Consider the following 144,179-nt stretch of genomic DNA (forward strand, 5'->3'; position numbering starts at 1 on the left):
TAAAATAAAATCCTCTTAAATTATCTCTATTACTCTAACATTCAGACTTTTAAAAATTTGCATACGTAAGGGTTCTGATCAGGGGTCACATGTGTATTTGCATCCTGAACCCTTGTGTACAGGTGTGTGTGTGTGTGTGTTGGTACAGTATTGATTGTATCTCTCACTATCTCAAATGTGTCGACCACTTGTTGATAAGAGCTTTGGGTCTTCATCTTAGACTCTCGTCCTCTCACCACTTCTAAACCTCAACACGTTATTTAACACCACCAACCGGAGTTTGTACACCTGCTCTGTCTATGCACTGCCTGTTAATCTACACTGTTTACGTGCATTGTTTGTTTAACTACACTGTTTATGTAGTGTATACTTGCAGTCAATATACCTTATATTTTTTACAGGGATTAGCCCACCCGGGCACATGTCACTGAACCTCATCGGGGCCGTTGTGGGGGGGGTAATAATAATAATAATAATAATAATAATAATAATAATAATAATAATAATAATAATAATAATAATAATAATAATAATAATAATAATAATAATAATAATAATAATAATAATAATAATAATTATTATTATTATTATTATTATTATTATTATTATTATTATTATCTTTTATATATTTTTTTTATCCTCTTCACTACTGATCGGCTCGTTAGCCGCTTGGGCGATCGGTCAAGTCTCTGTTACGCACTGTTGGCAAGTACTAGGCATTAATAATAATAATAATAATAATAATAATAATAATAATAATAATAATAATTAAAAAAACATAATAAAATGAAAAACAAGATAAAAAATAATAATAATATACTTCTTTTACTACTACTACTACTAATAATAATAATAATGTAATAAGAATAAGAATAAAGAACCATAAAGAAATGACAAATGGAAAAAATGATCACGAGTGAGAAACGATATGCTGTATGTATGTTGTGTTCTCAAAGAGAAACAATGAGACCCTGCAATTGTGTGTAAATGAGGCAGAAAGTCAGATCATCAACCTGGGACTTGGTCACAATTTTTGTGATGCCATATAGCAGCAGGGTCTACCAAAAGACAACACATTATGTTTCCAATATCTTCCCAGGCGGTAGTACCTCCCTGTCTGACAGCTGCCTACTACTACTGTTCATATGCATTGTATACTTAGATTATCTATATACATTGTATACCTACACTCTCTATGTGCAATGTATACCTGTCATGTACTGTCTATATACTGTATACCTACACTTTACATCCACTGTACACTACACTGCCTATCTACAATGCATACCTGCACTCTCTATATACATTGAAAACATATTCTGTCTATATACATTGTATACCTATACTATCTATATGCATTGCATACTTACACTATATATGCACTGCATACCTATACAGTCTATATACATTGTATAGATACACTATCTATACATTGTATACCGACACCATCAATATAGGACACCGTGTACGTCCTTAGACTGTCTATATACAGGATGCCTCAGGTCGCACACCATACGGCAGTTAATGTTCTTTTATTTTATTTTGTAGGTGGGCAGTTAAGTGACTCTTGTCCTACAGTCTCTCTCTCTCTCTCTCTCTCTCTCTCTCTCTCTCTCTCTCATAATATATCGATCCTTCAATGAATTTTCCTAGCAACTAAATATATATAAAATGCAACTGATTAACTCGAGTTACAATATAAGTGTACATACATACATGCAAAGGTGAAATCGTCATATAACACAAAACTAATATCCAATATGGCTGGAAAATTGCAGTGAAGCTCTACCTTAACTAAGTAATGTACGTTCAATAATAAAAAAAAATACAGTTAAAAAGAAAAGTTGTGAACGAATATTTGTAAAACCTGAAAGTTATTTTCCCTTACGATGATGGCCGCCCTTGATTAAGTCACCGGAAGAAAAGCAAAACAATGACATTCATTCTTGATTTTCGTGCGTTCTTCCTGTCTGCGATCCTCAAACCATCATCCTCAAAACATCGTTCTCAAAGTGTTAAATCATCGTCTTCGAAGGTTTAAACCATCGTCTTCAAAGGGTTAAACCATAGTCTTCAAAGGTTTAAACCATTGTCTACAAAGGGTTAAACCATAGTCTTCAAAGGGTTAAACCATTGTCTACAAAGGGTTAAACCATCGTCTTCGAAGGGTTAAACCATTGTCTACAAAGGGTTAAACCATCGTCTTCGAAGGATTAAACCATAGTCTACAAAGGGTTAAACCATTGTCTACAAAGGGTTAAACCATCGTCTTCGAAGGGTTAAACCATTGTCTACAAAGGGTTAAACCATCGTCTTCGAAGGGTTAAGTTTCACCACACTCACGTTGGCCTTGACTGAAAGATATATAATTGATCCTAACACTCCCTTAACAGGTCGAGGAAGAGGAGGTGAGGTAAAGGGGTGAGAGGAGGAGGTGGAGGAAGTGAAGTAAAGGGGAGAGGAGAAGGAAGAGGAGGTGAGGTAAAGGGGTGAGAGGAGGAAAAGGACGAGGAAGTGAGGTAAAGGGGTGAGAGGAGGAGGTGGAGGAAGTGAAGTAAAGGGGAGAGGAGAAGGAAGAGGAGGTGAGGTAAAGGGGTGAGAGGAGGAAAAGGACGAGGAAGTGAGGTAAAGGGGTGAGAGGAGGAAGAAGAAGAGGGGTGAGGTATAAGGGTGAGAGGAGGAAGAAAAGAGGGGGTGAGGTATAAGGGGTGAGAGGAGGAAGAAGAAGAGGGGTGAGGTATAAGGGTGAGAGGAGGAAGAAGAAGAGGGGTGAGGTATAAGGGTGAGGAGGAGGTGAGATGAAAGGGTTACAAAGAATAGTCATAGTAAAGGTCAGGTACCCATATACAGCTGGGTCGACTCAGGGTGATCCGGGCGTGAACTAGTGGTCGGAGGTGAGAGTTTAAGTACTTATCAAAATTCTCTGAGAATCTATTGAATACCAGAGACGGATGATGGATGAGAGGTGGCAGAGTGAGAGGGCATAGGAGTGGGAGAGAGAGGATGTGAGAGGTGGGAAGGAGAGTGTGAGAGATGGGATGCAGGGAGGGGGAGGTACGGGAGGTGAGAAAGTTAGAGAAGTGGGAAGGAGATAGAGTGGGGGGGGTTAAGACGTGACAGGAAGTATGAGAGTGTGAGAGGAAGAGTGTAAGAGAAGGAGAGAGGGGATGTTAATTTGTGAGAGAGTGGGATGAGAGTTAGACAGGTTGTGAAAGATGGAGCAGAGTGGGAGAGGGCAGCGTGAGAGTGGGAGGGCGTGGGAGAGTGTGTGTGTGTGTGTGAGAGAGGTGGGCCCGGGTCACGATAACAAAAGCTTGTCCGGTGCGACTAAAGGTGATATATGGCGGCCGAAGGAGTGGTGTACAGGTGGTGGTGTACAGGTGGTGGTGGTGTACAGGTGGTGGTGGTGTACAGGTGGTGGTGTACAGGTGGTGGTACAGGTGGTGGTGGTGTACAGGTGGTGGTGTGGTGTGTGTGTGGTGGTGGTGTACAGGTGGTGGTGTACAGGTGGTGTACAGGTGTGTGTACAGGTAGGTGGTGTGGTGTACAGGTGGAGGTGGTGGTGTACAGGTAGTGTGTGGTGGTGTACAGGTGGTGGTGTACAGGTGGTGGTGTACAGGTAGTGGTGTACAGGTGGAGGTGGTACAGGTGGAGGTGGTGTACAGGTAGTGGTGTACAGGTAGTGATGATGTACAGGTGGTGGTGAGGTGGTGTACAGGTGGAGGTGTACAGGTGGTGAGGTGGTGTACAGGTAGTGGTGTACAGGTAGTGATGTACAGGTGGAGGTGGTGTACAGGTGGTGGTGTACAGGTAGTGATGTACAGGTAGAGGTGGTGTACAGGTAGTGGTGTACAGGTGGTGTACAGGTGGGAGGTGGTGTACAGGTGGAGGTGGTGTGCAGGGTGGTGTGGTAGTGATGTACAGGTGGTGGTGTACAGGTGGTGTACAGGTGGTGGTGTACAGGTGGAGGTGGTGTACAGGTGGAGGTGGTGTACAGGTGGTGGTGGTGTACAGGTGGTGGTACAGGTAGTGATGTACAGGTGGAGGTGGTGTACAGGTGGTGGTGTACAGGTAGTGTGGTGGAGGTGGTGTGGTGGTGTACAGGTGGTGTACAGGTGGAGGTGGTGTACAGGTAGTGGTGTACAGGTAGTGATGTACAGGTGGTGGTGTACAGGTGGTGGTGTACAGGTGGTGGTGTACAGGTGGAGGTGGTGTACAGGTGGGTGGTGTACAGGTGGTGGTGGTGTGGTGGTGTGGTGGTGGTGTACAGGTGGAGGTGGTGTACAGGTGGAGGTGGTGTACAGGTAGTGGTGTACAGGTGATGTACAGGTGGTGGTGTACAGGTGGTGGTGTGCAGGTGGTGGTGTACAGGTGGTAGGTGTGTACAGGTGGTGTACAGGTGGTGTACAGGTGGTGTACAGGTGGTGGTGTACAGGTGGTGTGGTGGTGTACAGTGTACAGGTGTGTGTACAGTGTACAGGTGGTGTGTACAGGTGGTGGTGTACAGGTGGTGGTGTACAGGTGGAGGTGGTGTACAGGTGGAGGTGGTGTACAGGTAGTGGTGTACAGGTAGTGATGTACAGGTGGTGGTGTACAGGTGGTGGTGTACAGGTGGAGGTGGTGTACAGGTGGAGGTGGTGTACAGGTAGTGGTGTACAGGTAGTGATGTACAGGTGGTGGTGTACAGGTGGTGGTGTACAGGTGGTGGTGGTGTACAGGTAGTGGTGTACAGGTAGTGGTGTACAGGTGGAGGTGGTGTACAGACCTAACAACAGTACCTGGTGTATGAATACAAAAGATTAAGGATCCCGCCTTATTTCACCTGACCGGCACCCCAGCTTATTTCACCTGACCGGCACCCCAGCTTATTTCACCTGACCGGCACCCCAGCTTATTTCACCTGACCGGCACCCCAGCTTATTTCACCTGACCGGCACCCCAGCTTATTTCACCTGATGATTAAACAAGCTAACCTAACAAAACTTAATCTAGCGTTACCTAACTTAACATAACTTTAACCTAACCTAACCTTACGTAAACTAACCTAATCTAACCTCCCAGGTCGCGTTAGGGTGTTTAATAATCAGGTGAAATAAGCTGGGGTGTCTAATCTTCAGGTAATCCAATTAATATAACAAACTATACAACTTAACTATAATGCTTCAGACAAAAATACAAACAATATCGTATTTTTAATGGACACTAAACCCAACCTAACGCAACCTAATTCTTAACTAAATTTGATATAAAATAAATAAATATACGAGTGTATATTATATATTTACTTAAACTATAAAGTAGAAATTTTTATAACAAGCAGAAATGCTGAAGTAAATTACTTTCTCTTTGTAATGTAATATTGATATTATCTGCTTATTTATATAATTAATGAAAATATTCTTATATCTATAGATATTAAATCCACGTTGTGTTTATTACAGGATTTAATTTGATGTGTAACTTATGGGAGGTTTAGGTCAGTGGTGCACACCTGTTGTATCAGTAGTACAACAACGGGATCCAGTTTAGGTGTGGGGAACGGCAGGGAATGTTGAGTTGTGTCGTTCAAGAGGTTATTTTGGGTGATCAAGATAAACGAAATATTAACCTTACATAATATTAACCTGAAATAACATTAACCGAACCTAATATTAACCAGAAATAACAGTAACCTAAGGGAATTAACCTAAGGTAACACCTAACGTAACATTAACCTACACTTGCTGAGTACATGAAAACTTGTATGACGATTTTACTGAATAAAACTGAAGAGCTGTTGAAGCTTTAGTTAACGCTGCCAGCATCACATAATTTGGTATTTGTTTACAGTGAACTTGTAATACTGTAAGTAAGCAAATGACATAAATTAATGATTTTTTTGTGAATTACAGCAAAAAATAAAAGCATCATCTTTTCATTAGAGTATAGTTTGGGTTTATTTATATTAATCAATTACACAGCAGAAAATATCCTAGCGCAGCCTCAACATTATATTGCTACATTAACTTTTATTTATTAGCATTAGTTAATTTAAAACCTAACCAGCCACTTACACATCGATCATAACAGTGAACCAGTTTTGTGTTATCTCCATAAGACTAATTTGGGAATTCAAAACTTATGTTTAGGCCCACAAACACACTAGAAACTTCTCCTTTACACACACACACAAACTGTCCTCCTGAGTCCAAACTTAACACTGCTAGGCTCAGTGACTCACCATACAAGTTTTCAGTTGGTTCAGCATGTAGGTTATATAAACAACGCAGGAAAACTTTTAATTTATAAATAAATAAAAAATATCGTGAAAGAATTACCTGTAGATTGAAAATGTCCAAAGGAGAGCCACCAAATTGGTGCCTGCACTTCGGCGCCTCAGCTACCCAGACAGATTACATCGCCTGCTATTGCCTAGATTATACTACAGACGGGCAAGGGGGCCTAATTGAGGTGTATAAACATCTCAAAGGGCACTACTCAGTCGAGTGTGCTTACCTGGAGCTGGCGGACAGTCGCCCCACAGGGGGTCACAGCTCAAGGTTGAAGAAGCCACAAGTCCAGAAAACTGTGAGGGGTAACTTTTTTATGAGTGTGAGTTGTGAATTCTTGGAACAATCTGCCAGAGAGTGTTGTGACGGCACCGGGTGAGCTCTTTCAAGACCAGACTTGATCAGCACTGGAGCAGGTTCAGATACATTCAGGACCCAGTTCATGCCCAGTAAAATGTAAATAGATGTTAAACCGCGTTCACCAGAGCTCTCTAATCTATCTATACAGCAATAAGGAATATTCATGGTACAATGCACATCTCCGGAAGTAAATATTTATAAAGCAGGTACAGTATGTGAATGTCAGAGAGGAGGAGGAGGAGTAGGTGGAGGTCGACTAGTGACAGACAAGCTGGTGGAGAGGCGGAGGAACGATGATGTCCTCGGTTAAACAAATATACGTTTTGATAACTATTGTATTCTGTTTATCGCTAATTTAATTTTTTTATTGATAACACTAACTACTCGAATGTTAGAAGTAAACACGACTAAAGCTTAATATTTGAATAATGTTGAGGCAGCAAAATGGGGTATTATACTATAGGAAGTTTACCAATAATATCCGGGATGTAAAAATATTCCTTTAAGACATTTTATAAATGGTATCAGGAAGTTGATAAATGTTGCCGGGTTACAAAATGACGAGGAATGATGGAGCAATAGACTACTGATCCACGGTGTAAGACTTTCTGTGTATACTGCCAGATTTTGTTTGTAATTATTAAATATTTAAAGACGTTTAGATTATTTACAAACCACGGAAGTTTGTTATATGTGTGTGTGTGAACAATAATACCTGTATGTTGATTCATTGTTTTTGTTATAGGAGTGCATATTAAACTAACACCATACTTGTTGTCCATGAATTGGCTACTCACCCATTGCGTCAATGTGTCATATATCGCCACAAGAGGGTAGTTGCCATATATATACTTTGTCTTCACTCCTATTTCTACATAGAATTGCATGAGATGTAGTACACCTTCTAAGAGTGATTTATATTTACCGTGATGTAGATTATATGATGCTTGGTATTTTGATAAAGAGTTTTTTGGGGTAAAGGTTAGAGAGTAAAAAGAGCTTGTGTGGAGACGGGAGGAGGGGGCGATGTTCTCTGTAGCGGGGCGGAGGGTGAGGCAGGGCAGGCAGGGGGCAGCAGTGCACCTCAGTATTGTGGTTGACTGTGTGAGGTAGACGTTAGAACGAGTGTAGTGCGGTATTGCAGCCACGTGCACTTTGTCTTTAACACTTTTAAATACTATTACCATCACAATGCCTGATGTGGAGGCTAGACTTGAACCTCAAATGCGTTGTAGCAGCAGAGAAGAAATTTTAAATATGGAACATGAACAAAAACCTCTGCTGTCTACAGACGAACATTCTGCTGCAAGCAACGTGTGTATTGAGAAGCACAGCTCTCTTGACCCCGATAACTTACAGCACCTTGTATGTAAACCAGTGAACGGTGTTAAACTGCAGAGTAAGATGGCCAGTATTAGTGAGTCTTTAATTTTGCCATCAGTTACTGCAGTTGAAGTGTGTAAAGTACTTAGTGAGGAAAGTAAGAGTGAAACAATCGAACCACAGCCGTGTAGTGAAGGAGGGGCTCGTGTCGCCCCAGCTGTCCCCTGCCCACATCCTACGTTTTTCCTTCCTAGTGAGGAAGATACAAGTGATGACGACATGGATAATGGTGACGCGGGTGTGGTGGTGCTCCCTGAGGCGGGCCTGGCACCTGGTTCAGGCAACTCGGTGCCTACCTCCACTCCACCACACAGTAGCCAAATGCCACCCAGTGTCAGCCGAGCAGGTGTACGGTTACAAGGCAGTCGCCATGTGTTCACCATAGTTCCTGTTGACAGTAGTGAATTACACACTGAACATGACAATGGTAATGTTCCTGAGGCGGAGGTGTTGCTGAGTGCTGCTCCCACCACTACACAATGTATCACCACCGCCTTGTCCTCCTGCCCCTACCCACCACCCACTGTGTCTACCCGTGCGGGCGTCCCTTACTCACACTACAACACCGTAAAGGGCCCTGCCATTGGCCGTCGTCCACTATACAACCCCTACCAGACCATGACAGGACCCGGCATTAGTACGGGCCTCTACAACCCGTACCTGAACATGTCAGGGGTTACCATGGGTTCGCCTCCATACAATCCATATCAGACAGTGACGGGTGCGAGCATGGGCGCCCCGTTCTACCACCCCTACCACACCATCACGGGGTTGGCGCCCTCTCGTGACTGTCTACACCGGGTGCCGACCTTCTCCAAGAGGGAATATGGCATTGGCGGGTCATCCATGTTCGTGGCAAATCCAGAATTTAGAGCTGGAGACATCCCGCCCTCCCTGGCGTCTGTGGTCCTGCCCAAGACACCCATGCCTTCTCCTCAGTCATCTGCAAGTGCCTTGAATAAAGTTGTGGGTGTCCGACCTACGACTATACATCGTGTACGCACCATGCCCTCCTCTGTGCTCTTCCCCAACACGTTGCCTCTACGGCAGGGATCAAACCAGCAGAGTGGGGGTCAGCCTTCCTTTCCTCTAGAGCAGATGACGTTGCAGTCTATCAACCAGTTGACTGTGCGCTCAACTGGCGGCCTCAGCGTTGACGTCGGCAGCACAGACGGCCGCAATGTAACTGTGCATGGTGCAGTCGTGTCCCCAGAGCAACTACCCTTCCTGCCCCCCCTCAGGTACTGTACCATCGCTCGATGATGTAACAACACACTCAACTAACATAACTTTTGAAAATGGGTGAAGTACACGCACACAATATATTATACCGTGAAGTACTTATACGTACACAATACACCCTTAAGTACATTTATACACATGAGTATAAGAATGAAGGAACTGCAGCGGGCCAATACTGGGTAGTCCCATTTACACCCAAACCCCTATTGCTCATATATCCATCCAACCCATGTTTGAAGCTATCCAGCGTATTCAAGTTAATGATGTTTGGTAACTTGTTTCATTCATCCACTACTCTATTTCCAAACCAATGTTTACCTGTCTCGCGCCTAAATCTAAATTTGTCTAATTTAAAACCATTGTTAGGAGTTCGCTCTTGGTTGGATAGTTTGAGTACCTTTGTAAATGTCACCTTTAGCCCTGACTTCCATTAATACACTTCTATCATATCGGCCCTCACTCTACGTACACAATACACCCTGAATTTCTCGACATAACACTTGACGGAACCTTCCTATAGAATTGAAATATATTATTTTATCGCCTTACTGGGGTGGATGGGTGATGTCAGTGCGTGCAGGAACAATATTTTTATTGTGGATAAGATGAACCACCAAGACCCCCTAACCTATCTTATTTTAGGTTAAGTAAACAATACAGCCGTAGTATGCTGAGACGTACACGAAACACCCTGTACTACAGCCAGATATAAACATTACAGTGAACAAAACATTGGCTACCGTTATGTCAAAACATTGTGGAACTGGAGACAAAATTTCGGTGCAGTGTTTCAGTATCGGTATTCCGAGGCTTATCACCGCAACGTTCAATATGATGACGCTGTTCTCATGACCGACCGCTGTGGAGGACACCAATGTTATCACCCTGACGATAACGCTCGCTCCGATATCATGACGTTAACCATGTTGTATCCCGGCTGACACTGAGACTTGATCCTTATTTGTACTGTACAGCTCAGTGTTTTTCTTATGTCAAATAATCTCCAACAGTTACCTTATCCTGGACTAACACTGTGTGGGACTCCCTCGTTTGTCGACAGCCACCCGGTGTATGTGACCATCTACACTACTCATTCTATCTTCACTAGGCCTAGGGGCAGTCTGGAGCTGTGCGCGCTGGGGTGTTGGCAGGTGACAGATGCTATGCTTTAGTTTGGTATGGGGTTGGTTGCAACAATTGGTGCGACTCCACTTCAGTCGGCTCCTCACATTGTCTAATGCTCTCGACCCACCCTTTAGAGCGCATTACAGCCACGACGTCGCGTGTTAAACGATGAAAAATAATCCAAATCAACTCCCACTCCTCTCGGGGAGAGGGTGCTGGGGTCGCCATGCTTGAGGAAGGCATCAATATACAGTACATAGTGGGATCTGCTGTACGTTAGTGATCATACGTGAGTACAGACTTTGTTTAGCTGATTCCACACACTCGATCGCCTCGTCTAGCTTGTTGTTTAACTGTGTAAAATGTAATTGTGATTAAATTGCCACCGAGGCGCTGTCTTAATGGAACATGTCAGAATTACGTCTCCGTATTATTGTTAAGTCGTCGACCACATGATCCTGTACATAACAAATAATGTGGACACATTTGGAGACTATTTGTGTTTTCCCTGTGCTTGTCACAGGTGTACAGTACACCATTACCACAACTCCACTGTAGCATGAGGGCCACCCACATATAATCACCCAGCGCATACCACCCACGCCTATAAAACACGTGTTCCCACAAGAAGACACACAGGTTTTGTTTAGAACTCTTGTCTTCATCTTGCTGCTGTACTTTAGGCTGGGCTTCTCGCCACGATGTCAGGCCTACAGATAACATATTAGCGAACTGTACTTATGTGAATATTAATGCTTATATGTTTTTTGTTTTTTTACGGAGATTAGCCCACCCGGGCACAGGTCATTGACCCACATCAGGGCCTGGGGGGCGAAAATGTAATAATTATTCATAGTAAATAAAATTTATAATAAAAAGTAAAATAAAATAATGATGAAAACAATAATGATAATAACACTGTAATAATAATAATAATAATAATAATATTAATAATAATAATAAAGAACTATACAGAAAAAAATAGTGAGAAACAATATATGTATGTTGTGTTGTCAAGTAAGAGAAACAACTGAGACCTGCAATTGTGTGTAATTGAGGCAGAAAGTCAGATCAGCAACCTGGGATTTGGTCACAAATTTCGTGATGCCATATGGCAGCAGGGTCTACCATTAGACAACACATTATGTTTCCAGTGTCTTCCCAGGCTGTAGTACCTCCCTGTTTGGTAGCTGCCTAGTACCTACTGAATAAATTAAGGACGGATCCAGGAGGGGTCCTAGGGACCCGGACCCCCCTTTTCACCAGAAAAATCCCAATATTTTTTCTTTAATGCAATTTTGTACTCAGGCATTTTTGTTAAGTAAAAAGTATTTACTATTAACTGCAGAATATCTCCTAATATCAAGTTTGCATGGCTTCAAAAAGCCCATGATATTGATCTGATTTAAAAAATTCATGGGGGGTGGGGCGGCTAACAGCCCTCCCCAACTGGGTGGGTTCGCTGCGCTCGCCATGTACCCCCACCTATAACCTCTTGGACCCCCCTCATTTTGACATTCCTGGATCTGCCCCCTGCCCAAGACGCTGAAATACTAGTAACTAACAAGGAAATGTTGCCTCGGGCTGTAAGATGTTGATGTTGCTATGTCATATGTTATTTTGCTTAAAAAACAAGGCTTGTTTTTTTTGTGTACGTAGCCAGCCTCGAGACGGTGGGAATTTCCTCTTATTTATATCTTAAATCTTTCATTTTTGAGAATTTAAGTGTATTTTATACTATTTTACTTTATATTATTTATTTTTTAATCATATATTTTAATCTTCATTATCTCTTGTGTAAGGCAACGCACTGTAGTTGATAATAAAGCAAGTGTAAGGTGAAGGGATTTCATTATAATTTCGTAAGTTTTATCACGTTTCGTTGTATTTTTTATTATAATTTTCTTTAACTTAACTAGACAAGATTCGTTGTTACAGCTTCAGTTACGAGAAATGTTCATATTAAACACTTCTGATAATCTCTTGACTACAGTACTTGATAATGTTAAAGTGTTACCCTGTGTTAATAACTGTGTCGCGGTGAACTATAAAGGTCATTTTCTGGGCTTTATACACGTTTTAATTAAAATATATTCCTCGTGTACATTTTGATTACAGTAAATGTTCTATACGTTTTAGAAAATTTCATGTGTACGTTTTAACCACGGTTAAATGTCCTGTGTACGTTTTAACCACAATTAAATGTCCTATGTACGTTTTAACCACGATTAAATTTCCTGTGTACGTTTTAACCACGGTTAAATGCCCTATGTACGTTTTAACCACGATTAAATGTCCTGTGTACGTTTTAACTACGGTTAAATGTTTTGTGTACGTTTAGGGAAGTGTTCTCTGTCATTTAATAAAGTTTATAACGTTATGCTTAATCATCAAGTGAAATAAGCTGGAGGCTTATTCTGTACTTGTTTGGCATTACTGACAAAGATTATGATAGGTGCATCGCCAAAGATCATGTTCATGATAAAAGAATGTGACCTAATACCCTAGCGTTCGTGATGTAGCATAAACATTGATTAAATGTAAGGAGAGAAATGTGTACTTGAAGGTGTCTGTCAGCGGCGCCTGAGTTAGTTAAGCTAAGGTCACGCAGGTCTTATATTCAAATAATTTTGAATTGAAATACATTTTAAAATGAACTTCGTAAATTATTGAAAATACGCGATTATGGTAACGATGTTTTATAAAATTAGTACGTTAAAATGTAAGGATTTTGTCATAACTCATCATAAAGGGCGGCATCTTTTAGTCGATCATTATCCTACAGTATAAGACCAGCGACAGAAGATGGAGCCGCACTGGATGAGTGTTGTTGTATTAACGTTTGTATTTTTTCATTACATAATTTATTTGTTTAAATATACCGTATAGTTAAGTGGCAGCCTCCCTCCGCTCAGGACATGATTGAGTATGAAGCAAGGACCTAACCTAACCTAGTCCTTGGTATGAAGTGTGGCGGAGTTTCCCTGGCTAGCGGACATTTGAATACTGTACACTGTGTACAGTATCACGAGTTGACTTAGTCTTCTTTATAACAATGGTCATCGCTATATGGCCTTTGTGTTATATGTTTTATTGTTTTAAGAGAACACTGGTATTATTTTATTACTAATAATATTACCCGTTGCTTACACTTGAGGAAAACTGTACAGTAATCTGGCGCACAACGAACACACCTTAGTGACGTCATATATCAACGTTGATAAGTTTTATCTTGCATAACAAGGTATATTAGTATTTAATCTTGAAATACTTTTATAGAGTACGGTGTGTGATGATAAGTGTGGTTAGGTTAGCAGGAAGAGTGACGGGGCAGGACAGATGGACTCAACCAATGATGGTCGACCCAACCCATCACAAGAAAATATGCCAGATAGTGGACAGTACTTATTCTGCACATCATAAATTAATAAAAATATTTTCTTTATTGGCAAGGATTTAGTTTCTTGAGTCAGATCGGATAACAAGCAAAACGAACCAGCAGCCTAACCTAATCTAACGTGACCTAACCCTAAATCTAACGTGACCTACCCTAATCTAGCGTGACCTACCCTAATCTAGCGTGACCTACCCTAATCTAGCGTGACCTACCCTAATCTAACGTGACCTACCCTAATCTAACGTGACCTACCCTAATCTAACGTGACCTACCCTAATCTAACGTGACCTACCCTAATCTAACGTGACCTACCCTAATCTAACGTGACCTAACCTAATCTAACGTGACCTAACCTAATCTAACGTGACCTACCCTAATCTAGCGTGACCTACCCTAATCTAACGTGACCTACCCTAATCTAACGTGACCTACCCTAATCTAACGTGACCTACCCTAATCTAACGTGACCTACCCTAATCTAACGTGACCTACCCTAATCTAACGTGACCTAACCTAATCTAACCTAACATAGCCAAAAGTAAGCTAATGCTCCTACAGTACTGGTTTGGTTAAGTTAGTTATTTCAATTTTCCTAGAGTATATTGGTTACATCCGGACCCAGTAACGACACATTGCCAATATTAAGTTACATTACCTGATTATCCCACACGCGCCAATCAGGTTTTTCATACAAGCAAGAAAGTAAATGGACCGGTTCAATAAGTGTCTGGTGGACCGGTTCAGATTACTGCTGCCTCAACGATCACGATTGAAGCTGATGGAAGGCATCACCTGAAGATTTGGCACTCTAGTTCACCTGATGATTAAACGATCTAACCTAACCTAACATGATTTAATATAACCTAACTTAACCAAACATAAAATGACAATTTAACCTAATCTAACCTTATTTATTAAATATAACATAACCTTATCTAATTCAACATAATTTAACCTAACCTAATATAATCTAACCTGGCCTAACTTTATATAACTTAATCTGACCTAACAGAATATAACTTAACCTAACCTAGCAATATAACTTCATGCAGCCTAACTTTATATAAGCTAACCTAGCCTCCCAGGTATCGATAGGGCGTTTAATCACGTGGTGAAATAACGAGGGAGATAAATCTTCAGGTAATCCTCAATAAGACTTAACCTTGGACTCCCTTAACCCACCGACCTTTACGTCACCAACTGCACACGAGTGACTGAGTGAATATTTGTTTTGGTATCAACAAAACCCCGGAAATAGTAATTGTAAACACTCATGCTTCCCAGGGATAAATTTGGTACACTTGTATAAACATAATAGTTAAAACATTAAGTAAATATTGAAGTTATTATTAGCAGTGGGGATGTTGTCAGCGCCGAGAACATAACCTTGAATCTAAGAACCTAACCTAAGCATATTCTGACTCCACCCCCATCAGGTGAAATAAACTGGGAGTGAGGGAGAATATTCAGGTGATCCGTATTAATGTTATGAATAGTTTTATAGGTATGGAAGGCAAGACAACACACTGGCCACTGTGTCTTGTATCGTGCGCCAAGATAAAAGGTATAGTTGTGTGTTTATCTGCCCGTGATAATGAACAGAGGACGCTGGCTGAGAGGAAGCACTAAGGACCATAACATCTGACCTTCTCACACCTCTAACTCAATCCCATCCTAACTTTTCCACACTGTTTTTAAAGCTTATGCCTGTCACATGGTTAACGTATAGGCTATGTTCGGCTCCAGGTGCATGAGGCAGACGTTTGCATGACTTAACTTGTAAAACGATGTCGTTGCTATGTGGAGAAGTAAGCCATTGGCGGTGTTCATTGTTGGTGCTGGGGCGGCGTGTTTGATGGCTCGCCAGTGTCGAGTGTGGGCAGTTGTCCGCCAGTGTCTAGGCAGCGGATGAGTGAATCTTGGACGGGTATATGGAGGAGAATGGGTTCGCCAGGCGCTGTTTGATGTGCTGGTATTGGCTTTAGTTTGGACGGGTATATGGAGGAGAATGGGTTCGCCAGGCGCTGTTTGATGTGCTGGTATTGGCTTTAGTATCATGGTACGTGGTTATTATTATTTATTGCCAGCAATAAATTTCTCCTTTTAATATTCTGGTACCTTGTTATGTTGGAGCTGAGGAAGGTTTGTTTAGCAGTGCGTGAGTCAGCATTAACGTGGCTGGCTCTACTAAACGGCAGCCGCGGTCCGTACTCCAGGCCCACCACAACCTCCGCCTCCAGGGTATTTTTTCGCACTACCTCTCAATTATGATAAACGTGGGGAGGGGTGGGGTAAGAATCATCTGGACAATCCCCCCCCCCCCACTACACCACAATTTATCTCGCCATATGAATAAATATCCTAACGATATCTAGGGGGTTAGGTTACACACATTACTCTCACCAACACTCCGGGCTGTCCAATCAACAGTCACCGCCACACGCACAATGACACATTTCCTCCCACTGTCACACACACACTCCCACTGTCACACACTTCCTCCCGCTGTCACACACTTCCTCCCGCTGTCACTGTTATTCACACACTGTCACTGTCACATACCACTCCACACACACACACCTGCTGTCACACACACACACTCCCACTGTCACACACACACATTCATGTACTCACACACACTGTCACACACACACTCCTGTCTCCTCCCTGTCACACACTTCCTCCCGCTGTCATACACTTCCTCCCCTGTCCCACCTCCCACTGTCACCCCCACTGTCACCACTTCCTCCCACTGTCACACACTCCACTGTCACACACACACACACACACACTGTCACACACTTCCTCACGGTCATACACTTCCTCCCGCTGTCATACACTTCACACGGTCACACACTTCCTCCCACTGTCACACTTCCTTCCACTGTCACATACTCCTAGTCTCCTCCACACCTCTCGCTGTCATACACTTCACACTCACACACACTTGCTCCCTTTCACTTCCACTTCCTTTCACTGTCACTTCCTTTCACTGTCACACATCCCTCTCACTGTCACACTTCCTCTCGCTGCCATACACTTCACACTGTCACACTTCCTCCCACTGTCACACTTCTCTCTGCTGCCATACACTTCACACTGTCACACACTTTCTCCCACTGTCACACTTCTCTCGCTGCCATACACTTCACACACTGTCACACACTTCCTCACTGTCACACTTCTCTCACTGTCCACTTCCTTTCACTGTCACACTCCTCTCGCTGTCATACACTTCCTCCCACTGTCACACTTCCTCTCGCTGCCATACACTTCACACTGTCACACACTTCCTCCCACTGTCACACTCTCTGTACACTTCACACTGTCACACTGTCACACTTCCTCCCACTGTCACACTCCTTCACTGTCACACTTCCTCTCACTGCCATACACTTCACACTGTCACACTTCCTCTCACTGTCACACTTCCTTTCACTGTCACACTTCCTTTCACTGTCACACTTCCTCTCACTGCCATACACTTCACACTTCCTCTCACTGTCACACTTCCTCTCACTGCCATACACTTCACACTGTCACACTTCCTCTCACTGTCACACTTCCTTTCACTGTCACATACTTTCCTAGTCTCCCACTGTCACACACTTCCTCCATCTTTCCACAGTGCCTGACAGACAGCCTAAGTGGTAATAGGGACAGACAGCCTAAGTGGTAATAGGGACAGACAGCCTAAGTGGTAATAGGGACAGACAGCCTAAGTGGTAATAGGGACAGACAGCCTAAGTGGTAATAGGGACAGACAGCCTAAGTGGTAATAGGGACAGACAGCCTAAGTGGTAATAGGGACAGACAGCCTAAGTGGTAAGATGGTCTAACACGCTTTGTGCTCCCGAGATAAATAATTAATGGTTATTGATGGAAGTTTTGCATCAGTTATAGGAATCATTTACTAACTTGTTGTCATAGATGGTGATAGAACAATGTATTTTACCTCATCAATATGTTAAAACACACTCACATAATCTGGTGTACAAAAATATCAAAAGTACACTTAGCCCCCCTCCTCCTCCTTTCCCCCTTCTGTCCTTCCTTCTTCCCCCCCCCTCTCTCTCCTTCCCCTTTCTCTCTCCTTCCTCTCTCTCTCTCTTTTCTCTCCCGTTCTTCTCTCTCGCCTTCTCTCCCGTTCTTCTCTCTCGCCTTCTCTCCCTCTCTTCTCTCCCGCCTTCTCTCCCGCCTTCTCTCCCTCTCTTCTCTCCCTCTCTTCTCTCTCGCCTTCTCTCCCGTTCTTCTCTCTTGCCTTCTCTCCCTCTCTTCTCTCCTGCTCTTCTCTCTCGCCTTCTCTCCCGCTCTTCTCTCTCGCCTTCTCTCCCTCTCTTCTCTCCCTCTCTTCTCCCTCTCTTCTCCACCCCCTCTCTCTCAACAGTACAGTGGCACCTTTCAACCCCAGACGTGCCACACTGAGCTCCACAGTAAAGAGCGTCGTGTCACCTTAACGGGGTCAGTTGTGGTGAGTTTTGGGGGTCACCAATTCCTCTATAAATACTGTATATTCTTCTGACAGTACCTGGTGGGGGCAGGTGAAGGAGGGTGACAGGTAAGGAGCAGGTGAAGGAGGGTGACAGGTAAGGGGCAGGTGAAGGAGGGTGAGAGGTAGGGGGCAGGTGTAGGAGGGTGACAGGTAAGGGGGAGGTGAAGGAGGGTGACAGGTAAGGAGCAGGTGAAGGAGGGTGGTGACAGGTAGGAGGGTGAGCAGGTGAAGGAGGGTGACAGGTAAGGGGCAGGTGAAGGAGGGTGACAGGGGGGGCAGGTGTAGGAGGGTGACAGGAGGTGAAGGAGGGTGACAGGTAAGGGGCAGGTGAAGGAGGGTGAGAGGTAGGGCAGATGAAGGAGGTGACAGGCAGGGGGCAGATGAAGGAGGATGACAGGCAGGGGACAGGTGAAGGATGGTGACAGGTAGGGGGCAGGTGAAGGAGGGTGACAGGCAGGGGACAGGTGAAGGATGGTGACAGGTAGGGGGCAGGTGAAGGAGGGTGACAGATGAAGGAGGAATATACACAAATTATACATTATACATACAAGTATAATGTAGGTATGTATAGACAGATGGACGGTGGTGGTGGTAAACAGACACATGTTAATTAATATATAACTTGTCAATTATAACAGGTAGTTTATTGTGCACTCCATACTCATCCTGTGAACGGTAGCGCAAAAGGATTACAAAGTGGAGGTCCCAAAGGCTGTGTATAACAGTCCCCAGTGGTCAGGATATTATGACATTGAATAGTGCAGAGATAGGCGGTGATGGTGGTGTGACGTCAGTCGGTAAAGTCGTGAGGGCTGCCCTACCGCCATATATACTCTCCTCGCCCGTCCCTACGATTAAAGTCAAACTGGTAACACTGTAGCACGTGTGGCGTACAGGGGGCGGCAGGTGGCAGGATGGGTGACCGCGGGTGTCCTCTGCCTCTTAGATAACCAGCTGATAGGCCGAGATAGTGAACTCATGGGAACAAGATGATAACTGTCACACACCTGGGGGAGCCGACCGACCCTCTGACCAGATCCGCATATAATTGCTTATGCTTGTTGGCTTAAAGTGTCTCGTGACCCCTTAAAACTGACTCAGCGTACCTTAAACTGACACTTTGTTACCTAAAATTAAAGTTTTCTGTCTTAAAGAGAGAGCGAGAGAGAGAGATTGTAACCGAATAATACAAACATCACTACAAGCTCAATTAAACATATCAATATAATAAAATATAAGTCAAAATAACATCTTATCAATTACAATCACCGGAAATGGTTGTGTATCAGTACTAATAACATACCTCCAGATAACAACAACAACAGTATACAGAATTTCAGAAATACGTTTTATAATTCCGGGTTGTATTCTTGAGACATACATAAGGATAAATGACTGTAGCCAATACCCCCATAGTTACGGCTACAACATTGGGTATAGGGGAAGACTGTAACAAGTCTATGGACGTAAAACATAAACTATCAAGCCTTATTTAAGTCGAGTGGGTAGTGAGGTGATAGTATATACGTAAAACTCATCTTAGATTGCGTGTGATTGTAAATTGTACTAGTAACATTGGATATAACTAAAGTAATGTAACAATAGCATAACCTAACCTATCTTAACCTAAAGTAACGTAACCTAACTTAACCTAACGTAACCTAACTCAACCTAACGTAACCTAACTCAACCTGACATAACGTAACCTAACTCAACCTAACTTACCTTAACCTAACGTGACGTAACCTATCTTAACCTAAAATAACATAACTTAACCTAACCTAGCTTAACCTAACGTAACTTAACTTAACCTAACTCTGGAACTATGAAGTATCTAATATACTATAGGACTAGGCGTGTGTCTGTCTGTCTGTCTGTCTGTGTGTGTGTGTGTCTGTTCTGGGCAGCCCAAACGGCACAATCGTTTCTCATCAAACTTGGTGGAAAAATCGCAAAAAATTCGTAGAGTGGAACAAACCTGGTCCCATGTCGATGGTTTCTTTAGGAAGGCATTAATTAACAATTATATTTACGATGGAAAACGATGCAAGTCTACGGACTTGGCGCACCCTCATTCGCTGTACGCTGCACGCTGTCACGAGCGTTCAAACTCTTACAAGGGCACGAACGAGCCCGCGATCACTTGTTAACACTAGAGTCATGGAATCATTTATCATTATGTATGTCTCAGGAACGCAACCCTGAATTATGAGACGTATTTCTGAAACACTCTGTATAGAAACTCTGATTGACCTCAGAGATAACCAAGCTAATCTAAACTAATCTAACATAGCGTGACCTAACCTAACCCTTAATTAAAATAAGCTTGAGCTAATCTTCAATTGAAATAAGCTAGGGTGGCTAATCTTCAGGTAAAATAAGCTGGGGAGGCTAATCATCAGGTAAAATAAGCTGGGGAGGCTAATCATCAGGTAAAATAAGCTGGGGAGGCTAATCATCAGGTAAAATAAGCTGGGGCTATTCTTCAGGTAAATAAGCTGGGGATGCTAATCTTCAGGTAAAATAAGCTGGGGAGGCTAATCATCAGGTAAAATAAGCTGGGGGCTAATCATCAGGTAAAATAAGCTGGGGGCTAATCTTCAGGTAAAATAAGCTGGGAGGGTAATCTTCAGGTGACCCCTCGTCAATATGTCCAGTCATACCTGTGACTAAGCTTCAACATGTGGTGACGTGACACAGATGTTGGCCAGGTGAAAAACACATATCAATTAAGTATCAACTATCAGTGGCGTGATTATGGGCTGACGACCCCGGCTGGCTGACACTGTTGATGGTTGACAACCCTGGCTGGCTGACACTGTTGATGGTTGACAACCCTGGCTGGCTGACACTGTTGATGGTTGACAACCCTGGCTGGCTGACACTGTTGATGGTTCACAACCCTGGCTGGCTGACACTGTTGATGGTTGACAACCCTGGCTGGCTGACACTGTTGATGGTTGACAACCCTGGCTGGCTGACACTGTTGATGGTTGACAACCCTGGCTGGCTGACACTGTTGATGGTTGACAACCCTGACTGACAGATGGTTGACAACCCTGCTGGCTGACACTGATGATGGTTGACAACCCTGGCTTGACACAGCTGACACTGTTGATGGTTGACCACCCTGTGGCTGACACTGGCGTGATGGTTGACAACCCCTGGCTGGCTGACACTGTTGATGGTTGACAACCCTGGCTGGCTGACACTGTTGATGGTTGACAACCCTGGCTGGCTGACACTGTTGATGGTTGACAACCCTGGTGGCTGACACTGTTGATGGCTGACAACCCTGGCTGGCTGACACTGTTGATGGTTGACAACCCTGGGCTGGCTGACACTGGCTTGATGGTTGACAACCCTGGGCTGGCTGACACTGTTGATGGTTGACAACCCTGGCTGGCTGACACTGTTGATGGTTGACAACCCTGGCTGGCTGACACTGTTGATGGTTGACAACCCTGGCTGGCTGACACTGTTGATGGTTGACAACCTGGTTGACACTGTTGATGGTTGACAACCCTGGCTGGCTGACCGTTGATGGTTGACAAGCTGGCTGCTGGTTGACAACTGGTGGCTGACTGTTGATGGCTGACCCTGGCTGGCTGACACTGTTGATGGTTGACAAGGCTGGCTGGACACTGTTGATGGTTGACAACCCTGGCTGGCTGACACTGTTGATGGCTGACAACCCTGGCTGGCTGACACTGTTGATGGTTGACAACCCTGGCTGGCTGACACTGTTGATGGTTGACAACCCTGGCTGGCTGACACTGTTGATGGTTGACAACCCTGGCTGGCTGACACTGTTGATGGTTGACAACCCTGGTTGGCTGACACTGTTGATGGTTGACAACCCTGGTTGGCTGACACTGTTGATGGTTGACAACCCTGGCTGGCTGACACTGTTGATGGTTGACAACCCTGGTTGGCTGACACTGTTGATGGTTGACAACCCTGGCTGGCTGACACTGTTGATGGTTGACAACCCTGGTTGGCTGACACTGTTGACAACCCTGGCTGGCTGACACTTGGTGACTTGCTCCCGTCTCTTACTGACCTCCCAGGTTTGGGGTCAATCAGGGTCATACTGGGAATGTTTCCCTGTATCTGATAATGAAGAGTGTGCCTAACTATTTGCATTTAGAAAGCACATAACTAATGTGAAACCTACACTGACTGTAGCTAAACTAAACACGTTCACTTAACACCAGTTAAAGCTAAGGTCCCTCAGTGTATTTTTGTCTCCTAACTGATGTTAAGTGAACGTGTCTAGTCAAGGTAGCTTCTCCAGTGTAATTCTGATGTAAATTTTGTGTTTTATCTTAAGTATAAAAAAAACATTCTCACTCTTAACATTACTTACGAGAACTGTTCAACATATGACCTGTACTCCGGAGTGTGGTGTGTGAGGGCCGGGGTGTGGTGGGTGAGGGCCGGGGTGTGGCGGGTGAGGGCCGGGGTGTGGCGTGTGAGGGCCGGGTGGCGGTGAGGGGCTGGGGTGTGTGAGGGCGTGTGAGGGCCGGTGTGTGTGAGGCCGGGGTGTGTGAGGGCCCCGTGGGTGAGGGCGTGTGGGCGGTGAGGGTGTGGCGTGGGGGTGTGGGTGAGGGCTGGGGTGGGTGAGGGCCGTGGTGGGGTGTGGTGTGTGAGGTGGCGCTGGGGTGGGTGAGGGGTGTGGGGTGTGAGGGCTGGGGTGTGTGGTGGAGGGCTGGGGTGGTGTGGGGAGGGCGGGGTGTGGTGGGTGAGGGCCGGGTGTGGTGTGAGGGTGGGTGGTGGTGAGGGGGGTGTGGTGGGTGAGGGACCACCTGTTGTGTCCCACCTGGTCATGTGAGTTGGTAACAATACACCTGGTTATTAATTAAGATAGTTCTCTCCTTTCTCTGTCTTAACCTAACCTACCCATCTTTGCCTGACCTTACCTAACAGAATGTGAAGGATGAAGACGGGGGGAAGGAGGAGGAATTGGGGGAAGGAGGAGGAAGCGGGGGAAGGAGGAGGAAGAGGGGGGAAGGAGGAGGAAGCGGGGGAAGGAGGAGGAAGAGAGGAAGGGGCTGGTAGCGCTACGTAATCTGGAGAGGGTGTAACCTTTTCCCAGTGCTCATGGTGTAGATGGACCCGGGGTGAGGACTGGGGTACTGCTCCATACACTGTAGTAACCTAACCTAACTTTAGCTAATCTATCCTAACCTAGTAATAGTTATGAAGATAGTTCTAGTAATAGTACAGTAATGGTAGTAGTAGTAGTAGAAATGAATATATGGTAGTAGCAGTGATTATAATAGTAATAGTACAGTAGTAATATTACCATTGTACTGTACACCTCAACCAAGCCAGCCAGGTATTATCATCAGGCCAACAATACTATTATAGTGACACATCTCACCTGTCTCCCTCACTCAGGTATCGCCACTTTTTGCCAGGCCGACCATTCACTCTCCCTTCCCTTCCAAACATTCCTTTCCCGGGAGAGATCTGTTGCTTTATCTCGCCTCACTGTTCCTAGTTCAAGTTCATGTAGAGGATCATTGTTTGCTTGTGTTCACTAGGATCAATGTTTGCTTGTGTTCACTATGACTTTTTCATAGTGATTTTAGGTTGAGTATTTTGTTTGCAGAGTTTTGGGGGGGTTGAATATTTTATTTGCAGGGTTTGTTAGTTGAATATTTTGTGTTTGCAGGTTTTTTGGGGGTGAATATTTTGTATTTGTTGGAGATTTTGGTTGATTCTTTTGTGTTTACATTGGTCTTTGGTTAAGTATATTATAAATGTATAGTTCCCCAGTATACAGTATGATATTTGTTTTTACATTGGTAACCGTTCTTGCAAAAGTATAATCTATTTACATTGTTCCCAGCACTGTGTTATGTTTTAACACTGGTCTTTAAGAATCGTATTTTCCCATTGATCCCATCTTATGTCGGAGGTTTGTTGACGTTTTAGCTGGATGTGATTGTTATCGTTTGTTATGTTCGCCAATAATGTCGTGAAATTCTGTATGTATGTGTTTGTTTGTTAATACCTGGAAGAAAAGGGGGAATGAAAGAGGCAGCACCCCGCACACATACATTAAGATTCAATGTGTATATTAGCCACATAACCATGTACACATAGAAAGTAAAGATACATATGTATACCTCATTCACGTGTGTTACGCAATCTTGTACCCATAAATTAAAAGAGGTGAGACCGGATGTATCTGGGTATTAATAACTGCAGAGTGAAGACGGCGGCTACTGTAACCTCACTCAACCAAACCTAACTCTGCCTAAACTAACTTAACCTGACGCACATCAAGCTAACCTAACCTAATTTAACTCAACACACAATGAGGCCCAATCTATAACCTAATCTAACCCAGCCAAACTTAAACTGACCCAGCCAAACTTAAACTGACCCAGTCCAACCTGAACTAACCCAACCCAACCCGGCCTAACCTGACCATGTGACAATGGGGGTACAGCCGACAAAAATGTTCTCGAACGCACTGAGGGCCATACCAGGACCTGGGCCATGCAATATGACAAAATAACGATAAATCAGAACATCGCTCCCTGAAGAAGTTTGATTACAAATTAAATTATTTATTTTCACCTGTAAATACTATAATATTACGAAATATTGAGTCACTTCACAACCTGACATACCATTCTGAGGTAACAAGAGTCACAGTGCTTATTCTGAAAGCTGTTGTTACCAACTGTTCCAGAACATTTTGTGCCGAATGGAGACATGCTCAGGGTCTCTAGGTGTCGTAATCTTGGAGTTATCGTGCTGACACACACACACACACAAAGGCATGTTTATTATTGTTGAATGATTATCGACGCATACCCAAAAGAATCGCTTGTTAAAATTTACTTTTAATTATTTTTTTCTTCAAAATAATTTATAGTTTCCACGATGCATTTATTCTCTTTAGCTCATATTATTGTTATTGAGATTAACAGACAATCTTAGTTTCATTTAAATTAGAACAATAAAATCTGCTAAATTATTTTGTTAATGAAACTACAATATATATTCATAAGTAGAGTTCTTTATGTGTGTGTGTGTGTGTGTGTGTGTGTGTGTGTGTGTGTGTGTGTGTGTCAGATGATAAAATGAAGCAGCAGCGGCCTTAATATGTGTTTTTATCATGTTGTTGAAGAAAATTGATCAGCCATTATTCAGAGGTGTTGAAGCCCGGATACGTATATATATATATATATATATATATATATATATATATATATATATATATATATATATATATATATATATATATATATATATATATATATATAAATAATAATAATAATAATAATAATAATAATAATGAACCATAGAGAAATAAAAAAAGATCAAAAGTGAGAAACAATATATGTATGTTGTTATCAATAGGAAGAGAAACAATTGAGACCCTGCAATTGTGTGTAAATGAGGCATGTTGCCATGTGGCAGCAGGGTCTACCATTAGACAACACATTATGCTTCCAATATCTTCCCAGGCGGTAGTACCTCCCTGTTAGATAGCTTCCTACTACCTCGGTAATTACACCATTTATGTAGTCCCTTAAAGGTTCAATGAAAGGATTAATAAACAAGTCCACGTATGTTAAGTTCAGTTGTACTATTATGAATTTATGTTAGCAACGTCTCCTGATAGTATTTTGGTATTATTTGCGAGTATAAGCTTATTCCATGGACGTGAATGGAAATATATTAGGTAACGCTGCAAAAATATTCATTTTCTTTATTCTAGGAGTTGGTCCATTTTCTATGACAAGCCATCTTTAAGATTGGAAAACTTCAGTAAAACTTTGATGTCTGAACTTCAGTCTATTGGACTTTTGCTTTACCTCGTCCTTCTATTTTATGAAAGCAAATGGAACCATCACATTAAGGAAGCAAATGAATGTTGGTGTCCTAGCCTTTTCATTTTTTTCTGAGTGGCCTGTGTAGGGTCCTTCCAATGTTCTTGATAATTTTGTCTAGGGTTATGGTGAAGTTATTCATGGTGGGAATAGTGAAGTTATTATGGTAAAATTAAGCTGAGAGAGAGAGAGTACACTGAAAGACAAAAGTCGTGTCGTGAAATTTGGTGAAAACATATGCTGAAGGGCTAAATTTTTGGTGCACTTAGCCTTGCGGTAGGGGGCTCTCATAATGTTTCACGAGTTGTATTTAATCTTCGGACAAAACCGCGACACGACTTCTGTCGTTGATTGTACACATCCCTGTAGCGTTACTTAATATAGCTGTCCATATAAATAAATCACACACACACGCACGTACTGATCACTATAAAAACAGCCCAGTCGCAACCATTGCAAAAATTGTCAACAACTCGTAATCAACCAGTGTGTTCACTCCCAGTCAATCTTACCTTTTTGCACTGTCATTTTGTCGAGATGTCCTGTAGTATGATATCCTCACCTTGTTATTATATATCGAATTTGTATCACTTATGTTACTTGTATATTATTTGTCAATCAAGAGACTCATTGACCAATTATGTAACTGTATATTTTCAGGGAGTGTCATTGGGTGTGTCACATGGCAAGTTTGTCGAAAAATTATCTCTGAGTTAGTGAGCGAGTTAAAAAGTCATGCCGCTACCTAATAAAGTCAGTCAGGCAGTCAATCACTCAGTCAGGCACGCTTAAAATAACCTTCACTTTCCATGATCATAAAATTCCCAATATTTTATCACGATTCTACATCTTTGTTATTCACGTTAATCCATTCATTGTTATTATTCACTTAATTACAAAATATCTCACATTCACTTGCATATTTTCACAGTATCATTCACCTCATTGCAACGCATCATTCTCTTTTACAACTGCACATTTTTATTATGATTTTGTAATAATATTTTGTTTTGTATTCTGGTCGTCTTCAGGTTGGTGTGTTGGGACCACCTTAGTTTGTTGCTGTCTGCCTGTAAGTCACTAGCTGAACGTGTGGGTAATGGAGGTAAGGTAATGATGAAGTGTGGTGGTGAGGGATGAGGTTTGGTGGTGAGGGAGAGGTGAGAAGAATTGGTGGTGAAGGAGAGGTGAGGAGTCTTGGTGGTGAGGGATGAGGTATGGTGATGAGGGATGGGGTATGGTGGTGAGGGAGAGGTGAGGAAGGTTGGTGGTGAGGAAGAGGTAAAAATATATATCAGGGAGGGAAGGGAAATTGAGATAAGTTTCAGGAGAGTGGGGGTAGGATTTGGAAAGGGCAGTAGTAGTGAGAGATGGGTGGAAGAGGGAGTGAGGGAGCTTATCGTGGGAGAGAGCGGCCTCAGGGTGTATTACTGCCCCATCATTATTTTCTCAACTTGCCCCTGCACTTCCTCATCCATTGTGTCTACTGTCTGGTCTACCCCACACACACACACACACATATACAGATGATTCAGTAGACACGTCCTCACCTGACTAAGTACACAACACATGCTGGATCACCCAGCGTATTTGACCTGGTGATTAAGTACCCTAACGCTACCTGGTGGTCTTAGGTTAGGTTAGCGTTATGTTAGGATTGCGTTATGTTAGGTTAGGTTAAAGTTATGTCAGCGTTAGGTTAAGTTAGCGTTAGGTTAGATTAGGTATGGATAGCATTAAGTTATGTTAGGTATGGTTAACGTTAGGTTTGGCTAGATTAGATTAGATAGCGTTAAGTTATGTTAGGTTAGCATTAGGATGGTTAATCTTTAGGTGAAATAAGATGAGGTGCCTAATATTCAGGTGAGCCTTCATACCTGGGTGTAGGGATGATCAGTAATATAATGGTCTCAGCACCAGAGAGGAGGGGGGACCATGTCGTGTATTACCTATTGTACTTCTCCCAGACCCCCCCCTCTCTCCCAACCATCTACTCCTTGCTCCCACACCCCCTCTCTCCTCCCCACACCACCTTCTCCCCGCTCCCAGACCCCTTCTCCCCGATCCCAGACCCCCTCTCTCCTCTCCCCCACCCCTCTCCTCCCCCCCCCTCTCTGATCCTCACCACCTTCTCCCCTCCCAGACCCCTCTCTCCTCCCCCCACCCCTCCCTCTTCCACACCCCCTCCTCTCTCCTCCCCACACCCCTCTCCTCCCCACACCTCTCTCCCTCCCCACCCCTCTCTCCTCTCCCAAACCTCCTCTCTCCTCCCCACCCCCCCTCTCTCCCCCACACCACCTCTCCCCCCTCCCCTCTCCCCCCAGCCCCTCTCCTCCCACACCCCCTCTCTCCTCCCCACACCTTCCCCCCTCCCAGACCCCTCTCTCCTCCCCACCACCCTCTCCCTCCCCGCCCCTCCCCAAACCCCTTTCTCCTTCCCACCACCTTCTCCTCCCAGACCCCCTCTCTCCTCCCCACCCCCTCTCTCCTCCCCACCTCCTCTCCTCCCCTCACCTCCCCTCTCTCCTCCCACCCCCTCTCTCCTCCCCCACCCCCTCTCCCCCACCCCCTCTCCCCTCCCCCCCTCTCTCCTCCCCCACACCACCTTCTCCCCTCCCCAGACCCCCTCTCTTCCCACACCCCCTCCCCCCTCTCCTCCTCTCTCCCCACCCCCCTCCTCCCTCCCCAAACCCCCTCTCTCCTCCCCACCCCTCTCCTCCCCACACCACCTCTCTCTCCCCCACACCCCTCTCTTCTCTCCTCCCCACCCCCTCTCTCCTCCTCCCACACCCTCTCCTCCTCCACACCCTCTCTCTCCTCCCCAAACCCCTCTCTCCTCCCCACCCCTCTCTCCTCCCCACACCTCTCTCTCCTCCCCACCTCTCTCTCCCCCCCCTCTCCTCCTCTCTCCTCACACCCTCTCTCTCCTCCCCCTCTCTCTCTCCTCCCCCACCCACCTCTCTCCTCCCCAAACCCCCTCTCTTCCTCCCCAAACCCCCTCTCTCCTCCCCACACCACCTTCAACCCACTTGAAGTGTTCCGTCAGTAGATGATAGTGTGTGTGCTGGTGAGGTGACCGTCACCAACCCCTCAGCACGTACACACACAAGAATCGTGTAAGTGAAATTATATGTGCGTGTGTGTACGCATATGTGCGTGTGTCTGTGCATATGTGCGTGTATTTGTATGTGTATATGTGTGCGTGTGTCTGTATGTGTATGTGTCTGTATGTGCTTATGTGTGTATGTTTTAAGCGATTTGTCACATTCGGTTTGGTTTCCATGGTGATATAGAGTCAACGCCTTAATTGACTCGATGCTCATTTGGTATTGTAATCACCGCCACATTCATCTGTTTGTTGTGATGGTTGTTGGTAGTAGTTGTTGTCTTGAATGTTATTGTGATTTTATATTATTCTTTTGTCTTTTTCTATAGATGTTTGTTGTGATTGCTTAAGGTGACGTCATGTGATGGTTGTTTTAAGAACTGGTTTTTTTTTTTTTTAATTCATGTTTGTTGATTGTGGACGGCACTTGAGTGACGCCTTATGTTGTTGTCGCGACGGCTGTGGATGACATGTGTGTGTTAGCTGTTCTCTGTTAAACTCATATTGCATTACTGTTTGTCATTGTTTGTTTACCTACTCTGTGGGTACATTGTTTGTATACCTACATTACACTATCTATCTATATATCTAGTAGTAGTTGAAGGAGAAGAGTGGTTTGAGGGGGAGGGAGGGAGGATGTTAAGAGAGAAAGGAAGGGATAGAGGGAAGGAGGGGGATTGGATGAAGGGAGATAGAGAGATGGCGGGAAGGAATAAGGGATGGAGGGAGAGAGAGATGGTGGGAAGGAATAAGGGATGGAGGGAGAGAGAGATGGTGGGAAGGGAGAAGGGGTGGAGAGATAGAGAGAGGTGGAGGGAAGGAAAGGGGGATAGAGGGATGAGGGGAAGGAAGAAGGGATGGAGGGAGAAAGAAAAGGAAGGAAGGAAGGAAGAAGGAAAGCAGTGTATGTGGATAGTTTTTTTGGGGGGTAGTTAAGAAGTCCAGGAAAGAGGAGAGGGAGGGAGTGTGGTGGTTAAGTGAGAGTGCGTGGGTGGGTTGGGGAAGGATAGATTGTGGGAAGCTTTGGAGTTTGGTCAGTACTTCACGGAACGGCGAGGAAGGCAGGTCTGTGTGTCTGTGTGTGTGTGTGTGTGTGTGTGTGTGGTAATAATAATAATTATTAACGGTTTATTGAATGGGGAATGGGTCTCGTGATTTACAAATAATATACAAGTAACATAAGTGATACAAATATGATATATAACTAGGTGGGGAGAAGCTCAAACTACAGGGCATTTCAACATAGTGACAGTGCAAAAAGTGAGATTGACTGGGAGTGAATACACTGGTTGATTACAAGTTATTGATAATTTTTACAATGGTTGGGGCTGGGCTGTTCTTATAGCGATCAGTTCGTGCTCGTATGGGCTGCATGCGGTTGTGTCGAACAGCAATTCTCGGGCGAGGGATCTTGGGTGGTAGTAGGAGCCGGTGTCGAGGATGGTGCAGAAGCTTCTCACCAAATTTGCAGACGAGGTCGTGGTGATGGTCAGTGAGAGCCGAGGGTCAGTGTGTTGAGCGCTTCATGATATGCGTGTGCGGTCCAGAAACACCTTGCTGAACGTGGTGATGGGAGGTAGGAGTAGTGTTGTGGTAGTATTGCGTTTTAGGGAGTTACTATTTCCAGATCTGAATTCGATGGCAACTTCCTTAGCCAGACGAAACCTAACATAGCTGTTGCGTAATATAACTTAACCTACCACTAACGAAAACTTTTTAACACAACAAAACCCAGATTCTGTTACAAGTAAAATAATTTTTTTTTTTGGGGGGGGGGGGTTGAATTCACTCTTGGGGTCCTGTTATGGGACGATTCGGATCTGTATTGTATGTCAGTATGATTTCATTTATCCCTTGTATTGTCAATTTTTTAAAGGGATGATAACGTTGTGTTGGGGGAGAGATATTAATATTTTTACAGGGAAGTATAATACTGTTTATTTTTCAGTGCATTTGTTATGATGGTTGAAGATAAAATGATTAATTGTTTGCTAGCGAAGAGGAACAGTGCTGTTGTTTATTTACGTTGAGAACTGATAACATTGGTAAAGAAATATGATACTGAAAATGTTATAAGTTAAATATCCCCGACATTGTTCAATTATGGTAGAAAGTATGTTGTTGACCCAGTGAATGGTAGAGTTCATGCTGGGAGAACCAGTGGCCGAGGAAGTGTGAAAGAAAACGGGTAGGGGTAACTCAGATGGGTGGTGACGGTGGTGGTGAGCAAAGGCGTATATTTCTTGTGATTGTCGAAGGGGTGATGTCTTCCTAGACTTATATAGATGGGTCTCCTAACATAACCAATAATCACTACAAATTTCATCTTTTCGTCGTTTAAAACAGCATAATATTTTTTAAGAGAATTAGTTTGATTGTTTCTTACCTTTTAATGTGAAGTCCGTAAGTTCCCACTGTGATGTCTCAACTAAACCTGAAGGGACTGTCCTGTAACCCGAACCACGACGCCTGTAACTGGCAGCAGGTTGACCTCAATGTCACTACACTACCTGTAGAAGGAGGGGATTGGTGATGATCTGAGTTGACAATGGTTGACATTGACCTCACTGTCAGGGGTGAGGATGTTGTGCCTGACATCTTCTTGGTGTCTTTGATGACCTGGATGGACAAGTGTTGCTGAAGGAAGGTTGATTTAGCTGACCTCACTGCCAGGATTAAATCTAAACAGTGAACGCTACCCTCTCACACAGAATGATTCTTAAACAGACAAATGGTGGTGGCGGTGGTGACGGTAGTAGTGGTGATAATGGTGGTAGTTGTGATGGTAACGGTGACGTTTTCTGTCATTGTAGCCAGGATCTTCAATTACTACGCCTGCTGCATTACCTGTAAGTGAAGAAGTATAATTATAGTGGTTTTGGATCACCTGAAGAATCTCCACCTCAGCTTATTTCTCCTAACCTAACGCTACTTGGGTGATGAGGTCAAGTTAGGTTAGAGTGATGGTGGTTAATCATGAGGTAAAATAAGTTGGGGTGGAGATTCTTCAGGTGATTTTTCTAGAGGTTATGTGAATGTGAGATAGTTAACTATTCTTTATCATACTCGTGTGGTTGTGTTCCTCTCTGCCTCCCCCCTCCTTCTTCCTTCCCCTTCTCCTCCTTCCTCCTCCTCCTTCTTCCTTCCCCTCCTCCTCCTTCTTCCTTTTCCTCCTCCTTCCTTCTTCTCCTCCTTTCTTCTTCTCCTTCCACCTCCTCCTCCTCCTCCTTTGAGCTTCTGTATACCCAAACTTACATGACAAGTGCTCGCTAGCTAGCATCTCTGTTTACCACAGTGTTAAGCTGGTCATTTTACCCAGCGGACGCTGATAACCTCTCCTATCACCCCCACCACCACCCCGCCACCACCCCCACCAACAACAACAGGTGTGTCGTGTTGCAGGTGTGTCGTGTTGCAGGTGTGTCGTGATGCATGTGTGACGTGATGCAGGTGTGTTGTGATGCAGGTTAGGGTGTGACAGTTGCCCCAACTTTGTCCTACAATGCTGTTCAAAATTTTGGTGTTGCTTATTGACATAAAAAATACCCACTTGCAATTTTTTGAAGATTCATGCTTATTTGAGTGAGCACCAGCAATTTGAAAAATAGAGATTATGCTTATACGGCATACGCGCCTATATATGAGATTACACAACCATCATAAGGGATATTAACGCAAATCATTTGCCTGTCTTAATTAAAAGCTGTTATCACTAACACAAAAAAGTTAATCATTCTTATTCTCTCATGGTACATTAAAGGGTTTTATCATATATTCACAAGGTATTATTCCTCTAGAGCAGGGGTTCTTAACCTGGGGTCCATGGATGGGCTTCAGGGGGTCCGAGAGTGACAAGGCCCTGTCAATTTCTCTGCAGGCAGAATTCTGCAGACATCTGGATACTCTACAGAACTCTTTCAAAGGTTACTTTTGCTCAGGTGACCTTAAGTTGAAACATGGATTCGTAATCCTTTCCTTGCCGACATAGACTGTATCAGTGATGAAGACCTTGCCAAAGATGACCTCATTGACCTAAAGACAAAGGAAATGTCACGAAATGAATTCAACTCGAAGAGCTTTGGAGAATTGTGGTGTGCGTTGACACAAGCCTACCCTCGTCTGGTAAAGCGAGCTATGGGTGCTCTGATTCCATTTTCTACTACATACCTTTGTGAGTCAGGGTTTTCAGCACTTGTTTCTATCAAAACGAAAAGTTTAAATCGATTGGATGTCAAGGATGATATGCGTGTTACCTTGTCAAAGACCACTCCGCAGTTTCATCTTCTTATTCAAGCCAAACAACAACAACAACCTTCTCATTGAAATGAACTTTTGAGCAGAATTAAAGTTTTCTTTTGTTTAATTTGCACAAGATGATTGTATTTCATCTTTGTATGGAGTGGCCATTAATTTTTGCATAAAAAAGTGCGAAACATAATTCTTTGTTTAGATTGTTTACTTTATTCATACTTTGTGTATGTCATACACTGTATGAGACAATGAATTTTCAATAAAATAAAGTATATTCATTGCAGGCAAAGTTGTGTTTATGTGCTTATGTGCATTTTTCTAGGGAGGGGGTCCACAGCTTTCACCAGATTTTCAAAGGGGTCCGTGACTCAAAAAAGGTTAAGAACCACTGCTCTAGAGCAAGAAACCATGATTTCTGTTCGGAAACAGATAATCGTTTGCGCTGATTAGGAACGTGGAGTCTGTCATTTTCAACTACTTGAAGGACCTCTTGAAAGCGCTCCTCATCCCTGGCAACATTAAGAAAGTCATGGCAAAGTTTTACACCACGCTCTGCAGCCTCATTGACGACCTGAAGCTTGTCCACAACCCGTTTCATGTTCAGGTAGTCGTCATGATCCGCCCATTCACTGGCTGGACTGTGGAGAAACTGATAGGGCATGCCTAAAATGGTGAAGAATCGGCTCGAGTCAGGCCCAATTAGGTCCACCAGGGCAGTGCCACTTTCTGGGACGGGGAAGATATGGCTTTCCATAGCTCCCGTGATTGAGCCCCACTCTCTTAGTAACTTCAGTGCCTTCATGGCAAAGAAGGGCCTTCCTCATCTCTTTTGTCCTTTCTTGTACTTGGGACGAGAACAAAGCCAGTGGGGCCAACTCCTCAGTTAGGTACCAAGTGTGTGTACCGAGTGCCACACGTGCTTTGTCAACAATTGTGGCGTCATATGAGGCAAATTCAGCCAAGGTTTCGACCAAATTCAAGTTATTCAGTGGCGCACTTGCTGGAACGGGGCAAACAATCCACCATGAGACATAAACAGCGACTGTGAACACAGCAAACCGTTCTAACTTGCTGATTTGACTTTTAGTCACAACCTTGGCTTTGGGAAACTGCTCTTTGATCTGGCCTGACAAAAGAACAATCTTGAGGGTATAGAGCAGTTTAGCCATCCACCTTGCTTTGTGAAGTGCTCCGGGGTAGACCATCGTGAAGTTCACTGGCTCGGGTCCTTCAGTTACAAGCAGCAGACAAAGCTGTACCAGCTCCTTGTAGTCGCCACGTGTAAATGGTTGGGCTAGAGATTCATGGAAGAAGTCAGTCATCTCCTGCTGACGCTCCTCAAACACTCCAGGCATTGCGGGGTAGTAGTAGTAGTATTTCTTTTTTTTCATTGTACGCCAGTTGAGAGAAATGGGTCTTGAACCTAGAACTGCAATTATTGGGATTATTATGTTTCGTACTAATCTATAATATTGTTTTAGGTGTATTAAGATTGATATGATCGATCATTTGCTTGGTGTTAGTATATCTTATAAGTCTAATAAAAGAAATTCCACTAAATTTGTTCATTAGATAATAATATTCCTTGTTATTTTGTAAAGCCGATGGTGCTAGCTCAAACATGCACCGATCTCCAAGAACATTTACAGGTATGTTTCCTAGATAAATACACAACACTAAAACTTTGAACAGCATTGTAGGACCATTTTTTTTATTTTTGGGGGGGCAACGGTCACACCCTAATGCAAGTGTGTTGTGATGCAAGTGTGTTGTGATGCAAGTGTGTTGTGATGCAAGTGTGTCGTGATGCAGGTGTGTTGTGATGCAGGTGTGTTGTGATGCAATTCTGTCTCAGGGGCGGGCGTGTGTGTGTGCACATATTTGGATTTGTTACGTAAGATCTTGTCCTCGTCATTACTCTGCACTACACACACACACACACCCGCGCACACACACACACACCCGCGCGCGCACACACACACACACACCCGCGCACACACACACACACACACACACACACACACACCGCGCACACACACCGCACACACACACACCCGCGCACACACACCCGCGCACACACACACACACACACCCGCGCACACACACACACACACACACACACACACACACCCGCACACGCACGCACGCACACACGCGCAGAGCAACGCCCCGCAACATATCCACAAAGAGCCACAAGCATATCCACCCACCACACCACATAGTTCCCTCCACTCTTTATACCTACATAGTTAAATCTTTTAAAAGTTTGAATATCAACCTCCTGTTCGTTTGTCTGTCTAAATGAAACCATTGTGGATATTTATGATTGGTATTATGGCTCAGTTTTGTGTTGGGTGGTTTGTGGATAGTGTGGATATAGGTATCAAGATTTGTTCAGTAAAATTGTCACTCACCCCGTACAATAGCCGCCTCCCTAACATAACCTATTGATTGATGTGACGATATTGTCCAGTTTCTTAATTGGCCACCGCACCTGTTAGGACATTTGTGAAGGAACACCTGTACATATTCTCTCCCAACAATAGGAGATGGTAACTGATGAGTTTAATGATTTTAAGCTGTTGGGGGGTGACTGGGTAGAGATAGTGCACAACTGCACATAGTCTATTAACCCCCTTTTGTGTGTGTGTGTGTGTACGGGTGTGCGCGCGTGTGTGTGTGTGTACGGGTTTGTGTGTGTGTGTGTGTGTGTGTACGGGTTTGTGCGTGTGTTTGTATGTCACCAGGGATGTGATTGGGTCTTGAAAAAAAAATGAGGTGAGGGGTCCGGGGAAACGCCTATCCGGGAAGTTTTTACCACATTAACTTAATTGCTCATATTGTTACCCATTTTGTGAGCGCCAAATAGTTAAAATACACAGTACCCAAAATCAAACGAATATTTATTGCATATTTTTTTCCTGCATATAGTTTTAATAATTCCTTTACAAATTTTAGTTGTTACTAAACTTGAATTTGTTTAGTATTTTTAATTGTGCACCATTATTGAGAGAAGATAGTAGTAGGTAGTAGACAGCTATCAAACAATAAGGTACTACCGCCTGGGAAGATATTGGAAGCATAATGTGTTGTCTAATGGTAGACCCTGCTGCCATATGGCATCACAAAAATTGTGACCAAGTCCCAGGTTGCTGATCTGACTTTCTGCCTCATTTACACACAATTGCAGGGTCTCATTGTTTCTCTTACTTCGACAACACAACATACATAATGTACAGTATATCGTTTCTCATTCTTGATTTATTTTTTCGCTTTTGTATTTATTTATGGATATTATTATTATTTTTAGTATTTTATTTTTATTTTTAGTATTTTGTTATTAATTTTTATGAATTATTATAATAATAATAATAGTTATTATTGTTATTATTATTATTATTATTATTATTATTATTATTATTATTATTATTGTATTATAATTATAATATTTTCGTCCCCCAGGCGCTGATGTGGGTCAGTGACCTGTGCCTGGGTGGACTAGTCCCCGTAAAAAAAAAAAAATTATTTTTTTTGCACTGTATTGTGTGAGAATTTAAAATTTAATACTTATCAAAGGGATTTATCTCTAATGTACCAGCAACTGGGGTTTCAATAGCATATGTAGTACTATGTAGCTTCAGCAGCAAAAGGTTTGCGCAAACATATATCTAAATATAAAATTCCCTGGACCTCCATTGACAATGAGTACATCATGTCATATTCCACCACTCACAATCACTTAACTAAATTTTCCATTCTCCACTCAGATAAGCCGGTTCATGTGATTTAAGTCCAAATGAACTGCATGCCAGTTAAAAAATATAAATTTCTCGAGATTGTATCATTGAAAATCTCAAGAAATACCAAAACGCTAAGAATTTATAAAATAAATAAGAACATGGAACTAATACTTTCTAAATTAATGAGAGGAAGAACAGAGTGAAACTATTGAAGGAAGACAAGTGGTGGAGTATCACCACCGTCACCTTATCCCATGTCTCTCCTTATTGCCTGTTTCCTTCTCTTTATGGAGTTGCTAGCAAACAAATCAGAGGCGGATCCAAAGGAGTCCTGGGGGTCAGGACTCCCGCTTTTCATCATAAAATTCCAATACTTTTTCTTTAATGCTGCATTGTACTTGGGCATTTTTGTATAGTAAAAAGTAATTACTATTGACCTCATTATCTCCTAATATCAAGTTCACATGGCTTCAAAATGCCCATGATATTGGTCAGATTAAAAAATATATATATGGGGGGGGGGGCTTACAGCTCCCTCCTCCCCCCAAACCCCCAGCTGGGATGGCTCGCTTTGCTCGCCACGTTCCCCCACCCACCACTTTTTGGACCCCCCCCTTTTGATATTCCTGGATCCGCCCCTGCACTTCATGAATTGTCCACAACACACACCATATGTACCACAATATCTCTACTACAAAACATCTTCTGAACTATCCACAAAAACAATACCTCATGAACTACACTGTACTTCTTAATTTCTCTTGAATCTAGCTAACTCCAGACGATTTTTGTTCCCGCAGTGAGATATTTATAAAAAAAAATAGTCTCAATATTATCAAACCTAACCACAGTGTAAAGTAAAGTTAGGCGTATGATGAAAGGAAATCATTAAATGGGCAAGGCTAATCCATACAACTACCGAAGGTAGGTGTAGGAATTGCCAGCGATAAACCACGAATGTGTCCTCCCTTCCCGCTCACTAAAGAGACTAGTACGGTTGCGGTGGTACTCTGGTACAGACTCAACAGAGTCCAGACGGGTCGTCATGATATCCTTGACAAATTGATACTGTGAAATTAGTAGCCGTCCAGCTATAACACACATAGTTAGTTGCTTTATTGAAAGAAATAGTAAACAAATAGTGAGTTGCCTATACAACTATGACATATGGCGTGGGTTATAGAATAAATTGTGATCATCACAAAGTATAAAATGAATATAGTAACCGAGGGGTGGAGGGGCATATTATAATGCTTCTAATAATGGAGTTGTATGACGTCATTGATCTTTGGTCAATGAAATACTAAAGAATCGAAGAATGGAATGCAGAACAAGCAATACTCAGCCACAGTACATGATGTAATGCATGAACAAGTACATTATAGTGCGGCCACTATACTCAGTGTACTGGCTCATGTCCTTGCACGGCAGACCCCTCCATCCCAGAGGGTCAATTATTGTCAGACATTTCTCTCGTCATGGTCATATCATCCCCCCCCCCTCCCCCATTTTTCTCAACGGATCTGCGCGATTCAAGCAGGTCGCCTAAAACGATGGAAAAACCGGAAAACCGAAAAAAACAGAAATGACATCATTGTGTGTGTGTGTGTGTGTGTGTGTGTGTGTGTGTGTGTGTGTGTGTGTGTGGCAGTAAAGGGCGTCACAGTGATCTACGGTACCTATCTCACCCATACACAGTCAACACAAGAAGACCTCCTCAGCCTCATGACGTCATCACAGAACCTAACCACACCACCCAGGTAAGAAAGTTAAGTGTTAAGAAAGATGGTGTTGTGTTAAGAAAGATGGTGTTGTGTTTAGAAAGATGGTGTTGTGTTTAGAAAGATGGTGTTGTGTTAAGAAAGATGGTGTTGTGTGTTAAGAAAGATGGTGTTGTGTTAAGAAAGATGGTGTTGTGTTTAGAAAGATGGTGTTGTGTTAAGAAAGATGGTGTTGTGTGTTAAGAAATATGGTGTTATGTGTTAAGAAAGATGGTGTTATTTTGTGGTAGTAGTGGTCAAGGTTACAGGTAGTTGTGTTGTAGTAGTGGTGGTGGTAGTCAAGGACATAAAGTAAACCAGGGTCTTGTCATTGATCAATAAACTTGACGGGAAGCTCGGTAGTAGTGCCGCACCATGCAGCTGGCAGACGGGCAAGTGAGCAGCCAAGCTCATCGCGTCCTTCTCTCCAACGTGCCCGACTCAAACTGTTACCGCTACAGTAAGATAAACTAGAAGAGAGAGAGAAAGAGAGGGATAGCCACAATAAGATAAACTAGACGAGAGAGAGAGAGGGTGAGAAGAGAGGCATATTGTTGACGACGTGTTTAAATATGAAACAACAGATGCCCTCGCCTCGGGCTGCGATTGCTCTCACAGTAGTCTACTGATTCTTGCAGGAGAAACAACACGCTGGTCAAACCCTAGACCCTAAAACGTGAGTGTGATCGTGAACTAGTGAAGCCTCTAAATAAAAACTCTAAATAACTTTAATAAGTATATTTATGTACTGTAATTTGATAATATTATACAAATTGTCTCCTGATGTATCAACAGTTGTAACATGTGAGTTATATTTAAGATGTTAACAGGCTATGTACTGTATATTGATTGTATTATTCATACTATGTGTCCTGAGATAACAGCATTTGTTATATGTGAATTGTTCTTTAACAGGTTTTGACCGAATTATATGGTACGAGTCAACGTTGAGGGTTTATTTCTCCAGCAACAAACCAATAATGCTCCTATGAGCATTAACACAAACCATACCCCATACCCCAACCCTCACTCTCAGACATAGGGTGAGAAAGATTTGTAATAGAATAATATTGTCTCGTATTTTAAGTTGAATTCAGCAGATACTGTCTGCCACTTCAAGAGGCATTATTAATTATTCAAATAATCATGTAATGGCCCCTGTTTCATCAACAGAAAGATTATATAAATGGGTTAATTACATTTCATTTATATACATAATCATCCCCTGTAACTTTCCACGAGCTATGAGGTGACATGGTCTGTGCACGTGATAGGGTGGGCCTACGGGAAGCCTCGTCATTTTATGCTGAGGTAAAGGCATTTGTAGCCAGCTTTCTGGGCACCCCAAGTGGGCAGTAGTTTGTTAGTACTCACGAGAGGAAGACGTTACTTGAGAGCCCTCGTGGATGGCTCCCTCTTCCCTCAAGGGAGGGCGACGAGCCTATTCCGTTCTCCCTTGATAGAAGTCACTACTCATAGAACTCTCCCTCTACGCCTTACATAGAAAGGACGTCTTTAAGCAGGTCTCTTTACATAGCCTCCGTCCTTCTCTTAACACTCATAGTTACAGTGATAAGTTACGGTTGATTTACACTTTGGAATTGTCTAAGTTGTTCCTGAATAAATGGATAACAGACAACTTGGGTTTTGCTACTAATACCCAATAAAATATAAACAATCCAGTCGACAGAACCCTACAGTTAACAGGCTATGGCAATCAATACAGTACCTGGAGCAGTTCACAAGCCACTAAACCATCGGTATCTTGTAATATGTTTTTCAGATATACACGTGTAGTGACAATTGCATGAAATGGATGTAAAATTGTAAAAAAGAAAGGGTTATAATCATTATATTGTGGCAGGTTTGGGCGTGAAGCGAGTGTTGAACAAAAGGTTAGTGTGAAGTGGCGTGTGGCGCCACTCATTTGTACAATTGTTCATCTTGGAACTGTTGGCAGGTCGCCCATGAACATTTTTTAGTTTATTGGTAAGAGCAAGGAACAATTTTGCCTTATCTGAGTAGTTAAGTCAGGTCCTTGGCAATGAGGGCGCTGTAGTCACGCTGGACAGAGGTTCATACACAAGTAGATAAAAGAGATGGAATGAATCCCAGTGTTGATAATAGTGACTTGTTTCTCTCTCTCTTGTTCGACGTAGACCTCTAATAGGTGTGCGTGTGTGTCATGTAACTAGTACATGTGTTTTGATGGTTTTTTTTTATTTATTATGATGAAAGTCGTGTATACACAGCCATACAACTATACTACTTAATATAGAGGGATTAATTCACCTTTAACTAGCCTTATAATTTAATGACGTGTGTGTGTTACTGCTACCGCTATTGATTACGTTATATTTACGGAAAAAAAATATTCATCGATAAAGTATTAAATGAAAATATGTAAAAACAATTTTTTAGGAACTTTGATAGATTAAGCACACCATACCATGAACACCGCCCACCATACCATGAATACCGCCCACCATACCATACAATGAAGAAAATACCATTAGAAAAAAAAAAAAAAAAATAATAATAATAATATATATATATATATATATATATATGATAAATATCATACGGGAAAAGAAACAACGTTGTTTCCCTTTTCCCATTTATCAAGATTTATCTTATCTACGTTTTCATTGTGGATCTACATGAAATATATATATATATATATATATATATATATATATATATATATATATATATATATATATATATATATATATATATATATATATATATATATATATATATATATATATATATATATATATACACACCAAATCACGTACAGGGTACTCATTTCTGTGAGCAAAATTCAGCTTCTTAACTCTGCAAGTGTTGCACCATCACCCGGACAAGGAAACAACGTGAAAAACGCGGTAGATACTGAACACCTTCCTCACATTATACTTAGTGACTTCACATCAGTGTCAGTGAGCTATGACCATGTGTAGAGTGGTATTTGTGGGTGTAGTGTAGTAAGCAATGTGACAGCTTCTGGCATCCAGAGTGCCCTGGTGCCCGCGAAGCCTACTCCCGGGCACCGGCCATGTGGCTCCCAGCCTCACCCTCCCTCCCTCCCCTCGCTCTGCTGATGGTTGGCGCTTACCACATGTGTTAATGACTTCATGTGGTATCTCAGTTGACTACGGTGGTTATACTGGGCTGGTGGGAACATGAATTTAACAAGTGAGTTGGTGAATATTGGGTGTAACCCCTATCAGTGTTACTCAAGGCTCACTTCAAACAACTCAGCCCTTTCACACAAGTCACTGTTACCCGGACACCGCTGGCCTACATATCACCTCTCTGCCCCAGTGTATAAGACCTGGATTCCATTTAAATCTAACCATGACAGGAGTCGACGCCAGGCGGCGCTCTGCTGATGTTCCTGACGAAGGAAACGAAGGCGATGAGGAGGAGTCATGGCGACACTGAAGCTGGCTTTCAGAAGTTTAAGACTCGTCAGCAGAAACGCAAAATGAGGACCCAGTGAAGGAAGCAGAGAAGAGCCAATAGGTGCATCTCTCCCATCGCTCCCCGGGCTAACTACTGTACATGCGCCTTGCCTTCCCCGAGAACACAACCAATTTGATGAAGATTAAGTGGTCGAGAGCCTTGAAAGAGGAATATTGCACAACTATGCTGTATGTTGTCATGCCAGGTAGCGCCCCTCGTTTCGTCTATGTAGGCCGAGAGGAGACGAATGCTTTCCAATGCTTCATTGATGGGAAGGTTAGGTTCACTACATCTCATTAAGCAAGATGAACCTGTCCGACCCCAAATAATAAAGGAATACCTTGTCACCCACTTCCCCAAGGGTATTCCCCCCAGTGGCGCTCTGTTACTTCTGAGCGTCCACAAAGCAAGAAGACTTTATAAGGATGGTGCACAACTTAGTAGGATCATCATTGTTTGGAAAAGGAAGGAACCACCTCCTGAGGAATACTTCTTCTTCAGCAAGTATGGTACCCCTAGTAACATCAGTGCTACAACTGCTTCGGGGTCAATCATGTAGCGAAATACTGTCACAAGACAGCCACCTGCAGCATCTGTGCAGGAATGCATAGCATGAAGAGCTGCCCTACCAAGGAAGCTGCCTCTCGGGAGGGGAGAGAGCAGGCATCTCCACCTGGGAGGCAGTGTCCCAGGTGCAGGGAGGAAGGTGTGACGGCCTGGCACCCAGGTTGCCCTGGGAGGCCACCTCCACCCACAACAGCAATCACACTCAGTAACACCAACACTGCTGGGTTGCCTCCATTGCCTGAAATCAACAGCCACACCTACCCACCCAGGAGGTAGTGACCCTGGTGCAGGGAGGAAGGTGTGGCGGCCCGGCACCCCAGTTGTCCTGGGAGGCCGCCTCCACCCACAATAGCAGTCCCACTCAATGTTGCCAACGCGACCTGATCTCTTCCACCACCTGAAGTCAACAGCCACAGTGACTCCTTCGTTAGCCTATGCAGGTCAGGTTAAAGCCTGCCAAGTAAGTGTACTAGTGAACAATGGCAGTGATAGTGTCAGTGGAGCTTCTGAAGGAGCTGGCACGCCTTAGGAAGGAGTGTTAAGTCCTATGCCCTTTAATATATCGATGCACAAGCTTATTGTTGACATTCCAGTTCAGCCAAACTAGGTTGTAATATGCGATGTTGATGATATTTGCATTATGACACAAACCAAGCTCAGGCTCCAAGCCTTGCTGGATGTATTTGCTCAGAGGACTGTGGAATGTGGTCTCATAATATCTGTTGACAAGACGAGGGTCCTCAATCCTCGTCTTGCTCACCCTCTGCCTCTTGACTATAACATTAACAGCATGCCCTTGGAACCTATGTACTGTAGCTCTTATAAATATCTTGGAATTTGTGTGAATGATGCAAACTTTGTCGGCAACCTTCGTGCCAAACTAATGCAGCGCATTAAACCCCTCAGAACCCTTGTTGGCAAGGGCTATGAAATTAATATCACCTATGCTCGTACTTTCTGTCTTCACTTCATTCGTTCTGTAGATGACTATCATGCTCTCCATCCTGTGACTATTCCACCTAAGCAACTCAACAGCTTTGAGGTAGTGCAAAATGAAGCCATGCACATCATTCTAGGATGCCCCAAATCAACCAAAATTGTAAAGAGCTCGGGCTGCCCTCCCTATCTGAGAGGATAGCTCTACTTAATACCATGTTTTGTGTCAAAGTTTTGAAGAACAATGGTCCTCAAACTACAGCTCAAACTGAGTTGATGTTCTATCTAAGTAATCCCGACTAACTCGCTAACCTTCCACAAAAGACTCTTTGGGGCGTGGCTTCATAAAAGTGTTGCAGATCTCATGAAACTGAATGTCCCAATCACCCAAGACGAACCCATTAATGCCATTCCTCCTTGGCTGGATATATCAGTTCCTATTAGTTACACTCCTGTTGGTAGTAAGCAAATGTTAAACACTGATTTGATGAGATGTGTCACACTAGAAACTATTAACAGACACATAGAGAGTATTAAATCAAGTGAATTTTATGATTATACTGGTGGTTCTGTGCAGACAAACACAGGTAGGACAGGCTGTGCAATTGTAATATATAAAGAAAAAGAGATGATAGTGTCAAACAAGCAAAGGCTGAACAACTGGGGCAGCACAACACAAACTGAACTAACTGGAATCTACTTAGCTACAGAATACCTTAAAGAAAATGGAGGTGGGGTGATATTCTGTGACTCTCAAAGTGCTTTGAAATCAATGAACAGCTCGTCAGGTTCTATGTCCAAAGTTGTATGTGATATTAAAAGAAATGTGATAACTGCCAATGAGAACAACTCTCGTATCGAATTTGTGTGGATTCCGTCCCATGTTGGAATTAGGTATCATGACTGTGCTGATAGACTCGCCAATGAGGCACGTAAGAAAGAAAAGTTGACCGTGACCTTGGCCTGTCCCATGCTGTACTTAAAAACATTCAAGTCAGAATCATGAACTCTGATCTAGAAGAACTGAGAAATGCAGACAGACCTGGCAGTTGTAGCATTAGTAAATATGACAAATTTTGTGACAAGGGGTACCGGTATAGCCAGCATAAGGACAGAACTAGACAATCTGATATAGTTGCAGCCAGAATTAGGCTAGGATACAAACACATCTGGCAAATTAGTAACGCTGTACTCATACCGGAACACTCAGCATGTAAACTTTGTAATAAACCTTTAAAGCATACACTTGAACACTATATTATTGAATGTGACACTGTCAAACACTTCAGGCCACCTGGCTTATTGTATCATGAACTTTGTAATTACTACATTGAATCAGGGGTGCTTGAAGACATTCTTGCTGTTTATCCAAAATTTGCTAGCCCACACTGATTAGTCTTCAATTAGAATATGACGTCCAATGTATATGAACCACTGTCCTGCATGACAGTGAACATTGACATCACCCACATGACTCTGACGTATATATATATATATATATATATATATATATATATATATATATATATATATATATATATATATATATATATATATATATATATATATATATACTGTTAATGAATATGATGTATTTCTTTGTGTACGAACCTCTGTCCTGCATGGCAGTGAACAGTGACATCACCCACATGACTCTGACCTATATATACTGTTAATCAATATGATCTATGCCTTTGTGTATGAGCCTCTGTCCTGCGTGTCAGTGAGAAGTGATACCACCCTCAGTGTCAAGACCTGACTGAATTACTCAGAATAGGCAAACTGTACTCCAAGCTTTGTCAATAAATTTGTTAAACTAAAAAAAAAACTCGCACTCCCCGCGGCGCGACCCCTCAAGGTGACGAGTATGACATAAGGAGGAGGAGGAGGAGGAGTCTGTGGCGACGCCGATGTACAGTCGTAAAAAAAAATTGTGCTGATAAAATATAACAACTGACGAAGGATTTTGACAACCCTACAGAGACAACAGGAGTAACAGTGTTCATTCTGACATTCATCGACCTCCCCCTACCCACCCAATTACACACTATCCCAGGAAAGAAATAGATCCATACATAATCATTATATATATATATATATATATATATATATATATATATATATATATATATATATATATATATATATATATATATAGAGTTTGGTTGAATTGTGTTTGTATTTTGTTTTTATTAATTGTTATTCATTGAGGCAGTATTAAAACTTTGTTGATAACTTGACATAATACATTGAAAAAGAAACACTTGGATCCGTGATTTTGTCATGTGAATTGCACAATATAAGAGATTAAATAAGAACTAGGTCAGCCACGTGAAGGGCGAACGTTGGCGACCGAGACGAACAACCAGATTCATCCTTGGTAATTCAAGCCGAGTCAAGGCGACTCCAGTACATCCCTCCTGTGCGTGGTAACGTGGTGTCGGCGGCGGCTCTCCTCGGCTCACCTTCCCCATACAGTACAGGACTCCATACACCATTGCGATATTGATACTTTTTGTGCGAGAAAAAGACTAAGATGTCGGAAGGAGTAAAACAGAATTGGGTGGCTGGAGACGCTTGCCACGAGGTCCCTCACGAGGATAAGAAACTCCTGCAGTTGTGAGTAGTTCAGAAGCCGGTGCTCATACATGACGTCTACGAAAACAAACTAACACTGTAATAAATATAATAAATATAATATCATATGGAGTAAAAGTTGAGTGTGTATAAGTCAGACCAGGATACGACCACTGCCTCCATAGTTGTACAGTAGTGTTGGTATCATCTATATAACTACTGTAGTGTTTTTCTCCCACCACCACCCCAGTACAATAGATGGGCCACCCATCCCCCCACCCGTCATAGCCATTCTTGTCTTCACTAGAACCATAATAGATATAGAATCCCTAGAAAGAATTCAGATGAGAATGACAAGACTAATCCCAGGCATTAGGAACCTTGAGTACATAGACAGGTTAAAGCATCTTAATTTGCACTCCCTCGAGACACGTAGAGTGAGGGGCGATATGATTGAGGTGTGCAGTAGAAATGGAAGTCAGGGTGAAACAAAAATGATATAGCGAAGTTACTTAAACTATCCAACCAAGAGCGAACTCGTAGCAATGGTTTTAAATTAGAACAATTTAGATTTAGACGCGAGATAGGTAAACCTCATATTATTACCTCGAATACGCTGGATAGTTTCAAACATAAGTAGGATGGATATATGAACGATAGGGGTTTGGGTGTAAACGGGACTACCCAGTATGGGCTAATAGGCCCGTTGCAGTTTCCTCTATTGTTATGTTCTTTACAGTACAGGTCAAGCCGGCCATTAAGTAGGGGATGTAGGGCGTATCTATACAGACCCCGTACTGTGGGGCCTGAGTGTCTGGACCTATAATGATATACTACTACACTACTAACACTGATGATATGATGATAATTATATTTATACAGTACAATCACCTTACAAGTTTACAATTGGTTTGGCATATACTGTATGTAGACAATGCAGGTATTACATAGTCCTTGGAGGTATAGTTCCAATGTACTGTACGTGCCTCGACAGCTCAGGTATACAACAGTAGTAAACAGTAAGACAATTTGACCAAGAAATGCCGACAGATCCATCAGGTTCTTAGTTCCTCCTGTCGCGCACTATCACGGTATTATGTGACCATTCAGACAACAGAAATATTACCTACGACTTTGGGAACACATTCGTGATGGAGTATTGGATATTAGGCAGGATAAATTACATGAAGCGTGAGGAAGGAAACAGGTCGTGGTGTCGTGATTATATAGGAGAGAAGACAATGGTTGTTCATTCCTAAGTATAATCTGTTTGTTTTACCCAGACTATAATGCGTGTGCCGGTCTCCACGATAAATAGCTACAATGTGTTATAATCAGATGCTTTATATCTTATTTCTTATAAATTAGGTTAAATTAACTCTTCCCTTTAACTTTTTAACTTGTATAATATGATCATTAACCTGAGTTCCCCAGTCTATCATGGACCAAATTATTTTTTTTTTTTACCATTGGCCACCCATGTACTACAGGTGGCCATGCCGAGGGGAGGTGGCCAGTGACCTGTGTAGTATCCCTCCATTATTCCTGGTAGTCTTGCGCAGGGTTTTATTGAAGCCCATATCTGTTATTGATTCCACAGCTTGGGTTGGTAGACTGTTCCATACAGCTACCCCAGCCATCACGAACAACGCCGGGTTCTTATGAGACAGCACGTAATGACCACCCCGAGAGTTAGTGGTTAAGTCTGGTTGCATTCCCAAGCACCAAAACTAAACCTTTTTTATTTATAATATATTCTGTCAGGTGCAAGTGTCACTATTGTCTACATCAACACTCACAATACTTCTGTACCCACACCACCTTACTACATCAACCACCACTATACACCTTCACCCTACACACACCCTCCCCCCCCCCACACCCCATACACACACACGTAGCGGGGGGATATGATCACTGGAGAAAGAACCATTGATTATTCAGAGACTATCATCATTATCGTCAATATGGCAGCTCCAGGTATAACACGAGCTGCTCACTACCATCACACTTAACCAGACGGTTGGGGGTGAAATTACACTCAGGCTATCCTAACGTGTCTAAAATTTGACGTAAAGTAACCAAACCTAACCCAACGTGAACTAAATTTGACGTAAAGTAACCAAACCTAATCTAACGTGAACTAAATTCTGGTACAGTATTAGGATTATATCTATTGGGTTTTGTCCGGGAGTGGGATTTTTGTCTGATGGTCAGTTTGTTAATTAGACTGATTAAAATGAGTGCCTACTAGAGTGACTCTGGTTATGGTGTTGTGTGGTAGTGTTAAGCTACACCCAGGCTCATACAGTAGTCTCGGCACATGAAATGATACACTGTACTGTATTTTTTATATATTTCTTAGGTTTGGTTAGAGCATTAGGTTGGTTTAATCATTTTCATGGGATCCGTATTTATAATTTCAACGTTTTGGTATGTTAACATCAAAACTTAAGAATGGAGGAAACTGCAGCGGGCCTATCGGCTCATACTGGGCAGTCCCGTTTACACCCAAACCTCTTATCTTTCTCACAGTCGGATTTCTCTATAACAACGTTGCTCATCTGATATCTGGTTTCTCTGTTTACATCTCCTAGATTAAGTACTTTACATTTGTCCACATTAAATTTCATCTGCCATTTTTCAGACCATTCGAAAACTGAGGTAACATTTACAAGTATATAATCATAGAGCGCATCTGTGTGTACAGTATATAGATATTTATATATAGAAAACTTGTATTTCCATGTATACATTATAGGGGTGCGGTGATCGAGTTGTTACAAAGCTCACACCGAGTCCTGTGGGTCTTTGGTTCGGTCTACGGGTTCGCCCAGTTTACCAAGCTGTAAAGGGTGTTGGTAAGTCTGGTATCATAGAAATTATTGTTCAATTTTCCTTTTTGGGTGATACGAGACCTCTGAGTTGAACAGAACATCGTCGATCAATGGAATGGCTCACGTGTGGTTCAGATATGACGTAACGCACCTCCTGAATAACTCAACACCACATATTTAGGAACTACTGTACTGTGCCAGAATCGATGCTTCAGAGTTAAGAAATGTCCAGCAAAACCTGTGTATATAAGTATGATGTGATAAGTGTGTGGTCTTGTCACAGTTTGAAAAATTACTATAAGATATAATAAATATTCCTATACAGTAATTCCAGACTTTAATAGCTTTGTATAGTGTACTGTATCCAGCTAGTCACTAATTTGTACATACATTTACGTACGCGCAAGATATACATACACATACACACTTGGTCACTTTGTTGAGGAGGACAGGGCAACGTGTCGCAGTGTAGGAAACGTTGTGCAGTATATAATACATGAATGGTATGGTACCGTGACCCTCCCACCACCCGCTCACCAACACAGAGCTTGATCAATAGTGTGTGTCTGTGTGTATGAGATTGGTATTTTGAGTGTATTTAGCACTTGAGAATGTATTGTATGACACTTGAAAATTTATGTAGCACTTGAGAATGTATGTAGCACTTAATGTATGTAGCACTTGAAAATGTATTAAGCACTTGAGAATATATGTAACACTTGAGCGTGTGTGCAGCAGTATTTAGTATCCCCGCTGTATATTCCCCTCCTCCCCCCTCCCCCACGAGTTCAGATTTCTTTTCCCATGAGGTTAGGGTAAACAAAGAGGGGTTTTGTTTTGTGTGGCCGAGGCGTGGGTGCTGCTGGTCGATACTTTCCTATTTGGAACAGTGGCGAAATCAAGTTAGTTTACACAAGCGTCTCACCACTACAACTTTGTCTCCTAAAATTATGTTGTCCTGTTAGGTTGAGGTTATTGTAGATTATGGTAGATTTAACCATGTTAGATTAGGTTAAATATATAAATTAGCTTTGTCTTGGTTTAGATTGGGATAGATTTCATAGTTTGATTTGGCTAGGCTTGGTTAAGGTTGGTTAAGTTAGATATTGAAATTGGTTATGTTACTTTATGTTAGTTTGGTTAGGTTCGATTAGGTTCAGTTTGGATACGTTATGATATTAAATATAATTAGGCTCTACAGGTTTATAATTATTAACTTCTGCTTGACCGTAAGACTACATTAGGCTGCGTTGAGTTACACAAGGGGGGTCGGTCGGTATGGTCTGGCCTTGGTTAGGATTTTATATATTTGACGTAACTGTCGGAGTACTATATGAGAACCTATACCGCGCCTCTTCTTTCCTTCCCCTCCCTCCGTCCCCGTCACCGCCTCGTCTCCCTCAGCATGACATAAGCCTCGCCGCCGAGATGAGGGGATGCTGGGGGAAGTGTTGTGTGTGAGCCAGACAGGGCAGCTGGGGCATGACGAAGCGCTGGTCTGTGTTTGTGTGTTCCGGGTGTTGTTTGTGTGTTCCGTGTGGTGTTTGTGTGTTTAATAGCGTTTGTGTTCGGGGTATGCATCAAACAGAGGACGAGAGGCTGTATTGAAGGAATCAGTATATTATAAGGAACAAGGAAAATACTTAAATATATTATGTAAGAAACTTTTAAGTGTTTTATTTATAAGTTCTACATGCTTTGTTGGTTCATTGTTACAAGGACTCGTATATCGCTCTGGCTGGTAATTTGTGTGTGGTGTTGTAATGTGTAGTAGTAATCATATATGTGTTAATTATGTAATTTAAAGAAGTTATGTGTTGTGGGGTGGCTGGCAAGTCGCCCGAAAGCCCGCGTAACTCTGACGTAACAGAACTGGGAGGGAGTTAGGCTACTTGATGCTCTGTTCATATTTCTCCTTTCTTTATCGCCCACGCTGATCGAATTATATTTAATGATTATTTTGGTTTAGGGAGGCATAAGAATAAGGTGTCTGTGTGTATGTGTGGGAGGTAGGGGGGGGGGGGCAGTGAGTGTGAGGCGCCTGCGTATGGGCATGCGCCAGCTTGTGGGTTAAGTATGGAGTTGTGAGAGCCATCCACGTGAGTGAGCGAGTGAGCCAGCGGCCGGCACGTCGGCCACAACAGCTGTGTAGCAGCACCTACTAGTGAGTATGGTGTACCCTGGCCACATCTCCTTTTGGCCCACAGCTTGGCCACACCCACACCTGCGGCAACACACCGACTCACCACCTGCGATACACTCACATTTGTTGGCCGCAGGATGACCAGCACAACACACACATGTCCACACAAGGCCAGCACTTCAACACCACACCCGTAGAACCACAGTGTGAGAAGAAACAACCCCCCCCCCACCGGCAGGCTCACCTTTTGCATTCTGTAATTATTGATCCCTGACTCACCCGACAGGCCGTCACCCACCTCCTCCCCCAGCAACCTCACCTGGCCTTCAGTTCTTCACTCTTCCCCCCCACACCAACACCCTGATCTACACGTGCTTTTGGCCCAAACAACCCATCTCCCTTGATACCTGTTTCTTGCATTTCTCATAAACACCTGTTGTCCCCACATACTTCTAGTCTACCAGACGGTCACCACACCTGCCTCGTACTGTAACACATGTTCCTCATACTATAACACCTGTTCCACATACTATAACACTTCTCATACTATAACACTTGTTCCACACACTATAACATTTGTTCCTTATACTATAACACTTGTTCCTCACACTATAACATTTGTTCTGCACACTATAATACTTGTTCTTCACACTATAACACTTGTTCCTTATACTATAATGTTTATTCCTCACACTATAACACTTGTTCCTCACACTATAACACTTGTTCCTCACACTATAAAACTTGTTCCTCACACTATAAAACTTGTTCCTCACACTATAACACTTGTTCCTCACTCTATAACACTTGTTCCTCACACTATAAAACTTGTTCCTCACACTATAACACTTGTTCCTCACACTATAAGACTTGTTCCTCACACTATAACATTTGTTCCTCACACTATAACACTTGTTCCTCACTTGTTCCTCACACTATAACACTTGTTCCTCATACTATAACACTTGTTCCTCACACTATACTTGTTCCTCACACTATAACACTTGTTCCTCATACTATAACACTTGTTCCTCACACTATAACACTTGTTCCTCACACTATAACACTTGTTCCACTTGTTCCTCACACTATAACACTTGTTCTCATACTATAACACTTGTTCCTCACACTATAACACATGTTCCTTATACTATAACTTGTTCCTCACACTATAACACTTGTTCCTCACACTATAACACTTGTTCCGCACACTATAACATTTGTTCCTTATACTTTAATATTTGTTCCGTATACTATAAAATTTGTTCCTATATAACATTTGTTCCTTATACTATAACATTTGTTCCTTATACTATAACATTTGTTCCTTATACTATAACATTTGTTCCTTATACTATAACATTTGTTCCTTATACTATAACATTTGTTCCTTATACTATAACATTTGTTCCTTATACTATATCATTTGTTCCTTATACTATAACATTTGTTCCTTATACTATAACATTTGTTCTTTATACTATAACATTTGTTCCTTATACTATATCATTTGTTCCTTATACTATAACATTTGTTCCTTATACTATAACATTTGTTCCTCACACTATAACATTTGTTCCTTATACTATAACATGTTCCTTATACTATAACATTTGTTCCTTATACTATAACATTTGTTCTTTATACTATAACATTTGTTCCTTATACTATAACATGTTCCTTATACTATAACATTTGTTCCTTATACTGACATTTGTTCCATATATACTATAACATTTGTTCCTTATACTATAACATTTGTTCCTTATACTATAACATTTGTTCCTTATACTATAACATTTGTTCCTTATACTATAACATTTGTTCTTTATACTATAACATTTGTTCCTTATACTATAACTCCGGTTTTTATTTACTCTGGCACATGAACTTTGAGTATCGGTGTCCGTACTACTAGTTGAACAGGAGAGGGTGGTAGTGGTGGTGGGGGGTGGTGATAGTGGAGGAGGTGGGGATAACGGTGGTGGTGGTGATAGTGGAGGAGGTGGGGATAACGGAGGTGGTGGTGATAGTGGAGGAGGTGGTGATAGTGGAGGAGGTGATGATGATGGTGGAGGAGGAGGTGGTGATAGTGGAGGAGGTGGGGATAACGGAGGTGGTGGTGAGGTGGTGGTAGGTGGTGGAGGAGTGGGGAGGTGATGATGGAGGTGGTGTGTGTGAAGGTGGTGATAGGGAGGTGGGGATGGATAGGGACGGAGTGAGGGGAGGTGGATAGGAGTGTGGGGGGAGGTGGTGATAGTGGAGGTGGGGATAACGGTGGTGGTGATAGGGAGGAGGTGGGGATAGTGGAGGAAGTGATGATGATAGTGGAGGAGGAGGAGGTGGTGATAGTGGAGGAGGTGGGAGGAGGTGATAACGGAGGAGGTGGGAGGTGGAGGGGATAGTGGAGGAGGTGGTGATAGGCAGGGAGGTGGTGGAGGAGGTGGTGATAATGGAGGAGGTGGGGATAATGAGGTGGAGGAGGTGGTGATAGTGGAGGAGGAGGTGGTGATAGTGGGGAGGTGGTGATAATGGAGGGAGGGAGGTGGGGAGGAGGAGGAGGTGGTGATGTGGAGGAGGTGGTGAGTGGAGGAGGTGGGATGGTGGGAGGAGGTGGTGAGGAGGTGGTGATAGTGAGGAGGAGGTGGTGATAGTGGAGGAGGTGGTGAGCGGAGGAGGAGGTGGTGATAGTGGGAGGTGGTGATGGTGGAGGATAGTGTGGTGATAGTGGAGGTGGTGAGGTGGGATAGAGGAGGTGGTGATGGCGTGATAGTGGAGGAGGTGGGTGGAGGAGGTGGGGATAGTGGAGGAGGTGGTGATAGTGGAGGAGGTGATGATGATGGTGGAGGAGGAGGTGGTGATGGGTGGACAGGTGGTGGTGATAGTGAAGGAGGTGGTGAGGTGGTGAGGTGGTGGTGATAGTGGAGGAGGTGGTGATAGTGGAGGTGGGGAAGTGGAGGTGGGGTGGAGCGGAGGAGGAGGTGGGAGGTGGTGGGATAGTGGAGGAGGTGGTGATGGTGGAGGAGGTGGTGATAGTGGGAGGAGGTGGTGATAGTGGAGGAGGTGGTGATGGTGGGAGGTGGTGATAGTGGAGGAGGTGGTGAGGTGATAGTGGAGGAGGAGGTGGTGATGGTGGGTGGGGAGGTGGTGATAGTGGAGGAGGTGGTGATAGTGGAGGAGGTGATGATGATAGTGGAGGAGGAGGAGGTGGTGAGAGTGAGGTGGAGATATGGAGGAGGTGGGGATAACGGAGGAGGTGGATGATAGTGGAGGGAGGAGGTGGTGATAGTGGAGGAGGAGGTGATGATGATGAGTGGAGGAGGAGGAGGTGGTGATAGTGGAGGAGGTGAGTGGAGGGAGGGAGGAGGTGATGGTGGATGGTGATGAGGTGGGAGGAGGTGGTGATAGGTGGAGGTGAGGTGGTGATAGGTGGAGGTGATGTGATGAGGTGGTGATAGTGGGAGGTGGTGATAGGGAGGAGGAGGTGGGATGGGTGGGGAGGAGGTGGGGATACGGAGGAGGTGGTGATAGTGGAGGAGGAGGTGGTGATAGTGGAGGAGGAGGAGGTGATGGGTGATGGTGGAGGAAGGAGGAGGTGGTGATAGTGGAGGAGGTGATGATGATAGTAGTGGAGGAGGTGATGATGATAGTGGAGGAGGTGGTGATAGTGGAGGAGGTGGTGATAGTGGAGGAGGAGGAGGTGGTGATAGTGAGAGGTGAGGATGGTGATAGTGGAAGATAGGGAGGAGTGGTGATAGTGAAGGAGGTGATAGTGGAGGAGGTGATGATGATAGAGGAGGTGGGGATAACGGAGGAGGTGGTGATAGTGGGAAGGTGGTGAAGGAGGTGGTGAGGTGGAGGAGGTGGGGATAGTGAAGGAGGTGGGTGATAGTGGAGGAGGTGATGATGATAGTGAGGGAGGTGATATGATGGTGAAGGAGGTGGTGATAGTGGAGGAGGTGGTGATAGTGGAGGAGGAGGAGGTGGTGATAGTGAAGGAGGTGGTGATAGTGGAGGAGGTGGGGATAGTGGAGGAGGTGATAAAGGAGGTAGTGGTAAAGAAGATAGTGGTGTTGGAGTTCGTGGAGGAGGAAGTGGTTGTGGTAGAATAAAAAAGATTCCTATCATAAAAAGTGGTCGATAGAATACAGTAATTTTTTCATTGCGTATTAAGGAAGGTTGAACCGTTAGGGTCTGGTTATCCACAAAATTAACCCCCAGCTTATTCAACCTTAAGATTAGCCCCAGCTTATTCTATTTTAAAATTAGCCCCAGCTTATTCTATCTTAAAATTAGCCCTCAATATATTTCATTTAAAAATTAGTCCCCAGCTTATTTTACAGAAGATTAAACAAGCTAATGCTATCTGAGAGGTGGCTAGGTTAGGTTAGGTTAAATGATGTTAAAGTATGTTAAGTGAGGTGACATTGTTAGGTTTCGTGAGGTTAGGTTATTGTTAAGTTAGGGTAGGTGAGCTTAGATAAGGATAGGTTAGGTTAAGTTAGGTGATGTTAGATTAAGTTAGGCTAAGTTATATCAGGGTAATTAAGCTTAAGGTGAAATAAACTGGTGTCAATAATCAGGAGAAATAAACTGGGGTGGTTAATATTCAGGTTAAATATGCTGGGGTGGTTAATATTTAGGTGAAATAAGCTGGGGTGGTGAATATTTAGGTGATATAAACTGGGATGGTGGTCAATATTCAGGTTAAATAAGCTGGAGGGTTACTCTGAAAGTGCCTCAGATGAAGGAAGGGGTCAGCGGATGGGAAGAATTAATATATAAGCTTTCCACCAAACCTTGTGTTAGTACGGGACAAGGTTGCCTGAACACTCCACAACACACACACGAGTGACTAGATTATTAATGTGTAGAGACTCAAGAAAAATAGATAGATGGATGGCTGGACAAAAAAAAACAAAATCACCATACAAATTCACATAGGTTGGGTATGTTCATACACAGTGCAGGAATACAAACAATGTACAGTACAACCAAAAGAAAAAAACATACGAACGATATAATTTGGTGGTAAAAAGGAACTTCGTGGCCATATTGGATAGTTTCATCTTTAGAAAAAAATAAAGCGTTCCAATTATATTTTCTATAAAGGTACTGTATACTCTCTCATGATTGTGTAAAGGATTCCAAACTATTACATTTATGAAGCTCCCGCACACAGATAAGACTGCTCTTTACACGCAATAAACTGTATACTATTATGTTTATAATGACCATGTTTAATTGGCAGTTTGTAATCTCTAATCATAACTTTTTCGTGTACAGCTTTTGACTCTGTTGTCTTAATTCAAGCTAAGAGTGACAACAGCGTCTTCAACCTGCAGTGACATCTTAAATGCTAACCACACCAGCAATGAGAATTCGACACCCACTCTTCCACGTCGACAGTTAGTCTGACTCTCTCACGCCAACAACCTATCAACACCCTCGCAGTGGCTAGTTAACGAGGAGTGCAGGGCGGTGTTGTGTCATCTATGTTAACAGGACGATGACAATGGCCACAGTCATTGTTTACTATGAGCTCGGGGGGGTATAAGCTGCCCTCCAGTGCCTCACATAACCATCAACTGATATTCTCAACAACCGGCATCACTCACAAGTATCATTCCTTGCAGTTAGTATCTGGTATCAATCGGTATTATCACTGAACGTCAAAGTCATTTTAAGTCAACGCCATCTGGCATCAACCCCATCTGGGACCGTCAGTACCTCGCGTCACCGTCCTTGTGGTTGTGGCGGTATAGAGCCCGGACACATCACCAAGTGATCTACTCAAAAACTCATCTACCTTCTTATCTGGCGCTACAACATAAGTGTTTTGTGTATGTCAGTCAATACGCACACAGACGACCAGCCTCAAGCCGTCCCAGCACACCGTCTTCGCAACCACTGTGTTCTTGTGTGTGTGGAACTCTCTAGTACAATATTAACAAAATTCACTTACAAAACTTTATATCTCAACGATAGGACCAAAACACTTCCTCTGGTTGTCTTACTCCAGTACAAATGTCTAGTTTATAGTGTTTAAGTAATGGTACACACGCTCAACACTCGTTTTACTGTTCAGTTGAATATTTATTACTTTTATCCTCTTCGCCACTGATCGGCTTGTTTATGTTGCCAACCAGTCGATTGAGATTTGAAATGGACCTGTAGCAGCTGGATGTTTTATTACCAGTCACCAGTCTGGGATACTCAGGCATGGCAAGTGAGAGACGGAGAAGAGGTATACACATCCACTGAACGTGTTGGAGCAGCTGCAGCAGGAGAGACGTAGATGGGACAGCTTGTGATACCACTGCTACACGCACACACAATCATTACCACCCGATAAAAAAGACATCATAAAAAGCAGCCGAAGTTTATCGAAGATGTTGAAATGCAGATGAAGCACACTGCGAGAGCTGTTAAAGTACACTGCTGAGTGAAGCTGAAGCTGAAAAAAAACACAGGAAAAACTAGACGAAAAAAGAAGCTAAGAATCACCAGAAATTATATGCAATAATATAATAAACTAAGGCACATTAGCAAAACATCCTGGCAGGCAACAAGAGTAAATAAAGGCTGCATCTAGGTGGTAGCTTAGCGCGCCAAGATACTTACGGTGGGAATGTGGGGCTGCCTCCACACTTTGAAGACGACGGAGTTAAGTTTAGCAAGCGATTGAAAAATTTAGAGAAGAAATTTGTTGACTCACTTGAACAGTTCATAGCACAAAGGTTTGAAAATTGATCAGCAGAGGAGAGCTAACCCTAAGAGCACAGGCAATAACTGAGTTTACAGAGGTTTAAAATCTGAGCAGCAGCACGGAGAACCTACTTCAAGTAATTCAAATAGGTGCTAAAATTTAGCAGTGTAGCGCTGATAACGCCAGGAAAGTCTACATTACACCAGATCAGTTAAAAAAAAGGAGGAAGATCGTAATACCTTGGTATTCCCGGTATTACATACGTACTAGTGAATGTGGTTAAGTGTATTAGATTTCACAAGTGGAGGCGGAGATAATGTCACCTGGGCACTGAATGTGGGATACCCAGGTGTGTGAGTGTGTGTAGAATCACTTGGCCAGCCACCATGTGTCAGATACCCAGTAGCGGGGCGCAACACGAGGAACAACCCAGTAAGCAGGAGGATGGACAGCAGCAGGAGGATGAGCGGGAGGCGCTATGTCAGCAGGAGGCAAGGTAGGCGGCCCATCACGGTTGCTGCCACCCACCATCTTTGTGTCCCCATTCTTGCTTATCTAATACTGTACCAGCTGATGGTGGCTGTTATGTCGTTTAATGCAGGCGTAACTCATCACCTGTGTATGTAAATTGTTGCACATTTTATGGTTCATGTTATTAGTTTGCCCGCATTTTGGTATTCGTACCAGTACAATGATTTGCATATTTATTAATTTTCTGGCATGAATTTTTTTCATTGTTTACATAGTATTTTATGTATTTTTCTTAAGTGTATTGTAATTATGTTATAGGTGTAGAGGGTGCATGTTTGTGATGGCCAAAGTGTTGGTGCCAGCGACACTACTGTTCTTCCTCGATTCCCGTAGTGCATGTGCACACTTGATGTTTATAGTGAAGTTGTAAGAATGTACCTAACTGGTTAACTTGGACTAAAACATAAAAAAATAGCATCAAAACCTTGACTAGAATAGCTTAGTTTAACACGAGGCAGAATTAATGCAGATGATATTTCGAAGAAATGTTGGGCATTATTTTTACTTCCTATTGGTATAAGTAAACAAAAGTAAGAGCCTGTAGTTTCGAAACCAATTTTGGTGTTATTTTTGTGTTAGCTGGTCAGAAAGATATACTGTACTCTTATATCTTCACTCAAGATCAATATTCACTGTATAAATCTCTGTGAAGCCAGGCAGACCACAACAGCTGTACTCATATCATTTTTGCATTGTTATATTGTTTACTGCTGCACGATTAGTCTTGTATAATGAACGCACATTCATGTTTATATAAAGAAAATAATTGCTAGTTCACCGTCTACCACAGTTTGCTTATGTGCTTTATGTATTAGTGACGGTGTCTGCCGAGATGACATGATTCGGGTGTCGTAATGTCTCCAATCCTATTATCTTCATTTTTTGCTGTATCTGGTACTCACGTGTATACCATATCTGATCATTGAAAAAGTAGGACGCTCCGTGGGACAGACGACATCTGCACACACACACACACACGATACCCCCTCTACCTGCTTACTCAGCCCAGAAGCAGCCGTCTTTTTGAGTTGGTCTTACAAAATAATGTCAGATTTATGGATGAGCTCTCCTCCCGAACTGCTTTCTTGTGCTTGTCTAAGTTCACATTCGTTTGTTAATCATCAGTGGTTTTATTTGTCCCAGGAACAGAAGTTCCTGGTTTACTCACCAATCATTCAGCTTCCTATTCTTCTCTACCACTTTTAAAATGTGGGAATTTACTCTTTAAATCTGCAGTAAATTTACATTTGTGTTTTCGCATTATGCTTGAGGGTAGTGTCTTATAAGCAACAAGATATAATAAAGAACTTTACCTTAGAGTTTAGAGGAACCCACTGACATAATCACCCTAAAGCACTCAGAAATGTCACTAAACTGCGCTTCGCGCCAATTGCAAAGGATAACAATGTTGACAATTTTAATTTCTAATATCGCTAACCGCTATAAGCCTAGTTGTTCTTAAAAATCGTTAGAATGGCACAGAAAAAATGGCAAGACTTTATCAGGTAATTGTAAGGAAATCATAAAAAAATTATAATAATGCCCTAAACACTTAGATTTTCAATCGGTGGATTTAGATGTGTTGATAATTATATATAAATGAATACTGCTACATTTAGCTCCAAAATCGCTTAACTGGCATCTCTGTTATTTTGGCTCATGAGAGGTGATTTTTGTTCTTAAAATTAGATCATTATAACTCAAAACTCCACTATTTTGCAGCAGTTCTGTCAGCTAGTGCTGTCATAAAGGCTGGGAAACAGATACACCTGGCAAGGGTGAAGGGTGTCCCGCACTTAATTATCTTCCTGCAGTGTGTATTAGTGTCACAACTAATACTTTTCACCACTACCGTGTATTGTGCCACTGTCCAGGACCTGCCACGTTTGTTGGTTATACCCGATAATTAATTTACACAATGTTTGCACCATGCCCACACTTTGTTGATGTTGATTTGGACTCCTCTAAAGAAGTACATGGCTGTGTGCTAGCATTCTACTGCATTTTCATTCTCTTTAGGCAAAATATACTTTAAAAAATAAATAAAATAAAAAGGTGCTGGTTAATAATTTGTTTTATTAATTTTAACTTATGTCTAGCATTTTGCTAAATTTCAAAATAATGTTAATTTAAGTAGTGTATGTAGTGTTTTAGTTAGGTGTGTGATATATGAGAATATTGTGGAGTAGTGTAGTACTGTGTTGTGCAGGGCCGCCGGGCAGGATGACGAGCAGCCGGGCAGGGCTGGGGCAGAGCCTCGTCAGACGTGGGGTAATAAGGCACAGTTCATTCTGGCGTGTATTGGTTCATCTGTCGGCCTCGGTAACCTGTGGCGGTTTCCTTACTTATGCTACAAGAGTGGAGGAGGTGAGTACCCGTACTATAATACCTTTCTCCTACAACTCCCTTCCATCCACCTTTTACCCTTCCAGTGAACCTTCTTCGCTCATCATTTGCCCTTTTAATTACTGCCCTTCTCTCCATGAACTTAATTCATCATGGATATGATATTAATATTCAGTGTATGAGGTTGATTTGATTTGAATACAATATTTGCCAATTTTACCGTACTGAGGATAACACAGCAGCAATAATACTTATTTTCAATCTACTGTAGTTTGGATAATATTATTGGTTGTTTGTTGTTTCAGGCCATGAATACTGCTAATGTTCTGCAATTGCTTACTATGTACAGTACTATATTTTGTCCAGCTGTGATTAAATATCAACTTTATAGTTGAGGATATTAAGGTAATTAAGTGCAGTCCAGGGCATGATTGCTCTGTGTACTGAAGGCTCAGTATAGTGTACAGTGTACTATATCCAGATTGTCTGTAACAGGCAGTGATGCATATGGGAATCACTTTTTCATCATGATTTTATCAACAGGTGCATTTCTGATCCCATATTTCCTGATGTTGTTCGTGTGTGGCATCCCACTGCTGCTAATGGAGCTGACGGTGGGCCAGTACACCAGACGGGGGCCTATTGCTGCCATGGAGAAGATTTGTCCTCTATTTAAAGGTTATTTTTCATTTTATAGTGATGAAATATTTTTTGCATATACTTCAGTGTACAGTATGTGTTTGTGTCATTTTGTGACTTTTTTATATGTACAATAAGCCCTCCAGTGTGGGGGTTAGGTTCCTTGAAAATGGCGTACAGTAAGTCCTTGCTTAACGCCGTGGTTTCATTCTTGAGAACCGCGACGTTAACGGAATCAATTTTCCCCATAAGAATTGGATAAAATACGGGAGTTACGTTCCCCAGCCTCCCTTTGCCCTATAAAATACATTACATATACAGAAATTCAATGACTTTTTCATATAGAAAATAGTATATATATATACAGTGGCCCTCGGTTAACGAACTCAATCCGTTCCAGAAGGTCGTTCGTTAACTTGACGTTCGATAACGAAACCATTGTTTCAATGGGTTTTTGGGTAATTGGTTCCAGCTCACCGAAAATTTCCTAAATTCAACAAAAATGGTAGAAAAGTTCACTTACTTTGAGGTGTGTATGTAGAAGGCTCCTGGATGATGATGATGATGATGGGATTTAGAATGGGGGTGGAGGAGAAGGAAGAAGAGAAGGCATTGGGGTGGAAGAGAAGTCACCCCATGGTGCCATTTCACCCATAAAATTTTAGCTCTCTGGTTTAATTCAAGATTATTTTCTTTAAATCAATGCTGCACTGCATTATATATTGTCAATATATAAAATATATTTCAAAATGACCAATAATTTGCTTGGAAACACAGAAAAAAAGCATTTAGTTGAAGAGAGTCTCAAGCAAGATGTTACCTCCAGTGAAAACAGAGAGAGACTGACGCCTGTTTGCTGTGTTAAGAGGCTGGATGCAGCGCATTAAACTAGTCACTTTACCTTCAATTTCGTTCAATAATTGTTAAAATGACTAAAAAATTGAATATTAAACTTTTAAAATTATTGAATAGTATAAACTTCTTGATATTTACAAAAATAGTAAGGAATTTAAGCCCTAGAACCGATTAATGTATTGGTGGACTGATACTAAAGCTGGTTGCCCGGTCAGTGCAAGCGAAAACATGTTGAGGTCGGTTCGTAAGAAGTTCGTTAAGCGAATTTTTTTTCGTTAACCGAATTGAAGATCCTTATGGAAGGCAGTTAGTTAATCGAAATTACGTTAACCGAGGTGTTCGTTAAAGCGAGGGGTCACTGTATATATATATATATATATATATATATATATATATATATATATATATATATATATATATATATATATATATATATATATATATATATATATATATATATATATATATATATATATATATATATATATATATATATATATATATATATATATATATATATAAACTAAATCATTTTGTATTGTACTCACTGATGGGCGGAGGCGGTGGAGCGAATGTGTGGTGGGTAGTGGAGTGGAGAAGGAGGGCGGGAGAGGAGGAGGGTGGCGAGTCACTAAGACCTGGCGGGTGGCTCCTCCCGCTCTGACTGGGGTTCCTCCGCTGCTGTTTGCTCCTCCTCGGCTGCTAGTTGCTCCTCCTTGCTTGCAGGCTGTTGTGAAGATGCTGCTTCTGCCTTCCGGTGACGAAAAAAAAGAATCCAGGGTTGACTGCTTAGTGCTCCTCTTCTTTTTGTTCTTGTAGATTTCATTATAGCAACTAAGAGTTTCCTCCATGTTGCATACAATCTTTGAGCCACGTTCTCTGTTTGGGTCATCAACAATGAAGATATGCATTCCTTCCTGGATCATGTCGAACGCTTCTGCCATCCTCTTGGTAGATAGCGTTCGTTGTGGTTCTTCTTCGTTGTCATCGTCTTCAGCGGCACTGTGTTCTGTTAGCAGTTGCAGGTCTTCATTAGTAAGCTCTTCTGTATGGGATGCCAGGACTTGCTTCCTCAGATTCCAACTCGTGAAAGCCTGCCTGTCTAGCCAAGCTGAGAATATCCCCATTCACCGATGGGACGAAGTCCGTGAATCCCATAAAACTGTTCACGCACTCAGGCCATAACTTACGCCACACACCATTCAGGCAACTTTCTGAAACTTATTCCCATGCCTTGCCATTGTTGTCGATTGCATGAAGAATGTTGAAGCCCCGCCAATATTCCCGGATTGTAGGTTTATTTTCTCCGTCAGTAGCCTTGAACAGTTGGTCCATGGTACACCATAAATAATACGCCTTGAATGCGCCGATAACGCCATGGTCCATAGGCTGCATCAGTGCTGTCGTGTTGGGGAGCAGGAAGACAACTCGAACATTGTCATGTAAGTCGTCGAGACTGGGAGGATGCGGAGCATTGTCATTGACAAGAACAATTTTGAAGTCGAGGTTCTCCTTGACTCAATAATCCTTTAGTGCAGGGACGGCGTACACAGTTAACCACTGGCTAAATATGGCGCTGGTTATCCATGCCTTCTTATTTGCCTTGTAGATAACAGGAAGGTGATCCTTAGAGTAAATTTTCATGGCACATGGGTTGGCAGCACAAGAAATTAGCATAGATTTCAGCTTGAAGTCGCCAGAAACGTTCGCGCCAAGCAGTCTTTTGCTGCTTTAAAACATGGCACTCTTTTTTTTCTTCCTTGGAGATATAGATTCTTTCAGGCATCCTCTTCCAAAAGAAACCAGTCTCATCCACATTGAAGACTTGCTTCACTGAGTAGCCTCCTTTCTCGATAATGCTTTTGAACTCCGGCAGGAATATCTCGGCAGCAACCTTATCTGAACTAGCAGCTTCACCAGTCATCTTAATATTATGGAAGTTATAACGGTGCTTAAAACGTTGAAACCTTCCTCAGGTGACTGTAAAGGTCTCATCCTTCAATCCCTCACCCTCTGCTGCCTATACAGTAAGTCGTCAAACAAGGATTTTGCTTTATGCTGGATAACCATAAGGCTCACAGGGGCATTGCATTGAATCTGGTCCTCCATCCACATAGCCAGCATCTTTTCCAGCTTTTCAATCACGCAACTTCGAACACGACTTGTCTTTGTTGCACTCAGAGAAGTACCACTTCCAGCACTAGCCTTAATCTTGTCCATGCTGGTCTGGATAGTACGCATTGTTGTGGGGGTTAGACCTAGGGAAACAGCAATGTTCACCGTACGTTCACCTTTCTCAAAATGGGTTAAAACCTCCATTTTCGAAGCAAGGCTAATGGTCTTATTTTGCTTCTTCACAACACTAGCACTTGATGGGCGTTTGGAAGCCATTTCGAATGGTTAAAGTACAGTATTAAGAGCAAAAACACGCACGAATGCTGTGGAAGCCTAACAAAGCTGGCGATGCTGTGTGATGCTCTGCGAGTGAGAGCATAGCGTGCCTAGCTGAGAGCGTCGTAGCACGCCAAGATGAGAGAGGGTGATGCGCTGTACAAAGTACAGTAGTCTGTGACGATGTTATACTCAATTGGCGGGACGTTATCCGAATCATGGGTATCTAAAGAATAGCTACGTTATTATCAAACAAAGTTATCGGGCAACGTTAAACGAGGACTTACTGTACAGTATTAGGCAAATCTGTGCTGGAGAAACTTAATATCTTAAGAGATTGGGAGGAATCGGGGAACGCAGCCACATGTATTATTTGATTATTAAGTACCTGTAAGTACATCTTTTTTATAAACTGTACAGTACCAGTAAACTACAGTTAACCCTCACTTTACGCGGTTAATGTAACCCGGAGGGTCCCGCGTAAAGTGAGAAACGCGTAAAGTGAATAACATAACATATGGGATTAATTGAAATGGAGTCCGGGCCGATCCCCAAACTCCACTTTTTGACGACACACAACTATGTTGTAGTAAAAATATTATCTTAACTTTATGATGGTATGCACACACAATTAATAATTAAGAGAAATATCAATAATATTAGGTTTTTTAACACTTACATTAGTAGAAAAAATGGCTGGGCACACGGGGATGGGCGGTTGGTTCCGAGGCAGAGGGCAGATTATTGGCCCTCACCTGTGTCACTTGTATCAATTGTATCACTATCCACCACAGAGGCTTGCAGGGCCTCTTTGTCAAACTCCCCAAAGTCCATATAAGTCCATATCCTCACCATAATTATCACTATCACTGACTTGGGCCGGCTGTGGTGGGTGGCGGGTGAAGAACTGGTAATGTTTTGATGACTGGGCGACCTTGTGCGCACCCTGCTCGCGCAGCTTACACAACATGGCGGATGGCGGGAGGTTTGGATCCAAAAATGGCGCGGCTCGCCAGCCGCTCTCCGCGTAAAGGGGTACACGCACCGCGGAATGTGAGCATCCTGGGTTCCGGCAGGGCACCGCGTAAACGTGGAAACGCGGAATGTGGGACCGCGTAAAGTGAGGGTTAACTGTATATGCAAAAACAGAACATGAGTTTAGATTAGTGAATACTAAAATTTAATGTAAGCTATGTGAGGTGCTCCAGGCAAGAGGTATACAAGTGTCAAACAAAAACAAAACAAAAAACAAAACAAAAACACGCCAGAAAATGTTAATAAAGTTTAGGAGTTTTAAAATGCGATAATGATCACATCTCAAGTTACTTTGTCACTTATCTTGTTCTTGCCTGGAGTGCCTCATATACTGTACTGCAATACAACACTGTATCAGGAATCAACATACGACACTGTATCTTTGCAGGTGCTGGAGTAGGAACTGTGGTGATTTCCTTCTTGCTGTGTACGTACTATAACGTCATCATCGCCTGGGCAATATTCTATTTTGTACAGTCGTTTTCTTCTGAGTTACCTTGGAGCAGTTGCAACACTACATGGGCTGTGAATTGTTTTGAGTATGATGCAGATATTGTGGCACCAAATGGAACTAAATCTCCAACAGAGGAATTCTTTGAGTTAGTATTTTAATTGGTTGTGTTTGTTATGTCTTAATTTGATGTCATGTTTGTTATCTTGGTGTTATTAGGCTGCAACAGTTTCTCTACATTGTTATATTATTTGAAGACATAGCTAGTGTTGCTATGTTATCTCTGCTATATGTCACACCTTGTCTTCATTATTCATACAGTGAAGTTGTTCTACAAAAGAGCAAAGGCATAGGTGAGATGGGGACGTTAAGACTCGAGTTACTGCTGGCACTGTTCGCCGCGTGGATCCTTGTGTACTTCTCCTTATGGAAATCTGTCAAGTCGTCTGGAAAGGTGAGCGTTATGTCTATTTCTTACATATTATCAGTCTCTCAATCCCTGCAGTTACTGGGCAAGTACTGTACAGGCTCTATAACCCACAAAAATATGCCATTTACACCTTTTAAAAGTCTATACATGAATTCACATTGAAACACATGATGTACAGCAGTTAGAAATAAGCTTTTAAAAGTATGATTGAAGACATATACGGTACAGTACTTTACTTTTGCTTAGTACTGTATTTGGAAATGAAAATAACTTGATTGAATTTTTTGTGAACATTGTCAGCTTAAGAATGTAGTAACACACCTTGTGGGTGTGTCTGTGTGCCCAGTATGTTGTGTGTTATTCTCAGGCAAAATGGTGGCTAATGCTGTCTCTTTCATGAAGTGTACATTATCTACCTCTTGTATCTCTCTCTTCCAAATATCTATCTTTTCTTTGTATCTCTATTACTTTTATATACAGTATATCTTATCTCTTCAGTGTTCCATTATATTTCTTCTTTGTACAGTAATTCTATACTATGCAATGCTTAGGTGTTTATCATGTATTAAATGTTTATTTATTGTTGTTATTTATCAAAGTGTGTAAATTCATCTGATCTTTATGCACAAAAATATGATGTTAGATAAGAACAGTTTTGACAAATTTCTGTGTGTTATTGACCTCTCAACATTCACACTCGCTTCTAACTGATGGGTGTATGAAATATTTTGTTTGTGTGGCCGCTGTGTACCCTGTGAGCCTGACACACAGCCAGACATTTGATACCATATTCTGTTTATGGTAAATTTTGGAAATGGTCACAGTAAATATTAGAAGTGGATACCAGTCCCAATATTTACTGTAAGTAGAACAGGTTACTGTATATAACAATGTAGTTATAACAGGGAACAACTATACTGTTAAGAATTGTAGGTGCACAGAGACTTTTAGATCACCTTTTAACTCAGAAATATTTGTAAACATGTCCATTTTAAATATCCAGCGCATAATACCAAATTAGAAAAGCAATCCTTAGTCGGCAAAATGTAATTATAATATATTATTCGATTCTTGCAGGTTGTGTACGTGACGGCAACACTTCCATACTTGCTGATTGGTGCGTTCTTGTGGCGAGCGTTGACATTGCCCGGCGCCAACATAGGCCTCCGGTACTTCTTTAATCCTCGTTGGGAGCTGCTAGGAAATGCTGAGGTACTGTACGGTATAACGTGGTGATAATATACAGCAGGTGGATTGAGGGGATGGAGGTGATGTAGAGAAGAGTCATGTCTGTTTTTTGTAGTTGAGTCTGGCCACCTGCAGCAAAACAGGGAAGAATTTGCAAGAAAAAACGTGGACTTACTGTAAATGAAAATTAGCTCCCCCTAGCATATTTAACCTAAAATTTAAACACTAATGCTACCTGGGAGAGATAGGTTAGGTTAGTATAGGTTAGATTACATTACATTAGGTTTGGTGGGTTATGTTAGAATAGATTAAATTAGCAATAGGGTGGTTAATATTCAGTGAAACAAACTGGGAAGGCTAATACTGTACAGTATTAGTATTTAGTATTTTTAGAAACACTTTTTAGAAGTATGTACAGTACTGTACATGTGAATATTAGCCACCCTATTTTATTTCATCTGAAGATTAACCTAATGCTTTTACTTAATATTATAGGTAGTATTAGGATGGCTAATCTTCAGGTGAAATAAGCTAAGGGGACCTAATCTTCATGTGATCCAGAAGTACAATTACCAGTACAGTTGTGGAAATGCGTTCCTACACCCCCTATGGTAACCCGTGTCTCTAAACGGCAACATCACAGTAGTAGTATCACTAGTATTTATGAATGAATGGGTATTGGTCGTGTAATGACGGACGTGATTGGTGGATAAGTTTGCTATAGGTCATACAGGTTGGCCATTTGGAGACATGGGTTACTGCAGGGGACACAGGAACACAGTTCTGCCACTGGGTACATATCTACAGTACTCACATCCAGAGAGAGAGAGAAAAAGTCAAGAAAGATTAGGACGTTTCTTTAATTTAAGAATAAAAATAAAAAAATTCTTAACTTTCTTGTATTCTCTGAACTCGATGGTATAAAGAACATTTGGACTACGTATATAATTTCTACTATGTATCTTCTCTAGGTGTGGGTAAATGCAGCGGCCCAGAACTTCAACAGTATTGGCATTGCATTTGGATCACTGATAGCATTTTCATCATACAACAAATTCAATAACAACATCGTAGTGGACACGTGGGCCATCAGTCTGACTAACTCATTCACCTCACTGCTGGCCGGCATGATCGTCTTCTCTACTCTCGGCAACATTGCCTTCGAGCAACACAGAGACATTGACGATGTTGTTGCTGAAGGTAATTGATGATGATGATGATAATATATCAGATTTTATTTATATTAACGTTCCACGATACTGTAGTAACATTTGATTGCTTTAATACTGAACAATCATATTTTCAAATACAGTACTGTACATGTACATACTGTACTTACATGTTCCCTCTGCATTTCCAGGAAGGAAGAACATATTTAACCCCAATTTATCAGCAGAATAATGCAATGTGTATACAGTGTACAGCAGTGAAAGTTCATAGGCTTCTTCATGTACTTTTTTATGGATTTATTTGACTTTCAAATTACAGGGTATTTGAAAGATTTTTCTTCCTGTTGTATTGTACATCTAAGAACTGTACAGTGATCCCTCAGTTAACGAATTACCTTCCATGAGAATCTTCAATTCGGTTAACGAACAAAAATTCGGTTAACAAAATTTTTACGAGTGTGTCAGCATGTTTTCTCTTGCTCACCAGCTGGAATATTAGTCCGCCAATACAGTAATCGGTTCTAGGGCTTAAATTCGTTACCATTTGAGTAAATATCAAGAAGGTTGTACTATTCAATAATTTTCCAAGTTTTATATTAATTTTTTTAGTCATTTTAATACTTATTTAACATATTTGCAGTACAGGAAACTAGTTTTTGGTGCGCCAATCAGCCACTTGACTCGCCCAGCAAGGCGTCAGTTTGTATCTCTGGTCAGTGGAGGTAACATCTTGCTTGTGGCTCTCTTGAACATAAACTATTTTTCCATTTTTACAGTACAATTATTGGTCATTCTGAAATTTATTTTACATATTGACAATATATAATGCAGTGCAGTGTTGATTTAAAGAAAATAATCTTGAATAACACCTAGTAAACTTAAAATTTTATGGGTGAAATGACGGCATGAAGCATGGGGTGATTTCTCTTCCACCCCCACTTCCTTCTCTTCTCCCTTCTCCTCCACCCCCACTTCTAATTCTCATCATCATCATCATCATCAACCAGGAGCCTTCTACATACACACCTCAAAGTAAGTGTACTTTACTGCATTTATTTTTACTTTGTATGTAATTTTCGGCGAACTGGAACCAATTATCCAAAATCCCATTGAAACAATGGTTTCGGTTAACGAACGACCTTCTGGAATGAATTGTGTTCGTTAACCAAGGGACCACTGTATTGTACTGCAGAAGGTTTGGAAGATTTTTTTTTTTTTTTTTTGCACAGCAGTTGTAGTGGTTAGCACCTCTGTGCTGCTTTACTAGCCCTTGTTTGATCTCCGGGCAGACAGAGCGGGTTTCCACAACATTTCTGATCAAACAGTCGAGTAAAAACCTCAACCCATGTGACCCAACACCAAACTGAGAGCTATCTAGCCTACCAGGAGGGCCGGGTACACCGTAATTGACATTTTGAATACAGTGGTCCCTCGGTTAACGAGCACAATTCGTTCCAGAAGGTTGCTCGTTAACCGAAACCATTGTTTCAATGGGGTTTTGGGTAATTGGTTCCTGCTCACCGAAAATTGCGTAAAATCAACAAAAAAGGAAGTAAAGTACACTTACTTTGAGGTGTGTATGTAGAAGGCTCCTGGATGATGATGATAATGATGGGAATTAGAATGGGGGTGGAGGAGAAGGGAGAAGAGAAGGCATTGGGGTGGAAGAGAAGTCACCCCATGGTGCCATTTCACCCATAAAATTTTAGTTTTCTTGGTGTAATTCAAGATTATTTTCTTTAAATCAACACTGCACTGCATTACATATTGTCAATATGTAAAATAAATTTCAAATTGACTAATAATTTGCTTGGAAACACAGAAAAAAGCATTTAGTTGAAGAGAGTCTCAAGCAAGATGTTACCTCCACTGAAAAGACACAGAGACTGACCCCTGTATGGTGTGTTGACAGGCTGTTTGGCGCGCAAAAAACTAGCTTCCTATACTTCAATTATGTTCAATAATTGTTAAAATTACTAAAAAATTTAATATAAAACTTTTAAAATTATTGAATAGTACAAACTTCTTGATATTTACTAAAATAGTAAGGAATTTAAGCCCTAGAACCGATTACTGTATTGGTGGACTAATACTACAGCTGGTGGACCGCCAAATGCAAGCAAAAACATGTGGAGGGGCGCTCGTTAAAAACTCGTTAATCGAGGGATTGCTCGTTAACCGAAGTTAAGAATCTTATGGAAGGTAACTCGTTAACCGAAATCTTGTTAACCGAGGGATCACTGTACTATTCAAATTATATATTTTTTTCAAATTACTCTAATTTTAAGATGATGTATGCATATTCTTTATCAGCATGTATAGGAATACCATTGTATAAATTTTCTGGAGAGTGAAAACGAACATGTTAAAATGGTAAAGTTAGTCTATATCACCGAGAGAATATATATAAAAGTGATTTAAAAAATTTACTGGTACACTATAATTGACATTTTAAATATTATAATTTTATAAATTTTTTCAAGGTTCATTAATGTCACAATTTTAACTCCCAAGGTTTTCATACATATTCAATGTAAGAAAGTTGTATACTGTACCCATAAAGGATCTTCATACAAAGTTTGGGTGTTCATTTGGGTATGTTTAGAGTATGATTTAGGTTCATGCGCATCATACTAGGCAGAGGGGAACAAGACCCACACTGCTAGGCCAGGCAGTGTAGGTGTCTGGGACTGAGAAAGTTATGATGACTTTTTAGATTGAATACAGTAATAAGTACAGTATACACAAGAACGTACTGACTCACTGGTACCTTGTTTTCATAACTGAGGGAAATAGTTTCTAAAGTTATTTCAGATGCAAAGATCTTTAAACATTTTTTATTTTGTTTTACAGGTCCAGGGCTAGTATTCATGGTGTACCCACAGGCCCTAGCCAAGATGCCTTATGCTAATGTGTGGGCCATCCTGTTCTTCTTCATGCTTCTCATTCTGGGTCTCGACTCACAGTTTGCTACAGTTGAGGTCAGTCCACTTTTTTTTATTTTACCAGGGTTAGTGAGATTACCATGTAACAGAATTATCTCTCTACATAATCCATTGAATGGGGGGTTTCACATCTAATGGACCCTCGATATAACAGACTTTTTATCTCTATGTAGCTCGTTAAATGGAGGTTTCATATCTAATCTGTACCCTTGATATAACAGACTTTCTTATCCATATTGTCGTTAAAGAGGATTCACTGTACAGTACTCACTCATTCAATATGTGGCAAGTCATGTCCAAAATTCAATTACAGTAGTTCTTTATATCATCATGTATTAGGAAAGGTGTTTACTGTTCTTTCTACGTTAAAAGGTATGTTTGTGTAAGTGTGTTGGTGAATATTGTGTCTTTATCTGTTGATGTTTCTAATTTGTAGTTCCAGTCATAGGTCTAGTGAGAAGCTTTGTATGTCTCATAGTCTCAGTTTGTGTCCCCAAATCAGGCAATGTGGCATTTTACCATTGTGTCATGGGTTCAATCCCCAGATCAGGACAGATGCGAGAAGGGTGTTATCCAGTGTGGCTCTATAAAACTTGGCAGGTTTTCTCTAGGTTTGACAGTTTCCTCTTTTACTAGCACAAGGTAATAAAGGTCATAACAAAGTAAAAAAGAACAGACCAACCAGCCAAACAGCTGGTAAGTTGTGAAATGCCAAATAAATATTGTATGTACTTGTTATGATAGTAGAGAGCATCTCATCATCACTCAAAGTGCTCAAATGAAGAAAAACTCCTTTCATGTGTTCACAGCACTATTTCTCACCCCATTCAGTTGTTAGGGTCTAGTTCTGTTTACAGTGCAGTATATACTTAAGAAAATTTTAGATTAATTCATGATCTTGCTCAGGTATTCTTTATTATTGGAAGTTTCATGTTCCTTGCATTCTATTTTGGTACATATTGGGTGGTCGGGGATCAGTAGTTATTAATTAAATGTTAATGAAAGTATTATCTGTTTTCCTCTCTCCAGCCCCTCACTCATTAACAGTTGGGCTCCTGCTCACCTAGTACCTGGGCACCTCACTTGTTCGGGGCACTCACCGTACTCTAACATTTAACGCTTTCCCATAGTAAATAATATTCAACACCTAGATATGTGGTAAATACACACACACACAATTATATATGTATGTGTGTACTGTATATATTAGACAGTCAAGTATTGATGGGTTGCATCATTTCTGAGAGCTGTTCAACTAATCATTTAACAAGAACAAATTATTTTATACTGTGTTGCAGGTCATCATCACATCCCTTCAAGATGCATTTCCCAAATGGATTCGGAAACACCTGAAGCGTCATGAAGTTCTTGTTTTGATTGTTTGCTGTATCTCCCTCCTCTTTGGCCTTCCAAATATCATGCAAGTAAGTTCTTAGAAATGAGGAACTAAGTGGTAGCCGAGCACATGTTACCATAGAAACACACAAGCTTGATGACTTAGTTATTGTGAAATTTATAGTGGCTGTACGTTGGTGAAGCTGAAGTTGATCTACATGGAATTTTAAATTGTGTTAAGGATGTACTATAATATTAAGCCAGATGTGACCATAATTATGTACCGCATTAATACTGAAATCATATGTTCAATTTTGTGTCATTTTATCTTGCAGGGTGGCATCTATTTTTTCCAACTAATAGACTACTATGCTGCAGCAGTGTCCTTAATGTACCTGGCATTCTTTGAGGTGGTAGCCATTGTGTGGGTTTATGGTGCTGGTCGTCTATCGAGAAATATAAGAGAAATGACAGGACGTTTACCATCACAATACTTTCGCTTCTGCTGGTACTTTGCCTCACCTGTGTTGATTCTGGTAAGTCTCAAGTAGAACAATTTTGAATAGAAAATATGTGGAAATAACATCATCTTCCTGTGATAAATTTGTTCCATACAAGGAAGAGACTCACTGGTAGGGTAAATGTCTGTCTTGGTGTAGGATCACATGGGTCAAGATTTTCTGACCAATCAATATACTGTACTGTATAGAATAGTAAATACCTTGATTTATTAAGTGTCTGTTGACATTAGTTTTGAACTGCAGTAAGTCGTTATTGACAAGGAATATGGTTAGAAAAAGTAAATTTACTTTTATAGCTGCCAAATGCTAATAGGAGTATGAGGACCTCTGTGTTCTGCTCATTCAACTTTACACACAGCAGTGATGAGGTGTGTCTAGTGGCTGTGAGTCTCCCTTGAGATCTTATTACTCCTAAATAACTGAGCATGTCAAGAAGCAGAAGTATAGTTACCAGGTAATACTTGGGAACATTTAGTATAGATCATAGATGTACAAACCAATTGAAAGAGTGTGAGCTCTTTCAAGACCAGACTTGACCAACACTGGTGCATGTACAGATACATTCAGTCAGGAGCCAGTGCATGCTTACAATGCATAACAGAGATGTGACCGACCACCCAAGTGGCTAACAAGCCAATCAGTGATGAAGAGGATAAAAGTAAAGTAAAAAGTAATGTACTGTACTGTACTAGGTAGTTAGGAATCACCATTTCACATGTTAATTTTTGTTTTGTTTTTCAAATGACTGACAGGCTATCTGGATATTTTCAATGGTAGACTACAAACAACCAACATACAACAAGGGGGAATACATATACCCAGATTGGGCAATTGGTGTGGGATGGATCATTGCTACACTCTCCATTGCACCGATCCCAATTTTTGCCATCATAGCTATAATTAAAGCTAAAGGAACAACTGTATTTGAGGTAAGTTTTTTTATTTTAGGTAATTAATTCATACACCAATGACAGATAACAAGAAATAATGCAACAGTTGAGCACTTTACTTTTCAGAAAGCTAAAAAAGAAAAGGATCACTGGAAGATGAGCCCCTAGCTTATTTTACTTGAATATTTCTCTTGTCTTTCATTCATTGTTATATTTTTTCATCCACAACAGAAACTGAAGAACTCTATTAGATCTTCAATTGAGGAGTGTCCATGCTGTGGTCGAGCATTCAACTGTTTAGATGAAGGTCACACACACGGGAACGAGTGTCTCGACAACCCTGTGAAGCTTGTCGTTTACAACGCACAAGATAGTAACTTGGACAAGTCTACCCTTACCATGGCTGAGGCTAATGGAGACATTACAGAAAGAAAAGTAAATGCGGAAAATGCCATATGAAGTGTAGCAAAATACTGTAGTTCGTAATATGTCATTTAAACACTATACTGTAGTCCTATACCATGAAAATAAGGCATGTATCAAGGAGTTTATTTTACAGTAATTTACACTGGAGTATAATATTGTATGATCAGCAACTTTAGGAAAACTTGCTCTCACCTGATATTCAATATCTCTGTTTGTCCACCATCTTCACCCTCTAATATACTGTACCTGCAATAAATTCCTGTGTCCCTTTTTGAAGTCATCTCTCTCAATTATACATTTAGTTTTACTTTCTCGTATAATTTTATAGTGTTAAGGTTAGGCAAGTCACACTCATGCTCTCACTGTAAGCTCTTGCTTCACCTACTGTTCAAATTATTTCAGCCTTATTCTGTTCCTTTCTCAGCCTCTCTTTTTCCATGTTGCTTTCTCACTCCATGCATTTCTCCCTCTGCTTCTCCTTTTAAAGAGAATAAGTGTATACATCCAGTCCTTAAATAGTTACTAAACTTTCTTTTAAAAGCAATTTATTAATAATTCATTGCAGGGACAACAAAATTATTTTATTCGGTATCAGAACCTCAGAGGTGCTCAATAAACTTAGTTTTATCAAATTATTTTGTCTTATTTTTTATATTAGTAAAGTCAAGGACTTGCATTGTGGATTTTAATGTCTTGTAATTATTTTGAAATATAATCCCTTTTATTATTATTATTATTAGGATTCTTTAACATCTAGAGTCATCTTTCTTTTCTAACTGGTACAGATTTTTTTTTACAGTACAAATACAGAAAAGAAAAAAAAAGGAAATTTATAAAGAAATTATCAATATGTTTCCTTGCAAAATTTCATTCACACAGGACAGTTAAGTTTATAGTGTTTACACTGAATATTACCTTAACTATGGTGCTGTAAATGACTTAACACACAGACGGCCCTCACTTTACACTATTACTTTTACTGAGCAACGAGGAGCTCCAGGTGAAAAGTAGAAGAGTGAGAAAAAGTAAAAATAAAACATTGCAAATGCAGATAAGTTTAGCAGTTTTTTTTTGGGGGGTAAAAATTAATTTTGCTCAAAACATCAGTTAAGACATTCCTTGACATGCAGATTAAAGATCTGTAGTCAAAAAGTTGAAATTCTGATAATTAAGTGTTGTCTTAATTATATAATGAAGACAATTAATTATCAAAATTTCATTGGTACAATTAAGACATATAAAATTTCGACCACAGATCCTGATTCAGCATGTCGTCCTCGATGCACAGATTAAGGATATGTGTAAAGTCAGTGCCTACCTTCGAACATGTTGGCATGTTTCTTTCTGTTTCTAAAACCTAACCATACTTACGTGTTTGGGGGTAAGCACTGACTTTATACCTTGGCTGACCACCAAGTTTCTGGAGGTGGGGGGAGGGATGGGCCAATCTGTACGGACTGTACACTTTGCAGCCGAGTGTATCATTATTTATGGGCGAGTTTCTCATCTTAAAGCGGCAGCGACTGGTAATGTTGTCTATCAGGTGAAAGAGGGAGGGCTGAGACGACACAATATTTTTCAAAGACAGATGATGGTACAGCATTTTTTGGCCCAAATGGACAGTTTTTCGGTTGGTGGTGATGTACAAAGGCCAATAAATGGCATTTTACAATCTGAACTGAGGTGTAAAACATGAATTGACAAATATTACAACATTCCCTCAACACAGTGAATGCACTAACTTAATGTACAGGTATATATCATTTATTGCTATAATTGTCAGTTCATGTTTTACAACTGTCAATTCAGATTGTAAAATGCCATTTAGTGGTCTTTGTACGTGACTATCAACTGAAAAATTTTCCATTTGGGCCGAAAATGATGTAATGTAGTTGAGTACTGTGTTGCATTTTATAACCGTCACAACTGCAGTCAATTATCACAGCTAAAAGGTTAAGACAGATGCTTTTTTATTAAATGCTTCTGTATTTTCTAATTACTCTATTAAATATTTATTTGTATGTTTTAGTAGACACTGTTGTTGCATGAGAAAATACTGTGATTCTTGTTATTGTGCAAAAACTAGTTGGGAATATATATATAAACAAGCCAAGGTTATACAAATTGATGCTTCTATATTATACTGTACAGTATTGGTTGAATTAGTTTTATCAGATATTGAAACCTTTAGTTGAAATTGAAAAAAATTAATTATTTACATATACTGTATACAATAATAATAATAATACTGGATATACTCCAAAAATGCCACTGACTGCATGCCAAGAATTTTAATTAATGTCGTATCTTTTATAAACATTAATTACGTAATAGCTACACCTCATATGCAAGGTCATCTTCTACCTGTGCTATGCTGCAGTCAAATTGTTTTTACCTTAAAAATCTTACTGGTACTGAACATGATAAAAATTTAAATACACATACATTAGTTTTTTTGGAATGATCAAGTGGAAAGCTTATCTAAAGTGAACAAAATTAAGTTAATTTCACAATCCGCCATGTTATAAATCACAGAATTAGCATTAACCGGTACATTGAAAATAAAAAATAATATATGTACTGTACTACAGGTAAATGGTTTGCTAAAAAAAAAAAGTACTGTGGTTCTTATGTCTAAATAAAGGGTTCAACCTCATTTAATTTTTATAAACACACAAACAATTTAGACAAATGGTACAACACAAACATTATGTCCATCTAATAACATTTCTCATATTAGTAAATTGACAAAATATTGTGATGTTGCAGTTTGGGCTTGGCAAAAGAATACCGTCATCAGAGTTATGTTGCTAATTGATGCTCTCTCTTTCTTTTCGGAATTTATCTCCTTAACAAATGTTTTATTCATAGAAGATCCGATTGCGTAATACGGCATTATTATTATTATTGGTTTTGTTATCATTTTACTTGTCAGAAGTTGAGCATGTTAACTTTAGCTGCTTATCTTAATGACAAACATTTTATGGGCATTGTTAAACATTTGCTATCATGTCATAGCATTTAGAGGAGCTCGATATACTGTATTTTGCTTCTCAATTAAGATACATGTGACCAATTTCACTTTTCCTGCCATTATTCTTATAAATGCCAATATGTTTTATGTACCATTCACCAAGAAAATGTTTTACAAATTCATTATTTTTTTACAATGACTCCAGTGAGAGTTTTATATGACATGAAGGCTTCATTAGTGTGTATAGTACAGTGTGTAAATTGCATATTCACCTTTGAAGAATTGACTGTGAACTTAAAATGAATAAGAAAGTACAGCACATTGTTTTATTTCCTCAAACATCATCTCTATGTAGGGCAGGAGGCAGCCTAGAAGTACAGTGTCCACATTGAAATGAATCAACAATGAAGTCTTATACTGTAATTTTTATTGAATACACCTTTTTACATATACGTTGAGACATAGTTATATACCTATTTGACATATTTCATAACCAAATGACAGAACACATATCGAATGACATTCTAAAATACGTAACTGTTCGTTCATGCTAACAGAAATGATTGACAAAGGCTATGAAATTGACAGACGTGAACAATAAACCGACAGTCTGCATATAGACTGTCGGTTTATTGTTCACGTCTGTCAATTTCATAACTTTTGTCAATCATTTCTGTTAGCATGAACGAACAGTTATTTTAGAATGTCATTTGATATGTGTTCTGTCATTCGGTTATGAAATATGTCAAATAGGTATATAACAATGTCTCAACGTATAAGTGAAAAGGTGTAATGCAAACAATGTAATATTCACACAACTCGTGGTCAATGTGCTTGAGTTTCATTTGGTGTTTGGGTATGTTAGGGTAGACATTGAAGTAGGTCACCCCTTGCCCATCTATAATATAAGCTAGGCAACTGCAAATGTTTTAATCTCTGGGTACCTGAGGTGCTGTAATGTGGGCATCAGTCTGGTGGCCCCTCTTTGGACATTTTCAGTCAACTAACAGTCTCTAGCATATCTTGGGGACCAGACGGAGTGACAATACTCCAGATGGGGAAGCACCTAACTAGAAATTGTCAGTTGAATGAAAATGTCCAGAGGACAACCATACTGGTGCCTGCAAGGGGTGACTTAATTGAAGTTTATAAACGCCTCAGAGGACATTGCTCAGTCGAGTGTTCATACCTGGAGCTAGCGGATGCCCGCCACACTAAGGATCATAGCTGAAGGTTTTCGGAATGAGTCATGAACTCTTGGAACAATCTGCCAGAGAGTGTTGTAATGGCACTGGGTGTGAGCTCATTCAAGACCAGACTTGACCAACACTGGTACAGATACAGTCCACAGTGCGTAAGAGCTGTGACTGATTGCCCAAGTGATCAGTGGCAAAGAGAATAACAGTAAAGTAAAAAAATTTAATTTTAAGTTATCGGTAATTTAAAATGCCAACATATCATCACGTATTAAACTTTGTACCTTTGGTTTTAAGTTCTCAATTGTTATTATACACAAAAAGATCACAGGACCAAGATCTTTCGTGTATCACATCTTCAAGTAAAGTAAATACGGAGGGAGATTTTCAGCGTGTTTTCAGGTATTGAGGCATTTTCTTATTCCTTAAAAAAATCGCACATCTACGGAATTTTTCCGGGAACCGGTAAATGTTTCCGCATCTAAACAATGCATTTAGCATGGAGCACCACTGCTACAGAGGCTTAACTGCAGTCAGACAGACACAGAGCCGTATGTATTTATGCAAATACTACTGCACACATACAGTACAATATATTGTAAAAACAAAATACACTACAGTACTGTTTACGCTATACTGTACTCGCCAGCAGATGCTGTCATCTTGAGCTTGTGATGCAGGCAGGCCAAATGGTGATATTATGATACGAGACGGCCTGCTTGGTCCTGTACCATCAATTGTGGCAGTTGGTACTGTCACTCTCCTTTAATTTTGGCGATTCAGGATCGAACCTTGACGTTTCATAGGCATTGACGGGAGAGTTTTACCAAAATCCTTCATTGTGGGTTTCAGAATATAAGACAGTGAGTGTAATGCCACTTTTTTTCTGACCATTCATCACATCACTGTCTCAACACTGCACAGTGCACCATTTGTTCAAATCTACAAAAGATGCCACTTTTAAGAGTTCTGGAGTACAAAGTTAGCCCAGTATGGTACCACCACCTGCTGTAATTTTTGTCTGAGCATTACTGATCTACTATTGAAATACTGTACAGTACAGAGGTTTAGAAATTTGCTACCATTTATATTCAGTCTTAACAACTCAACCTAATTTGAGTCACCAATAGTTTTCATATACACTGCAAGATATACTTTACAGTCATGGCTTTCCTTAACCAATAATACAATGAATAAAACTTTTAAAAACAGTGAGGCAGGAATGCTAAATATTCTAGTTAAAATTGTTTACTTTTCTAGTCTTTATGTCAGACAACAGAACCACTGCCACAAATGTTTTACATAAAGATGGAACCATCATATACTGTATACATATAACATCACTGCTTCTGAATTTTTACTTATAAAAAAAATCTGTAAAAAAAAAATATGGTACTAAAAATAGATAAATTACTGTACATAAATCTTTTACTATGGTGAGAAAATACAAAGGTTTAAGTGACTGAAAGCAGGAATTTTATTACTGAAATAACTTTGCAAATTTCAAAGAGAATACAGTACTATATGTATAATGTACTAATGTACTGTACATAAACATTCTGGATCTCAGTGTCTGAAGGGATAATATGTTAAGAATAAAACTTTTCAGGAAAGAGGAAAACACATTTTGTACAGTACAGTATACCATAATCAAGATTTTGCTGAATGAGTGCACTACAGGTATCCCTCATTTAATGATGGGAGTTGTGTTCCTGAAAAACTAACGCTAATCAAAATTATTGCTAAACGAGGGATAAATAATGGAGATTCGGTCATCAGGGATTTTTTTTCACCTAAATACGGCACGCTGCATTTAACTGTAATTTGCTATAATAATAAATTACTGCACAGTAAAATAACACTCAACAAGTCCAAGTCAGAAGCAAAGTCATCATCATGTGTCCTCTCTGAGGCTGGTGGACTCTGTTGCTTGGGCCGGTATGTCACTCACTTTCCACGTCCGGGCAAGCACTTTCTTGGGCGAGAGGTGGTGCTGTTGGCTCTGGCCTCAGCATGAAGAAACGGATGATGGATAACTGAGGTTCTTTCTGCCGCTTATCAGTGTAGAGATCTTGGTAGCACTGAATGTCTTTCTCAACCAAAACGTTTCACCTCAGCATTCCACGTTAGGTTTGGGTCATTTTCAGCGATCCTAGCGAGGATGTCATCAATCAGAGAGGTTTTGCAGTAACAGGTCAATACTGAGGAACTTGCCAGGTTCCTCTGACTCAACTTCCTCCTCTTCCAGCGCTCATTATTGTTCCAGGTTGAAGAAGTACTCGGTGTGGCTGTCGAGAAATTCAGTCTGGTGAGACGGTCACAATGTTGTGCTGGATCTCTTCTACCTTCTCGAAGCCAGCAAAACCATGCACACACTCAAGCCACACTACGCCACACATCATTCAGTGTTGATGCTTCACCTCATCCCACGATGCATCAGTGTTGTTGGTCGCCTTGTTGATGTTATAACTGTGCCAAAACTAATTGATGGCTGGCTTGTCCTCTTTGCCTGTTTATGTGAGTTATCACATGCTGCAGATAACACTCCTTGAAGGTGGTGATGACACCCTGATCCATATGTTGGGGGATTGAGGTGGTGTTGGCCGGGAGAAACATCACATCAATATTGCCAGTTCAATCCTCCCTGCTGGCAGGTTGCAAAGGCACATTATCCGGGATCAGGAGAAATTTGTTGGCAATGTTTTTCCTGTCGGCGTACTCCTTGAGCCACTTGGGAAGGTAGCGGACCACCTAACTCTGGCACAGCACAATGGTCACCTGTGCCTTAGAATTAGAGCACCAAATGATGAGAAGATGCTAATAATGTAACCCTTCAGTGCTCTGGGGTTCTCGGCATGGTAGATCAGCATCAGCTTGAGTTTAAGATCACCCTCAGTGTTAGCTCCCAGGAGTAGCGTGAGACGGTCCCTGGCTGCCTTGAACCCTGGTGCTGTCTTTTCCTCCTTGGCAGCTTAGGTTCTGGATGACAGTTTCTTCTTGAACACTCTCCTACAAACTGCCATGTCTTCTGGTTTCTTGTTAATATTTCTCTAAAGCATACAATAACAGTACCGTATCAGCTGTCTGATTTTCATCTGCTATACATGGATTTGTTTTCTCCCTTAAATAGGCCTAAGATATCCATGTTTTCATTTTACTTCACATGTATATATAAAATGATGAGCTTTCTTTCATCTATTCATTAGTTAATGGAGTTTGGGTTCTTGTATGATATTTTGTCTTCATATTCCTGGGAGTTGCTATTTTTTAAAAATGGTGATCTTTTTTCTTTTTCACTCTCCTTAATAAGTCATTCACTAACTTCCTTCCTCTTGATCTTAGTCTTCCAGGACACACATTCCTTTATGATGACTGCTAACATGCATCTTAAAATTCTGCCATGACTTTTCAATATTGAACACTTACTTGAATACATGCTCTAACATTCTACCCCTATAGTACAGTAAATTCTATTACTTAGCATCAATGAGATAACACCATTATTTTCTTTATTTTCATCAAGTGTAGAGTATAGTACAGTACTCTGTAAGACTGTTGTCATCACTGGCTGGTACTTGTGTTTCTCAAGTATATTAAGTGTTAGGTCAAATGCATTTAAAAATAGAAAACCAAAAGGGAAAACTAACATATTAATAATGTCCTTTATTTTCAATTTTTATTTTTTATAGTTTCACTGATCACAACACAACATTGCCAAGCTGAGCGCTTGCCTTACTGTGCATTAAACATTACAAAAGTCTGTTCATATTGCTATTCTTGGTGAGGTCACATTAAACAAACACAACTTCAAAAATTATACTCTGAACTTAAACTCATGAAAGATAACTTACCTCTATTTAGGTATTAAAAGATTTACAATAAAAAAAACACCCTTTACAATTAATTCATAAAACTACTACTACTAATACTGAACTACAGTGCTAGAGAAGCCGTAGTATGTGGCCGGCACACTCTCCAACTTTTGATGGTGAGGTAACACCTGATAAGTTTTGTATCACAGGCTTTAGATCAAGTGAGGCAGAAAAGGAACGGCACTCTTCACTATGATACAGCAGAGTTCCGAGAGCCACGAGAGCACGGAACTGTGCCTCTGGTTCTTTTGAGCACATGGCCACGGCTGCGGCACCACTCATCACCTGACACTGATTCTCTAACTTTCCAACAGTATTTATGCTCAGTATGACACTGTAATTTAGTAGTACTGTTGCTGCTGCAATCTCCAAATTTTTGTTAGGGTACGGTGATATTTCTACCGTGGCAGAAACCACCTGTTCCCACATCTTGGCTAAAATACAACGTCCTTCTACGTGGGCAGCCATATTGGCCAAGCAACGAAGAGATAATAACTGAGCATTGGGCGACGAGGGAGGTCGAACAAGAGAAACAAGATGGTTAATCAAAGCCAATCCACGATCCTCAACTAACCACACCTTCTGCATGCGTTCAGACTGCAGCGCCAACCTTAGCACATCTAGAGCTGGCCAAACTTGTTCTGCTGGCCACTGTAAGGCTGTTTCTAAAGGAGCCAAAAATTGTGGATTTGAGTCGCTTCCCCCTGATACTGCTTCTACCATCTGTTCAAGCACTACATTACTAAGCTGTTTATCTTGACTCAACATGAAATTACACTCTGTTAACTTTGACATCATACCTACAGAATTACAAGCCTCAAACTTCAATGGTATCAATTGAGGAAAGAAGTGAGAAGGAGGAGGAAGAGCTATTGCTCCCTGAGTTGAGTAATTTGCTGAACTAGAAGGGTCACTTGTACCCAAGGCGTCAGGCACATATCGACCACCACCTGTGAATGGGTCTGCCCCCCCAGGAGCTGGTCCTGATGCACCTGGTTGGTAGCGGGACCCACCAGTAAAAGGGTCTGCAAATTGAGTGTTCCCTTCTACTCCCAGGGTCATACCTTTAGTATTATTGATGATGAATGTTGCCACCTGGTCCAAGAACTCTTGAGGCAGCTCATGACGATGAATAAAACGTTGCGCGGCAAAGTACGGATCCTCACAACTATTGTAAGGCAGCTTAAAGCGAGTACCTTGATCAAGCTCGACATCAAATACAAAATCATATTCTTTACCCTCAAACAGTACCTTGCCAGAAGTACTTTGAGATCCTCCAGCACCACCCACCACCTCACCTACAGCCGTCCACTGTTGGTCTGAGGCTGACCAGGAATAACAATTCACCTTCTCACCCTCTCGAACCATCACAGTGTGTCCGTCACGTTTTCCAGGAGCCAGAAGAACCTCCTTACCTGGGAGTTCGGTCTTTTTAATGCCTCCAAGATCCTCTACAGCCATGGTGGATTTAGCAACATTCTCTTCAAATTCTTTTTGACCTTCTGCATCAGCCTGTCGCTCTTTGATTCTTGTAAATACTCGACACATACCATCACTGTAAATGCAGAAAAACATGTGTCAGGCTAAGTATATTACATAAACTGAAATCGAGTTTGGAGAATATTACTGCCCATATTCTAAACCATGATCTGGACTCCACCTACGTTCATAATTCAGGTAGTAATCTTTTTCAATGGTATCAGTGTTTAGGGTTTGCTGCCTGTACTATATTAATCCCTCAACAGTAATGGACAAGGATAACCCTATTGAAAATACTCTCAGTCGTAAACAGTGTAAGCATAAAAGACAGTCAACTCATTGATCGAATGATTTGTTTTTTCAAAATTCTTTGATCAACCTTGCAGTATCCTACACTAATACTAACATCGAGTCAATTTTCAACTGTAAATGGTTCATCTCCTCTTAAGAAATCTATTAAATGACTCTCATTCCAGCTACTATGAAAACCAAACCTTTTTAAAAATCAAAGTTACCACAAATCACTGCTCAAAATCTGTACATTAATTTAGCTTACCTTGATCCACAAACAATGTCTGTGTTTGGGAGGGCTGCCACTGCCCACACAGACTGTGCTGGCATGTGAATTGTTTGAACACAGTTGCCTTCAGAACCCCAGACCCGCAACGTTCTGTCTTCACCGCCAGTCACAAAGTCTCCCTCTTTACTTAGAAGGCTTATCCTGAAAATATTAGCAATAAATATCTTACCACACTCATACCTTCAACTATTACTTCCAATAAAAATTCTAGTTTCTAAGTAATACTATACTGTACTTAGAAACATTATTCTCATAATGTAACTCCAAAAGTATCATGAATCTTTTTAATCCGCCTGGGTCACATTTTTTAGTATAAATTGCAAATGAGTGAATGATGTATCAGAGTTGAAGCAGGTAAAAATTTAGAACAATTACAAAATAGTGAAATTTGAATGTCAATGTGTAAGCGAGGAAAGTGTTGGAGGGGGGTAGAACTAATAACTGCAGCAAGTACTAATGAATGGTTGACTTGGACTACAAAACTTGTTAATAGTAGTTTCTTTTATTTTCAACACAATTTTAGCCTTCAAAGTTTTTAAAGGGGCCAGCCAAAAGTTTAGAGAGAAAATAGCCGTAAGTTTCTGGGAATATGATATATATACCGGTCTTTAACCATTGTCTAACACTGACCAAAAAAGTTCAGTGGTCACCTACCGGGTAACTGTAAAAACCTGGATTACAAAAATTATGTCAATAAAAATATGATAAGAAGACAAACAAAACAAAAGAAAACAACAACAACTATTGTTTGTGTATAAATGGGGAAGAAAGTATGAGGCACGATAACAATCACTCACGAGTATATGTAATTTGTATGCCCGTAGTAGGTGGATAAGGCCTCTCCTGTGATGGACCACAGTATAACACAAGCATCGTTGGAGCAAGAAAGAAAATGCCTTGGGTTCAAAAACGTGAGTCCTCGAACACAATCTTTGTGGCCGGTGAATGTTTTCCGTTCCTGTAAAATAAGATATAATGTACAGTGTATGGATAATTATGGATACTGTACAATGACTATAAACTTAGCACACACACACAACAAACAAGCAAATGAGAATTAAAATAAACCAAAAGGGATACAATCAGCTTTAAGAAGTGACAACAAAATCCAGATTGGATGAATAGTGGATGAGAATTAGAAATTTATGCACTAGACTGACTTAAACACCAAGTCAGAGAAAACATGTAAAGGACAGAAATTAATTCAATAAAATTGCAGATTTCTTGTCACACTCTACAGTACATTTTACCCCAGGCACACACACAACACCCAGGGAATTGGACTATTTCTGTATCTAAGGCAGCATGTAGAGACCAACTATATGTGGCAATGACAAACAGTGAGTCATGCTCATACAAATCACCTAGCAGAGATATTAAGTAGATTATTGGTACTATCAAAATATTACTCTAAATGAATCACTGCTGAACATAAAATCAAGGAGCATCACACAGACACAAACCAACAGGCAATGAAGAAGTTATACACAGCGAAACCTCCCTATAACAGACTTCTCTCTCCATATAATCCGTTACCTTGGGGGTTTCACATCTAACAGACCCTCAATGATGATGATAATGAAGTAAAGTGGCAAATGACTGCCATGAGAGGAGAGAAAAGAATAGAAATGGGAAGTAATAGCAGGTGGGACCCTCAATATAATGGATACTCTTTATATATCTTGTTAGATGGAGGTTTCACATCTAACAGACCCTCGATATAACAAACTTTCCTCTCCATATAGTCTGGTAAATAGAGGTTCCATTGTACCAGGAATAAACAGTTATGCAGGTAAGCTCAAGAGTCGACTTGTTATCTCACCGTTTCATCCAGCCACAACTTGATGGTCTTGTCAGCTGAGGCAGTAAGTACAGTAACTGATCTCGTGGCGTTGTCTACATCTTCACTTGGTGCCAACGCCACTGACCATAGAGGTCCATCATGTCCGTTCACTACGTAACTGCACTGCCAGTTCCTCCACACTCGGCAGCTGTGATCCCAAGAACCGGAGACTAATACTCTATCACCCCAAGCAAGGCAAGACACTGTCAATAAGTAAAAATGTATCAAAAGCTTTCACAATAAACATATACTGTACAGCATATTGATATCCGTCGAGCAGCTCAAGACAATTATAAATTAAAATCAAGTTAACCCTTTTGATGATGGTTTAAACACCCTTTTGATGATGATAATTTAAACCCTTTTGATGATGGTTTAAACCCTTTGAGGACAATACTTTAACCATTTGAGGACAATGATTTAACCCTACAGGACTTAAAGGGTTAAGAACCCCCTGTGTATTGTAGTCTACTTCACCTTCCTGCTCTCATACACACATTACCAATAACATCTCAAGTCTCACCACACATCTGACACTGAAGAATTAACCCCCCAAAATAAGTTATCTTTTGAGACTCATACATACTTTACTTCTGCACAACCTCCTGTCCTCTACAAGACCCATGTTTACACCACCAAGGAAAACTGCTATACAGTAAAATGTGGGTTGGTGCATCGCAATCTTACTTATGATTACGCAAAATTGACTACAGTTATTTGACTCGTGAAAGGACCAGGCTCCATTTTCCATTCATGCCAGACCATCTAACTCCAATTTACCTTCCTCTCACTATACAGTATTTACCATGGCTAAAACATCAACGAAATCTAAACCACGATCCCTCCCCCCCTCCCCTACTGCTATCCCTACTCCAAATAAATTCAATTTCGTGAAACCTTATCATTCAACTTTAATTCTCATCTATGGAACTTCCTGCTCTCACACCCTTCCATCCACCTACAATTTAGACTTACTGATGGTGTACATACAGTACAGGTATTATGAAAGCCTAACTTCAATATAAATCCAATATTTTATGTACAGAACCTCCCCAATCCACCTCATTGATAAAAAAATATTACAGTAAATAAATAATTAGTAAAATATTACAGTATTTCCCTCATTTAGAGCATTTCTAACAGTAAATCACTGAAGCAATGACTATTCTACGGAATTTGTGAAAGATTCAATTAGTATCTTGAAGTATACTGAACAATATTCTTTTATTTATTCTTAATGATGTACAGTACATTATAGCAAGAAAAGGCGATGTGATTTTTCTCAAAGTTTAATAATAAAAAAAAATTAATTGGACATAAGCAAAGTGAATGACAATGTCACAATAAATGAGATAAGAGAATGTTTTGACTGGTGTTGTTTACGTCACATAATTGAGTAGGTACAGATTACCTCACCATATCCAACATATAAAGATCATCATCTGGAGACCAACAGAAAATCCTCCCTTTCAATTTTTAATTGATGATGACCTATTGTAATGACAAGTCCTTGTTATGTGCTTAAAGACCTTGGTAGCTGAAGTGTAGTAGGAACAACCTAACTCAACATCCCCATTTAGAGTTAGGGTGTTTTAATCGCTAAGTGAAATAAACTGGAGTTTCTAATCTTCACAAGATCCAAATGGAAGTTTACATATGAGCATAAAACAAACCGGTGTCAGAGTGGCCAGTTAGTGTGTGTAACGGCTCTCCTCCATTCATCGAATAGATCAAGATAGTGGAGTCTCTCGATCCGGTGGCCACCAAGCCTTCCAGGTGATCCTTGTCGCCCGTCAACACACACACACTGGTCACGTAGGAGGTATGGCCCTTGAAGACCTGTTTCTCTTCATATTCACTCCTATAATTGAGGAAAAATCAAGTGAACAAATAAGATATGATAACATAAAGAAAAGCTAATAATTTTTTATGATAATATGGATTAGTAAAAGTCAGCCAGTAGTCACCAGTATTAACATACAGTACCCACTGTGCTGGTTTGAATATAAAGTACGGTATATGCGGCACTTACAGTAATCTTGTATTTAACAGGTGTAAAATCACCAACGAGCTCATCTGTTTACATCCTGCGTGTCTAGAATGTTGCGCCATTACTTTTATTTACAGGTTTTTATAAACACACTGGATGCAGGTACAACAGCCGTACTGATGGACTGTGTACTTAATGGTATGGCAGAAAATCGTGCATGTGGAAAATGTAGTACCCTGTACGTGGTGTTTCTCTTCCGCCTGGGCAGAAAGGTTAGGATAGGTTAATCAGAAAGAAGGCCATCTTAGTATTTATTATTGTATAGTCTGCCCACCACACATGCGCATTAGGTTGCTGTACCAATAGACATCGACGTTTCGCATACGGCTGCCGTACCTACATCTTGCATGATTTATAAATGATAACTAATATTTTAGGTTAGGTTAGTTAGGTTAGCTTAGATACCTGGTCGGTTTGGTCGGTTTGGTCGATTCGTATATTGTTAATAAAATTAAGAAAACTAACTATCCAAACCTAACTTAACTCACAGCAGATATTTCCCATTTCATTCTTCAAAAATTATTAATCTTCAAAGCCCTGCCACTTGGGAAGGATTCATTGTCGGTTTTAAAGTTATCATATCTCCATAAATACGCAATAGTTTCAGAAAAAGTTATATTCATTCAGCTCACCACAAAATATATAAGAAAACACCATTTATAATAGGCAGTGGATATTTTGTCGTGACTGACTAAGTTCTGATTGGTTAATCGTCCATTACTGGCAAACAACGCGAGAACGATGTGACCATAACTCTGGTGGTATTTGGCATTTATTTCACCATGAATCAATCGTTATGTAGCTATAAACATTCCTAACCAGGAGGAGTTGTTCGATTTTGGTAATTTTTTCCACAGATGTTCTTATCATTATAAATGAAATGACATTTACTGAAACCTAAAAAACCTGACCTAACCAACCAAAGAAACCTACCCAACCTTACCTAACTTCCTAGCCGGGGAGCCGACCCCCGTCATATTAAACAGAAAGTACTTAGTCAAGCAGAGCGCACTCATGGTATTTCGGTTAATATTCATCCACTGGCTGTCCGCAGGTTTTCAATGTTCAATATCACAGGCACAAAGACTATATAAAACAAACAAACGACTTCATATCATTTCTTGAGCAAATAAATATTAACAGAGTATCTCACAAATTTCCAGGCGTAAATTTCTGTACCCGCCATGTTGCCAGAGTCACTTTTATCGTCTTCTCCTCCTCCTCTTTGCGGCCTGACAATCAATGATCTACAGGTATTGTGTCATGTGACATGGCTGGCCAATCGTTTTGAAGCAGCCATTTTGAAGGCTCGTGATGGCATGTGAAAAGTGCTCTCTCCCTTGTCTAACTGTTATTCAGTTTTATCCTCTTCGCCACTGATCGGCTTGTTAGCCGCTTGGGCGATCGGTCACGACTCTTTTCCTTTATATTCTTCACCAAAAGGTCGGCTCGCTAGCCGCCCGGGCGATCGGTCACGTCTCTGTCACGCACTGTTGGCAAATACTGGGCATGCACCGGCTCCTGAATGTACCTGAACCCGCTCCAGTGTTGGTCAAGTCTTCTCTTGAAAGAGCTCACACTCGGTGCCGTCACAACACTTTCTGGTAGATTGTTCCAAGAGTTTACAACCCTCACTCCGAAAAAGTTTGCCCTCACGGTTTTCCGGACTTGCGGCTTCTTCAATCTTGAGCTGTGACCCCTTGTGGGGCGAGCGTCCGCCAGCTCCAAGTAAGGACACTCAACTGAGTAGTGCCCCCTGAGATGCTTATAAACCTCAACTAGGTCCCCCCTTGCCCGTCTGTAGTATAAGCTAGGCAAGTTCAGGCGCTCCAATCTCGCAGGGTAGCTGAGATGCCGAAGTGCAGGCACCAGCTTGGTGGCCCTCCTTTGAACATTTTCAACCAACTGACAGTCCCTAGCATATCTCGGGGACCAGATGGGGTGACAGTACTCCAGATGGGGAAGCACTTCACTCCTGAAGATCGTCACGAGGGACGGACCGTCTAGATATCTGAACGACCTTCTTATAAGACCCAATAATTTATTTGCCTGATTTACCTTCTTCTCACAATGGCCCGAGAACTTCAGCTCATTGTCAACATACACACCTAGGTCCTTCTCACACACAGTCTCAACTAGTACATTTTCTTCATCCCGTTGGGACATATGGTACGCCTCCTTACCGTTGGTACGCCCCAGGTGCATCCTCTTACACTTCGTGACATTGAATCTCAGCAGCCATTCCTTCGACCATTCCTGGAGCCCACAGAGGTCCTTCTGCAGCTCTTCACAGTCCGCTTGGTTCTTAATTTCCCGAAATAACTTGGCGTCATCGGCAAACATTTGTATGGAGGAGTGTACAACGTCAGGCATATCATTTATGAAACAAACAAACAACAGCGGGCCCAATACACTACCCTGCGGTACCCCACTTGTTACAGGTACAGATGACGATTTCGTGCCATTAATCACCACACATTGCTTGCGGTCATGTAGAAAGTCTTCTATCCACGCTAGGACATTTCCCCGAATTCCGTACCCTTCCAGTTTGATTTTCAGCCTTTCGTGGGGTACACTGTCGAAAGCCTTGGCAAAATCTAGGTAAATATTGTCGATATTACCACCCCGTTCTAGAATATGGGTCCAAATATCCAATACCTTGAGCAATTGTGTCAAGCAAGAGCGCCCCGGCATAAAACCGTGTTGGCAATCTTTTACAAGGTTGTTTCGTAGTAGATGTTCCATCGCTGCATCTCTGATAATACTCTCAAGTACTTTACATATTATGCTGGTCAGGCTCACCGGTCTATAGTTGTTCGTGGAGTGCCTATCGCCCTTCTTGAAGATAGGACTCACATAAGCCACTTTCCATTCACTGGGGACCATTTGTTCATCCAGGCATTTACAAAACAGAATCTTCAGGGGCTCTGCAAGCTCGTTGCACAGCTCCCTTAGCACTCTAGGATGCACCATGTCAGGTCCAGGACTCTTATGGACCTTTAGCCTGGACAGTTTATTTCTAATACCCTCTTCTGTGAACACAATGTGGGTCAGTGCTGTGTCGAACCGTCTGTCCTCAAACGCAGGAAGGTTAGTTGCATCCTCTCTTGTGAACACTGAGGAAAAGAAGCTGTTCAATGCCTCAGCTTTATCCTGGTCAGAATCTGCGTAACTACCATCTTCAAGCCTCAGGTCTGATACTCCTACTCGCGTTTTCAATTTCGACTTTGCATAGCGGTAAAACGCCTTTGGGTTTGACTTGACCTCGCGTGCAACCAGCCTTTGGAACTCCTTTTCAGCCCTCCTACACTCTATCTTTGCTTGGTTTCTGGCTCTTGCATACATCCTCCTGTCTTGCTCATCGTTTGACCCAACCCACGTCTTGAATTTCTGGGTTTTCTTCTTAATTTTGTCGACCGCCGCATGGTTCATGTGTAGGGATCCCCTCGTATTCCTAGAAGCACTGGGTTTGGTCTTGGGTATATATTTATCGATCAAATGGGTCATTTTACTAGTTATGATATTCAGCGTAGTGTCTGCGTTCTTGTACCTTAATAAGTCAGGCCAGTTGATACCCCTCATCTCTTCCCTCATCCCATTGTAATTTCCCTTGTAATATTTGCACCTTGGCCTGGCCTTATCTTGAACTAGGTAACAGTTAAATCTGAATGACAACACTGTATGGTGACTGGTGCCAACTGGGGCAAGGTGTTCCAGTTTGGCCACCATACCCTCCTCGTTTGTTATGATGAGGTCAAGTGGCTTGGGTGTTTGCTCCCCTCTGTAATGTGTCGGGTCTCTCACATGTTGGAACAGAAAATTATCTCTCAGAGTTTCTACAAAAAGAGTAGCAGGATTATTCAAGTCATTCGGGGTTGACTCGTTTCTCCAGTCGATGTCGCCATAGTTAAAGTCCCCCATGATAAGGAGGTGGCTGGGGTTGAGCATCGCCGCATTGTTTATTAAGGTTCTTAAGTTCCTTTGATTTAGTGGGCCACAGTTCGGGGATCTGTAGATACACCCGACGATAAGTAAGTCCCCTCCCTTTAATTTAATTTTACACCACAAAGACATCCTCTCCCTGTACCCTCGCCTGGCTGGCTCTAAGGTCTTGCCTAGCGTAGATAACCACACCCCTCCTGCAGGATTCTTGAGTTAGGTTCGTAAATGAGTCATATCCAGCAATACTGAACTCACATTCCTCTGGGTCGATTCTCCTGTTCTTGTACAACAGTTCTACAACTCCTACAATATCTGGTTGGTGTACTCTTAGTAGTGTTTCAAACTCCTCCCTCTTATCAAGGAACGTGTCAGTATTAGTGTACATGACATTCAAGCCAGAATTTGTTCTCGGTAACGTCTCTGCTCTTAGTAATAAACCCGCTCCACCCACATTCTCAGAAGCTGCAGCATTTGCTAAGTACACTGTATTTTGCAGGGTGTGGTTAAAAATTTCATTGTTTACACGGCGCTCGTTCCCTCCTGTCCGGTAGGCTGAGCTGGTGCCGCCTCCCGGGTGGGGGGTTGAGTGGGTGGAGGGTGCACTGCTGCCCCCTGGCCCTGTGTCGGCACACTTGTTTCCACTACCCTCCCCCTGAGTATAACCCATGTGCACCTGTCCCCGTTCCTTCTCGACTCCTCCCTCTTCTGCTTCAAGTCCAGCAGGAGCTTCTTGTGCTGTTCCCTCTGCATTACCGTGCGGTCTGGGTGAATAAATACATCTCGAAATGCCTCGCTCCTTGCTAAGTTTTTTGCCTGCCGGATAACTTGCCATTTTTCCTCCTCACTCCCTAGTGTGATCCTGAGGGGGCGAGGCTTAACCCCCTGCTTTTGTCCCAGTCTCCTCACATCCTGAGGGGTTGCTGGAATCTTCAGAACCTCTGTGCAAATATTTTGAAACAGCACCTTGTCGTGTGTTTCCTTACTCACAGTTCCCTCTGCCTGGCTCTCTGGGACTCCAAAAACTATTACATTGTTCCTGCGCTGGAGCCGTTCCTGGTGTTCCTCCTCTCCCCTAACAGTAGGTCCGTTAATTTTCATTTCTTCGACACACTTTTTCAGAGTCCCAATCTGCTGTAGAACCTGTACTGATTCTGCATTACTCTCCGCCCCCCCCACCCGTGGCCCTCCTAATACGTCCGCATAGCTCCTCTTAGCAACCACCTCCATTCTATTAGCTACTTCCTCAGTCTTAGCAAGGATCTCTTTCTCAACTTGCTCCAGTTTGTCAACCAGCAGGGCTCCTGCTTCATCTATTTTCGTCCCTAGAGAACTCGTTCCCTTATGGATTGCAATCGCTTCATTCACCTTGACTATGCAGCCAGGGCAATACCAGCAACAGCCATCAAGCTTTACGGCAGTTAGTAACTTCCTAAACGTTGCATTAGTTAGGCCTGCATCCTCCATATCCGACGTCTCCCTGCAGTAATCACATACCAAACTCATGGTTGTTGTTGTTGTGGGGGGGGGGTGCAGACTGTGTATAGATCTACACCTATTTCAAAGAAAATAAAGAGAGAAAAAAGTACTTAGCTACTCTCTGTTGCCTATGGAGTTGTCGTCTGCGACTGCGTACACTGTATCTCCCTGTGAATGGTGTATTGTAGGCACAGTTTCAGTCCTTGAGCAAGCACACAATCAACATAAAATAAAATTTAAAGTCTCTGTGGCACCTATGACACGACTTGGTTTCAGCTGGCACGGTGCCTTTCCAGCTTGCTTGCTAGTGAGCGCTCACTTTAAGTTATTTACAACTTCAGCGGTCACTGATGACACTATGAACTATCACTGTGTACACTGTATCTCCCTGTGAGTGGTGTATTATAAACACAGATTCAGTCCTTGAGCAAGCACACAAACAAAATAAAATTTAAAGTCTCTGTGGCACCTATGACACGAATAGGCTGGCAGTTGTCCTTACCAGCTCGATTGCCAATATGTATTCACTTTAAGTTATTATAGTCTCTTCTGCATTCACTGATGACAACTATGAACTGATTTAACTGAAGGCACAGTACTACACTCCCTGGTTGGCCTTTATCACAGCCGTGACCACAACACCCTAAAAAATAAAATAAAATAAAAGCTTTGTCATGTGGCAGTGATTGTGTGGTTATAGGCCTGTGACCCTGGCTGTACCTCCAACTCGGTGGAAATTGAGTTTTCAAAAATACAATCGTGTCTAGCATGAAAAGTCCGACATCGATTTACACTTTCACCTCACTAAGACGATCTTGACGAACTTATGTAATCACTGTCCAATTTCTGCCGCTCTACATCGAAGGCCCGGATGCCGAACACGCTTTGTTACAGAGACGCCACACGCCCATAGTGAAGCAATCCAGATACACTGTATTAAAAGATCACGGTGTCCTACCAACATCAAGACTGTGTCCTAAGTGTGAAGTTTTTTACTTAAAAGACAGAAATTCCTTTGTCTGTAACCATAAGCATACCAGATTGCCCAGCTGTATCCTCCACCAAAGTAGCAGGTAAGCTCCCAAAAAATGGTTAAGTTAGGTTTTTTTTTTTTTTTTATCGTGTGGTTTACTCAAACCTGGCTGTCATTTTGGTGCAAATTAGCAGTTTTGGTTTCAAATGAACATGAATATTTTTCTTTTTTTAAAAACCGCTAATTTGCACAAGAAATGAAGGTCAGATTTGAATAAAACACACCATAATACACCTGGAGACAGCCAATGGATGAATATTTATCAAATAGCAACAATAGGAACTTACGGTAGCTGGCCACGGAAAAATATCCACTAAGTTTTTAATACAGTAATAAGAAATCCACTTTGGCATAAAACGAATCATTATCCAATACAGTGGTCCCTCGGTTAACGAGCACAATCCGTTCCAGCAGGTTGCTCGTTAACCGAAACCATTGTTTCAATGGGTTTTTGGGTAATTGGTTCCAGCACACCGAAAATTGCCTAAAATCAACAAAAAAGGTAGAAAAGTACACTTACTCTGAGGTGTGTATGTAGAAAGCTCCTGGATGATGATGATGGGAATTAGAATGGGGGTGGAGGAGAAGGAAGAAGAGAAGGCATTGGGGTGGAAGAGAAGTCACCCCATGGCACCATTTCACCCATAAAATTTTAGTTCTCTTGGTGTATTTCAAGATTATTTTCTTTAAATCAACACTGCACTGCATTATATATTGTCAATATGTAAAATATATTTCAAAATGACCAATAATTTGCTTGGAAACACAGAAAAAAAGCGTTTAGTTGAAGAGTCTCAAGCAAGATGTTACCTCCACTGAAAACAGAGAGACTAACGCCTGTCTGGTGTGTTAACAGGCTGGATGGCACGCCAGAAACTAGTTTCTTTACCTTCAATTATGTTCAATAATTGTTAAAATGACTAAAAAAGTTAATATTAAACTTTTAAAATTATTGAATAGTATAAACTTCTTGATATTTACTGAAATAGTAAGGAATTTAAGCCCTAAAATCGATTACTGTATTGGCGGACTAATACTACAGCTGGTGGACCGCCAAATGCAAACGAAAACATGTTGAGGTCCGCTCGTAAAAAACTCGTTAATCGAGGGATTGCTCGTTAACCGAAGTTAAGAATCTTATGGAAGGTAAATCGTTAACCGAAATCTCGTTAACAGAGGCGCTCGTTAACCGAGGGACCACCGTATAACAAAGAATAGACCAATTACAAAAAATGTTAGCAAGCTCATAAATGGTCACTTAATAAATGAAAATAAAGTAAATGTTTACAGCACAGCTATCACTAGACGTTGTTTGTTGATTTTCTTTACCTTTGCTTTACTTATTGTTTTGACGATATTAAGTATATTAAAAGAAACGACAACTTTCTATTTTAATTTTAAGTATTTTTTATGAATTTTTTTATTTACTCTATCCTACAATTTTAAATTCCTGTGGGCAGGGCATGAAAGATGAGGGAAATTACGGGGTAAAAACACAGAGAACACTGATGTTATGGCATTGAAAATAAGTCTCTAGGTGCATTTCAAACGGCAAAATCATTTTCTTACCATAAGTCAGTCCGGCTTCACCGAATTCCTCTCCACCCATATAAATTGTGTTCCATTACTCCCGATCCTTTTAATAAAATAATTACTGTATGCATCTTTATTAAGTTTAGAATTACATATATACCGGCACGATTTGGTTTATTTTTTGTACACTCTATTAGCATAATTTTAAACACAAAAATGAACATGATAATGTATAGAACCTGACCTAATAGATTGGGTGTGTCAAGTCAGTTTCTTCTAGGTTCTAGTAGGTTCTATGCATTGTCTTTTCCATTTCTGTGTTTAATATCATGTTAATAGTGTAAAAATTTTTAACCAAATTGCACATTTCCTTCTGGTGATAGCTGTTTTGTAGACCTTGACCGAAAATAAATTAAATACCTTACCGTTTACCATTGTTTATACTGTATACCGGTACTGAACCACTGTGTCTGATGGCAGACTCGACTGAATAAATATATTGTTATTTTTTGTTGTCCACCCATCACCTTTTTTCACATGAAAAATATATTTTTTCACCTTTTCTTGCTGTTTTAGATGATTCTGACATTTATTTTGGGGAAAACCACTTTTTTTTTGTTAGGTTAGGTTGGCTGGTTGGTTCCTTTGGTACGAGAATAGGTTAGGTTAGGTTGATTGGTTCCAATGGTATGAGAATAGGTAATTTTTGGTGTGTTTTACTCAAATCTGATCTCTATTTTTTTGCAAATTAGCAGTTAAAATGAAAATATTGATTTTGGTATTATTTTACTTTCGGACATGGCGCCAAGAAAGTAATAAACTACTGAAATATTTAGATCTCGCTATTCTGAGCATTTTGAACCCCCATATATACATGGAGGAAATGGATAATAGCGACACAATTGAAGTTAATTGATTTTAATTAGTTTTCAGTCTTCATTTGTGAGATAGTGTTATTGGCGCATCACGCATGCGCAATGTTGACTGACGTCATCCAGTCGTGACCAATGAGGTATCGATATCTTCACGCGAATTTTTTTTTACCAATCACATTTGATTTTTTTCAAAGGAAGCAACCTGGGTAACTTCACTGACCAGTCTGACAATGGCCGTGGTGTAGGTTGGTTGTCATTTGTGCTCCTACAACTATTTTAAGTTTATTGCCGAGTTTTACGAGAAAGACGATCATTCTATCCAATTCTTGCATATCCCTGGTCCTTCCACTTCTAACTAAGGTATTGTACTTTCGGACATGGCGCGCCCCAAAGTTTTTAAACTCTGAAACACTTAGGTTAGTTTAAGCATGGACTACCGCCCCCGGGTAGGGGTAAGGTTAGGCCTACCAGGGGTCCGGGAGCAGAGCCCCTGGCTAGGAGTTAGGTTAGGTTAGGTTAGGTGAGATGACTCGTTTTTGTTTTCTCCCCCACCTAAACACCCCGATTTCCCAGGCTCTCCCCAATTATTATTATTTGGGCAAAAACGAGAATTTCCGCCCAAAATGAATGTCAGATTCGTTTAAAACACCAAATTACATTGGAAAAAGAAATTGGTCAACCCCTAGGGACTCATGCCCTAATGTAAAAATATACCTTCTATTTGTTTTTTAAATTTTTGATTTGCACAAAAAACGAAGGTCAGATTTGAGTAATACACCAAAAATAACCTATTCTTATACCAAAAAAACCAACCAACCTAACTTATTCTCTTACCAAAGGAACCAACCAACCAACCTAACCTAACTAAAGAAAGAAAAACAAAAGAAAGTGATTTGCCCAAAGATAAATGTCAGAATCATCTAAAACTAGCGAAAAATTATATTTTTCATGTGAAAAAAGATGATGGGTGGACAATGAAATATAACCAAATATTTACCCAGAAATTAAAATGCTCCAGCTCACCCATTATTAACAGGAGCCCAGAGTTTGGCGGTGGTGTCCCTGGAGGCTGTGACGATAAGACCATCCTGGGTGGTGGCTACGGCTCTCACATCTTTAGAGTGTCCAAACAGGTTACACCTCAACTTGTACACACCGCTGGACATTATCCCTCGCTCAACTTCTAACTCAAATTATCCAGATCTATGTATATTCTCCTTAAATCTGTCTTAATACCAGGTATATTTAAAGAGTCCAGCGGCATTTACGAGACAACAAAAGGTTGAGGATTGCAACGCAGCTTAGTCACTATTGTGGTCGGTTATTGCCCGGGTACTGACTACTGAGTGACGTGTTGACAGTCATCTTTACTTCTCTCCTACATTATTCACTAGGATACACTCGACATTATCTATAGTATTTGAAGCTTTATATCGTGGGTTTTTTTTTTCAGGAAATATCAAGGAAAAAGCAATATTCAACCAATATCAACTACCCTCCACATTCAGGTTTTCACAAGAAAATATAAAAAAATATATCAAGAAATTACAATTTACACACAGAAGTTTTCAATATGTCCTCAAAACATGAATATTAATGGTAGTCTGGGTTCTTTCTCTTTGTTTAATTCTTTTTTTGGGGGGGGGAACCTTTCAGACCGTGCTTAAACGACCTTGACGGGCAATTTGCCATCATTACACATCACTAACAACTCAGTCACTTTTTATAATAGTAAAATTCCTTGGTTATAATATCGATTTTGTATTTTAGAGACTTAATATTGCAACTGGAGAAGAGATAGACAGATATTCCGTAAAATCGTCGCATACGTTTGATTCAGCGCGTGAACAAGACACATGTAACATTATAAATTTGGTGAGAAATAAAAACAAGGATACTACCCAGTATATGATACACAGTAAATTGAACTCTCTGATTGGTGAATATATATACAAAACTAAACCCACTGGCTCACCAACAGACGTGACCGACCACGGCAGTTCGGGGATTAAAGATGTAGCTTCTATACACATTGGGGTAATTATAAGTTCAATATCTCTCTCATCCAGGATTTTTTTTAATAATGTTTAATCTTATATTAGTCTAATTATAAATTATATAAATATAGTGACAGTTTGAGAAATAGGCAATTTACTGAGGAGCTATGGCTGTGTTGTCTGAACTTGGCTCGGCTGGGTTCGGTGTTGAGTGGCGGCGTTCATAACTAACCATCATTATTAATCAAGTTACTAATGACTGTATCTTACTCAAACAATTTCAGACAAATTTTAACAAATATTCTCATCAAAATAACTGAAATGTATATTCACATCTACCGAGCTAATTTTTGTTTATTTACATGTTCTTTTAGTTCATTGTAGAGTGGTGAAGGTATAGTGTCTGGTGGCTGCCTCATGCGAGCAGTAAGTTCATTTTGTATATAGTTTGTATTTCTACCATAGAGGCGTGTGCTACTTACATATAGCTTCTACTGTGGGGAAATTTTTACTTTGGAACATGAGTCCCAAGGGGTTGACCATTATATTTCCCAGTGTATTGTGGTGTTTGAAACAAACCTGACCTTAATTTTTGGCGGAAAATTGCTCATTCCTCCCCCCTCCCCCCCACAATTATAATAATAATGGGGAGAGTCTAGGAAATCGGGTGTTTTAGGTGGAGGAGAAAACGAAAACGAGTCATCTAACCTAACTTGACCCCTAACCGGGGGGGGGGCTCCGTCCCCCTAGCTTAAACTAACCTAAATATTTCAGTAGTTAAAGACTTCTGGGGCGCGCCATGTCCAAAAGTACAATACATTAGTTAGAAGTGGAAGGACCAGGGATATGCAAGAATTGGATAGAATGATCGTCTTTCTCGTAAAACTCGGCAATAAACTTAAAATGGTCGTAGGAGCACAAATGACAGCCAACCTACACCACGGTCATTGTCAGACTGGTCAGTGAAGTTACCCAGGTTGCTTCCTTTGAAAAAAATCAAATGTGATTGGTCGAAAAAAATTCGCGTGTTGATATTGATACATCATTGGTTACAACTGGATGATATCAGTCAATATTGCTCATTCGTGATGTGCCGATAACATCTACTCACAGACGAAGACTGAAAGCTAATTAAAATCAATTAAATTCAATTGTGTCGCTATTATCCATTTCCTCCATGTATATATGGGGGTTCAAAATGCTCAGAATAATGAGGTCTAAATGTTTCAGTAGTTTATAACTTTCGGGTGTGCTATGTCCTAAAGTAAAATAATACCCTACTGTGAGTTAAGGTTTGTGTTTCCTAAGTTAATTTAGATATTTCCTCATTGTTTGTTGTGGTAGAGGTGTGTGTGTGTGTGTGTGTGTGTGTGTGTGCCCAGCTTGTAATGCACAACACTCAACAGAGAATAACTTGATCCTCTTAGCTACTGATCAGTCTGTTAGCTGCTTGGGCGGTTTATCACGTCTTTGTTACACACTGTGGGCAAGTGTGTGTGGCTTCTTCAATCTTAAGCTGTGACCCCTAGTGGAGTAGGTATCCACCAGCTTCAGGTATAGGTAAAATTGCAGATTACAGCAACCAAGGAATCTGATGAACACTCGATTGAGTAATGTTCTCTGAGAATGAGATGCTTACAGACTTGTATTGTCACCCCCTTTCCTGCTTATAGTTTAGGCAGTGGATATTTTGCCGTGACCAGCAAAGTTCCTACTAACGCTGTTTTACCATGAATGTACTCTGCTCTGATGGTTTAGTCGTCCATTACCTGCGAACAACGTGAGTGATATGTGACCGTGACTCTGGCGGCATTTTGCATTTATTTTGCACAGTTCAGACTATTCTAAGACACTTTTCTTCTATGGCATTTCTGTCAGAAATGTATATTTTTCGAATATTTTAATAGATAAAATTGCCAACAATATTACTTGTTTAAAGTGGGCACGGCTTTGAAGTCGAGAGAAAGTGTGGGGTAAAACACTAAAAATAACACCAAACCTTTGAAAACCAGACCTAACATTTCCTAACTTATAAAAATGATAAGAATCGCTTTAGAGTTTATGAATCCCTCACCTGAATACCGAATACAGCAACACATACTAAAAACTGAATACAACAACACATACTAAACACCTAAAACATGAATAAGGTAAAATTTTCATAGTTTTATGGTTTTCAAAGATTCGTAAGACTGAACGTTCGTTAGTTGGGAACCCCCTGTACTGCACTGGTAGGTGTAATGGAAGTTGCGTTTTTGATGCCGGCTACCCTGCAGAATAGCAGGGAGAGGCTAGCAAGAATATATATGCCAAAAATAAATTGCACAATATTTATGTCTTTTTCTTTTCAGCAATAAATAAAACTTCAAGATGGACTTCCAGCACCGAGCTGGAGGGAAGACGGGAGGCGGAGGCCAGGCGTCATGGTCGGAGAGCAACAGAGATCGTCGAGAGCGACTGCGTCAGCTAGCCCTGGAGACAATCGATCTAAACAAGGATCCATATTTTATGAAAAATCATTTGGGATCATATGAATGTAAATTGTGTCTCACTCTTCACAATAATGAGGGAAGTTACTTGGCTCACACTCAGGGTAAGAAGCATCAGACCAATCTGGCCAGACGTGCTGCAAAAGAGGCTAAAGAATCACCAGCACAACCGGCACCTGAGAAACCTCGAGTTGAGATGAAGAAGTTTGTCAAGATTGGCCGTCCTGGTTATCGCGTTACTAAACAGAGAGACCCCGAGACCGGCCAGCAGAGTTTACTCTTTCAAATTGATTATCCAGAAATTGCAGACAATGTTGCTCCCCGTCACCGCTTTATGTCTGCTTACGAACAGAAGGTAGAACCTCCAGATCGTAAGTGGCAGTACCTCTTGTTTGCAGCCGAGCCTTACGAGACTATAGCCTTCAAGGTACCCAGTCGAGAAGTAGATAAGTCTTGGACGACATGGAATAAGGAAACTAAACAGTTCTTTTTGCAGTTTGCCTTCAAAATTGACCCCAAAGCCAAAATGGTTCCTCCAGCACCTCCACCCCTATCGGGAGTTGGACCACCTGGTCCTCCAGGTCCCCCAGGCATGCCTCCTCCACCTGGTTTACCACCACGCCCACCCATGATGCCACCAGGCCCTCCACCTCCAGGCATGCCACCTCCACCTGGAATGCCTCCCCCACCCCCAATAAGGCCTCCCATGAGGCCCATGATGCCACCACCTCCTGGCCCACCGGGTCATCATGGACCACATGGTCCTTTACGACCACCTCCAGGGCCACCTGGCATGGGTCCACCTCCAGGAATGCGTGGTCCACCACCTCCCCCAGGAGGCCCCCCGCCTCCACCACCACCATTTAATCCTGTTCCACCTCCTCCACCTTCAACTGGAGTACCACCCCCTCCACCACCCAAAAATTAGTTTTTGGCTGCAAGAATAACTCTTTTGTCTAACTCAGTCATTTTTCTTAGAAGTTATTTTCACCAGTTTATTGCTGCTACTGGTTCTCTCTCATCCTTCACATTAGCTTAGTGTAGCCAATGATCACTTCAGTGGTTTGTCTTTGTTTTCTTTTGTCAGATACAAATGAGACTTTTAGGTTGCTTAGTTTGAAATATTTAATGAAATGTAAAGTACAACAGAAGACCAGTAAGGTTAGGTTGTCTTATTTGACATTGTTGTAAAAGTAAATAAACTAATTCATATATGATTAAAAGTTTTTAATTTGGTGCTTCCTGTTTGATGATGATGATAGCAATTGTTTTCAAATCCCATTGTACAGTAGTAGGGAAGATTTCTCTGTGCTTTGTCACCGGCGATTCCACAGGCTGGCCAGTAATGTTGACTTTCTTGTGTTTAGTAGGTGGAGATCAGCCTTGTTGCTGAAGCTGAATGATACTCACGGCACAGAGGGTCTAAACTCTTATTAGTGTTTACTAATTAGGGGCACCACTTTGTTGATATTTTGACAACTGTCACAAGTGGAAAACAACTAAAATAATTTTTTTGTATTAAAATATTGATTCACAATAACAAAAACTTTGTTTCACATCACTGATCACTAGGAATATTGTGCTGGTGTAAAATAAAGTTTCCCCTTTTCTGTAAAAATCTAGATTAAACAGAACACTTGACAAGAAGTATAACTGTGTCTTTAAGGGCTCACCTTAAATGTATAAGTACTGTACACTTTCTCTGAAGTACTATCAGCCACCACTCGAGTAGAAAATTGTGTGCAGTAGTATTTGACGTAATCACAGACTCGGGACCTGTGGCTGGTATTATCACCCGGGCAACTTTCGGTGTACTGTGCTGGGGTTTCTCATCTCACAAGTTGTCAGTGGAACTGCTGAAGGTTTTCTTTTGCACCAAAATCAGATGTTGTGATTGTTGACATAACCTGAGAGTTTGGAATGAGTTTCATTTGCCACAACTGGTCTTTTTCCACAAAACTAAATAATAATTCTAAAAAACATAATAACAAAACTAACAAGACACTGAAGAAAGGTGTTAAATTTTTACAAAGAAAATAACAAATCCTCATAAATTGAATTAACATACTGTACAAGTACTGTACAGTGTATATTGGAGTCACTTGAGGAAGTGACTTGGAAAGTTGTAACCCATCCTTGATTGTATTGGTGAAATAGGTTTGTAATAGTAACTGTAATTATAGTGATTTTCTCAAGGGTTGGTGAAATTTAAGAGAATCAACGATAAAAAATAAAAAGAATAGCATTTGGGAATACTGAACTGGAAAACATAGTTAAGTAAAAGATGAAGTCCAGTGAAACCTTCATATAATGGATTTTTTTCTCTATATAATCCGGTATTTGGGGGTTTTCACATCTAACGACCCTCGATATAATGGACATTCACCTCTATATAGTTCATTAGACAGAGGTTTCACACTTAATAGACCCTTGATATAACAGACTTTCCTCTCCATGTACTGTACAGTAGTCCATAAAATACTTAAGAGGCATCACTGCTGTACTTTTGGATGGGATGAAAGGAGATCAATACTGTAGGACTGTTGCCAGCAAAAGTCCTCCCACAACTTGCTACACAGGGCTGTGGGAGAACTTTTGCTGGCAACTGTACAGTACACCATGCTGAACAAAGTGGTTGGGTACAAGATATAAAGTGTGCAGAAAAAAGTCAGGGATTGTAGCAGGGATTCTGCATAAGTCAATGGCTGTGTGATGAGATGAGATGAGAGTTCTGTTCTTAACATGTAACTTGGTAGAAACAAAGACAATTATCCATTTATATTTATTTTAATGGATTATGGGACTTTGAATTTTCAAAATATACAAAATTTTATAGTAATCCATTACAGTTTATAAAAATACACAAAAGATGAGCTTCATATCCATGAGCAAATCAATGATACATAGAACATGACAAATCATTCCAGTACATAGAAATATATGAAATGATATCATAAATCAAGTCTTTTTATATTTGCATTGATTTTGCAATATACAGTACAGTATATATATTATTACTAAATACAGCTAGAGTACTGTACTATACAGTATATAGTAACCAGAATTGCTTGGGAAAACTTTTGATAATTTATTGCAGTTAAACTTAAGTTATAAGTTGCTGTAAAGTATTCATGTATGGTATATATATACTGTATATCAGTAAACCTTCAATTTCCACAGTTTCCAAGTCTGTGTTGATGATAATATAGTGTATAGTACCAACAGAAATCACTGAAAACCATTACTTTCATTTTTATATTTCCCTTTAAACAGTTTAACAGTATTGTACTGTACTAAACAATACCATGAATGATGGTGGGAGTTTTAAGGCAAAAAAATACAATAAAATGATGTGCAAGTTCACTATTTTCTGAAGATAGTTTTCTCTACCACGAATATCATCAGAGATTAAGATGAACATTTAAATAGCATGTGCAGAAAACATAAATAATTGTAGCCCCTGGAGAAAAAATTAACAAAAATAAATTGAACAAAACTGTTTCTGTAATGTAGGCTCCTACACACCATGGCTGACTGTGCCAGGTGGTGGTGAAGTGTCATGTGCTATCATTGGTTGATCTAGGAAGGTAGTATGATCAGCCCAGGCCACTGATAGACTCTCATGCCAATGTGGAGGTGAGAGATTCCCTTCATCTCCCAGATTACTGGGAAATCTAGCTTGCTTATTTCTCACACATTTTTTTACTGTACAATATTTAATCTTTTCACTTTACTTTACCAACATATAAACTAGCATCATTCTAATAATATCACAGAATAAAGAAAATATGAGAAAATGTAATGGGGCATGTGTATGATGTGTACATAACAAGTGCTAACAATTGAGTGTACTTGAACAAAATCTGTCCACACACGTGCCATGGCTTCCCAACTCTACCCAAGATGTCAGATTTTTTGGCCAATTATCATTCACACTTAAAAATTCCCAACAGATAGTCTGAAAATTCAAAAGTTTTACTGTAACTGGGTACTTACAGTTGTATTGTTATACACTACATAATAGTTTGGGGCTGGTAATATGGCACTCTGAAGGTGTCCCTCCCACCTCTATCCTACTTTGATTACTCTGGAATCAATACTCACAGGGTTCTGTAAGTGTAACCCCTGTGGAAACTGGGGGATTTATTGTATTATACTGTATATTATATATGTGACCACAATATATTGGGCCTAAAAGCTTGACTCGACACCTATCATTATAAATTACAGAGCAACATAATATTACTGTATAATGTAATAAAAACTTAGTTACCTTGTCAGTATCCATTACTTCACAAATTAAAACATTCCCATAAGCATGAGTAGATGAATAAAACAGAAATAGTGTATAATATTAATCTATACAATTAAGACAACTGTATAATATATGAAAACAATAAATGATAATTGTAGAAAATATACAAAAATATGGTCTTGGCTTATTAAGTCACAATTCCTTTTCACATCAAACCTTTACCTAAAGATTTACAACCAGTAACTGTGCCTCACACTGTATAGAAAAAATTCTTTAAATACTTCCCCATACGCAATTACTATAATAATATTCTTACATTGTATTTACTCACTGCTAGTCATTATGATAATAATTGAAGAGTAAGAGAGACTGTGCATACACAGAGCATGTACAACGAGACAATGTTTTTGACTAGTCATCAGCATCCACAATACTGTACAGTACAGTACCAACCTTTACCTTCCCATCTGCACTCAAGCTCTACCTCATCAAATATTTCAAGCCAAAAAACAATTAAAACTTTGAATTCAACAAAATGTTAATACTTGGCTCTTTCCTTATATGGTATAAACCAGGAACTTGGGTACTGTATGTGTTAACACACATTTGAACAACTTTTCAAGATTCATAATTTTAAGAGAAATATAGTTTGGATGCAGGTGGCTACTTTTGCCATCTTACAAGTAAAGTCTTCAAATGCAGTAAAGACAGTTATCTCAAAATAATCCAGCATAGTTAGCTCCCCAAGAAAAACTTATAGTATAATTTGTAGTCATCTCTACATTACTCAAAAGTAAAAATTCTTTTCTACATATTTTTGTAAGAGGTTACTCATAAGGTAATTAGCTAATAACAATAAGCACTTGGTTAGTATGTAATTATACATGTACAGCATCACACTACAGTACAAGGACCTTCATTACAGGATTGCTGGAGACTGACATTCGTGTACATCATATAACAACCACACATTATACGTCAGAACATTTTTCATTTATTTTTCATCATAATTTCCATACTTTGGATAATGAAACAGTCTTTAATTTAAACTCCAAAACAGAACTGCAAATGACATTGAAACATCAAAATATGGCCCCTATTTTCAGAAAGCAAGTTACTTTCAATGAATATCTTTTAATTTGTAAATGCATTTACCTGTATTGTAAGATAATTCAAAGAGTCTTCATTTCCATTCTGGTTTACCTACAATAACACACTACGTACAGTAGACACCTAAAGCAGTTATAAAGCAAGGCATATGACTAGCATGGTACAAAATGAGAGTGGCACTTGGCAATACTGTACTACATCTGTTTCCTCCTTCACCACATCTTACAATTCCTGGTCCAGCCTGTCCTACAATATCTGCTTCCTCTACCGGTAAAAGTCACGTTAAATAAAACTTAGTATTATTTTTCTGCTCAACTTCAGCAGCAAGATAAAAAAACTCCCAACTATTTGTTTTTACCTTTTTAAGTTTCCAATTTATTTTGCTATAAAACAAAATAATATTTCACTGAAGTTTTAATAACTTTTAGACTGATATGATGGAAGACAAATTCCAGATCTATTACATTACAAAATGCCTACTATTACCATAACTTAAATCTGAAGTTTGGCAAACAGTATTCGTATCCTGGAGACAAAAGGTTGTTTTATTCCACAGTGAACCAGTGGTCAGAATATTTACAATACACGTAATGCTAATTCCAGATGTTTGTCTGTGAAACACAAGCAACTATAGTGTATTATTTCAAATTATATGAAAGGAAAAAAAATTATTTCCAGAAAATTGTAAGAAAAGAAATTTCCTTTTAAATGCTTCAAACAAAGTGATGTCTAGTTATTGATTTTTGGATCTGATAAATCAGCAAACTACAGTATGGTGTACATACGTATCCAATCACTTTATTTACCACATTTAAAGCCAGATGCCTATTGTACAATCTTCTCTACACATTGGCATCAATGGAACACCTCAATACAGTACATTCTAATGCTGGACAATTCAAACCCAAATACTGTACAGTACTGTAAAACCTCTCGTTAGTGGACCCTCCATACAGTGGAGTCCCTCAGTAAACATGCATTTTTTTTTTCAATTTGCAATTATTTTCCAGCAAACACAACCATGAAGAGCAAAAACTCTTAGTGAGGCTCTTTTCCATTACCAAAAGCTGCACACAATCCAGTAGCTATAAGTGAAAGATTTATAGCAGCCTTTAAGTGAAAGTTCATCTATGTTATCAAATATTAAAGTTCCACACCTCCAGCACAAACTTCTGAGCTTGTGGGTGAGTAAGTTTTGTTACACAAGGCTTGTGCTGATAAACTTGTGCAGGAAGGAGACCATGCAACTGGTGTTCCTCCAGAGATTCCCCATGATAATAAAATATTTGAAAACATTGTGCACACTTACTGTGATATTCACAAAATACTGTACTAATGTGACCCAGTAAAGAACATAGTACAGTAGCTCTAAAAATATGCACTAACAGCAAGGGTCAGATGAGATATATTACAAGGGCAATACTGCTGATGCAGAAAAATTATGGCTGCCCACATCACCTGCCAACCATGAGGTAATGTAAAAACTGTACAATGTGAACCATTCATCACAACAGTATTCACCCCAAACATAAAATGTATTTTTCATCTTGTTAATGCAAAAGTAAGGACATAAGATCACACATTATATGAGTTTAATTGTCCACACAAATGCTCAAAGTACATATTTTCATTACTAAGAACTCACTGCACCAGTTAGTCCACTACTGAGAGGTTCTACTGTATAAGCTTCCACACAATAAATGAACCAGAAAATAGTGAAAAGAATTTGTAATCCCTAGATGCTGAAAGACATGAAAAGTTCACAATCTCTTGCCTTATCTCTAAACCTGTTTTAAGTCTAACATCATCAACACATCTTAAAGATGAAATACCATACCTCAATGGCCCCCAAATTATCTTTTATACTAAATCAAAAAGAATTTTTGTGACGAACCCAGCTTGCAGTGCTAAACCGAGATCCTGAGTCTGAAGCTTCCCAAGATTGGACTGAACTCAGAGGGACATCTTTACTCTCAAATGAAACCATCCTAAGTCCTCACCCAAGTCATAGCTTGGTTTTGGCAATAAAATGCATCTGTCCACCAATAGTGGGTATGCATGAGGTAGCCCTCAATAATGTGCACTGCAGCCCAAACTAATTAATATGGTGGTAAAGTTGCCTCAGTACAGTTCCAGCAAACAATTTTGTTTTATAAATTTTGCATGACACAAATCTATACTGTATATCATGATCAAACAATGCATTATAGTATAACTTAAAAATGGTACAGTACTGTAAATAACAAATACTGTACAGTATTATTATAGCATTAACCTTAGGTCTGTAACTGAGTACAAGTGGTCAAGTCCTCAGACTCTTAAACTAGTTATATTTCAAGTAAATTTTGAGCACATTATTGTGCAATCCATGACTGTTTCGTAGTTAAAAGATATGTCATTAAAATGAGATTTAAATCCAGTTAGCATCACTTAAAAATAGTTGTAATCTGGAGATATTATTTAAATTATTATTCTGTACCCATACATGAGAGAGAGTATTTGTGTGTGTGCATTCTTCTACTAATACACAGACTCATGGCCATATAACCTTATTTGAGGCATCTTATGAAAGAATTACAGGGAGAAAAAAATACAGAAAAGTAAAATTAATTACTGACATAAACAAGAGACATGTGTGTATCACACTTTTGGCTGAAAACTTCATAAGGAAAGAACAAAATTTTCAGATTACTGTATTAAAATTTGTCGTCAATTGTTAATACTGTACAGTCAACCCCCCAAAATTCTGTACCTTTATGGTGTTATACAGTATGACACACCGGACCAAGAATTCTGAACAACACTCATTTATGCGGGTAATTCCTGTTAATTTCTTTGTATTAACTATATGTGATATAAAAAATACATAACGGTTATACAATGCATCACACAACCAGAAATACCAACCTTACCAAATTAACATGGCCTCAGTCAGTGATCGTTGCAGAGGCCATCAGACCAAAGGGCGCAGAAAATTTTTTTGCTGACTGTACATAACATTTAGACAGTAAACAGTACTTTCGGTTTTAAATCAATACTGTACAGTATATCAAACTACTGTGCTACAACTGTACTGTGGTATTAATACCAGTTGTTATACCTCACACATACATACAATTTTAATAAGAAATTTTCTTTATTGTTTATGAATCACCAATTGTACTCTGCTGGAACTCTCAAAATAGGAGTTAAGCTTCACTTGTTGTACAATCAAAGACAAAAGTCGTCTCACGGTTTTGTCCGAAGATTAAATATAACTCGTGAAACATTATGAGTGCCCTACCACAAGGCAGAGTGGACCAAAAGTTTTAGCCCTTCGGCATATGTTTTCACCAAATTTCACGACACGACTTTTGTCTTTCATTGTACATCTACATTGTTTATACAGCTTAAACTACAGTACATTTTAATAAGTACAATACCTGGATTATTCTGTAAATGACATTAGGAAAATAAAAAATTATACTTCATTAAAAAACAATAAAAAATAAAAACAGCTTGTAAATTTTTTTAATAAATTTATTAGTATTTTTTTTTATTCTCGGTACCTTAATAAATACAGAGGTTCCCTGAAATGAAATTTATGCTTCAAACTCCCCAAGGATGACATGTACAGTCACTCAAAAAACTATCTGACCTGGTGAGGGTCAATTTAATTTCAGAATGAATACTGGATTCCTGTTGTCTCGGCAGGGTTGTCAAAATCATTCTTCCATTGTCATATTTTGTCAACACAATTTTGTCCAAAATAGTATTTTGAGTGAGTGTACACTACTAATGATTACTTTGACACCCAAGAAACAATATTTCTGCACTGTACCTAATAACAAGGTACCTGCTGCTCTTGTTAAGCGTGTAAAATAAATTTGGCATTGGTTTAGTAACCATACATTGAAGTCAACTTAAAGTCCTCCATCGGATCTTACCTCCATCACTTACCAGTAACAGATCATCTTACCTAACTTGACAATGTAAATGGGAGTATTACATCAGCACAGTACAGTGAAACCTCTATTTAACGCACTTCATGGAGAAAAAAGTCCATTATATCGACTGTCTGTAAGATGTGAAACCCCCACCTCACAGATTATATGGAGAGAGAGGTCTGTTATATGGAGGTTTCCTTGTATATAACTTACAGCTATAAACACAATATACAATGATCCCTAATTCTATATTGCACATTATCATCTCCAATGATAACATCCCTCACATGAAAAATTTAAATTCTTACTATGTACCATCTTACAACATGTGTGAGCTGACCTCAAGAATCTACAGCTACCATTTGTGGTCCTTTATAAGCTGTGGTTACCATGGAGTACCTTTAATAAAACTATAGTAACAGTAAAATGATTTTATGAATGGTTAAATGGAAAACTGAAAAGCTGACAGATTACTATGGTCAGGCTGTAAGCAGTAATATATGAGAAATGATATAATGTCCACTTAATATCATTGTACTTCAACAAGTGAGAGGCCCCACCACTTTCTCTATCCTGAGGGGAAAAATTTGTGGTGCCTTTGAAATAAATCATTAGCAGGAATAGAAGAAGATAAAAAGCAACAGTTCTCACTCACTGCTTATATAGTAAAAAGAAAATGAACCCCTAAGTAATAGCAAAAATACTATCCCACAAGGACATGAACGTGTTTTTAAGCTACAACTTGGAGAAGAAGTCGGACATTGTACCACAGACTCAGAGGAAGACCAGCTAAAGAAATATTTACAGGTAAAAACACAAAACCCTAGCAGGTTGTAGCACACCAAAACCTGGAAGTTCTGCTCTAAGGTTAAAAAATGTGAACAGGACTATTCTAGACTTTGCTACTGCTAAAGCTTCACTGATATATAATGCTGGGTATGAGGAGGGTCTTCTCAATGATGAATTGGGGGAATACCAAGAAACAACAGCATGACAGACCTCCTCAAGAAATTGGGTCAAGCCTGAGAAAAAAACAGACCAACTCAAAAGAGACAAGATAAAAATATATGCAGACCCCCACTAAAGCAGTGGAGAACATTAATCAGTAGGACCCTGGCCAGGAATATTGTAGAGAATGTGGAAGCTGCCCATCGATGATATAACAAAACCCTCAATGATAAACTAATGCAAAAAAGCAGCAGTGGTGAGGTTCATACCAAAATATATTACAGTAATAAGTTAATCCCCACAATACAGTCTGTCTTACAAGAGTCATCTGGAGTATTCTGTACAACATATTATCCCTAATTATAATCATAAAACTGTACTATTTTTTTTTACAAAGGCATTATTTTATTTCACCAATTGTGTAAAAATATGGTCTTCCTAATTATTCTTGTGTCAGCTCACTACTGTATGTGGTACATCATCATCATTAGTAATACTGACTTGTTTCTTTATCACCCAACAAAAACTTCATAAAAATTTTTTGTCATGGCTCAAACACAACACAAACTCATGTAAAGGTAAGATACTCTCACTTACATTCTCAAATTATATACCAGTAACCTATAGAGACATATGAATAAACATTAATTAATCTAGAATATAAAAGATGAACACTATACCCAGTTATGTTCAAATATTCTTCTTCCCTTTAAATGTCATTACTGTACTGGGTGACAATAATATGAATGTGATAATAAAATAATCTTGATTAAAATATCAATATTAAACCAGCAAGCTACAGTACATGGTACTACTAACTACCTCTGTACTTCTTAATGGGAAAAACAAATAAAAATCTCTCCTCACTCTCCTGCACAACACCAACATAGACAATATCAAGAACAAACATAACATAAATGCAAACTTGAATTAATTTTACCTCACTACTTTCACTTGACCAGATATGTTTAAGAACTAAAGCAACCATTCAAATAATCTATATACATCTACACAAGTTTTTGCAACATATAGATAATTACGGATACTAATAATCTCAAAATTCTATGCAGTCAATTACATACCAAAATATCACGAGGGTGGAGCTGAATGACGCTTGAGGTGGCCATGACAGTAACTTTTGACTCCTAGGTCTGGATGCTAAAACAAAACTATTTACAATACATATTCACAAATCATACAACATATTCACCAGTCTTGCATATAAAAAAAGATATTTAACAATATCAAATGAACACCTTTGGTAGATTAACATAAAAATGGCTATATTCTTTACCTCCACTAGAGAGCATCTGTCCTCAGGTTTTTAACTAGAAATATTCTCACTCCTTTTCCCCGTCAAGTTTTCCCATCATAAAGATTATACTAAGTTTATGTCTTTTGTTGTCATGTGATAATTATCACAAACTAAAATTTGTATTCTCCTCATTCTGTTATGAAAATACAAATTGCAACATTAAATACATATATATTAGGTGCACGGTTCACACTTTTCCATAACCGTTGGACCTGAGGTTGAGGAAGCGTTGCAATACAGTAAGTGTAAACTATTTGTTCTTATAAATGCAATTCCCATATCATGTTCTATTCTTTTATCCCACAAGAAAAATCCATTTGTGAAAAGAAAAAGAAAAACCCTTATAATAATTAACCCTTTGCACTCCAGAATCAAAGAAAACTGACACACATCAAAGTAAGAATTCTTAGAGGTGTTTATAATACATCTGGTCCAGCTTGGTATACCTGCACTTTGCCTATTAAACAATTACCAACTTCAAAGAATCAGAAAAAACATTAACTAAAGACATTAATCAAAAAGGCTTGTGTGTAAGGCTCCAAATATGTTAACCATATTGATGTTTTTGTCTTGTGATGGAGGTAATGATTTTTTTTTTTTTATTGGGCACTCCCCTCCATTCTTGTGTAAGGTGAAGCGCAGAAGTGTTTACAGCGCCCAACAGGGAAGCATGCTAAGTTCATGCTTGCCTTTATGTCTCATGGGTTAAGGGCGTAGAAGCCTGAAGAGTCAATGGTTCATGTCATCAAGTTATTGGAAGCTCCAACAACTCCCTAAATACGAATTCGCAACTTTCGACTTACAACAGGTACCTACTTTATTGGTAGGTGAACAGGGATATTATGGGGGCTAGGAAGAATGTCCAAACAACTTCCACCGGCCCGGGAATCGAACCCGTGACATCTTGCTTGCGAGGCAAGAGCGATACCGCTTCTACCACCGGCCCCCCGAGGTAACTAATGAATTGATGATTGTCTTTATTAATGTGCGGTGATAAGTTGAATACTGTAGCTGTAACGATGATCCAGGACGATGCACCCCGGAGAAGCATCCAGTTTTACTTATAGAACTTATGATTGGTCACATTCACAGTGCATACAACAAGAAGTCCAGCTGCATTGTGCAGTACTGTACTTAAAAGGACTGTACTTAAAAGGTAATGCAGTAATAAAGCTTAAAGCTGCTCTTATTGTTTCCCTTTATCTTTACTTGTATATTTTCATACTTCCATCCTCCTATTCTTTCTCCACAGTATACTTGTTGAGCAACTCTTACTCAGCTCACACTTTCTTATTCTCAGGCTACATCAAGTGGCGACTGCATCGTGGCATCACATATAAGTCAATATACTGTACAGTAATTCTTCATTACTACAGTACTCTGAATGCTCCTGTTGAACCATAACAGATCAGTAGGCAAGTTGATGTTGTTGTGAACACTTTGCCTGCACAACACTTCTTAATGTAGGAAACAGCAACACAAAACACTGCAAGTTCCATATGAAAGTGATTAACCAGTAAGTGACTGGGAATTATTGCAGGTTCTATTTACCACCGGAGTCCAGTACACAGAGCATACAGCATTCCAAAACATGACTCATACAAATGGTTTGTAGTTCCTTAAAAATAAATTTATATTGAGGGATCCTTGAAAAAACTGATCTGAAAATTTTGGTTTGTTAAGTGCCAGATATTAATGATTCTACTGTTCTGTATCAATACAGTATTTAAAATAAAAATCAATTTGTAACTACAATTAGAGAAGGGTAGCTATATAATTACAAGTGAAATGCCCACAAGTACGTACAGTATTAGCCAAAAGTTATTATGGTCAAAATGTCCAAAGACTCGGCAAGCCTTGCCGGTGTGCCACAGGTTGTGACAGTTGGATCACCCCTCTGTGATATAAGAGGAAGTTCCGCATTTTGTGCCATGAAATAGTGAGGTGCTTCTGATGATTGTGATATATCCGAGGGGTTACAATCGATGAAAATATTAAAAAAAGTACTGTACTGTACTGTACTGTACATGCTGAGGTTGTCTCTTTCTAGTAACACACAAATTCTAAGACTACTGTAAATTGAGAAAATTATACATACAGTACTATATAAACATCCTATATGTCACAGCTCACTATAATGGCAGGTAGTATATATGTTAGACAAGTTTACGCAGTAAAGCACCCACACCTGTAAGGTAAAGCATCAAAAAAGGAAGATGTTCCTTAAAGCTTCTTCACAAATGACATTAATGTACTGTATAGCCATAAGCACACTAGAGCTTCTTAAAAAGTCAGCAACAAATACACAGGTATTCCAGCACAGTACTGTACCTTTCCTGGAGTCCCTAACTGTGCACTGTATACTAAAGATATTAGTATTTGCCATTCCTTTTTATATTTTATTGTATTGTGAAACTCACATTCCTTCTTTTAAGTATTTCTACTGTCCCTCAAAAGTACAGTATATCAAGAGAAGTTGTCGTCATATTATTGTACTGGGAGCACCAGCTACAGTACTGCCAGCTGTTCTATTTACTACAAAACCAACCTTATAAGTGCATTTTTCCAGCAAGTATTTTGAGCATCGTTACAAGATATTTGACACTGGTAGGCAGGTAGGTATCCATGTGGTTAATATCTGAAATGCTGGAATAAGACTCAGCATGTACTAGTGTGTATGATACGGGAAGTGATACTCACAGAAACATACAATGGCATCAGGTAACCAGGGCTTTGTAGCTCGCTAATTACACCTTTATTCTCTATATAGTATATTCTTTCTGCAAATCACAAATGGGCTAAAACAGCTTTCTCTCTCTCTCTCTCTCTCTCACACACACACACACATGTATGCTGCCATCTCTTAATAAGCCCTTCCAGCCCTCACACCCTCATGAGACCCTCTCATCTATATTACTCCAGTTTCCCCTCTTAGGATGCTGGCCGTATACCCGCCACTTTAACTGTTTGTCTGTCTACTGTACACCTCTTCTCAATGCTACTACCTAGCAACTTCTTCATAATTCCAAACCGAACAAACGTACAAATTTCTGTGGTAAATATTTGGTTACTCTTACTGGGGAAGTCATCAACACTTCAATGTCTTATGAAGTTGTGTGTGGTGGTTGACATATGAAAAGATGATGCTTTATGCCTCATCTTACTTTGTGACCAAATAACAGCCATGTAAGATGTACAGGAAAAGGTTAGTTCATTCTAATCTTTTTTGCAAATCATTTTGATTAATGATGATGAAAATGTATTTATAAATTTAGAAAGAGTTAAGCAGCCTATACGCCAAGGTGACCAAATGTATCAACAGAGTGCAAAGGGTGGCTAACACCATGCTTCACCTTCTTCATTATAATGCACCACCTGAAAGAAATAAGATATTTTCAACACAGCTAATGTACTGTATACCTTCTTTTGCGGTAATTAAAACAAAATTTCTTCTACCGACAAAAATATCAGAAGTTTATAGATCTACACTTCCAGTTTTTGGAAGCCCTGAGACAAGTTGAGGTCTGCAATTTAAATTAGTCTGAATTTCCAAATTTCAGACAAGTCATATTTTGTCCTCTGATACTTTTGTCAAGTTTTGGCTGCTGGGTATTACAGATTCTGTGCTTCGTTTAAAGCAAAATATGTAAGGACAGGACAGATGCCTCATAGTCCCAGTTTCATCACGTTTATAATGAGCATCAGAAGGACTGGCAATGTTGCTCAATATCTGCTAAACACTAAAATAACAATGCTTACATTACCAAAGACCTCTTAAACAACAACTGCAGTACTCTGGGCACTTGTAGATGGTGAGAGAAGGCTTTCATGTATTGTCTCCACACTATAAGACTGCTCCACTTGATATCCAGGATTTTCAATGATGTGTGGAACCAACTCAATCTTTTCTGGGTCATCTGCCTCGGCTAGAAAATAGATAAGGCCTCTTAATTTACTGTACAGGTTCACGTGTAAAACCTCATAATCAAAAATTATTACAAAACTGTATAGAATGAGCTGATGAGCAATAAGTATTAAAATGGAGGTTGAAATCCTGAAATCCTATTTTTTTTAAAGAGAATATTAAAGCCCAGTTTATACTAGCCAATTTTAAAGGATGTCTCTGACGTCATATAGCCATTGATGACATCATGAAAATGGTGGTCCATTCAGATGCAGCAGGGGAGGTTAAAACATAAACTGTGTTTATTTTTGGGCTTATAATCATGGTGTACACCAATAACCATCATTGAAAATGATCTGTGACATTTTAGTGATTTTTGTTGTAGCAATATACTGTACAGTACCTCAACATTTGGGAAACTGTGCTTCAATTTTTAAAAGGTTTTCATAACTATGAGTGTGCCTGTACGGTAATGGTAAGTACAGTACTGAAGTCAACATTAACTTACCTGACTTTTTAAGTTTCTGCTGGAAATAATAGACTACTATGAGAAGGCCTACCAGCACATTGGACACAACCATTACCACAACCACAGCAACGATCCACACGTTGGGGCTGAATCCTTCCAATTTTTTTCCAACAATTTTTGCTAATTCTGAAATAAGTCAATAATTAAATAGTTTAATAGGAATATAGTAAGTACTAGTATACAGTATAGTCATGAATTAAGCCATATAAGTGGATCTATTTCTATGTATACATAGGGCAAGCTCCTTCACAACACCGAGTAATATAGAAAACATATGATAAAAATTACCATTTTCAGTGGTAGCAGGAGTGGTTGTGGTGACGACAGTGACATTATCGCTCTGTCCATACATGTTTGAGGTCCATAGTTGAAACTCGTAAGTTGTGTTGGGATGTAATCTAAATATATGTAACCAACCCTAGAAGAGAAAAGAAAATTATGAATCATTCTAGGAAAGATAATGAGCAGCCTGATCCATGTTTATTTAGAAAAGGGTTTTCAGAATCAATCTCCCATTTACAACTTGAATCAAGTAGTTTATGAATGATCAAACCAACTCGTAAAAAAGGTGTGGAAGACTCACACTCTTAATCCTAGTAACCAGGGTAAGAGCACCAGAAGCAACCTAGTACCATGCACCAATGACCTGGGAGAGAAGATTTTCACCTCTATCGGTGAAACTTCGCATTGAATTCATCATCCTAGTAACCATTTAAGTGCTCCCAACAGGTTTCAAACTACAGTATTTGTTATTGTACCTTCAAGGCTCCCCACTAGGCAATGACCTTAAACTGAGTTATGTAAGAACCTCAACTTGTGAAACAATACCCCTCACCCTGACCCTAGTCAGATACAAACACATCCCTTATTTGGAATGTTAAAAAATGAGCCTCCAACCTGGCAGAAAAATGTCCTCTTATCCAAATGTTTTAATAGATCAAACCTGGCTATATGTAATTCACTGAATCTTACTAAACAGCACCAACCAAATGTGTTTACGTAAATACAGTACAGTTAACCCTCACTTTACGCGGTCCCGCATTCCGCGTTTCCACGTTAACGCGGTGCCTTGCCAGAACCTCACGTGCTCACATTACGCGGTACGTGAACCCCATTACGCGGAGAGTGTCCGGCGCGACGCTATTTTTAGATTCGCCCCACCCGCCCGCCTGCCTGCCTGCCTCTCCCTCCTCCTCCCTCCGCTTGGGCAAGCGGCGCGGTAAGGTTGCGCAGTGTGTGTCTTTGTTGCGTTATCACTGACGTCATATGACGTATCAGACCTGTGATTGGCCATGCATCCCTACCCCCCTCTGCTGCTAGCTGTAATTGGCTTAAAGTATTATGACGTGTCCACCCGGGGGAGGGAGGGAGGGAGGAAAGACGATGCTTGACCTAGCCGCGGCAGTTTCATCCCTCAAGGCCACTCCGTGTAAACGCGCATCCATTGTTCCGTAAAATGGCTTCCATACCCGGCTGGTGCAGGCTATGGAGCCGTACATCAAGGTGTATCACGACAACATCAACGCCAGCCGTCAGCAAAGCATAACAGATTTCTTCGCCCTCAACCCACCACAGCCAGCCCAAGCCAGTGATAGTGACAGTGAAGGTGACTTTGAGGGATTTGTCAGGGAAGCCCTGACAACTGTAAGTGACAGTGGTGGTGATTCACCTAGTAATGGTGATTCACCTGAGGGCCAGTAATCTGCCCTCTGCCTCGGAACCAGCCTCCATCCCCGTATGCCGACCCATCTCTTCTACTACCGTAAGTGTTACACCTAATTTTTAGTTTTCTAACCTTACCTTTATTTTTCCTATGTTAACCTTTATCTTTCCTAACCTAACCTCTTCTATATTACTTGTTTTTTCATACCATCATAAATTTAAGATAAAATTTTTACTACAACATAGTTGTGTGTCGTCAAAAAGTGGAGTTTGGGGATCGGCCCGGACTCCATTTCAATTAATCCCATATGTTATGTTATTCACTTTACGCGGGACCCTCCGGGTTACATTAACCGCGTAAAGTGAGGGTTAACTGTATAAAAACCCACCTGTGAGGGAGGTATGCTATGTGGTAACACCTGCCACTCATCTGAACCTGCTCGATGATACAGGAGGTGGAGTGTGGTCTTAGGGCCCTCTAAGGAATATTCCCAGTCCTCCTCCAGATGCAGGTTCCATGTCACCTTAGCAATAACAGTTGATGCTGTGATGGTCACATTCTCAGGAGGATTTGGTGGGCCTGTAGGTAAACAGACTATTATATCGCCACACGACTGATCAGCGGGAATTTGAGGTGATGCAATAAGTCACCAGGGGTATAATGCCCACCCCAATCATGGGGTGGGCAACCTGTATAGACTATATATAAATAAATGCTATATTTTATATTATATTCATTGTGTAATCAATGACTGGTTATTACCATACATGGTGTTCAGTACAAGACAGATACACACCTCTAACTACTAATCGAATGGATTCAATAACTCTGTCATCTTGCATCCGTAGACACTTGTAGTGACCATTCTGCTCCTGAGTAACATTGGTCAGGAACAGAGAACCATTAGGAAGGACTTTCTCTCCCAAGTAGTGCTTTCCTTCCTGTCTCCAGTATGTATTATTCTGTACAGCGTAAATCACATAATTAGTCATTGTTCTTGTGCATTGAGGGACAACATATATATTTCTGCAACACAATTCACACATTTCTGTAAATGTTCATTCAAAATATAACAAATTCTGATAGGTATTCACCTCAACACTATTTAGTTTACTATATTCACTCCCCAGCTTGGATATATGGACTTTGTATCATAAGATAATTAAACATTACAGTTAACAAATATTTATCATGCTGAGACTACATACCTGTGAAGTAAACCCACGCACCTCTGTGTTAACATAATTGTAGTGGAAGCAGGGTAGGGTCACATTATCAAATATGTCCACAAATTGAACCTGATCATCTTCTGAGAATTCATGTCCAAATGCTCCACACAATCCTGTAATCCAGGGAAGAAATCACATTAAATTAGGGTGAGTTTCAGACACTATCCAGGATATATCTTGGGTATGAGATGACCCTAACCCCCATCCTCCACCACTTCCTTCTCCAGATTGCCCAACTGTATCCTCCACCACAGTAGCAGGTAAGCTCCCCCAAAATGGTTAGGTTAGATTAAGTTAGGATAGGTTAGGTTTGGTTAGGTTAGTTTATGTGTGTGTTTTATGGTGTGATTTACTCAAACCTGACAGCCATTTTGTTACAAATGAAAACGTTTTTTTCTTAAAAAACGCTAATTTGCACAAGAAATGAAGGTCGGATTTGAGTAAAACTCACCATAATACACCCAAAAAATATATAAATTTGTATCAAAACCTGAGGGCAGCCAATGGACGAATATTTACCATGGATTGATTAAAATAGTTTTATTTCATTGCTACATCATTGATCAGTGATAGTTTGGAACACTTCATTTAGTTCCATTCCATTGTGTTCAATGTATGTATAGATAGTTTATTTATCTTACGTCTGCACTTGACAGGGAGAACAAATTAAGCCTACCCCTTTTTACAGAACCCTGGATCCTTATATGTCTCACCACCAACGTGTACACATGACCAAACTACCAAAATAATAATAAGGCAGACTGGAGATGGGTAATGGTTATGGGTGGAGCACTTTTCATTCTAGTCTTCGTCCAATGATAAACTTGTATCTCACAAACATATTATATTATCTCACACAAACCTTGGATGAAATAAAGAAACATCAATATGTCCTTTAAGGTCATTTCTTCATGTCTGAGACCAACATTACCAAGAAACTCGTCACTCCAACATTGTTTTGGGTTGGGTCACTCCTCAGCTGGCAGTATAGACGACTGGACTTGTTCTTGTCCAGAGTCATGGCGTCTATAGCAGGAAGCGTTCTGGTGAAGTCACCTCTGCTGGCCTTATCCTCCTTGTTGTTCTTTTAAGCTTATTAACAAAAACTATACTACTCTTTAGGTTTTCTTTGGTATAAAATTACTTAAAAATAGTATATGATATATAATGACTTACAAAATATTCGATTTAATAAGATATTTTAATGGTTTAATAAAATAAATATGTACATATATGTATATACTAATAGGTCTTCCTCTGGTGTGGTATCAAAAGATATCCATCTCATAAACACATTATGTGTTAACAGGTCTTTCTGGTGTAATTAATTTTTACAAATGAATTTATATATTTTTAAGACTTATAAATGTACTTAAATAAGTACTTTTAATCGCAAATACCATTAAATTTAAAGTAAGTGTCATTAAAATGTGCCAAAATCATTTATTTATTTTCATTGGATATAAACAGGCAGACGACACAAACCACTAGTGTTTGTTGTTTGTGTTAATCTACACCACAGGAGAGCCACACACCCTGTGCACCAAGTAGGTAGTTAATTATTGAGGTAACTGCTGCTATTCATTATATTGACAAAGTCTAGCGAGTATTAGTGGCAGTAATTATGATGTTGAACCACAAGATGACCAACACTATGAAAGGAGAGTACATTCACCTCCAGTGTGCCTCCTCAGGTGTAGGCTGACTTGTTTGTGTTTCACCATTTGTTTGGTTAAATTTGTAAAATATTTAGGTAAAAACAACTGAGGGAAAACAAACAATATTTGTTATTACAATTTGGTGTATTTTTATTGTATGAAACTCCTGCGGACACCAAGGATAGTTCATATGTTATACTTCCATGATCAAAATAAATCGTTGACAGGTCAGTATATCAACTATTACCTTTAAATATAAGTGTCAAGTTAATTACCAAGAATATCTCAATAAATTATGAGGTTTTGCAATTTTCATAAAAAATGTCCATAGTTCTGGTTATAATTTTCACTGCTCTGTCCACCTGACACTGCCTTGTGTGGCTCTTCAGTTGCTGACAAATTTTTCACAGCGACCAGCTGAATGTTAAGCAACTAAATACTTCTATGTGACCTTTCCATACCTTACTTAACCAAACCTATCTTAACTTAACCTTTAAGAACATAAGAACATAAGAATGGAAGAATGGAGGAAACTGCAGCAGGCCTATTGGCCCATACTGGGCAGTCCCATTTACACTCAACCCCTATTGCTCATATAAGCATCCAACCTATGTTTGAAGCTATCCAGCGTATTCGAGTTAATGATGATATTTGGTAACTTGTTCCATTCATCCACTACTCTGTTACCAAACCAGTGTTTACCTATTTCGCGCCTAAATCTAAATTTGTCTAATTTAAAACCATTGTTAGGAGTTCGCTCCCGGTTGGATAGTTTGAGTACCTTTGTAATGTCCCCTTTGTTCAGCCCTGACTTCCATTTATACACCTCTATCATATCGCCTCTCACTCTGCGTCTCTCGAGGGAGTGCAAATTAAGATGCTTTAACCTGTCTTTGTACTCAAGGTTCCTAATGCCTGGGATTAGCCTTGTCATTCTCCTCTGAATTCTTTCCAAGGATTCTATATCCATTCTGTAATACGGTGACCAGAATTGAACTGCGTAATCCAAGTGAGGTCTCACAAGCGCAAGATATAGTTTTAGGATGACCTCGCTAGTCTTGTAACTAACACTCCTTTGTATGAACCCATGTACTTTATTAGCCTTGTTTCGAGCAAATACACATTGTTTACTTGGCTTAAGGTTCCTATTTATCATTACTCCTAAATCTCTCTCGCAGTCGGATTCCTCAATGGCTTCGTTGTTCATCTGGTAACTGGTTTCCCTGTTTACATCTCCTATACTGAGTACTTTACATTTGTCCTCGTTAAATTCCATCTGCCATTTTTCAGACCATTCGAAAAATTTGTTTAGGTCTTCCTGTAGTTTTGTGGAGTCCTTGTCAGATTTAATAACACGTCCTATTTTAGTGTCATCAGCAAATTTACTTATGTTGCTATCTATGCCGATATCTATGTCGTTTATGTATATAATAAATAATAATGGTCCAAGTACTGAGCCTTGGGGAACTCCACTTGTGACGTTGCTCCAATGGGATTTAGTGCCGTCAATGCTCACTCACTGTTTCCTGTCCTGTAACCACGCCCTAATTCATTTAAGGATATTACCTCTGATGCCATATTCTTCTATCTTTCTAGTTAGTCTTTCGTGGGGGACTGTTGAAGGCTTTGCTTAAGTCGGGATATACCACATCATAATTGTGCCTCTCGTCCACCAATTCGAAAACTGATGAAAAGAATGTTAATAGATTAGTTAGACATGAATGCCCGCTTGTGAAGCCATGCTGGGAATCATTGATCAATTGGTGCTTCTCCAGGTGATTTTGAATAGAATTTGAAATGATTTCTTCCAGTAATTTGCCTACTATTGATGTTAGACTGATTGGGCAGTAGTTAGAGGATAGTGATCTATCCCCCTTCTTGAAAATCGTATTACATTCGCTATCCTCCAGGATTCTGGTACTACACCTGTTTTTAAGGACATGTTAAACAACTTTGCTAAGGGCATACTAAGCTCTTCCTTACATTCCTTTAATACTCTGGCAAATATCTCATCGGGACCAGGTGACCTATTAGGCTTTAGTTTATCCATTTGCTTACTAGCATCATTACTAGTCACTACTATCTCGCTTAATTTGTTTTCTTCACTATCTCTGAATAGAGTCGGTTTTTTGGGTATCATGTTTAAATTTTCGGTGGTGAAAACTGTTGAAAAATATTTATTCAGATTATTGCTCATTTCTCCGCCGTTATCAGTTAGCTCGCCGGTATCTGACTGTATTGGTCCAATCTTATCTCGTGTTTTAGTTTGATACATTTGGTAGAATCCTTTGGGCTTTGGATTTGTCTTCGCCTCCCTTGCTATCTTCAGTTCATTATTCTTCTTTGCTCTCCTTATCTCGGTCTTAACCCTACCGGCCAATACCTTATAATAATCCCGGAGGTAAATTTTGCCACGATTTATCCTTCTACCTATAGCCTTCCTTTGGCCAATAATGTTAGCATTGTAACTTAACATTATAACTTAACTTTGTAACTTAACATTGTAACTTATCCTTTGTAACTCAACATTGTAACTTATCCTTTGTAACTTATCCTTTGTAACTTAACTTTGTCCATGGAACTTAACCTTACCTAACTTTATCTAACTTAACCTAACCTAAATTAATTTAACTTAACCTAACCTAAATTTATCTAACTTAACCTAACCTAAATTAATTTATCTCACTTAACCTAACCTAAATTAATTTATCTCACTTAACATAACCATAAATAATGTATCCTAGGATGGTTAGCTTAAGTAAATTTGGTTGGTTCAACTTATCCACAATAAATCATATATGTACTGTACCTTAGTGTAGCAGTCTCTGGAAGTGTTAGTGTGTACGGAACAGTTGCTGTGAAGCTCTTGTGTGTTCCTGTGCATGAAGCGTTCAATGCTCAGGTGAACTGTTTATGTGGCATCGGTAGGAGGTAGTGCGCCAACATGGATTAATACTACAGTACAGTATATGGTTCTGTAGACTTTAATTTCCCCAAAATAGCTTAATATTGTGGATGGATTTTAAGGATACTCTGAGACACAACTAACACAGAAGAAATTTTTAATTTAAAATGAAAAGCTAAAGTTAGTGAGGGAGAGGGAGAGGGTCCTCTGTGACTAAGGGGCCATTAGTACACATGGGGTACCATCACTGGTATCTCTCTTACACACAGACTCACACACACACAGATAAATCATTAGAGAGAGAAAGAGAGACAGTGAAAGGTTATTACATACTGTACTTCCATATAAGAGGTGAATTACAGTACTTAAGAGAGGTAGTGCATCATGGGTGTTGTGGTGTAGTCATAGATTTTCTCATGTTTCTACATCTGTGTGTTAAGGATGGAGCTGTTTGTTTATTCCCTGGTTAAATTTGGGGTGTTTGAGAGGCCAGATGGTTGCCCATAAGTGGAGTTATACTATTTCCACGCTAAGCTGGCTCATAAGCCCCGCCCTTCGCCTATAGCTGATTGGTTCCCCTGAGCGTTTTACCTCTCCCCGGACTGCGCGTATATAAGTGCATATTTATACCGACCTTTTATAATAAATATTTAAAAATTTCTAACATCCTCTTTGAAGTGCAAGGGGTTCAGATATCATACTCAAGGGATTAAGACATCGTACTCAACAGGTTCAGATCATCGTACTCAATAGGTGAATGGTCAAAAGATGATAACGATATAAATACAAGGTTGTTGGCGATATTTACTTTCTTTTACTCTTATACGTACCATGTACAGGTCTGTACTGTATGATAATGCCAGTGTTCGAGTATGTGGTAAAAGGTGTCCACGTAGTGTTGCAGGTCTTCCCTAAACGAGGTGTTGTGTGCTAAGGTGTTCATGGCCTTATACGGAACACGACATCACTTGTGGGTTTCCCTTAGGTCACAACTCACATCCCAACTCCAGTTCTCAAAAATATCAAAGTTGAATTTTCTTCTCTTTCTTTGCATGTACAGGTTGAAAAAAAATTTACTTCCTTTAGAATCTCGGTGTAATGTTTTGACTCTATTGTGGATGTTGGTCACGGTCTCATAGCTGGGGTGAGCAAGTGTCGTGTTTCTCTTGTGATCATTTTGAGGAAACTTTTTAACATAGGCATTTTTGTGACCGTGGACAAGGGGTGGCGGCACTACCAGCTACTCCACTCATAATAAGATGTAACTTGTGAGGCTTCTGTGCTCTGGCCTACACCTAACATCACCAAGCACTGTCTTTACTGTTACTGTAGAGTGACTTGACTGTTACTGTAGAGTGTCTTTACTGTTACTGTGGAGTGACTTGACTGTTACTGTAGAGTGTCTTTACTGTTACTGTGGAGTGACTTGACTGTTACTGTAGAGTGTCTTTACTGTTACTGTAGAGTGACTTGACTGTTACTGTGGAGTGACTTGACTGTTACTGTGGAGTGACTTGACTGTTACTGTGGAGTGACTTGACTGTTACTGTGGAGTGTCTTTACTGTTACTGTAGAGTGACTTGACTGTTACGGTAGAGTGACTTGACTGTTACTGTGGAGTGACTTGACTGTTACTGTGGAGTGACTTGACTGTTACTGTAGAGTGACTTGACTGTTACTGTAGAGTGACTTGACTGTTACTGACTTGACTGACTGTGAACTTGACTGTTACTGTAGAGTGACTTGACTGTTACTGTAGAGTGACTTGACTGTTACTGTGGAGTGACTTGACTGTTACTGTGGAGTGACTTGACTGTTACTGTGGAGTGACTTGACTGTTACTGTGGAGTGACTTGACTGTTACTGTGGAGTGACTTGACTGTTACTGTGGAGTGACTTGACTGTTACTGTAGAGTGACTTTACTGTTACTGTAGAGTGACTTGACTGTTACTGTGGAGTGACTTGACTGTTACTGTGGAGAGACTTGACTGTTACTGTAGAGTGACTTGACTGTTACTGTGGAGTGACTTGACTGTTACTGTGGAGTGACTTGACTGTTACTGTAGAGTGACTTGACTGACTGACTTGACTTACTGAGTGACTGTGACTTGTTGTTACTGTTACTGAGTGACTTGACTGTTACTGTGGAGTGACTTGACTGTTACTGTGGAGTGACTGTTACTGTGGAGACTGACTGTTGACTGTTACTGTAGAGTGACTTGACTGTTACTGTGGAGTAACTTGACTGTTACTGTAGAGTGACTTGACTGTTACTGTAGAGTGACTTGACTGTTACTGTAGAGTGACTTAACTGTTACTGTGGAGTGACTTGACTGTTACTGTGGGGTGACTTGACTGTTACTGTGGAGTGACTTGACTGTTACTGTAGAGTGACTTGACTGTTACTGTGGAGTGACTTGACTGTTACTGTAGAGTGACTTGACTGTTACTGTGGAGTGACTTAACTGTTACTGTAGAGTGACTTGACTGTTACTGTAGAGTGACTTAACTGTTACTGTAGAGTGACTTAACTGTTACTGTGGAGTGACTTGACTGTTACTGTAGAGTGACTTGACTGTTACTGTGGAGTGACTTAACTGTTACTGTGGAGTGACTTGACTGTTACTGTAGAGTGACTTGACTGTTACTGTAGAGTGACTTAACTGTTACTGTGGAGTGACTTGACTGTTACTGTAGAGTGACTTAACTGTTACTGTGGAGTGACTTGACTGTTACTGTAGAGTGACTTGACTGTTACTGTAGAGTGACTTGACTTACTGTAGATTGAAAAAACTGTTACTGTGGAGTGACTTTACTGTTACTGTAGAGTGACTTAACTGTTACTGTGGGTGACTTGACTGTTACTGTGGAGTGACTTAACTGTTACTGTGGAGTGACTTGACTGTTACTGTAGAGTGACTTGACTGTTACTGTAGAGTGACTTGACTTACTGTAGATTGAAAAACTGTTACTGTGGAGTGACTTTACTGTTACTAATCTTTGCTCTTATGTAACCACCAGGCCGATATGGGTATGGTAGTGTGGTTGTGTGGTGGTTATAGTAGTGTGGTTGTGTGTGGTGGTTATAGTAGTGTGGTTGTGTGTGGTGGTTATAGTAGTGTGGTTGTGTGGTGATGCGTATGTCAAAGTGTATGTGTACTGTACACTATGTATGTGTGAGTTATAGTGTATGTTTGTGTGTGAGTTGTAGTGTATGTCTGTGTGTGTGTGTGTACAGTATGTACGTGTGTATATGTATGTGAGTACAGTATGTACGTGTGAGCTATAGTTTATGTCTGTGTGTGTATGTACAGTATGTACGTGTGAGTTATAGTGTGTTTTATTGTATGTCTGTGTGTGTACAGTATGTACGTGTGTTTGTGTGTGTGTTATGTTCGTGTATATGTGTGCATTATAGTGTGTTGTATGACTGTGTGTGTGTACAGTATGTACGTGTGTGTGTTTGTACAGTGTGTTTTATTGCATGTCCGTGTGTGTGTACAGTATGTATGTGCGTTATAGTGTGTTTTATTGCATGTCCGTGTGTGTGTGTACAGTATGTATGTGCGTTATAGTGTGTTTTATTGTATGTCTGTGTGTGTATGTGCAGAATGTATGTGTGTTTTAGTGTATGTGTGTGTGTGCGTGTGTACAGTATGTACGTGTGAGCTATAGTGTATGTCTGTGCGTATAAACCGTATTTACACACGTTATGCCCAGTCACGTCATGGGTCATAAGTTGTGTTGTGGGCCATAAGTTGTGTTAATTATTACTATCATTATTATCATTATTATTATTATTATTATTGTTGTTGTTGTTGTTGTTGTTGTTGTTGTTGTTGTTATTATTACTGTTGTCGTTGTTATTGTTATTGTTGTTGTTGTTATTACTAAGGCTTGATGTTTGTGTTGTAGTTGTCTTTATGTACAGTATATAAAGGCTGGTAGTTTCTGCTGTGTATTTCTGTCCTCACATCTGTAATTTGTTGTTTTGTAATTATTGGAGAGACAGAGGGTAAAGAATGTGAGAGAGAGAGCGGGTATAGAGTGAGAAAGAGAGACGAGGGTAGAGAGGGATAGAGTGAGAGGCCTGGATCGATGACTGAGGACGTGGTGGCGCGCGTGCGTGTGTGCGTGCGAGCAAAGTATTTTTGTCTGTGTGCATGTTCATGTATACCTCTGTCATATGTACGTACCTGTATGTTTATTGGTCAAGAGCAGCCACCTGAACTTGTGTGAGTTATAGTATGTGTGTGTGTGTGTGTGGTAGTATGTATGTGTGTGTGTGTGTGTGTGGGGTAGTATGTATGTGTGTGTGTGTGTGTGGTATGTATGTGTGTGTGTGGGGTAGTATGTGTGTGTGTGTGTGTGTGTGAGTTATATGTGTGTGTGTGTGTGTATGTGTGTGTGTGTGTGTGTGTGGGGTGTATGTGTGTGTGTGTGTGTGTGTGGGGTAGTTGTATGTGTGTGTGGGGTGTGTGTGTGTGTGTGTGTGTGGGGTAGTATGTATGTGTGTGTGGTAGTATGTATGTGTGTGTGGGTGTGTATTAGTATGTGTATATCTGTGTGTATGTCTATTATTATGTGTATACGTGTGTATTAGTGTGTGTATGTGTGTGTGTTTGTACTACTTACCTGCCTTGACGTCATACATTAACCTAACAGGCAGGCAGACAGACCCTGAACAATGTTATTACCTGTGTTAATGGTTGTTACATACTTCCCTCCATTAAGTGGTTCTAACGGATCATACACTGGGTGGTTTAATACATAATACATAAGGTACAAGTAACACATGATACATTAAGGTGTGTGAAGTGTCTCTCACGCACGTGTACGGCTGATGATCGTCAGTTAAGAAAGATAGTTCAATATTTTACAATTTTCGTAACCATGTTCAAGCTGCGGTGCTAGACTACCAGACAACACTCTCACCTGTGTTCCTACCACCACTCTCCCCACACCTATGTCCCCCCCTACCCTCATACCCACCACTCTCACCTCTCACCTATGTCTACCACTCTCACCTCATCTCGCCTATGTCCCCCCACCACTCTCACACTCACCTCTCACCTTTGTCCCCCACCACTCTCACCTCTCACCTATGTCCCCACCACTCTCACACTCACCTCTCACCTATGTCCCCCACCACTCACTCGCCTCACACCTATGTCCCCACCACTCTCACCTATGTCCCCCACCACTCTCACCTCTCACCTATGTCCCTCCACCACTCTCACCTCACATCTCGCTTAGTCCCCCCACCACTCTCACACTCCACCTCTCACCTTGTCCCCCCACCACTCTCACCTCTCACCTATGTCCCCCCCACCACTCTCCACACTCACCTCTCACCTGTCCCCACCACTCTCACCTCCTCACCTATGTCCCCCACACTCTCACCTCTCACCTGTGTCCCCCCCACCCTCTCACACTCACCTCCCTCACCTATGTCCCCCTCCTCACCTATGTCCCCCCCACCACTCTCCACACTCATCTCACCTATGTCCCCACCACTCTCACACCTCACCTCTCACCTATGTCCCCCCACCACTCTCACACTCCTCTCACCTATGTCCCCCACCTCTCACCCTATGTCCCCCACCTCTCCCTCACCTCTCACCTATGTCCCCCCACCACCTCTCACACTCACATCTCGCTAATCCACCACTCTCCACTCACCTCTCACCTATGTCCCCCCCACCTACTCTCACCTATGTCCCCCCACCACTCTCACACTCACCTCTCACCTATGTCCCCCCACCACTCTCACTCACCTCTCACCATGTCCCCCCACTCTCACCTATGTCCCCCCACCCTCTCACCTCACCTCTCACCCCATGTCCCCCCCACTCTCACCTCTCACCTATGTCCCCCCACCACTCTCCACACTCACCTCTCACCTATGTCTCCCCACCACTCCACACTCACCTCCTACTGTCCCCCACCACTCTCACCTCTCACCTATGTCCCCCACCACCTCACACCTCACCTCCATGTCCCCCACCACTCCCACTCACCTCTCTGTCCCCCACCACTCTCCACTCTCACCTCTCTGTCCCCCCCACCACTCTCACCTCTCTATGTCCCCCCACCACTCTCACTCCTCTCACACCTGTCCCCCCACTCTCACCTCTCACCAAAAGTCTAAGGTTTACTCTTCAAAGTCCAGAGGAACACAACCAAAACAATCATATTGGGGGTCACGTCCCTTATATCAAGGCCAAGACCCCAATATATTAAGGTCAGAACCACAATGCACACACACACACACACACACACACACACACACACACACACACACACACACATACATACATACATACATACATACATACATACATACATACATACATACATACATACATACATACATACATACATACATACATACATACATACATACATACATACATACACACACATACATACACACACATACATACATACATGCACACACACACATACACACACACACACACACACACACACACACACACACACACACACACACACACACACAAGCCGCTGGAGTTGTGTGTGTATATCTTCTCCTGCAGTGATGATGCCTCAAGTACCTTAGGTGGTTACCTCCTCCTCCAACACCACCTCCACCTCCTCCACTCCAACACCACCTCCACCTCCTCCACTTCCAACACTCAACACCTTCTCCAACACCACCTCCACCTCCAACACCTCCTCCCTTCCAACACCTCCTCCACTTCCAACACCTCCAACACCACCTCCATTTCCAACACCTCTTCCTCCTCCAACACCACCCCACCTGCCCATCCACCACCTCCACCAATACCACCTCCTCCTCCAGACCTCCTCCACCTCCAACACAACCACCTCCTCCTCCAACACCATCTCCCCCCGTCTTTGGAAATAAACAAGTGAAAATAGTAATATGAAGAGTCAGTCGTGACCCGCCAGAAAAATATGTTGAAATTTTTATTTGTTACTATAAAAAAACATTCTCCCCCTGGGTCAGGCTTTCCTTTATGCACACAACTGAATGACGAAGGATCAACATTTCTTTTGGTTAGAAGGTGGTGGGGAGGTTTTGAAGGGGGTAGGTGTGGAAGACCAGTTAGGGAGGGTGAGAGGCAGGGGGGGATAGATGAGATGTGGGGAAGAGGAGGATCTCGCTCTTACATATTAGGTTGGATTATGTTGGGATAATGGCTGGCTCCGTGTATGAACTACTTGTGTGGATATAAACTATAATGTACCGAGGTGTGTACAGCACACAGGACAGGTGTGGTGAAGGTGTGTACAGCACACACAGGACAGGTGTGAGGGTGCCAAGGTTGCAGCACACACAGGGCAGGTGTGAGGGGTTTTATGCCTTATCAGTAATAAGCTAAAGGCACACATAATTCAACACAATTGTTCCCGGTATTTAATAGACATTCTTAATTTAAACTTAATAAATAGTACACTATATAGATAATGGTAACCTTTGTTTAGAATATAACTGTGTTTACGATAATCAATAAAATAAATTATGGTCATTCAGAAGACTACAATTACCTACCTTTGTGATGCACTAAGGAACTTAAGTATAACGTATGAAATATGGTAATAAATAATAGTGAAGACCTGGCTGTGTGTACGTCCTTCCAGAAACCAAGCAAGCACATCAGCACATCCTTCTCGTCCCCAGACTCCACGTTTCCACCCAAGGAATATTATAAGGAACTATTATCCTTACGGAAGTAATTCAATCCGTATTAGTTGAATGCTTATCCTAGAGATGGCGCTGGATCGCTGGCGTGTCAGCTGTCTGTATACATATTTTGCGCTTCAACATGTGTTAGATGGCGCGGGGCGTGGCGGTAGATATAAACGTGTTGCCTCCTTTGTGTTGTTTGTGAGAAAAAAGGAAATTATAATAGAGAGCTTGTGTTTCATTTCTTCTAAAAATCAATAAAAGGAAAGTTCATAAGTGGTTGACTCTTAAGCAGTTACGGTTAAATTGCAGCTAATTTATCATTTCAACACTTGGTTTACTTAGGTATTTCCACGCTAAGCTGACCCATAAGCCCCGCCCCTCGTCTGTAGCTGATTGGTTCCCCTGAGCGTTTTACCTTCCCCCGGACTGCGCGTATATAAGCGTGTATTTAAATCGACCTTTTATAATAAATGTTTAACATTTTCTAACATCCTCAAGTGCTAATGCCTTGAAATAATTTGCCTTTGATAATCCATGTATTTAACATTATTTTAGATAATAACAGGTCTGCTTACCAATTGTGAACACATTTAGTTTTAATTTTCTATGAACCATTCGGCAATTAATGTAGAAGAGGGCCATAGGTGATTGGGTATAGTCATTCTGGTGGCAGGTCGCTCATTTGTTACTTAGTTGTTGTTACTTTGTTGTGAATTTGATTGTCCAGTAGCACCCACCGGGTTACCCCCGTCCTTTTATAGTTGTTTCTAGTGTAATTTTTATATCTTTTCAAACATACAATTAGAAATGCCGGAAACCAATATTAAATAATTAAGAGCGTGTTTGTTTACATTTCTATGTGTGAATATAGGTATGAGTCATGCTTGGTCCGGACGCAATACCAAGCATCACTAGTTTCCTACTGGTATTCCAGTTTCCTCTTGTACTAACACTGGGCAATATAATTAATAACAAAGCTAACAAAGAACAGACAAACCGCCCGAACGGCTAATAAGGTGATAAGTGGTGTAATTATAAACAATTAAATGAATGCCGGGGACGCCAATGGCCATTTTCTGATTTCTGGCTTGTCCAATAGATGGCGCCAGTGTCAGGGGTGTAAGGAAAATATGAAGGGGTGTTTGTTCTTATGGATATTCCTTGGTCAGAACACTGGTATTATGTCCTCAGCTGAGCTGTGACGTAGAACGCTTTAAGTTGTCGTAACTCGGGACCAGTTTCGTCTTAAGAGAGTTATTTATTTAGATGTGTTAATAAAGGTGCTTATACGATTAATCTTATTTATTTAAGTAAAATGTTAGAAGTTTAAATTGAGATTTTTTATAGATGTTTCGTGACCCAGATGACCTGTCAGCCGCTTCCAAGGTCCTAATGCAACATAAGAATTATGGGAGGACTACTGTCCTGTCTCACTATACCTCCTATGATGCCCTTAACTACAAGCACTGAGATATCCTTCCACCCCGCCTCTCTCTCCTTCTCCTCTCTTTTCTGTCTGTCCTCTGGTTCCTCCTCCTCACCACCATTCCCCCTGCCTCCACCCACCGTCCTTCCCACCCATCGTCCGTCTCTCCGTCCCTTCCACTGTCCTTCCGTCTCTCCCTCCCTCCCGTCTCTCCCTCCCTCCTGGAAACATGCGTGGTGATGAAGGATGAGCTTGGGTTGACTATTGGAGACGATTTAGGTTAAGATTTGTGTTGTACCTCGACCATATAACAGAGACATGACTACCCTATGCACCCCCTCCTCTCCCTTTCTCCCTTCCCTCCTCCCTCCCCCCAAGTCCCCTCTTCCCTTGTGGCTTTGTGAGGGGCGGCCCAGCTAGCCGACCCGCGTTTCACCCTTGACATTTACGTTGGGTGGTGTAGAGAGCAAAAGAGAGAGAGTGTGTGTGTGTGTGTGTGAGCCAGGTTTCCTCCGGGCTGCTGCTGCGAGAGGGGAAACCGCTTTCAATCTAGGCGACGCAGCGCACCTACCTACCCTGCCCTACTAGTGCCGCTGACGGAACCCTGTGAGACGGTCGGGTGTGTGTGCATTTGTGTGTGGTGGTCAGCTTCTGCTACTGTATATGTCGGCCTGTGAGGTACGTACACTGACCGTGAAGCTCTCCTGCCCTCACACCTACCATACACCCACCTACCATACCATACACCCACCTACCATACACCCACACACACACCTACCATACCATACACCCACCTACCATACACCCACACACACACCTACCATACCATACACCCACACCCGCTTACCATACACCCACACACACCAACCATACCATACACCCACACACCTACCATACACCACACACACCTACCACCCACACACACACACCATACACCCACACACACACACCTACCATACACCCCACCAACCGCCACCATACACCCACACACCACCATACACCCACACACCAACCATACCATACACCCACACACCTACCATACACCCACACACACCTACCATACCATACACCCACACCAACACCATACACCCACACACCAACCATACCATACACACACACCTACCATACACCCACACACTACCATACACCCACACACACCTACCATACCATACACACCACACACCTACCATACACCCACACACACCTACCATACCATACACCCCCCCACACACGCGCGCACACACACACAGGTAGGCCGTGATGTGGGAATCTCATTTGCTGCTGAAAGACATGGCAAGGTAACTGCTGTTTGTCTCTGTCTTTCTGTCAAAATGGACGATTCTAACACACGATGGTCACCTTTGTTTGTTTTAGTGGTTCACTCTAACATGTGCTTGTGACTGTGGTAGCATGGTGTGGCTGTGGTAACATGGTGTGACTGGGATAACATGGTGTGGCTGTGGTAGCATGGTGTGGTGGTGGTACCATGGTGTGACCGGGGTTATTTGGTGTAACGGGTAACATGGTGTGGCTGGGGTAATATGATGTGGTTGTGGTAAAATGGTGTGACTGGGGTAACATAGTGTAACTGGTAACGTGGTGTGACTGGTAACATGGTGTGGCTGTGATAACGTGGCGTGACTGGGGTAATAGGTGTGGCTGTGGTAACATGGTGTGACTGGTAACATAGTGTGACTGTGATAACATGGTGTGACTGGTAACATGGTGTGACTGTGGTAGTATGGTGTGGCTGTGGTATAAACAAAGGTGTATTAGGTGTGAGAGAAAGGTGGTTTAGACTTTCCCCCCTTCAGCTCTGGATGCTGGTCTAGTGCTTGACAGATTAGACAGACAGGAACAAGGAGTTTTATAGTGAAATTTCGTTGAGTTATGTTGTGTTATTTGTGTTTATATGTCGATCAGTATGTAGAAAATTTTACCTATTTTGTTGTGGTTTAGATGTATTTTTTTTCTTATTGTTGTACCAGTGTGAGGAGAGGAGGTGATGGTCTAGTGGGTAGAGCATTAGTCTCTTGTCCTATAGCTTAGCTCGTTCACGTCAGGGCTACCCCAGCAGTCAATATCGCCTTCAGTTTAATTAAGAAATGAAGGCAGTCAAGTACAGTGCCTCGTGTGTGTACTGTAATATATATATTTTTTCATTATTACGTAAATCGAATTACACGGTTGGTGCCTTGACTAATGTACTTACATGAGAGAGAGAGAGAGAGAGCACTTCACCCTGACTTGCTGCATATCCCTTCTCAGATTCCTTTGATAACTTCCTCCTTTATGCCCAGCCTCAGTAACCTACCACTTGACCCCCCCCCCTACACCTTAGTCCCCCACCCAGGTACCACTTGACCTCCTACACCTTAATCATCCACCCAGGTACCACTTGACCCCCTACACCTTAGTCCCCCACCCAGGTACCACTTGACCTCCTACACCTTAATCATCCACCCAGGTACCACTTGACCTCCTACACCTTAATCATCCACCCAGGTACCACTTGACCCCCTACACCTTAGTCCCCCACCCAGGTACCACTTGACCTCCTACACCTTAATCATCCACCCAGGTACCACTTGACCCCCCTACACCATCATCCACCAGGTACCACTTACCCACCTTATCATCCACCCAGGACCAACCCCTACATAATCATCCACCCAGGTACCATGCCCCTACACCATCCACCAGGTACCCTTACCCCTTAATCATTCACCCAGGTACCACTTGACCCCTACATAATCATCCACCCCACTTGACCCCTACACCTTCATCATCCACCCAGGTACCACCAGGTCACCCAGGTACCACTTGACCCCCTACACCTTAATCATCCACCCAGGTACATTAATCATCACCCAGGTACCACTTGACCCCTACACCTTAATCATTCACCCAGGTGCCCCCTACACCTTAATCATCCACCCAGGTCATACATAATCACCCAGGTACCACTTGACCCCTACATAATCATCCACCCAGGGTACCACTTGTAATCATCCACCCAGGTACCACTTGACCCCTACACCTTAATCATCCACCCAGGTACCACTTGACCCTACACCTTAATCATCCACCCAGGTACCACTTGACCCCCTACACCTTAATCATTCACCCAGGGTCACCCACTTGACACCCAGGTACCATGACCCCCTACATAATCATCCACCCAGGTACCACTTGACCCCCTACACCTTAATCATCCACCCAGGTACCACTTGACCCCCTACACCTTAATCATCCACCCAGGTACCACTTGACCCCCTACACCTTAATCATCCACCCAGGTACCACTTGACCCCTTAACTTGTGGATCTCAAGGAACCCATGAATTGTTTACACACTTTATTTCTCGTATGTATAAATTATCACTTCAAGTCCACATTGTATGTTGTGTTGTGTTGTGCCCCGCCAAAGTTGTCACGTGTTTATCTCTAATCATCAGGATTTGTCATCTACTTATCTGAACATCCGTAAACAGTGTTGTCAGCTGTGTGTGCTGTACATCCTGGAGGGGAGACTACTGTGCTGTACTGTAATGTACTGCACTGTACTGTACTGAACTGTACTGCACTGTCCTGTACTATACTGTACTGTACCAGGACCTATAACACAAGAGGCTTGTTTGTTATGAAGGTTCTCGCGGCCACTTGTTGTAGACACTGTTTACCGCAGGTGATTTAATGTACTGCATTATAGTTTACCAGAAAAATATAATCGTATATAGTGAAGACGTTATTGTGTTTGTGAATATTGTTTATGTGATCCTAGTTCTTTGTGAAGTAACCTTAAGTTAGGTTAGTTTAGGCTAGTTTGGTGAGGTTAGGTTAAGTTATGTTGGTTAGGCCAGTTTGGTTAGGTTAAGTTATGTTAGGTTGGTTGGGTTAGGTGAAGTTCAAACTCGGTATTTCCACTATTTAATAAGATAAAATTAAAAATCTGTTTTGAATATATATAAGAATATACGTAATAGTGATAAAAATATAAACATACAACGAATAAATAATAGTACAATATTTTTCTTTTGCTTTAAAAGTAATGAGAACATTAAAATAAATCACGCTGACATGAAAAATTAGTTAGTAAATTTTATTACAAAAAAGTTGGAAAATAAAGCCGAGGCGCGAGGAATTAGTTTTCATTTGTCAAGAAGATGAAGGAGGTTATGATCTATTACTGTTGGTTATATACTGTAGTTTAGGCTCGTTGGCGGAACATTAATAGTTTAGGCTCGTTGGCGGACCATTAATAGTTTAGGCTCGTTGGCGGACCATTAATAGTTTAGGCTCGTTGGCGGACCATTAATAGTTTAGGCTCGTTGGCGGAACATTAATAGTTTAGGCTCGTTGGCGGAACATTAATAGTTTAGGCTCGTTGGCGGAACATTAATAGTTTAGGCTCGTTGGCGGAACATTAATATTTTTGTCTCGTTGGCGGAACGTTAATTGTTTAGGCTCGTTGGCGGACCATTAATAGTTTAGGCTCGTTGGCGGTAGCTACAATAACTCAGACCTACAGTACCTACTTCACACCTCCAGTACCTCACAATAATATAAGATTACCTGCTTCACTTTGTCTCAGCATCTGGACAGTAGACAACTGTATGTGTGACAAGCTTAACGCGGTGTGGTAAAACTGCTGCTTTAATCTTGCTGGAGAGACCGTGGGTGAGATTCCAACAGAGAGAGAGCCGCTACCTGGAGTTATTATTAAGGGTGTTGTTGTGTCGTTGTTGCAGGTAGGTGGTGGAGGCCGTGCCACCACGCTCGATAACGTGTTATTGTGAAGCTGGTCGACACTCGGGTAACTCTCCCTCCCTCCCTCCCTCCCTCCTTCCTTCCTTCCTTCCTTCCTTCCTTCCTTCCTTCCTTCCTTCCTTCCTTCTCCCCCTACCTCCCTCCCTCTTTCCTTCTCTCCCCGCCTCCCTCCTTCCTCTCCCCGCCTCCCTCCTCCTCCTTCCCTCCCTCTCCTCCTTCCTTTTCCCCTATCTCCCTCCTCTTTCTCTCCTTCCCTCCCTTCTTTCCCTTCTGGTCCCTCTCTCTGTCCCTTCCTCCCTCCTTCCTTCCTTCTCTCCCCTTCTGTTCCTCCTTTTTTCCTTACCCTCTTTCCTTCCTATTCTCTTCCTCTTTACCTTCTGAGATGTGGTAGCCCAGGTGACGTGTGTGTGTGTGTGTGTGTGTGTGTGTGTGTGTGTGTGTGTGTGTGTGTGTGTGTGTGTGTGTGTGTGTGTGTGTGTGTGTGTGTGACCTTACCACCGCCCGTAACACTGTAACCATTGTCAGCCTTGTATCTTTGTCTCACGTCCTGCATTTGTCTGTCTTTAGTGCTACTTTCTAAACTGGGGTAGGGAGGTGCTGCACTGGGGTGAGGTGCTGCACTGGTGTAGGAGGTGCTGCACTGAGGTAGGGAGGTGCTGCACTGGTGTAGGGAGGTGCTGCACTGGTGTATGGAGGTGCTGCACTGAGGTAGGGAGGTGCTGCACTGGGGTAGGGAGGTGCTGCACTGGTGTAGGAGGTGCTGCACTGGTGTGGGAGGTGCTTCACTGGTGTATGGAGGTGCTGCACTGCACTGGGTGAGGTGCTGCACTGGGGTGTGCTTCACGGAGGTGCTGCACTAGGGAGGTGCTGCACTGCAGGGAGGTGCTGCACTGGTGTAGGGAGGTGCTGCACTGGTGTGGGAGGTGCTGCACTGACTGGTGTGGGAGGTGCTGCACTGGTGGGGAGGTGCTGCACTGGGTGGGGAGGTGCTGCACTGGTGTAGGGAGGTGCTGCACTGGTGAGGTGCTGCACTGGTGTGGGAGGTGCTGCACTGGTGGGGAGGTGCTGCACTGGGGAAGGAGGTGCTGCACTGCTGCACAGCTGGGGGGAGGTGCTGCACTGGGGTGAGGTGGTGTGGTGCTGCACTGGGATAGGGAGGTGCTGCACTGGGGTGAGGGAGGTGCTGCACTGGGGTGCACTGGGGTGGGAGGTGCTGCACTGGGGTAGGGAGGTGCTGCACTGGGGTGGGGGTGCTGCACTGGGGTAGGGAGGTGCTGCACTGGGGTAGGGAGGTGCTGCACTGGGGTGGGAGGTGCTGCACTGGGGGGGAGGTGCTGCACTGGGGTGGGAGGTGCTGCACTGGGGAGGGAGGTGCTGCACTGGGGTAGGGAGGTGCTGCACTGGGGCAGGGAGGTGCTGCACTGGGGTAGGGTGGTGCTGCACTGGAGTGGGAGGTGCTTCACTGGGTAGGGAGGTGCTGCACTGGGTGGGAGGTGCTGCACTGGAGTGGAGGTGCTGCACTAGGGGGGAGGTGCTGCACTGGGGTAGGGAGGTGCTGCACTGGGGTGCTGCACTGGGGTAGGGTGGTGCTGCACTGGGGTAGGGAGGTGCTGCACTGGGGTGCGGTGGTGCTGCACTGGGGTAGGGAGGTGCTGCACTGGGGTAGGGTGGTGCTGCACTGGGGTGTGGTGCTGCACTGGGGGTGAGGTGCTGCACTGGGGTGGGGTGGTGATGCACTAGAGTAGGGAGGTGCTGCACTGGGGTAGAGAGGTGCCGCACTTGGGTAGAAAGGTGTTGCACTGGGGTAGGGAGGTGCTACACTGGGGTAGGGCGGTGCTGCACTGGAGTAGGGAGGTGCTGCACTGGGGTAGGGAGGTGCTGCACTGGGGTAGGGAGGTGCTACACTGGGGAAGGGAGGTGCTGCACTGGGGTAGGGAGGTGCTGCACTGGGGTAGGGAGGTGTTGCACTGGGGTAGGGAGGTGCTGCACTGGAGTAGGGAGGTGCTGTACTGGGGTAGGGAGGTGCTGGACTGGGGTAAGGAGGTGCTGCACTGGGGTAAGGAGGTACAGTCCCCTTCATTAGTGCGTTTACAGGAGTTCGTCATATAAACATTCCGTAAATCATTACTTTGAGCTATTTGTTTTTATATTGTTTTACTTTGATTCCATGGTATGTTTACTATTGCGAGTTTCCTTCTGTCGATTGTAAACAAACACAAGGCTGCCACACTGCACAAAATCTAACGAGCCTCTGTAAATGTACCAGTGAAGGGGACTGTACCTTAATGGGGTAGGCAGGTACTAGGAGAGGGAAGTAATGACCCCCCCAGCCTCCCACTCTGTTCCTGGATCATTATTGAGTATTACTATAATATTTCTTTCCTCTCTCCCCCTCCCCTTGCCTCCCTCCCTATGCCCCTCCTCTTTTGCCTTGGTAGTTGAGGTGTGAGGCCGGCCCACCATGTGTTTTAGTTTGGCAGGTAAATATAGAAACATACTGTAAGTGATACCGGAAGTACTGTTGATTGTTCCGGCACTGGGGGTGGAGGCGTCGCCACGTGTCCTGCTGTCAACCCTTAAGTCTTTCTGGGTGTGGCGTGGACGTTTGCCCCTTGGTGGTTAGAACCTAACCTAACCCAAGGTGGTTAGAACCCAACTTAACCTAATTTAGACTAACCTAACTTAATCTAGACTTACCTAACCTACCCTAACCGAAGCCTAACCTATTCTAACCTAACCTAACTTAACTTAGCTTATCGTGACGTAACCTAATCTAACTTAATCTAGACTAATATAACGTAACATAACATAAACATAACAACATAACATAACGTAACTTAAACTAACTCAACTTAAAATAAATGCGAAGAAATAAGAGGCACATAGTTCAGTACTAGGTGACGTCACAGACATGGGAAGTGACACTGACTGACAACACCAGTAAGACGCACTGCTGATAATACAATCAGTAGACGTGGCTGTGACTCTGGCCCTCAAGGTGTATTAGAACAGGTGATGGTGGTACCTTGGTCTACTGCCTCATTGTTAAGTTAAATGGTGTGTGTAATAATAATAATGATAATAATAATAATAATAATAATAATAATAATAATAATAATAATAATAAATGGTTTATTAATAGAGTTGCAGCCGGTGGCTGTGTGTGTGTGTGTGTAATAATAATAATAATAATAATAATAATAATAATAATTAACGGTTTATTGAAAGGGCTTGGCAGCCAGAAGGCTGAAAATATACAGTTACATATTTGGGGAATGGGTTACGAATTACAGATAATATACAAGTAACATAAGTGACACAAATAAAACATATAATAACTAGATGGGGAAAAGCTCAAACTACAGTTCATTTCAACATAGTGACAGTGTAAGGAGTAGTGTTTACTGGGAGTGAATACACTGATTTATTACAAGTTATTGATAATTTTTACAATGGTTGGGACTGGGCTGTTCTTATAGCGATCAGTTCGTGCACGTATGGGCTGGATACGGTTGTGGTGTCGAACAGCAATTCTCGGACTAGGGATCTCAGGTGGTAGTAGGAGCCGGTGTCGGGGATGGTGTAGAAGCTTCTTACCAAATTTGCAGATGAGGTCGTGATGATGGTCAGTGAGAGTCGAAAGGGTCAGTGTGTTGAGCGCTTCTTGATATGTGGAGTGTGTGTGTGTGTGTGTCAATAACTCGCTAACATTCACGATTAAATTTAGGGGGCGGGGCGGCTTACATGGAGTCCTCAAATTGCATCTATTGGTCTGAAACGTGGAATATGACGGAGGCAAATAGTATCAGTAGTGAGTAAATTTTTCAGTTCTTTAAATCCTGTATTTCATTTGAGGAGGGCACCGGGAAGGAGTTTGTCATGGGGTGTGTGGAGGGAGGGGGGTTCGGGAGGGAATGGGAAGTGTTTGGGGGAGAGTATCCGGGGGTGGTGACAGACGGGACCTGGTGCACCATCTGTCGGTCTACCAGCAGGTATTTCTTCCACATTACACAACAAGCGGGAGTAACATACAGTACAGTCTGTGAGAGGTGAAGGTAGGGTGTGGCATATTCCCTCTCATTGTCCTCCTCCCTCACCCTCCCCCTTCCATCTCCCTCCTTTCCTCCCCCTCCTCTCCTCCTCTCCTCCCT

At 41.2% G+C, this 144,179-nt stretch overlaps 5 protein-coding genes across 7 annotated transcripts in view; 3 read left to right on the forward strand and 2 right to left on the reverse strand.

Moving 5' to 3' along the window:
- The first annotated feature begins 7,733 nt into the window (after nucleotides 1-7,733).
- LOC121859448 (sodium- and chloride-dependent GABA transporter ine-like) lies at nucleotides 7,734-78,663 on the forward strand. Its single transcript, XM_042356258.1, has 12 exons — nucleotides 7,734-9,253; nucleotides 60,962-61,119; nucleotides 61,642-61,776; nucleotides 66,407-66,617; nucleotides 66,791-66,923; nucleotides 67,977-68,111; nucleotides 69,059-69,287; nucleotides 72,110-72,237; nucleotides 73,500-73,625; nucleotides 73,872-74,072; nucleotides 74,810-74,986; nucleotides 75,179-78,663. The coding sequence occupies exons 1-12, from the start codon at nucleotides 7,821-7,823 to the stop codon at nucleotides 75,404-75,406; spliced, it is 3,294 nt and encodes a 1,097-aa protein (XP_042212192.1). The 5' UTR covers nucleotides 7,734-7,820; the 3' UTR covers nucleotides 75,407-78,663.
- A 4,537-nt stretch (nucleotides 78,664-83,200) lies between these two features.
- Nucleotides 83,201-99,573, reverse strand: LOC121859449 (phospholipase A-2-activating protein-like). The gene is made up of 6 exons (XM_042356260.1): nucleotides 99,250-99,573; nucleotides 88,991-89,178; nucleotides 87,297-87,520; nucleotides 86,272-86,432; nucleotides 85,451-85,615; nucleotides 83,201-84,970 (listed from the first exon to the last, which is right to left on the reverse strand). Exons 1-6 carry the CDS (start codon nucleotides 99,390-99,392, stop codon nucleotides 83,485-83,487), a joined length of 2,367 nt encoding a protein of 788 aa, XP_042212194.1. The 5' UTR covers nucleotides 99,393-99,573; the 3' UTR covers nucleotides 83,201-83,484.
- Nucleotides 99,574-100,244: 671 nt separating this feature from the next.
- On the forward strand, nucleotides 100,245-103,929 carry LOC121859450 (splicing factor 3A subunit 2-like). 2 transcript variants are annotated; one of them, XM_042356262.1, is made up of 2 exons: nucleotides 100,245-100,263; nucleotides 102,575-103,929. In XM_042356262.1, exon 2 carries the CDS (start codon nucleotides 102,594-102,596, stop codon nucleotides 103,638-103,640), a length of 1,047 nt encoding a protein of 348 aa, XP_042212196.1. In that variant the 5' UTR covers nucleotides 100,245-100,263; nucleotides 102,575-102,593; the 3' UTR covers nucleotides 103,641-103,929. The 2 variants fall into 2 exon arrangements, with proteins under 2 accessions (XP_042212196.1, XP_042212195.1); XM_042356261.1 differs by lacking the exon at nucleotides 100,245-100,263 and adding an exon at nucleotides 100,429-100,649.
- Nucleotides 103,930-116,668: 12,739 nt separating this feature from the next.
- On the reverse strand, nucleotides 116,669-122,624 carry LOC121859451 (contactin-3-like). Of its 2 annotated transcripts, none has more exons than XM_042356264.1 (7): nucleotides 122,454-122,624; nucleotides 121,592-121,704; nucleotides 121,159-121,324; nucleotides 120,751-120,941; nucleotides 118,988-119,117; nucleotides 118,679-118,825; nucleotides 116,669-118,192 (listed from the first exon to the last, which is right to left on the reverse strand). In XM_042356264.1, exons 1-7 carry the CDS (start codon nucleotides 122,494-122,496, stop codon nucleotides 118,041-118,043), a joined length of 942 nt encoding a protein of 313 aa, XP_042212198.1. In that variant the 5' UTR covers nucleotides 122,497-122,624; the 3' UTR covers nucleotides 116,669-118,040. The 2 variants fall into 2 exon arrangements, with proteins under 2 accessions (XP_042212198.1, XP_042212197.1); XM_042356263.1 differs by having other exon boundaries at nucleotides 121,571-121,704; nucleotides 122,454-122,623.
- Nucleotides 122,625-135,811: 13,187 nt separating this feature from the next.
- The window catches only part of LOC121859452 (protein retinal degeneration B-like), a 166,952-nt gene continuing 158,584 nt past the window's right edge, over nucleotides 135,812-144,179 (forward strand). The window contains 1 exon segment of the mRNA XM_042356265.1: nucleotides 135,812-135,937. The gene's annotated coding sequence lies outside the window, so the exon portion shown is untranslated.

Source organism: Homarus americanus, unplaced genomic scaffold (assembly GCF_018991925.1).
Source record: "Homarus americanus isolate GMGI-L3 unplaced genomic scaffold, GMGI_Hamer_2.0 scaffold7626, whole genome shotgun sequence".
Taxonomy (NCBI): Eukaryota; Metazoa; Arthropoda; class Malacostraca; order Decapoda; family Nephropidae; genus Homarus; species Homarus americanus.

Coding starts and splice junctions, on each gene's coding strand:
- LOC121859448 (XM_042356258.1), top strand. CDS start 7,821: ATGCCTGATGTGGAGGCTAGACTTGAACCTCAAATGCGTTGTAGCAGC. Junction 72,238..73,499: donor CACAGTTTGCTACAGTTGAG/GTCAGTCCACTT, acceptor ACTGTGTTGCAG/GTCATCATCACATCCCTTCA. Junction 73,626..73,871: donor GCCTTCCAAATATCATGCAA/GTAAGTTCTTAG, acceptor TTTATCTTGCAG/GGTGGCATCTATTTTTTCCA.
- LOC121859449 (XM_042356260.1), bottom strand. CDS start 99,392: ATGTCCAGCGGTGTGTACAAGTTGAGGTGTAACCTGTTTGGACACTCT. Junction 85,616..86,271: donor CATACAAATTACATATACTC/GTGAGTGATTGT, acceptor TAATATTTTCAG/GATAAGCCTTCTAAGTAAAG. Junction 84,971..85,450: donor GACATTGTTTGTGGATCAAG/GTAAGCTAAATT, acceptor CTGCATTTACAG/TGATGGTATGTGTCGAGTAT.
- LOC121859450 (XM_042356262.1), top strand. CDS start 102,594: ATGGACTTCCAGCACCGAGCTGGAGGGAAGACGGGAGGCGGAGGCCAG.
- LOC121859451 (XM_042356263.1), bottom strand. CDS start 122,496: ATGACCTTAAAGGACATATTGATGTTTCTTTATTTCATCCAAG. Junction 121,325..121,570: donor TGCGTGGGTTTACTTCACAG/GTATGTAGTCTC, acceptor TACGCTGTACAG/AATAATACATACTGGAGACA. Junction 119,118..120,750: donor ATAGCATACCTCCCTCACAG/GTGGGTTTTTAT, acceptor TTTCTCTTCTAG/GGTTGGTTACATATATTTAG.